The following is a 144,179-nucleotide window of genomic DNA, read 5'->3' on the forward strand; positions in this document are numbered from 1 at the left end:
TAAAACAAAAGTTATGCGATTTTCTAGAAAGAAAAAGGCTAAGCTTAACATTAAAATAGGAGGGCAAAAACTAGAGTAGGTAGAACAGTTTACGTATCCCGGAAGTGTTTTGGACCAACACAGTTAAAGTAGTAGGGACGTAAGGAGAAGAATTGCGCTAGGCAAAGAGGCTTTCACAAGGAGGAGGGAGTTGATGATGGGGACGTTTAGTAAGGATGTTAAGAAAAGACTCATAAAAACTTTGATATGGAGCGTAGGTCAATGTATCATGAAATAGAATGGTATACATTATCTCTGCACCCATTTTCTCCTGGGATCATGCATTGGCATTGGCATACCGCTTCACTATATCAGTTGTTCGAATTTGGCTAACGTCGATGGAATGTGCTAGAGAAGGGAATATTTGGCTTGATAGCTATCCTGGCAGTCCCTAAACCAATGCCATTCACCACCACTCTATACAATACACTAGCTCTCAAAATCCGCAAATTAACATGCCTAACAATACACAAAAATAAATGGCCTACCTCTGAGGCACCAATTACTGCACAGGCTAGGAATTGCTGCACTGGCAAGGGCGATGATCTCAGGGTAATTCCTCCTCTCTGGATGATTATCCTTGAATCTGATTCCCGAACTTGCTTCTTTCCTCACACCTGCCGTAACTATTAAGCTCAGGTTCAGAGTAGCTGAAGTTAGTGTACATTCATTTTGGACATCCAGAATTACTTAATCGCGTCTCACGGGTGGTGAGCAAACTAAATTATGCATATGACTGAGAAATTGTGAAGGGATAGCATTAGTGAATGTAGCACCAACCTGCAAGTGGTACTTTTCTACTGTCGGGTTAACCTAGCAACAAAAGGGTGACAAGGGTGTGGGCTGAGCTAGGAAGTGGGCAGGTGATGCCTCTCCACTGTTGACCAGGATGCTCAATGCCATTGCATTCACGAGCTCGGCCACTGATAATTATATATTATAACATTTATGGAAGTTTACTTGTCTCTTAATGCACATGTGATGAATGAAAGGTGATACCATTGAACATGATCTGCCCCAATATTTATTTCACCCCACAATGAAGAAAAATTACCTTTTCCAAGGAAAGGAGCAATATTAAGCATCAAAATGATACCCTTAGCTGAAGTTAATGGCTTACTTCCACAACTTGGGCATTAGTGAATTGACATGAAAAGGGAGATAATTTTCAGAGTATTAGAGGGAGAATTATTATTATAAGGTAATCTACTGGTTAAGTTAGGTTTTGGATGGACTCTACCAAAGAAATATCTTGTTCCTTCTAAAAAACACAATCAAATAATCTACTCTACAACAAGCCCCTCTTTATTTCCATATACTTCCTTTCTGCCTTCATTCTGCCCAATATTCCTATTCTATTCCTGCCCCTTCCTCGTTAGCCTAAGATTCTCCCCTCCATCACTGCCTTCAAAATCCCACTGCCAATCTTTATGCTTTTAATCCATTTTTCATGCTGCCTTATGATTTCTTCCAATAATCCCCTCTCCTCCCAAACTATACGCAGCACTTCCTCATTTGTTTTCTTCTCGGTCCATTTCACCTTCTCCATCCTTCTGCCCGCCCACATTTCAAATGCCTCCAATCTAAGCCTAACAAGCTATCTCAATGACCATGTTTCCTTGCTGTACAGAACTACATTGCATATCAAACTTTTAACCAGCCTTTTCTTAACATCTCTACTCAACTTCCCTGCCCTCATCCTTGCGAAAGCCTCTTTGCCTAGTGCAATTCTTCTCCTTACGTCCCTTCTACTTTGACCATTTTGGTCCAAAACACTTCCGAACCAAATAAACTGTTTTACCTACTTTAGCTTTTGCCCTTCTATTTTAATGATGAGGGTAAAGAAAAAAACTTTGCAATTCATCGTAAAGATTTAATACTTCACAAGACTATGGTTTCGATGCTGTGTATCATCATATGGTGTGATGATGATGCCCAGCATCGAAACCATGGTCATGTGAAGTATTAAATCTTTATGTGGATGTGCAAAGTTTCTGTCTTTACCCTCATCATGAAGGAATTCCACAAATTTAAACCTGAAAATGCTATGTTTTTTTTATTTTAATGTTTGGCTAAGCCTTTTTCTTTCTGGAAATATGCATAACCTTTGTTTTTTTTTGCATTGATTCTCATCCCATACCTCTTGCACTGAATTTCCAATTCACTCAGCAATGCTTGCAAACCCCTTATCTGACTGACAAACTAGAACTTGGTTATCAGCCAAACCTAACTGATTTTATGTATTCCCCACCGACTTTCATTCCTAACTCCAGTTCTTCCCATGCCTCTTTAATCATTTCCTCCTTATATACGTTGCATTTCAACATACAGCACAACAACATTTGCACATACGGACTATTTGGTCTCAATTTCACCCAAATAAAGACCTCTATCTATCTATCTATCTATATACGTTGAACAGCACTGGTGACAATGGACAACACTGCCTTATACCTCTTACTATCATTGTATAACCGGACTCTCCGTTTCAAACTCGCTCCTAAGCAGTGTGAGACATGTACAGGTTGGGAATTAGCTTCCTATCCCTCCATTCTATTAATATTTTCTGCTATATACTCATTAGTTTTTCCAAATTCACTCTATTAAATGCCTTTTTGAAACCTATGAAACAGGCAAATATGTCCTGATTGTATTCTGTATTCCTCTCGATTAGTGATCTCATTACTGCAGAGACATCACACCTAACTCTACCCTTCCTAAACCCAAACTGATCATCCCCTAAGTAATCATTTGCCCTGCTCTCCATCCTTTTCTTGATGATTATGAGAACAACTTTTGCTGTTAGGGAAATCTAACTTGTTCTGTTGCCCGCACATGATGTAGGCTTTATCTTTTTCGGAGTAGGAACTTTACTGATCTCACAAAGTCTTCCGGCCAGATTCCTTTCCCATAGATGCTGCAAATCAGTTCATATGGACTAATGCATTCCTAAAAATTCCTCCCACATTTTTTAAACCTTTTAGTAGTTCTGCAGGAACGCTGTCAACCCCAGCAGCCTTATTTGATTTCATCTCCTTTGATGCCCTTTGCATCTCATCGTCGAGTATGCATGGACCTAAGCTGACTTCTTCTATGCCGTACCATTATTTTACCTGACTTATCTCTAACTGTAAGCACAGATCTTCCCTTCTGATTCCAATGAACCTCTAGAGCTGTGCTGGCAGTAGTAATGATAATTGCTTCTGGTAGGGTCACCCATTCCAGATAGGTCAACAGTTAGGAGCCAGACAAAAGGTAGTTCACTCAGCGTCTGTTCCTGTAAGTGAGGCAGCTGCAAAGGTGTTTGACCCCAGTGGGACAGCCATTGAGTGATGGTGTCATGTTACAAACACTATGGAAGAAGGCAACGGAAAAACCCCTCAATTATTATTTGCAAGACTTTTATGATGGACAGTTAAGAGAATATGAGTCCTGACAACTACGGGACTCGGCCCAATCGGCTGCGTGCCGTGCCCAGCAGTGGGAGAGGCAAGGCTTCCATGGTAGTCATCTCACGAAAACCGACAGCAAAAAAATAAAGGATGCAGATGAAGAAGACCAAATTATTTAAAACAGGAACTTGGAATATTAGGACAATGTTGAGGAGAGGAAAATCCAAGAATATAAAGCGAGAGATGGGAAGAGGAAATGTAGATATTTTAGGTCTATACGAGGTGAGAAGGAAGGACAAAAGGGATTATGTAGTGCAAAAATGTGATCTTTGAGAGAGGAAGAAATTGGAATATTGGTGAGATAAGCAATGTATCTATCGAGAACTACATAAACCTGCCAGAGAGGAAACCAAATGAGTAAGTGTTGGGGTAGAGAGAAGTTGCCATGGATATTCAAAAAGGCTTAAAAAATGGATTAAGAGGTAATGGAATACTGGAAATATGTGGTGATAGACAAGAGAATGCTATTCAATTAAATTAAAGGAAGAAAAGCAGAGACAATATTGAGTAATGGCTTTCAGTCTCAATCCAATATCAATCTTTCATCAGCAGGCTACCTATAATAATATATTACGTAATTACCAGAAGCCATCTCTGATTCTAAACAATGCTATTTATCCCTGTGGTCTGTCCTCTTCAAACTAAATTCTCCTACCTCGATCCTATGTTCCCCTTCACCTACCACTACCTACCAATCCCCTATTGCCATTAGGTGTTTTCTTCCAGGAAGACCCGCAATCACTTCTTCTAGTTGACCATATATGCTGTCTTATACGTATTAGCATGTAGAGCTAGCAGATGAACTTAGTGCAGGGACTAAGCCTACTTTAATTCCTACAAATAACATCTCATCACTTAAAAGCTCTATGCACTACCATTCTCCCTACCTTTTTTTCAATACTACAAATCTCTCTTACTTACACTCTGCCCCTATGCTGCATGTAACATACCACTACCTACCCCTGGCTACCACTTTTTAATAATCGCTGAAATAATTCCAGCTATCTTTACCTTGACAATATCTAACATTTCATCTAGCATAGCAACTTCCCTATATTCAACATAGTTTTAACATCCCAAGGCTCTATTGTTATCTTTTCTACTGCTATTAATTTGACTGCCAAGTATTTCATGTGATGATGAAGAGGAGACCTCAAATCTCCTTCTGCTAGGGGAAACTCCCCATTGGGATGTGTTCCATAGTGGTAAGAATCAATTATCATGTTTGTGTCTATCATGATTTCATGGGAGAGACATTCTGGGCAGGTCCCCATTGCCTTCCTGTTGCTAAAAATTATTTTAGCAAGACACAATAATTTTAAATGGACATCGCAACAAGGTCAGTGACCTTTGAATCCATCTCACTGTGCGACAGATGCTGATTGAACTGCCTCTTTCCTGTTTTCTGCTCTTAAATCTGTCTGCCATGGGGAGCCTTACTAGGAGCAAGTGTCATAGCACCCACCAGCACAGATCTAAGTGTCATTACGGCATATAAGTCCTTTCACTACACCAACGCTTTAGTCTATTGGGAGAGGACAAGTTAATAAAGATTGCATATTTCTATATACAACTAAGAAAAACAGTCAGTGAAAATGGCAATGAGAGCTTTTTGGTATATTCCAGTTGGAGCTAGAGACAAATTTTTAGCCAAGCAGATGAAATATTGGTTTTTCACTCAGGCAATGCGGAGTACTTCCAAGACTCATGTCGCCAAGAATGGCCACAAATGTTTTAATCAATTTAAGGCAATAGAGACCTGTGATATACGTACCTTTTAGCACACTGTAGCCAATGCTTTGCATTGTAAAACAGAGTAGATTTAATTGCCCGACAATAAAAGCAATAGGATGCTTCACAGAAACTATTTCCTATTGGTTTACAACATGATAGTATGACAATGCATATAAGAGAGACTTAAATTAGAGATAACATGCAACCCAATCAACCATGTGAAGTGCAATTATGGTGAAAAAAGATAAGTAATATATATCACATTTAAAGATTCACACTACTGAAAACCACACCAGCAGAAATGCGGTATCGCCTGATGATCTCCTTCAAAAAGTGAAGTGCCAGTAGTATAAATGTATCTTTTTCATACAAAGAAAGAGTTTCCCAGTGTCGGTTAATTCTGGAGTGAACATACGGTGAGTCTTTGTAATACATGATTGCTATTTGATGATTTCGATTTCTTAAATCATTCCTGCATGATGGTGCATTGTAGGAAGTTCATAATAGCTATGCCAAGTAACCATATTATTTTTGGCGGTATTTCTATGCCAACAATAAAAAATTTAGGATTTAATAAATTTTAACATTGAATACATTTTAACATTTTATTCAAACATTGGCTATTGAAATTCCTCTAAAAATAATATTCCTATTTGGCTTAAATCAGAGGTAATTTTTTCAGATTATTAACATATTTTGTACCTTATTCTAATTGCTAAGTCATCAAAACGCATTCGCTGTAGTACATTGAAATGGGAAATATGATCAGCTTTTTTCTTCTTGATGAAAAGTTAAAATTAGATGTTTAAAACTTGTCATTCTAATGTTAATATGAATGGATAAAATTTAGAGCAATCCATTATATTTGTAATCAGCATTAAAATTTAACAAATAGGCACATAAAATTAGAATTATTTATTAATACTTTTCTAATTGTGAAAAGGAATGGTATAAATAAAATAACATATATAACAAAAAACCCATAACAACATGACTTTTCACTTTGGTTAGAGATAGCATGTTTCACTTTATGTCAGTCAATTCCTTTCTCAAAGGCATCAATAATTTCAACAATACTGGAATATGTTCCTGATACAAAGCCAAAAGCACCAACCAGTATCAAAAAAATGTCCTTAGCAAACACTAACCAAAATCGATATTTTGACAGGGCAACATATTTATGTCCAGATGTCTTAGTTTTTATGTAGGAACTTGGGTAGGCGTTTTTCAATTCTACACCCCTTTTTCCATCAAAATCAGCCGTAACTTCCATCTCCATGGGAACTTTGTTTTCAGAAGCTTGAGGTCGACTCATGATGCACGCAATTTCAGCGAGTGGAGGAAAGATGAGTGCAAGTGCAGTGCTGCTGATGGCACCAACCAATGAAATGAAGAGGCCCAGTTTTGGAATAGCCTCTGCGAGTATAACTGAAAAATGAAATGAATAGTTTACAAAGCAATTGCTTATGCATAAATACAAATTCTGACTATATAATTTGAGAAAAAGCTGCAGAGACTCTTGTAAAAACAAGTATTTAAATATATTCCACCATTTAGTCCAGACCAAAAACAGTTTGGGGTAATGATGGCTGCTCCTAGAGGGGTCACCCATAAGGTTAAATTGATCAAAGGTTATGAGCAAGGTGAACAGGAGTCCATGCACCACCTGCTCCTCAGTGAGGTAAATTTTAAGACAGATAATCCAATTGCGGTACCAATAGGTAAAGTATTTTTATTAAAAACACTATTGTGAAAGACAACAGAAAGCTTAGTTAATATTTTCCTTGTGAAAACATAATGGCTAGAAGCAGGAGATTACGAGTTTTTAAGTTTCCAAGTTTCACCATTGGTACCACTAAAGGAATGCCAAAATTAAATATGAGGACAGTTGTACCATAAGTATAATATTGAATGTGGCTAAGGTGAGGAAAATAAGAAGGAACATCACAATATTTTATAAGAAGAAGAAGGGACAACAAGATGCCCAACAATGATCGTTTTGCACCTGAGTAGGGGTTTGTTCAATCAAATCAGTAATAAGAACATTCATGAAATGAAAATATGAGATGTCTTTTTATCATTGATATATTTTGAAAATGCATTTGACAGAGAAGAACATAACTAATTATTATAATTAAGCTAAGTAACAAATGGGGAGACATGTAATTTGTTTGAAGCAGTACAGCCATGCACAGCACAAGGTAGGATTGAAGGTGAAAGGATGTGAAAGATAGGGCAATAAGACAGGGCAAAAAGACAGGATGTCCATTGTCACCAGGGTGTGCCACTTATGTGATGAAGGAATTATTAAAGCAGCATAGGAATGGTTACAGTTAGCAATGAAAGAAGTTAGCGAGGTGATAAAACTTTAACAGAAGGCAAGGTAGCCTAGTGAGTGGAGCATTTGGAAACTTAGATCTCTGGTTTGATTTCCTAAGTTTTTGGGTGACCTAAGATTACCCAAGCTGTATGAATTTTTTAGCAATAGATCTCCTTGAGAAACCACAGGAGGCATAGTAGAAGGAATTGACATCCCCCTACCCTGTTAATTATATGAATTTCACATGCTGTAGTGATTACTTTGAGGTAATTTGTTGTCTCACCTATCGATCCACACTTTGAGTGGAATACTCAAGTTTATTTTTAAAAACTTTATTCAGCCAGTTGATCAAAAGGTTGAAATCATTTTTGGTGATTCATGGAATCAGTGCGAGAGATATGAATTTTCAGTGACATATTCAAACATACATGTAATTAACTGCATTTTAATGGATGAAATAGTAAATTCAATTTTGAGGATTAAAATCTTAAATTATTAGTATTTAAATTTAAAAAAGTATCAGGAGATGATCCTTGTATCATATAAGTTATAAAGAATTGTTAAATGTTAAAAAGGACCTCTAATTTTGGCCAAAGATGAATTTTATTTTTGGAGGGATTTCAAAAACAAATGATAATGAAGTGGGGAAGAAGATGGGTGGGATGAGGGATGTATGAGGATTAAAGAGGGAAATGGCAACACAGGGGACTCAATTGCTAGTCATAGAATTGTTTGATAATTGGCGCCCTCACAAAGAATGATTACAAAATGGCTGCTCCATAGATCACAGAGGAATTGAGGTAGAAAGGGAAAAAAGGGAGGGGAAAGATAATTGAGATGTGGGCAGGAAGGGGTGCATTAAATCCACAAGGTTAAGAGGAAGAGGGGAAAGACAATGGGGTTGATGTCTGAATGTCAACTATTTTCAGATTTGCAGATGAAAATGCATTCTTAGGGGTCAAGGAGATTGTTGGAGGAACTCTTTAGGAGGTATAAGTCTGTGGAATGCATGGGTTGGATTCGATTAAATACTGGAAATACCCATTGTATTTCAGGTCTATTGTATTTACTTTTACCTTGTATAACCTCATCCGCTTTTTCCCTTCTGACTTTATTCCTTATGACCTGTAATGCAGTGCTTATGTAATCATTCTTTGCCTGATAAGAAGATGGTCTTGCCATCAAAATGGCATTTCACCTCCCTCTTTTTCTCTCTCCTTTCACTTCCTTTGATCCCTCCTCAAGCATCTTTCATTACTGTTATTGCCCTCTTCTCTCTCACTTCATTAAAATTGGTCATTAAAACTCTCTTGAAAATATTTATAAAAAAATTAGTAGGTACTTACATGTTAAGAGAACAAGAGCGGTCCTAAAAAGTATTTCATATAATACTTTGTGCTTGAAAGGACCATATGATTTCATCACTGAAGGCCAAAGAATATCAATAGGAACATAAAACTGCAATGCATATGAACACATGACAGCAAAGGACAGAGCTACCTTCACACATTGAGCCATACTGTAAAAAAAAGGATAAATTATTCACACATTGTACAAAAGGTTGGTACATTTATTTACTTAGAAATTATACAAAGGCATTAATTTTAAATTAGCTTCAATTTTATATAATTTAATAAGTAGCAGCATTGGTTGTGCTTCATATTTCTCAGGTAGCTCACAAAATCTGTATGAATATTCAGAGAGTGTTCTAACAATTTGGAGTCAAATTGTTGCATGAGAGTTAGAAGATTCTACCGCACAAATATTCTTGGAGCACTTTTGGGGTACTTGGGAAATATCTGGGAAATGTTCTCGGATTGTATGAAGTGTAACAAAAATATACACCCTCACCTTCCCTCTTGACTCCATCACCTACCATCAACATCTTAACAAAGTGTCTTTAACATCTTAAGTGTCAGCTCAAAACACATTTATCAGTCAATTTTCAGACAGCACACAAACACACATATTAGATAGGAGAAGTGATGCCTAATTCAGAGCAAATACCCTCTACCTTGCATCTAAAGAAAATAATGAAAATGAGTGCAAGTTCAACAACCAACAATCACCAGTTCAGCAGCCAGCAGATAGACCTCTTCCCACCCTATACTCTTCAAAAATTTCCCCTCTTCCCATTGCTGGAGTGAGCTCAGGCAGTATGCTCTCTTCATCTATGTCTGCCAACAAGGCAAGGACCATTTGCCAAGATATCAACCTGCCTTGAAATGTTCTAGTGACAATTTCATATTGCCATATGGTATTCCAGATTTAGAGGACTTTTTTGTGCTTTGCATGAGTGTCAATATATACTATTTTGAAGTATTTTCTGTGGGTGAAGATGTATATCAATTTGATATGATTTTCAGATTCTCAGTTGGGTCTCAAAGACATATTAATTCAGGCCAATAATTTACCATCCTACTTACAACCAAATTGCAATTTTGTTGGAGGATGGTATCAGACTCATGTACATACATACATATATTCAGTGTTGAACATCATCTAGATTAATCTATCTTGGTGATTATCCTTTTACCTATCCAGTCAACAAAATGGCTTCATAGTGTGCACTGTGAAGACCAATAAGATTTCTGTGGCCCTAATAATTGTTAAACAGCTGTGGTGATTGTATATCTATAATTAATCATTCACCTATAGTACCTGCCAATATTATGTAAGATAAGAATAACAGACTCTAATATGTATCAACCCATAGTTATATCATATTCCAAAAGAATATATCCTCATATTGACAAATGTTAACTACACATAGACAGTGTTTAGCACTTTACATGATTAGAAAAGAACTTTCATAGCCAGATTGAAAGGTTAACAATTATGTTAAAATACAACATTTTTGCAAAACATCCACTTGGCCTATAATGTATGCAACATAGTTGAGAGGCTAAATGCTCAACACCCACATTCTTGTTTTTTCAAACCATCATCTAGTGTTTAGGAAGGCTAAACAGAGTAATCATAGTCATAAATAAGTACTCTCACATACGAAAATAAAATAAATATGCAATATTTTCCTAACTTTATTCAGAATTCAAAACATTTCCAGTAAACTCAGTGATGTGAAGCAAATGGTTGATAACACCACATCCAAGCGCAGATATTTACTGAACACACTCCAGAGAAGGTTGAAAAATTTTTCAGGGTCAAAATTTAATTTTCAATCATATAAAAGGAGGGTATACACATAGTAATTGTCATATTTGATTGCATGTAAGAAAAATCCTCATTTCAGTATGGCACACACAAGAAAAAATTTTAACAATCCATTCAAAAGTATGATGTAGTTTATTGTAGTTCTTGCATTTCAGAAAATCCAAATAGATGGCAGTCTCAGTAAGAAGAGCATCTTCTATTTCTTTATGATCAGTCGTGATTATATATGATTGAGTTCATTCGAAATATCACACACATCTCTTTCAACTTTACAGAAATGAGCAACATGTTATTCACATTGCATATAAGTGATGAGTTTAGTAATAAAAATCCCAGTTACAAAATTCTTCAGTTCAGAAACATTTAGTAACCAAATATTAAAACATTGAGTTTGTATGTTCACATATAAGATGAAGTTGATTATGTGAACTATAATTTTGGAAGAAAAGGTGTACCTTATATGCCACCAAATACCACAACAAGAAACCAATTTGTGAACCCTTCCTTCCGTTTACAGTCACAATTGTCAAGAGAACTTAGTAAGGTAACTGTTTTGTTTGCTGAGTATCTATTAAACATTTGATAAAACTTAGTTTTTTCAATATTCAGTAAGTGTTTGAATCTCAACCTGAATATTAATGGAATGATTGAGTGCAACCTTGGTTAATTTATTCAATAAAAAATAAATAAGTATTTCAGTATAGTTTCCTCTTTCTTGTCTAATGCAATCACATGCAATATTATTAATGGCATTGAAGGAAAATCTTCTCATATTTAGAATGTATTCACCGTGTGAATAAAATTTAATGTTTTGCTTTGAATTAATTGAACTTTATAATTAGTTTATGGTATGGTGTAACACACTTACATGTCTTGTTCAGGAAGATTAAGGCTTATGCTCCCCTTGATACCATCTCCATATTGTAGATAACCCAAGTTTCCTACTGTTAATAACAGCAATGTTACCATAGTCATGCCTCCATTCAATACCCCAAATGGAGATGAGAATTTCTTTGGGTATCTCATTTCATTTTGCAACGGAAGAACCTATATTGGTAAAAAGAGAAATAACACATAAATATTAGGCTGACTATATTTTCATGGGATCACTAATGGCCACAAAGCTAAATATTTTCAAATTGCTTCCATATATTGTCAAAACTGCTCAAGCCATTTATGACTTACCACTGGAAAAAAATGAAATAAAGTAATGTGTGGGTTGTATACAGTAAAGAAAATGAAAATTACAATTTTGGCAAAGTATATCATGGCCAACTGGACTATATTGAAAATCATCCTGGGAAGACCTGAATAATTCAGGGATTTATTCAGGTCTTAAGTTAATTTTAGTTTTCCAAGATAAAAATAAAATTATGATTGCCCTTTGTGATTGATGGTGGAAAAATGGAAAATATTGAATAAATTTCAATTTTTACTGCTGAAAACTTTGAATATAGTTTCAACAAAGGTTACAAGCAAATTATTATTGAAAATTAAGAGTAATATGTATTAAATATCATTTTTTGAATGTATATGAGCCACATTTTAGCCAATCTGACAAACACTGTTTCCAGTAATACCTTACAGTTTTACAATACAACTTTTATCTACTTTGCCATCTGCAGAAGTTAATGGTGGAGGAGTAATATTGACAAATTTGTGGAAATTTTGAACATAGGCCAATATTCAATTTGTATCAGCTATTCTTAAAACATTTCATTTCACAATTAGTTTCAACATAACATTATCATCTTCAGGCAGAAGATGGCAGTGTTACTTTGGAACTGGTTTATGAAATATAAATGTTTTAGTGCAAATGAGAAAAAAGTGTATTATACCCATGTCGGATTATTTTGCATCAATTTACACCACTCCTTGAAAAATCCCAAACACCTCTGATTATCTCCTCTGTCATATATACTGGACTCCTTCCTCAGCAATCAGACTCAAGGAGATAGTCAATAATAAAGTTTGAACTTCAGATTGAATGAAATTCTGGAGGAAGTGGATGTGCTGGGACATTTTAAAGAGAGGAATGGTCAATTGGGGGTAAGAGTAGATATTATAATCCTGTAGTGTTAAAATAAGAGTGAGTTGATTCATGTGGGGGAAGAACAGTGGGAGGATCTGGGTAGGAGGTCCATGTTCTCAAAGTGCACAAACACATAATTAAATATTGTATCATACTATCCCCAGTTTTATGGCACTTAAGAACTGGTCAAGGCAGTACTCCGTTAAGTATTCATGTATATGCCGTGGCTTGCAAAAAACTTTGAAATGAAGGTATACATTCTCATCATTAGTAATTATTTTTGGGAAATAATTAGAATATGATAAAGAAAGCTACTCAGTGATTTTATGACTTAAACCAGAACTGAGGTAAGAGAGAAAAATGAAGGAGAGTGATGAAAGGAGGCCAGGGGAATCATGGATTCCAACTGAGGAATGCATCAGAGCATGGCATATGCAAGGGAATTTCTAGTGTGCTCTGCTATTCTGAGGACAGAGCAGAGAGTCTTTTTAATAGTCAGCTGCCTGCCACTGACTTACTTACATCTGCAATCTTACGGAGTCACATATAGCAATACAGGACTTGAAATTCTCTTGTGGACATAATAGTCACCAGTGTACTTTACGGGGAGCTTTTCTGCTTCATTGTACTCACACCTTTCACAAGAATAGTGAAAGTAATACCTTACCAAATATTTACATTAGCACACACTTTAGAAAATGCAAAATTATTACCAATCCAATGCCTTCAAAAGCAAATATAGTGGTTCCTAAGAAAAGAGGCAATTTGAGCATTGACTCAGGGCCCAATCTTCTTGAGGATACATTAGGAAGGTCTCTTGAGGCATAATAAATTGTGATGGCTAAACCAGCAGCCATTGCTATATTTGCCACCATGGAAAGAGGAGCTATGAACTTGAGATTACGAATCCATGCTGAGGCCATCATTGGGATGAGTATAATCAGCATCAGCCAGTGCAAATCCAATGGAGGAAAATACACATTCAGCACCTATGAGCAAAAAATAATTACAAATTAAGAAAGTCATTATTCAGATATACACAAGCCAATGAGCAAAGACAAGGGAAGATAAATTCGAGGCATAGGATTAAAATTACTACCTTAGACCTCATTTCATTTTAATGGTATTTATATTAATATTTTCACTGTAATGGCAGCAAATAATTTGCATGTTTGAGCATGTATTGCTTGCTGATTGGAATTTCACCTTTGTTGAAATTCGAATTAGTAGGCAATTGTTCTTTCGATAACTGCATGTAGGCAAATGGCATCTGAGAATTTACCAAGAAAATGTTAATATATTCATGTAACAATTACCTTACTCCAGAAAAATAAATGCATTGCTGAAGTAGATATAATCAATGTAATCAAATGGCATTTGAAATGAACCCAATAAACATCAAATTCAGCATAATTTTTTCTCTCCCTCAACCATTTTTACTAAGAAAAACCTACACATAATCACAGTTATTACATATGGTACTGACGAAATGCAGAGAGGTCAAATACCCATTATAATTATTACAATTGCAGCAACTGTTAATCATGATTATGTCCAAAATCAATATTATGCTCAGGAAATACTATAATTAAAAGCACCAAAAGAATGAAATAAATTTTTCTGAATGCCATTTTCTTTTTTAAGGTGTCTTTAAGCATCTCAAATATATTCAAGTAAATTCTTGTTATTTTGGGGCTACCTATATGTATGGGACTTTGACATTGCCTAAAATATAATCATCAAGCATGCATAGAATCCTTAAATTAAAGGTCCTCAGATTGGGACTCTAAAACATACATTAAAATGTAAATTCTTCATTTAAAGTTTCTTAAGTTAGAAGAATGAAATTGAGGCTTGGCTAACCTGTTGCACGTTTGTTGAAACAAATACAAAGTAAACACAACAGAATCCAAGCTGTGTTACACACAGGAAAAAGTTGACCATTCGCCTGTGGATCAAATATAAATGTGTATTACTATCTACTTTTTCATTTGATTAGTATTCTATAAATTTTAATTTTCATTATTTTACCAAAGTATTGCAAAGTGTTCAAGTATTCAATCATGCATACAAATTGATGAAAATCACTTAATGTGGAATGTTTTTAAATTTTGAGAACAATATTGTTAAACAAGTTAAAAACATACAAATCATATTACATAGAAGGCAGTACCTAATGAACCAATTATTTAGCCAGAACATATTGAAATGAAATGAAATAATTAACTTTGCAATTCCACACACTTTTGTGGAAAGTGTGTGGAATTACAAAATTGATTATTTCATTTCATTTCAATATGTTATGCAAATTCCATAAAGTTGCCCCTGAGACAACAAATTTTATTTAGCCAGAAGTTTTTCCCGAATTGGATACATATATATTTTAAAAATCTGTTACTGGTATTTCACATTTTGTCTCAATCTCATGGTACTGCCTGTTTTAATTATTTCTAGACTAGGCAGCATTGATTGATGCTCTGTTTGCCCTTCTAGCAGCTCATTTCAAGAAAAGTTAGCAAAAGAGATCCCACATCAACTGGAAAAAACTCAGAGAGCAAGATAGAAATGGCACAAGCTTCCTCTTAATAGATATTGTTCGCAGCAAAAACACTGTTTGCAGTGAAATAACATAACAACACACATTAATGGCTCAATTTCAATCAAGCTAAAGATGGCATCATGGGTCATAATCAGAATGGTGGAAATACTAATTGCTCAATGATAACAATGAGATTTTTCACAAGGCATATCTTTCTCCAGGAAAAATTGCAAACGTGTGTGACTGTATTTATAGAGTGAAAATCTGGGGTAGCTATGAGAAGACAGGAGGTACATAATAAATAAATGATGCCCAAACATGAGGGTGCTATAGCAAAACAACCTTTTTGCCCATGGCTATATTTTTAATCAGCCACATTTATTCCCATTTCATGTCATCTGAAATAGATCTAACAACAAAAATAATTACCCACTATACTTGAACACATAAAAGCAAATGATTTGAACCTATTGAAATAAATATATGTAAATAAATTTTTAAAACTCAAATTATAATTCTACCAACATATGTCACAGTAAATCAAGAAAAAATGAGTGCCTCACAAATGAAATATGTATTCTTTTTCCATTGTTCCCTTTACAGATAGGGTTCCAGCACTGTGTGCCATGATTAATCATTAAATGAAGTACATACACACAATTGTTGTATGATTAAGCGTACTCAATAGGAAAATTCACTAAATAACACAACAACATGAAATCAAAATTCCACTGCCTTCCCAACTTTTATTCCATCACCTGACACAGACACCTGCGAAAAAACTTGCATTGTTTTACAAGAAATTCATTCCCAAAGTAATTAATTTACATTTATGACTAGCATTAACTTTGATGATGCCAACCGAATCACATCAAAAGGAAAGGTGAAGTCAATGCTTAAACTATGGCTAATATTTGTAATGATTCTATGATATCTGAAATACACATGTGGACAAGTAATACCATTCCTTAAGATGGGGAAGCCCTTCATATATACAGCTAATACGCAACTATCAAAGATGCCAAGTTGTTTCTTAACTAGAGATAAATGAGTTTCTCTTATGCTAATCGATAAATGATTTGTTTTAGATAAAAAGGTTTAAATTATAAATGAACTCTAAACTGTCAAAGCTGCCAACTTTCACTGTTCCATACCTAAGCATTTTTGCATGCTTCCTTAAACGATCTGGTCCAGTTTCAAATGAGGCCTCCATAGCATCAGCAAAATCAGGAGGAAAAGATGCTCCTGTTCGGTACTGCATTTCATCTGAGACATTAACCTTTGAAATGCCATTGATAGAGAATGTTTATAAGCAAATACCACAAACAATAAGAAACTGATACATCTTTAAAAAATTAAAATGAAAGAAATAAATATAATTTGTAGGTAAAATACTGTAATGCATAAATATTCTTAGAAAAACTAACAAATTATTATTCTCATAGATTACTGCAGTATATATAAGGATGGGCAAACCCTAAAAAAATTTTCATTTTTCATGCCTATATAATATAAAAAAATATTTAATTTTGAAAAATGAATGAAAAATAGTTCCATACGACGTCTTATCAGTACTTCACAGACATTATGTGAGGAAAAAATATTATATAACCTCTGCATTTTTTTTAAGCAGCAATATTTGGCATTTTCAAACAAAGGACCTTGGGGGTGATATTAATAGATTGTGTCAATGAAACAATTGTGAAAGATATGCATTGGGGTCATGGATGAGTAATTCATTTCTGTGACCCATGACTGCAGAAAGACTAGAGAACAAAAGTAGGTTCATATGCAGCTAGAGTCTCCTCCAAGAATAATCTGAGAAATATCAGTGTCCAATATAGCACTAGCTGGGAGAAATTCAATGTGTGTCTAAGTGTGATCTGATTTGGGAAATTCAAGCATTCACAAATTACATATTTCATTACTCAGATGAAGTTATTAGGCTTTAAGAGTGAATTTAGTGAGTTATAAATGCTAATGATACTCAATTTACATAGAAAATGATACTGTTTCATTTTATTATCCCTTAGGAATGTGTAATCCATGCTTAGAGAAGTCTTATTCTTATAGGATAATTTCTTTTCCATTTCCAGGTAGCACATAGCCCTCTGTACAGCATATGCTCTTTTCCAGAAAAAGACCAATCACTCACATTTTCCATGAAAGTTTTTGGAATGCTCACAGAGCAATGAGCTAGGGGCTTAAATTTTAGAAATAATGTGCAATTCTCTTAATAGAAACAAGCAATAAATAGTGCACAAGTATATTGAGGACTGAAAAATGGGAATATCCTCCTTGTTTGCCAGTGTATACATTTTTTAAATATGATCCTAAAGAAAAACCATATTGATCTTAGCCAAAGATATACTCATTTGTACATATTGTGTACGCACAAAGATTAGAGCCTAGGGTAATCATTTCAATCATATAATTTGAGAGTTGATGAGTTTGCCAAGAACTTTTATATCAACTGTAAACGCTTGATTTAAGCCATTAATTTTCAAATTGAGAACTTTCAAACTCTGAGTTATTCCATATTACTTTCATTCCATTTTTTTAAAATGTTTAATTCCATTTTATTTCTTAATGCTGAATTAAATAGCTCAGCATCTAATTTTTAAACGTTTAACGTTTATTTACAAAGATTTTAATTAAATTATGTCAGGCTCAGGAATGCAAATAGTGATATTATAATTAAACATTTTTTTGCTTTAAAAATTTTAGGGTAGGCATATAAAATAGTATTTGACAAAAATGAATCAATACCTTGAGTACTTACTTCAAGTCTACATTCATGCTTCAAATTAAGTAAAAGTAAATGCTCTCTACCCTGCTAGGCTGAGTCCAGAGAGGAAGACTATTTATTCTACCAGTAGGTTCAAAATGACTGTGAAAAATGCAACTTACATTGGCATGTATGTAATTCAATGAAAACATATTACAAAAGCTAAGCAAGGTACTCAATTGAAAAAATAAAATTTACCAATGTTTTTATGATTCTATTATATATATTATCCATTTAACTTCGTTGATATAAACCTGTTGTTTTTACTGCATGAGTACCTACCCTTTGGAATATAATTAACCTATGCATCATATTTTTTAAAAATACTCACTAATATATGTTGGCTGTGAACACATACAACTGCCAGGAACAGTGTGAGAATTGAAGCTACCATAAGTCCAGCATGCCTGAAGGCATCACCCATAGCCATCATACCAGATCCAATGTTTCCCCTTAGCAGGTGAATCAGGGTTTCTAACGTGCTATAATAAAGACATATCAGTGCATACATGAGTCAAAAGAGTGAATAAATTATATCAAAATGAGGTAATGGACAGCACAATATTGATTCATTTATATTAAAACTTTGTACATGTAAGGTATAGCAAAAGCTCAAAATACGACTAGTTAAGTTATTCAAGCAAAAATTAGGATAATTTCTATTGTCTGGCCATAAATCAATATGACTCACTGAAATCTATGGACTAATATTTAAAATTCCCATTAAAATAGATTTACTTCTTACTCTCAGAAAATGCCACAATTTCAATGACCGTATTTTCCCATCGCATCATCTATACAAAAATGTTCAGATGATCGAAAAAATGACTATGCGCGCTATGAAATGAAAATTGAAAGTACTCAAATATAGACGTATTTTTACGCGCACGCATCCGATATAGACGTATTTTTACACACACTACATATAATTTTTACGGTATCTATACAAATTCATGATAACTACAAAGTTCTGGGTGCGCGTTGTACATAAGGTGTGCGTTATTGATGAGACAATACGGTATTAATATATTTGACCCTATAAATTCACCGAGATCCATCGATTCATTACTCCAGAAAATGCAGGAATAATATCTCCGAAAGTTTCTTTGGCATCAGAAGTCTTTTATCATTTAACATTTCCAGATTTTATCATGCAGAAAGTCCAAAACTCTCATGCGAATCTCTCATCCCAAAGCCTCCCTTAATATCATATAGCCAAGGTCTAAGACGCAGTTTAGTCTGTCTTGCTGCAGGTTTTCCCTTATTTTGCTTTGATCACGCCCTCAGAGGTTGAGAATTAAATATGATAACGATAACTTCTAAAAATCATTAGAAGGAGGAATACCCAGATTTTCCCTTCAAATCAATCATTCAGTATCAAACAAGTGTAAGATATCCATATATGATCATCAATTTTGTGCAATCTTGATCAATTTCATGCACAAAAATCAGACCAAATTCATAAATGAAAACCTCATGAAACAATAGCAGCTCGGCTTTATAAGATACTCAAGAGTCTTCTTGTGAACCGTAAACGAATCTCGCTCACCACATCGCACCGATACCATTCGCTCGAGAAAGAATCTATTCCTGATCAATCAATACCTTCTACGCCACACAGGCAAAAGGCTGACAAGGAACTACGAAAGCGAATGGGAGGTTGGGGAAATGCCCTTCTCAAAACAATGGTGGAGGAGGAGAAACCTCTCTTTTGCCTAAATTGGGAGAAAAAATGTACCGTAATTATTATCTGGATCAGTGAAAGTAGTTAGTATGGAAATGTTAACCTCTAGCGAGCTCAAGATCTATGTGCTTAAGCAAGGGTGTCGGTATGACGTCATCATCGTATAGGTGTTAGCCACTAGGGGTGCCGACCGCAAGCTAAGGTCATTTGCGCATGTCATTGCTGCTGCCTCCCGAGGTCTTCCCAAATGTTCCTCCATTTCAAGCACATCCAGGGGATTTGGTGGGGGTCGTCTATCCGGCAAAGAGGATTGGGTTCAGGAAACAGGGGTGCGGACTACTTCTCGGCTCAGGGGAAAGGCGCCGGATGATTTATCGCTGGTCGCTCTCGGCCACTCGTTGACGCAGAGTGACGGCGCAGGTGGGCTGTGCTTAAGACTAAATGAAGGGACTTTGCGGATGTGGAAATAACGAGGGATTGGGTTAATTCTACATTGTTCTGAAGCGAGGAAATTTTAGGTGCTTGTTTCCAGTTGGAGGATGTGGTGGTCCAGTGGGTAGGGTGTTGGACGACTCACCAAAGGGGCCTCGATTGGATTCCGGGTGACGCCTCTGGGCACCTTTCAGCATCATCCAAGCTATGAATTTTGCGGGTTCCAGATCTTCCTGGGTTATAACGGGCACAGGGAAAGGAACTGGTCCCCGCGCCCTGGTGTGTGAATTTCACACACCGTTGGGATCAGTATGAGAGATGAGCCTATCGAAACAACTTTTGGGTTGATTTCTTTGTTTATTCTGGATGCAAAGGGACGAGTATTCACCTGCTCCATGGATCGCCGTGTTTTTAACGTCAACGCAACATTTGTCATCAAATGCTATCGCCATCAAAATTGAGGATTAATTGGAAATTACTCATGTTTAAAATTTTAAAGTTACTAAGATTTCATAACTCATAATTATCAAAGGTTAATAAAATATTTGTCGTTAATTAACGATAAGCTATATTTTGAACGAATTAATTAATATGGTTCATTTTTATAGGAAACAATTCCTTCATTAAATGAAGAACACAATGTATTTTTTCCACTGGTCTTCATTTTCGTACTACTAGTTTCAACGCTTAGACGTCATAATCAGGTACAAATTAATCAAGTCGCGGTCCATTTATATGCCATTCATGTGGGGACAGGGGTGGGCGAGAGATGGGGAAGGAGAGGGGGGAAAGGGGTGGGGTTGTGATCGTCGTAGATGAGAAGGGGGAGAAGGGTGTTAAGCATCAGGGAAGGTAATTGGTGGGTTCACAGTGGGGAGGGTATGTTGGGTCTTTCTGGGAAGGAACGGGATACTTCCAGGATTGGGGAGAGGTATTCAAACAAATCGTTAACCAAATGACCCGTTTTTAAATTCTTTCTGATTTCCAGCTCTTCCCACTTGTCCATCCTCATTCCTTTTTCCATCTGGTGTAAGAGTTCCGGGTTGAAACCACTCCCATGATTTTCTTCCCATAGATGCTTGGCGAAGTGAGATTACTTGAGGTCACAATTTCTTAAACAACGTTTATGTTCCTCAGCCCGTGTTTTTAATGATCTCCCCGTTTGGCCTATGTAAACAGCATTGCAGCCCTTACAAGTTAACTTATAAATGCCACTTTTATTCTGTTTTCCGACTTTGTCTTTCGTAGTATTCAAGAATGATTTTAAGTTATTAGTATAGTAAAAAGCTATTCAAAATTTCTCCCTAGGAAAGAGGTTGGCTAACTTTTGCGAAATCAATCCATAATAAGGGAGTCTACACCATTTTTAACCTTTTCCTTCCACTTTAACTGGTTTAAACTAAAGATCGTATGATTCAAAGGAACGTTTTCTTTGTAGTATTTTTTCAATTAAATTTTCTCTGTAACCATTTGTAATTGTTAAATCTTTAATCGTTTTAAGTTCTTGAACAAAATTATTTTTGGAAAGAGGAATGGCCAACAGTCTGTTTAGTAGGAAATGAAAAGTGGAAAGCTTGTGAGATATGTGATGGCGGGAGTTGAAGGGGATGATGTAGTCTGTGGTGGCACTATTCCGGAAAATTGCAAATTACAAGTCCCATCCCTTTCTTGACAATGTAATATCTAGAAAATTTAGTTTATTATTTTGTTCTTTCTCACAAGTGGAACTGATTTCTTCGCATTGGGAACTTAAGGTGTCCATTCAATGCACATGATCTTCCACAAAGTTGAGCCTGGAACAATTGAAAACCATGCCTTCTGGCGCCTACCATGTTCTTTGGATAATATGTTTGATTAGATGATGCGCATAATTATAATTTTCCCCTTCACCGGCTACGAAGGCATACATTTCTCTTCGGAGCATTAAATTAAAGAAATCCTACATGTATTCTCTTGGAAATCAAGTGCTAAACATGTCAAGCACTGCGGTTCGATAGCGTTCCAAAATTTGCAGTCAAATACGAATCAACGGGGGTCGCGGTAGTCCAGTGGGTAGAGCATTGGACTGTTGACCAGAGGGTCCCGGGTTCGATTCCCTGGCGAGGCACTCTGGGCTTCTGCAGCTCCACCCAAGCTAAAGTGATTTTTTGGGTACCAGGTCTTCCTGGGAAACCATAACCGGCACAGGGAACTGATCCCCCTGCCCTGATGTGTGAATTTTCACACGCCGAATAGGGCTTAGTACTGGGTGATCTCTACCATCACCTACTAAACCGACCTTCGGATTGATTAGTGTGTCTATGGTTTTTTATATGAATCAACATTGTCCATTCGTATACCAATTTAATACGTATAATAAGATACTTTTATTCAGCCACATTAAATTTTTCATTTGAAGGCATTGCTGGAATCTAGGTATTTCCACATGGAGTGTTTTTTGGAATAAATTCGTGTTTGTGTCTCCATTGGGCATATGCAGTTTTGTAAAATTTCCAGTGGATTAATTTAAACTTCACATACTGTTTTCGACTGACTTATCTTTCCTCTCTTCGTCTCGAGTGCCCTCTTTTGGGGAATTGTCAGGTGGCAATGGTGCCGGTGGCGGTGGCCATTAAAAAAAGGATAAAAAAACCAACACAGAGAAGCTCAAAAATATTCTGTAATGAGTGTGAATAGAAACAATCAAGTTACAAGCGAAAATACATATTTTAATCTTGCAATTAGTCCGTGGGGACTTGAAGTAGTATCGTACACGCGGGCGCGTGAAAAGGAGAATTTTCTCGGGATGTGAACAATTACTCAAGGACGAAATAAACTCTGGTGGGCAGTCTCGCAAGTGGTCGGAGTGGCCGTTCCTCCCTCGTGCGCTGTCCTCCCTCTCGGCAAGAATAGAGCGCAAGGCGCGTAGTACGCCAACGGCTCGCGCGCGGGTCTCGGCTCCCAGGGCCAACGTACGACAGAATTGCCTAAGGCTGTTTGTTGGTGGAGGAGCCTAGCAATCAAATTCAAGGGCTGCAGTGGGGTTGAAAATGGAAGACTTCACAAAACACACACTCGAGCTTGAGAGGGAGGACCCAGGCAAATCTGAAAGTTTGGGGCATCTCATCCATTGATATAATGTGAACATTCAAGTTAACGCCTCATCTGAATTATTCCGTATATACGAGGTCTGTTAAAAAAATATCGCGACTGTATTGTTTTCAAAAAGTATTTATTTATTCATGAATATCTATTTTGTCCCCTTCAAAGTAATCCCCATTAGATATTATCCATCTGAGCCAACGTTTTTTCCAATCTTTGAAGCACTTCAAATAATAATTTTTTGTGATCTTGTTCAGCTCCTCCTTAGATGCAGTATTTATCTCGTCAATCGTAGCGTAGCGTCGTCCTTTCATAGGCCTCTTCAGTTTCGGGAACAAGAAAAAGTCACTCGGGGCCAGATCTGGGGAATACGGTGGCTTTAGCATCATTAGTGTGTTGCTTTTGGCTGAAAATTCGCGCACAAGTAACGATGTGTGAGCAAGGGCGTTGTCATGGTGCAAAAGCTAATTTTTGTTCTTCCACAAATCCGGGCGTTTGTGGGGGATTGCTTCGCATAAATTGCGCATAACTTGCAGGTAATATTGCTTATTTATCGTTCTATCCTGTGGCAAGAACTCATAATGCACCACGCCCCTGCAATCGAAGAAAACTGTAAGCAAAACTTTCGCATTCGACCGAACTTGGCGCGCTTTTTTCGGTCTTGGCTCGTGCTGCAGCCTCCATTGGGATGATTGAAAATTTGATACAGGTTCTGATGAATCCGCGCATTTAATTTTGTTTTTCGCACAAAATTTGTTACAGATTCTTTGATCCATTTTTTGGAACTGGCAAAAATCAAAGACAAGCCAAAACATGTCCCAGCAAAACAGCTGTCAACAGTAACTGAACATTCAAAATGGCCGAACTTTTCGGCATTAATGAGAGACATAAGTGTCAACATAACGCCACAAAAACATCGAAAATCAAATATATTTAACCCAAGAAAATTCAAAATTCGCGATAATTTTTTAACAGACCTCGTATTTCTCAGGCCACAGCATTACCTCTGAACGTACACTCACTGATGAAATGATTCCTTGATCTTATAAACACTAAATTTATCCTCACCTGCGTCGACAGTAAAACCAATGGAGTCATCTAAATAAATATAATTTTAAATTATTCATCGGCCGCAGACTGCCTGTGTATGAATAAAACACACTACCATAACAAAAAAAAACAATAAAATACCTTTTTGTGTCAAAGGGGTCGCCATCCACAACCGATGGAATATGATGATGGGATATGAATTTCTGGTGATGACTAACAAAAGGTTTGGAAAAAAAATGGAAAAGAGAATCTATTCTCGCTCTCAGACCCAGCAGAAAATAAGCTCAGTAGGGAGGAAGTTGACAGAAAGAAATGAGTAAGGCAGGGCTCGTGATTATGGGTATTGATATTTCATGAAACCATTGAGAAGGCAAATAATGAGTTCAAGGGAAAAATCAGAGGTGGCGAACGAAGTCAAGGGGAAAGGATAAAAACGTCGCGATTTGTGGACGAATTCTCAAGATAAACAGAATTAAAACTAAGGGAATGGTCTGCAGTCGAATGAGGGATGAACATCTCCAAGTAAGAGTTCGGAAATACACACTAGAACAAGCGGAAGAGTTTCGCTACTTAGGTAGTGGGATCACTGGCGGAGGAAAACTTGCCCAACGTCCTCCCCTCTACCACAGTTCTCAGAATTCCATTGTCAAAGAAAATGTGTAGCATTCACCTCTCATGCCTTCCCGCGATTTCTCTCAACAACCCCTTTATCCTCCCCACCATCACTTCTTCGTACTGCCACCGGGACTTCTTCGTTAATTTTCATTTCTCTCCATCACACTTCGTCCATCACTCCCCAAACCCGAATATCAAAAACCTTCAACCCACAATTATCACCTAGCTGCGACGAACATGTTTCCACGTCGTACAAAACCACACTCCACATAATATTTTAACGAACTTTTCCTTAGTATCGTGACTCAAAGACCCTATTATCAATTCCCTCCTCTTTGTGAAAGCTTCTTTATCAAACACAATTATTTTTCCTATTTCCCCTCAACTGTGACGATCTTGGTCGGAGAAAATTCCAAGATACGTGGACTGCTCCACCTGCTCTAGTTTATGAATTCCTATTTTAATATTTAACTTAGCTTTTCTCTTTGTTGATAAACGCACCTTTCTTTTTCTTACATTTTTCCTCATCCCCTACCGTTCGCACTGAATTTACAATTTGTTCAGTAATCACTCTTACCCCTTGGCTGACTGTCAAACTAAAGCTCGATCATCCGCAAACCTAGCTGTCCCTATGGGTTCCCCAATGACTCCCATTCCTAACTCCAGCTCTTACCATGCATTAAAAACCATTTCCTCCACATATCAGTTGGAAAAGACGGGGGATAATGGACACCCCTGTCTCACCCCTCCTCCTGACACTGCCCATCCCGACTCCCCTTCCGCCAATCGTACCTGAGCTGTCTGAGACATGTACAAGTTGCGGATTAGTCTGCTATCCCTCCGAAGTACTCCTGTTTTTTGCCATATATTAATTAATTCTATCCAATTCACTGCATTAGATGCAGTCTAAAAATCTTCTAAAAACAAACAAATCCAGCCTGATTGCAGTTTGCGTTACATTTATTAGTGATTCTGTCACGTTTCTCTCTCCCTCCTGAATCCAAACTGATAATTATCCAAGTAATCATTAGGCCTGCTCTCGATCATTTTCTTGGTGCCTCTAAGTACCACTTTTGCTGCGAGTGAAATCAAAATTTATGCTCAATATTCCTCACATACGGCTACCTTTCCATTTTTTGGCATGGGCACTAACACTCGTTTGACGAAATCTTCCGGCCAAATTCCTCCCTCAAAAATCTACGAGTTCACACATTAAAAATGTCCCTTCCGCGTTTTCCTTAACTGTTAAGTGATATTGCAGGAATTTTATCTATCCCCCGGCCTTATTTGCGTTCAATTCCCTTAATGCCATTTCTCTCCCTATCAAGGGTGTCTGGCTATCTCCATCTGCGTCGTAATCTCTTTTGATATCTAAATTTGCCGGCTTAATAACTTCACCATATACGTAGATTTTTTATACATTCTTTACCTTTCTCGTGAATATTTTCTGGGTCTATTAATTACTTCCCTACATTGCCTTTGAAAGTGTACACGGATTTTTCTAGATTGATTTCTTGATAGTCCTTTCACCTTCCTGTGCTGTGCATCTATTCTACGCTTCCTATGTAAACTCTAGTTTTATTCAATTGAATCTGACATTGCATTCATTAGCACTAAGTTATGATCTGAATCCTAATCAGCTCCCGGTAATTCTGCGAATGGATTATGCTATTTTGGAAACTTTGCATAAACATGATATAACCCTTTCATCTCACCTCGCACAACTGTAAAATATCTTGTTTCCTATTTCCACCCCCCAATTTATATATTCTCATTTCCCCGTCCTCAACATGTGATAGATATTACAAGTCCCTATTCTAACTGTTTTCGAAGTGTTAACCCTCCTGCTGCCGGGCACGAAGCACCCCAGGGGGGCGAGACATTTAGTTGCCAGGACTTAATGTTATAATTGCGTCCATCAGGATTGCTTAGGGTAATTCATTGAGTTACGAGGGTAGGCTGATAAGTAATGCACACATGCTTGTAGAGCGCGAACAAAAACAAATTGCAAGATCGGGCAAAAAGTACATTCAAGTACAATTGTTAAGTTTCAAAATCGTATATTCATTTTTCAACATATTCACCCTTTAAGGCTAACACATTTCTCCCAACGTGTAATAATTTTTTCATTCCGTCACTGAGAAACTCTTCCGACTTATCTCGAATCCAGGACTTGACAGCTGCCTTCACCTCATCGTCCGAGGTGTAATGATTATTGCCCTTGAGGTGTCTCTTGAGTTAAAGGAAAAAAATAAAAATCGTTAGGCGTAAGATCGGGAGAATGAGGAGGGTGTGGAATAGGTTCAAATTTCAGGTTTCGCTGAGCCTCTCCAGTTGCGCGCGAGGTATGTGGACGTTGCAAGATTATTGGCGCCAGGCTGCCTTTAACACGACAAACTCGACGTCGGCTGTGTCTTAGAGGCTGTATCCACTGAGAACAATTTACAGTTGCCCCTCGTTCCAGAAAATCGGTCACATAAACTCGGTGAGCATCCCAAAACACAGTCAAAAGAAGTTCCATCAATAATTATGACTTTTCCAGACTCGGACCCACGAAATTATACTACCCATCGATTTACAGTAGACCTATCAACAGCATCGTAACCATAAACAGCCTTCAAACGACGATGAATCTCAGTAGGATTCACTTTCTCAGCTGTTAAAAATTCGATAACAGCACGCTGTTTAACTCGTGTTGACATAGCACTAGAACATATCTCCATACTTCCGCTTCTCAAAATACACTGGATGAATGTACGAACTCGTAATAACCTCAAACCTACGCATGCGCATAGAGGGGAAATGTTACTTCCACATGCCACCAGAAGTGCTTATGAAGGTCATTTTGTTTGTGATCCACAAGCATGTGTGCATTATTTTCCAGCATACCCTCCTAGTTTCCCGTTGCATTCCTCCCCAGTGTTTTCGGCGTGACAGCATCAGTAGCACGATAGATAACCACAGCAATTAACCCGAAGGTTGGTTTGATAGGCAAGTGTCAAATATATAGTGCTCTAGCACGAAGCCCAACAGCGAATGAAGTGCACACATCAGAGCAGGGCGGCAGCTCCTCTCCATCAGCCACTAATTGATCTTCAGGAATAACTGGTACACGAAAAATTCACTGCTTGGGTGAAGCGGTGCCCAGAGGCGACAACCCGGGCCCTCCAGTCAGCAGCCCAGTGCTCTACCACCACTGGACAACCACGCCTCTTATAAGAGGGATATAATTTGTAGATTATGAATAGCGAAGAATGCTTTCTGTGAGGAGATATTACTATTAAAGGTAAAGTATGTAAGGAAACGATTCATTACAGCTGATATTTATGTAGAATCTCCTTTTCTGCAGATGCGAGACGCGTCAGTGGGCTGGCAGAGAAAAGAAGACAGTAATTGAAGGAGATGCGGAGAGTAAGAGTTGCAGGGGAAGGCCAAAGATGAACTGTAAGGAGCAGGCGAAGGAAAATTTCGTCGAGGTAAGGAAGAGATTGGCTTGGAAGAGAATGGTTTCGAGAGAAAATAAAAAAAATCGTCGGATTGAAAGCGCGTGATGATGATGGCATTAAGACGACCGCAATACAATGTCAGAGAGGAAGAGAACAAAGCCGTTTGCTTGCCTCTCAAACGTACAGCTGCCGAAAAAACAGTGTTAATAATTACGAAGACTTAATGGATTATGAATGAAGAATTAATAAAAGATATGAAGACGTCATGTAAAAACTGAGTTACATTTTGTTAAAAGTTTTTTTTTTTTGGGGAAAGATACCGTTTTGTAATTGCAATGTACCGAAAGATCATCAGCCACCGGAATTTTTTAAGACAAAAAGGAAATCTAACCATTTTTAGCCCAAACCCATGCCTATGCAAATGCATTCCAAATTCCATTTCATCTTTATTAAATGTAGATAAACATTATACACTCGTTGGTACCCGGAAGCTATTCACTAGGTATAAAGATACTGGTGAAAGTTTTGAGAAACGAATGAGGTACTTAGGGCAGATTTCAATATGTGTGAGTTTATATTAATTAACCGGTAGGATATGAATATTTCGTGCATAACCGGATAACGCGACCGGAAGGACATGATAACTGTACTGAATGATCGGAAAGGAAAAAAGAAAAACCAATCCCAGTGATGATATAAAAGGTCATGCACCACAGCGGTAAAACAACGATTTTATTAAGCAAAGAGAAATTTGAGGTTACGCATAAATGCATAAATAAACGCATAAATAAATATTCAACGGTCTTAAAGTCGATTGAAAATATTTGGGTACGAATTATGTTGCAATCACTGGTATCATCCAATAGGTGACGGAAAGAAAAATAAACGAACTATGAATTTTAGGAGAGGAGAAAAAGATGGAGAAAGAGAGAGAGAGAGAGTCGTTGGGAGAAATTGAAATAAATCACAGGAATGGATACCGGGCATACTATTAAGTGGCAATGCTATTCAGTTGAAGACGGCGATATGAGGAACATTAGGTGAGCAAGGAAGAGGTAGGGAAAGATTGGGTATGCGGAATTGAAGAATGATTTATTGTAATTCAGGTTATGGAGAATTTATTTAGAGTTGTGCTTTATTTGCAAGCAGGCAGCGGTCTCATCAAAAATTCACCTTGACCCTAACACAACTCAACATTAATGGTAAAAGTATTGAACGAACCCAAAATTCACTTTTAGAGAGGAGAGTCTATTTATAGAAACAATAGATAAATAATTCAATTCATCTGTTGCTTCGATAAAACATGTTTGCATGTATGTTTAACCACCCTTGGAAATTATTTAATATCCAAGGGTGGTTAAAAATTCAAATCATAAATCCGCACTTGGCGATGAACAGTTCCAAGGTTCGTATTTAAGTAAGTGCATTGTTGTTTTTTCTAACGCCGCACGGTCTCTCTTGGTCAATCACAATGTAAGGATACTGGATATCATGTCGACATTATGTGACTATTCTTTCAAGCGACTAAGTCAATATGGAAGGAAGCAATATATCAAGGGTTGATAACGTCGTGGCTATTAAAATATGGACGATAATTCATATCTACCGAAATGACGATATTTCTCGATAATGATCGTCAAAAATATATATAATCGCCTTTGCGTCAGATGTATCGTCGCGTCCTAAATATTTCTTTATTTTGACAGAGGATAGCGGGAAATAATCATCACACAAGCCCATCGTCACATTCTTTTTTCATGTGTATCCGTACTTACGAGGTAGGGTGCTTGACGTGGTCTTCCTTGTCCACGTGGTTTCCGTCCAAGCCCTGACCAGGCTTCGAACTGGGTTCCATGGCGGTGCTGCTGGCGCTGATCACGACAGGGGCGTTCCCTGGTGAAGTGAACAGGGGCCCCTGCCCCTCCTCCGCGAGGTCCCCCATTGGCGAGCGTGTGATATCCCCTCGACGCAGCAGGCGACTCCCCCATACACCCCCCGGGCGACTGGGCCGCTCCCTCAGCCTCCACACCTGTGGCGGGAAACCGTGGAAAGGGTGACCGAGAGGGAAGGAGAGACGATCGGAGCAACATAAGTTCCGATTGCTTGAAACATCTTGTAAATATTAAACACTTGAAACATTCAGCTAGAAATAAATCAACCTGATTGGCACGACTACCTTCTTGTTTTTTGATTACATGATTAATAAAAATATGAAAACATCACTGAGCCAGGAAATTTACTTGATAGGTGTGGTTAGAGCTCATTTTGTCTCAAACTCTCGTGCGACCTGAGGAATCCATTCATTCGGGAGTGTTTACTTGGAAATTCACTCATTCAGTTCCTATCCGCGTGTCGCCTTCGGTTTGAGTGTGTCCCGAGGCGTCACACGGAATCGAAACCGGGTTCTTCGGGCAGCAGTCCTCCGCTCTGTAACCACTACCACAGTAATCCACTCGAAGGTCGACTTGATAGGTGAAGGCAGAGCTCTTCTAATACTATTCCCAACGCCGTGTAACATTCACACATCAACAGGGAAATAAGGGGGCCTGTTCCTTTCCCTGTGATGCCTATGCTTTCTCCGAAAGGTATGGTACCCGCAAATATCACACAGTTTGGGTGAGGCAGAAGGTATCCCAAAGTATGGCTCGGATTCTATCAGTAGCCCAGCGCTCTGCCCACTGGACTACCGCACCCCCTTGAGTCTAACATGCTTCTATAAAAAAAATAATTATTCGACAAAATATATTTGACAAAAAAATATTTTGACTCTGTCTCAGGCAAAACTTAGTGGAAATCATCCATGATAAAAGTAAAAAAACTAACTTTTCAGTTTTCTCATTAATTATTATTGTCCATGGAAATGGTTTCGTAGTCAGGCCCGCTCTCTAAAGATGCAAACCTTTCTACGTAGCCATGGTCGTGAGTAATAAAAATTCATGTGGAAACTGAAAATTAGTTCATTCAATCCTAAAAAAGTATCTCAACTGGATAGCCTTGATGACTTTAGGGTTAGATCTTTAGGGTTTATGGAAATGCGAGATATTAGTGCAAGAGTACGCAGTGCGCCACGAGCTGCAGCTGTTTCAAGGTCGCGCCTATTGTCGTTTGCTTGAAATAGTAAGCTAAAATGAACAATGCAATCGAAATACCCGCCAAATGTGAAGTTAGTTCAGTGATGAGGGTTTTACTGATATGAAAAACTTCAAAGCTGCTGACATTCATCATTGGGATATTTGTGCTCTGTTTTGAACCAAATGTGATGATTGATAAGAGTTGCGTGCGTCAGTGTTGTCGTCCGTTTAAGAGTGAACACAAATATCCATGATATACTATATGACAGAAATGGCCGCCCCCGTCTGTGGCGAACTATGAACTGCGCCTGAAAACTGACGAAAACTAAGTGAAAACCGGCGGTCACCGATACAGGAAATCTTTGGAAAGTATGCCACAGTTTTCTACGACTCTGTTGAATGTGAGTAAACACAAATGAAAAATTGGTCCACTGCACATGTTTTGTGCTCGTCTTGACGAGGAACTTCAAGATATCGTCATCGGTTGGTTGCGATCTCAGGCGGAAGAATTTAAAAGCTGAAGGAACCTGAAAACTAGTTCAGTGATATGACAAATGTTTAAATCTGTTTTGCGAATGTGTATAAAAATAGTAGAGATATGTAGTTTTGAGATTACAATAATAAATCTTTTGTATCTATTCCAGTGTATTTTTTATAGTATTACCGAGGATACTACTTTCTGGACAGCCCTCATGTTTATACATTTAGATTATACTGATAACAATAACTAGCTCACTTGCGCGAATTTAATCACACGGATTCAGCTCTTGATTGAATTGATATATTTACACAGCGTAAGCTTTTAATTAATAAAAATAAATAAGAAGCGGTTCAATCGTTATCATTTCATGTAACCAGTTTTTTTGTGGTAAACGCAAAAAGAAAACTTTCTCAAATGTTAGCCAGAGTGTAGTCCGAAAATTGTTATATTCCACAAATAAGACATCCACTATACGTAATAACCAAATTAAAAATTAATGTTACTCACAGTACGTTTACATTAATGATAAAGGGGAATAATATGCTATGCATAATGTGTTTTAATGCAAGACTAATGTTGCCGTTGTAACGATTACAAAAAATTCTCGAAGTCCGAGATGTAGACGACAATTGATATTATCTATGGCAGGGTCGATAGTCGATCATACTAAAAAGTAAAACTTAATAAGTGTATAAAAATTCAAGTTTCACGTGGATCCCACCTAAGTAGCGCTACTGCTGATGCGTGGACTAAGGTTTACGTTACTGTTAGTACAAAAAGAAATAAATTTTTCTTCGAAATGGTTAACATAATGATTGAAAAATGTGAGGTCCTAAAAACTTAACAGCTGTGAATGAAATTTTTCTCACATGTAATCTACCATTACAGAGTTTTCTCAAAATACATGAACGGCAGTTATCATTTAAAAACGTTAATAATAAAACAAAAAAACGGTTGTATATATTGAAGATAGTTTACCATAAAGGACTGTGCAATTTGCTTTCAAGCGATGCCTTACTCACGGAAAAACATTAAGTCGTTCAAGCGTAAAAGCACCCACGTGTAAATGCGAAACATTACTGAAACGGGTCTTACAGGAATAAGGCTTAACGATTTTTTCACTCCTTGAATAACCTTCGCTTGATACACTGCATCTTCTTGAACGACAACCGTCTAAGGCCGCCGAGCACCCACGGTGCTGACTGTACTGACCCGAGGAGGGAAAGTGTGACTCTCCTGGGAGGACACTCACGAGAACTGGGGCAATCCGCCGTTAGCCAATGTCAGGTTGTACTCCCGAAAATTATGAAAATACAATTTTTATTTTCCACTTGCTTGCATTTCCCATGGCGATTCTCCCTGCCTGAATTAATGGCGTCATACAGGGTCGCACCCAAAAGTGGTAGGATTGATTTTTTTGCAAGAATTTTATTGACGATATACTTACATCGAATTAATAATCTTCAAAGTATGCTCCTTGAGCTGCTACACACTTAGTATAACGTTGCTCCCATTCCCCGTACGCCCGCTGGAAATTTTCTTTGGGGATGCCGTTGATGACCCTCGTCGAAGCCTCTTGAACGGCCTTTATCGAGTCAAAACGTCGTCCCTTGAGCTGTCTTTTCATCAGGGGGAAGAAGAAGAAGTCCGGTGGTGCCAGATTGGGAGAATAGGGCGGGTGCGGCAACGTGGCAACGCCGTATTTGGCCAGGAGCTGTCTGACGACGTTGGTCGACACTCAGAATTTTCGGCACCATCTTGGCGCACACCTTGCGCATGGCCAAATCCTATGAAATAATGCGTTGGACGTTGGATGCAGACAGACCCAACTGGTCTGCAATTTCTTCACTGGTTAAGCGTCGGTCTGTGCTCAGCAGTGTCCTCACTCTGTCCACATTCGTGTCGGTTCTTGCCGTCGACGGCCGTCCGGAGCGATGGTCGTCTTCAACGAGCTCCCTACCCTCTTTAAACAACTTGTGCCACTCAAATACTGTGGAACGGCTTAAGGCAGTGTCCCCATAAGCCTGCTTGATCATATCGAGGGTCTCAGTTGCCGTCTTCCCGAGTTTCGCACAAAACTTCACGGAATAACGTTGCTCTAAATTCAGATTCATTTTGTTTTTCGACGCGGACAAAAAACTTGCTACACTAAAAACGGTGTCCTCACTCAACGACAGCCCGCAGGTAACTGAGGTTGGTGTTGGTCTGTTGCTAAGAGCCCCCTACACCTTACCCTGCCAGGCAGACCCCCCTCCACCGCTCCGTTAGCGCCAGAGAAAATCAGTCCTACCACTTTTGGGTGCGACCCTGTATAATTCCGTTTCAAAATTTACGCAAATATTTGCAATATTCCGCTCAAACAGTTCCAATATTCCCTCATTTTAACGCATTGTGTAATGAGGCAGAGCGCCGTGATCCGAGTCAAAATCGGGAGGGACGAAATTTGTCGGAGAGTCGAGCAAGCGAAGCACACCGGCGGAGGTATGGAATAGCCATGCCCACGTAAAGCACGACGAAAAACGAATTAGAAATCAGCTAGGCGGTTGGTATCACTCGCGAAGGACTAAGGCAGGAACCCAAATATATCGACACAACTCGACGAATCCACATGCGCTCATCAATGAATCGGAAGACAATTTTTTAAACTCACCGGGGTTCACCAATAAAAAGTCGTTGTTTAGTATTTAAAAAAAAACATCCCATATATACATTTCACATATATGAAATTCGCGACAGCGACACAAATCTTCCGGAATTCAATCATAGCTTGGTTTACGACGCTCCCTATTAACTTACATCACATATTTCGTGGACTTCCCCCTTTCTTAACTCTGGTGTCCTCTACAACATGTACTCCCTTTTTCAGTCCCACATTATTTTTAACTGTATTTTTGTCGTCAAAAAAATTCCGCTTACCTAACATTCTCCCCTCTTTCACCGCCTTATCAGCTTCCTCCTATCACATTAATGTCATTCGGTCATCCTTCCAACAATTCTTGAACTGCATTTAGCATCTTTCTCTCTGCCCCACATTACCCTCACTCACGACCTCTCCTGGTTGAAACACATACTGGGAAAATGTGGACAAGCTAACAAAAAATCAGGATTTATTAAAAGAATGTAGGGTAAATGTAACGAAAAGGTCAAAGAGAAATGTTATATTTCGCTGGTTAGGCTTTGTTTAGAATTTGCTGCAAGTATATGGGATCCTCACGAAGTTGGATGGATTGCCGAATTGGATTGCGTGCAGCGTGGATAGGAGTTGGATTTGTAAAAAGTTGTTATGATAAACTTATCAGCGTATCCAAAATTACTAGAGGAGCTAGATTATGAGTCACTCACGGACTGAAAGTTAAATTACAGATTAAATATCTTGCATAAATTGGAAGGACGTCTCTTTATAAATCATGTTGAAAATATTTTAGAAGCCCCTATTGTTGAAATGTCATCACCTGACTTTAGTGTTCCATATTCCCACATTTCCAAAGTTTCCAATCTGCACCCCCCTTGCCTCAAAGACCAATTTCCGAACCAGAGAGAAATAGACGCCATTGAACCCATGTCACCGTCAAATGCTATCACGAAAGCAAGTAGACATAACTAGGAGCTATAATCTTAGACTTCAAAAAAGCGTTTAAGGAGCACATAATAAGTCGATTTAGAAACTTCATTCACGCGGAATTTACAACAAGTTGAATTGGGCTCGTGACTTAATTTCTGATGGAAAACGGAGAGTAATAAATACTGGAATTGGTTCCGATTTTCTGAATGCAGCCTCTGGTGTAAGGCAAGGGAGCGTGATCGGGTCCTTCCTATTTGTTATTAGCATCGATAGCATTCATTGTTAACTGCTATCAAAAGATGATTTTCCGGTGATACATTATCTACCGCGATATAAGTAGCGAATTGGACTGCGACGCTATTTATGGCGGTCATATAATTTATACATATATATATATACATATATATATAATACATATATGTGTGTTTATATGTATATATATGTATGTATATGTATATATAATACATATATGTGTGTTTATATTTATATATATGTATGTATATGTATATATATATATAATACATATATGTGTGTTTATATGTATATATATGTATGTATATGTATATATATATATATATATATATATATATATATATATATATATATATATACATACATTCAAACACGAAATCCCGCCAAACGGCGAATAAATACTCATATATACAGAAACATATATAAGGAAAAGGGATAGGAACACGTATAAAGGACGAACACAATAGAGGTGGGGAAGGCGGAATCGAACGGATCACAAGAGTAAAAATATCTCCTCAACCGGGACTCGAACACCGGATCTTTCCACTTGCCGGGCGGATGCTCTTAACCACTTTACCCTGAGATCTCAGGGTAAATTACATATCCTCGATAGCTCAAGTGGTTAAGAGCATCCGCCCGGCAAGTGGAAAGATCCGGTGTTCGAGTCCCGGTTGAGGAGATATTTTTACTCTTGTGATCCGTTCGATTCCGCCTTCCCCACCTCTATTGTGTTCGTCCTTTATACGTGTTCCTATCCCTTTTCCTTATATATGTTTCTATATATATATATATATATATATATATATATATATATATATATATATATATATATATATATATATATATACACACACACACACATCCACATTAAACCAACCAATAAGCATATTCCACCAAATCTCCCACCCTCCTTAATTATCCCATCCCTACTCACACTGCTTCCCACAATCAATCTTTTGATGACTGCTTCTCCGTTTCGGTGATTGAAATCCTTCCCAAATCTGCTAGTAAAATAAAGGAGAGAACCCACGAATTGGCGCGTATTTGGGTGGCCCAGTCATTTAAACCTCCCGGACTGAACCAAGCCCACTGAAAACATCATATGGCTGCCTACATATCCCCACCCACCCACCCACTTGTTCATTTCCTATTGGTCCCTTACCTCTCCTTCCATCACCTCTCCCAAGCATATGTCCTCTCCTCTCTTCCCCGAGAACGCCATTCTAAAGACACGTCGAAACGTCAAAATAACATATTGTGAGTGTCCTTTCTTTGTGTCTCTATGGTCTAAATATCTGCATCTGTGTTTTTATATATTTGAGCGTCGCCGAAGAGCATTCCATTACGAAGATATTTATATATATAGATACACATACACGTATATATACTTATACACACGCACAAACACACACACACACACACACATATATATATACACACACGTGCGTAGAAAACACATATTTACAAATTGACCCTAACCTTTAAGATTTTTAAGCTTTCGGGCTTTTTTTAGGCCTTCTTCAGGTCAGACGTGATCATATTATAATATATCGACATATATATACCACATACATATGTGTGTGTATATATTATATGATCGCGGCTGACCTGAAGAAGGCCGAAAGCTTAAAAATCTTAAAGGTTAGGGTAAATTTGCGTTTTCTACTAACGTGTGTAGGTGTTTGTATATGAATATGTATATATATATATATATATATATATATATATTTATTTATTTTTATTTATTTATTTATTTGTATATGTGTTTGTTTGTGTATACACACGTATATTATAGAAATATTTTAAGCGGACCAATTAAAATAGCAGGGAGTCATATCATCGGACATCCCATGGAGAAAGCACGTTAGAAACATTTGAGGAGCATGATGGTTGCTGTAACTAGGGTCCATCAAAAATAAATATGGAGCTATTGGAATGAAAATGTTGAGAAAATGATTTATTTCGCGTAAGTTAGACACCATCTTAAATATGCATCGAGTGTTCGAGACTTCGTAGAAGGACTCAATGTCGAAATTAAACAGCACACAAAGAAGAGTTTTGTGAAGAATCGTTGAGAACAAACAGAAACTGCCAAATTTTTATTGGTTTGGTAAAACTACCAGCTCAAATAATGCACGCACAACTTAAACTTTCAGAAAGGTATAAATGATTCGAGTTTAACGCTGAAACAGATAGAATTACCTTATTGTCGTAGTCTTTATAGGCGAGACTGCAGTGATTAGTTAATGGGAATGATTGAAGACTATAGCAGTTGGAAACATAACTTACGCCCAATACAATTTCGCAAATGATATCAATCATTAATCAACAATTACTACAATGGTTGGCGACCATACGACAACTGCCCTCGTGGCGTCTATGTTGACTATTACGTGAATGCAGATGTTCATATATAATGGTGGACTAGGCATCTCTCCGTGAAACAGAATGCCCGCGATTCAATTCCCGCTTCAGGGAAAATAATGTTCTGTCAGGAGTGAGCACCCCTCACCCAACCTTGTGCTCATCCTAAAAGTTTCCTTGATCTTATTTTTCATTTCTATGAACGCCCACGAGAGTAGAGCGTCAAATTTCGGCATATTTTTATGTACTTGAAAGTATATGGATTAAGCACACATATTTACATTCATGAAAAATAGCCTGAACGGTTACAACATACTCTGTCTTGGACGATACGAGCAACGGAGAAAAGAAATTGAAGGCAATGAAAATGGGTTGCCACTGAAGAATGCTGAAAATGAATGGATAGACATAGTAGCGAATGAAGAAGTATGTACGTACTGAGAAGAGTATGTGAAGAGAGATGCCTATGGAGAGCTCTTAAAAAAAGAAGGAGGAAATCGATTGGACATATCCTGAGACATTATAGTTTGCCGAAGATCAAAATTGAAGGTGACATGAAGGGGAAGAATTAGAGAGAGAGGCCTAGGATGAGCAACGAGAGGCATACGATGGCAAAGAGCGGTGGAAGGAGCTATGAGGGAATGAAGAGCTAGGCAGGGAACAGGATAGCTTGGAGAACAGCTAAAAACAAATTCTCGGATTTATAACCCGAAGTGATGATGGGCATATCTAAGCTCAATTTCCGGGTCAAAATGCAGAACAAGTACAGAGTAACCAGAATTTTGTTTGCAAAAATTTCATGAAAATATTATTTGCCAATTTAAGCTAACTAATTAGAAATTTGTGCTCATTTCATTGTCCAGAAATGTTATTTTACTATTAGATTAGTGGGTTTATATCATAATTAAAATTAGGGATATTAAAGGTTACAAGGTCTGTCCAATAAATACGCGAACTGAGGCCATACAAATTTTATTTTGCAAATTTAGTCTACATCGATTTTGTCCCCTGTTCAAAGTATTCTCCATTCGTTACTATGCAGACTCGTTCCATCTTATTTTCCACTGTTTAAAGCACCCTTGGAAGTCCTCGGTAGTTAGGCTTTTTAGCTTTCTCGTCGTTTCTTCCTTTATTATGTCCACATCTTCCCAGTGATGTCCCCTCATCACATTTTTGCTTTTTGGGAATAGGAAAAAGTCGCAGGGGGCGAATCTGATCTGAATCGAGTATCTGGGGAATAAGGAGGATGATCAAGGATGGTGATTGATTTTTTTTGCCAGAAACTGGCGACCAATCAATGCTGAATGTGTAGGTGCATTGTCATGGTGAAGGATCCATCCATCATGTTCGGTTGAAATAGTATACACTGTTGATTTTCCTGAATTCAGTTCATCAGCTATCATTCGGACAGTTTTTCGACGATCGGTAAGCACAAGAGACCTCACACGATCAATGTTATCGTCAACACAGGTGGTTGAAGATCGTCCCGGCTTTGCATCATGTCGGCCATATTCAAAACGCTTATTCCACTTGAAAACGGATTTTTTATGCAGAGCATTATCACCGTAAACAGCCGCCGACATTTCAGTAATTTCTTGATAACTTTTACCGCACTTCACCAAAAACTTGATGTTGATTTGTTACTTTGTGATTTCGTCAATTTCCATTTGTGACAAACAGTAAAAACAAAGACAACAGAAACTGGCATAACCGGCACCATGCGCACAGCTCGACGATCCGCCAAGCGCAGAAGGCTCATTGGGTCTCAGGCAACTAGCGCCGCTAGCGGGCGAGGCTATCCGCGTCATATAGGCCGCCAGATTGCACCAGTTAGCGTATTTTTGGGCAGACTACGTATTATTTAATTTATAACTATTCAGTGTTTTGCGATTGATTTCTTGGTGCTGTTAGCATTCTACCGCGTTTACCAGGCCGTGGCAGAGCGATACATAAACGTTGATTGAACATGCCCAAGCCCTCGATTTGCAATCGCTCGGACACTGCACAGTAGTTGCTTAACCTGAGCGTATCATTCATAAAGAGGGATAGGGAACCAGTGCCACGCTAAGGTCTTGATCACTAGATACGCTATCGTGAAGGGCCACACCGTTCAACTAGCTCTGCTGCATTAACGTTGTGACCCGGAACGCATCATTCTAATTGCCAAAAGCAAGCAAAAAGTAAAAATATTATATATACGACGTTTTTCAGTGGCCAAAGATGGTGAAGTAGGGAGAGGTGATGATTGAAATAGTGAATATCACTTAATGGGGTGCATGACTAAATCTTTCTTCGCCTTCAGCCCCCCGTTGGGGATACCTCGACCATGGACAGAGGATGCGGGAGTTTTTCCCGCGCATTGACACCCTCCTCCCTCCCGGTACCAAGTTCTCGTTTGTGATTTCCCATTTCGCTCGATGCATTTGCGTTTTATTCGCATCAAGGCGGGCGTAATTCCTCCCTGAGTTTCCTCAGTCAGAGCCGACCAGCCACACGCCTCGTTCCCATTTTCCGTGGAAATTATCAGCTCTGCCGTGAATCACTTCTCGCCCCATCAGTTCTTTTTTCCCTTTCATTATCCCAGTTGCCAATTGAGCAGACATGTTTCGTATTCCATTAGATCACATACTACTTTTTCGCTACATTTTCTTCTTTTCTTTGAATATATTTATGGCGGGGCTCATAAATTATCCATATTTGGTACATTCACTTATGATATGACAAGCTCATTCTTATTCAGTTTTGCGATTGCCAAAATGACACCGCTCAGTCAGTTCAGACCAATTTGCAACCAGAATTAACGGCCAGTGAGGACCTAACAGATATAATATCAATTTTTAAGCTGACTTTTTGGTTAACTTCCGGACAACATATAAGGGTTCCTATTCCTTTTGCTGATTATTCTAATCTACTTTACCAGTTTCACTCCAGTTCTCACTTTTATCCTATCTGCCTTATTTTTCCGTTGATTGTAAATTATCACTTTCTCTGATATTATAACATTCTAGTGATCAGCGTGTCCCAGCTGATACATGTCGACAAGTCTTAATCACTTGCAGTGCTGCCTGTTTCCTTGGTCATCTCGAATGTGGACAGTAGGCGATCTCCGACGCGAGGAATGCTTCTAAATGATTGAGACGGCGTCTTCTTCCTAGGAACGAATCCATGGGAAGCTTCTTCGACCGCACAACGGATGCTCTTGTTTGGCATTGGGGCGGGGGTGGCAATGGGAAGCCGCACACAGATCCGGATCGCAGGAGAGGTCGGAGCCGAATGCCACGCGCTCGGGGTGAAAAGCCAGCTGTGTGACCTCATTCCAAGAAAGGATGAAGCGATAGGAAAGGTGGCATTAAAATTAAATACCTTGTCAGCGATAAATTTGACAAGATAAAAAAAATTGTAATCGAAACATTGACGGGCCACTCCGATGCGTCATGATTTAAAACCGTGTTAAACTCCATCACAGACTGCCTCAGGGATTCTGTCTTTTATCAATTTTAAGTACCACTGCCACTTACCCATATCCACCCATTACGGAATATTCCTAAATTATCTCCGGCCAAACATTAACTTTTCTCCCGTTTTTCTTATCTCCTGAGTTCAGTTCCTGACAACATTGTTCCTTTTTCGCTTCCCGCAGACACGTTTATCGACCTAGTTCTGTCTCGCTTCACTGCAAATCCTCTTCTTCAACTTTTTCCCATGAGTCGATATATTCATAGCTTTCTATTTTTCTAGATCTTGTACGCGCCCCTCAGCGCATGTCCTAAGAGGCACTATACATTTCGATACTCCTATGTGTGGACATTGTCCAAATAAATAAATTTTCGCTGGAATTACAAGGCTGATGACCAAGAGTTCCCTCAAAGTTTTATGTGTATTAATTCCACCTTTACAACCGTTCTTTAAACGTTTCGAGCCAAATCTACCAGGCCATTTTTGCCGTAATTCCCTCCTCCGGTGTTTTTCGCCACTCACGTTGACACGAGGATCATATGGCCGTTGTCGGTGGAGGTGCGAAAGCAATGAACACCATTTCACTCAACATATAACTAATGATAGATAAGTTTCGCTTAAGCCTTTCGTTAAAAAAGCACAATTTCCACTTGGTATTCCGCAATGCTTTTAATTTTGCACGACTCGGATTTCGTTGCGACGCAACATCATCAGTTCCACGTTGCTACGCAACATAATTCTAAGCATCTTAATTCATAACATCTTGCGCTTTATGTGCATGATATTCTTACTTTGGGAGAGAGCAATGTTCGAGTAGACGTGATTTTTCTAGATTTTATGAAAGCCTTCGACAAAGTACCTAATAGTAAACTACTCGCAAAGCTGGAAGCAAATGGCATAGATAAAAATATCCCGGGTTTGGATTAAAGACTTTTTCGAATGGTTGGGTTCAAAGAGAAGTGATAGTTCGAGGTTAGCTCAAATGCAGTAGAAGTTACTTCAGGTATTTCCCAGGGAAGTGAAATCGGACCTCTTTTATTACTACTGTACGTTAACGACATTGATTGCGAAGTCATTAAGATACCTTTATTTTACGACGATGTAGTTGTTTCCTGAGGACGCTGGTGCGGCACTTTGCAATAATAATTTAACTTAAAAAAGTGCGTGGTCATACAAAGTGTGATAAAAAAAAGACCGGACTGATTTTATTCCGCGCAAACCGATCAACGGATCGAAACGAGACACAATGCGCCGTCTAGCGGCACATCTGACGACTAAAACGAGATGTGTTGCGTTTGTTTACGTCGAGTCGTTACGCAGCAGCAGCGGCATTTGTTCGTCGCCGCTTGCAACGGCAGCTATGAAGGAGCTAGAGGAACAGCGTGTGTGCGTGAAATTTTGTTTCAAACTTGGCAAAAGTGCTACGGAGAAATTTGGAATGATTCAGCAAGCCTTTGTTAATGAAGCTATTAGTCGGCGCCAGTGTTTTGAGTGGTAGAGTCGTTTCAAATGGGGCAGATCCTCGATAGATGAATATTAGCGAACGGGACGGCCTTCCACTTCGACATACCCCAACCATGTCAAATTGGTGATTGCCAGAACGATTTGGTGCGGGAAAATCGCCGTTTAACTGTTAGGGAGATAGCCGAGGAAGTGAACATTTGTTTTGGATCCTGTCAGACACAATTGACGGACATTTTGGGCATGACGCGCGTCGTATCAAAATTCGCGGGTGCTGACGCGGGTGCGGAGTTTTACGCCAGAACTGGAACTTCCGTGATCTCACAGCCACCCTACTCTCCAGACGTGGCTCCATCAGGAATTTTTTTTGTTTCCAAATTTAAAATCAACCTTGAAAGGGCGCCGATTCGTCTCTATTGGGGACATTAACACTAATTGTACGGCGGACCTGAAGAGGATCCCTAAGGCGGCTTACCAGGCAGGGTTCGAGAGCTGGAGGAAACGTTGGCAAAGGTGTGCCGTCAGCCAAGGCATGTACGATGAAGGCGAAAAGTTCGATTAAGCTGTATCCGCCGAAATAAGCAAGTTATAAAATCAGTCCTGTCTTTTTTTAATCACACCTTGTAAATTTTTGGAAAAAGAGCAATTCCCATCCATACGCCTGCTGCATCGGGAACACCGAAATGGAATGTGTAGACTCAATTAAATACTTAGTAGTTACCCTCACTCACGATCTCTCCTGGGCGAAACACATACTCGTACTGGGAAAATGTGGATAAGCTAACAAAACATTAGGATTTATTAGAACAGTACTTCGTAAATGTGATGAAAGGATCGGAGTGAAATGTTATCTGTCATTGGTTAGGCCTCATTTAGAATATGCAATAAGTATATGGGATCCTCAAGAAGTTGGATTATTTGCCGAATTGGATAGCGTGCAGCGCATAGGGGTTAGATTTGTAAAACGTTGTGATGATAAACTTAGAAGGGTATCCAAAATATTAGAGCAACTAATAGAGATCCGTGCTTTCAAAGGAGGGAGCGAACGAACTTCTGGCATCGTTAATTGGTTAGAGTGTGCATTCAATTACACTTAACGAGAGAAGTACATCAAAGCTCCGCACGATGACATTAGGACATGATTTAATAATGATGACCGGGTTTCCATAAAAATTAACCTCGACTGACTTGGTAAAAATCCACATTTAATAATTATGCATAATTTCCTCTAAGAGGCGCGAGAAGGGAATTTTCTAAAAGGCACACTGTAAGGATTCTCAGAACAAGAAGTGAATCTTTGCCGACATCATCATGGAACGAACCGGAAGTTCGTTTCACGGACGCCGCAAATTTCCTCTCTGGCACAAAATCACAATCATTAAAGCAGTGGGTTGGTTTCGTAGCTTAGGTGTTACAACTGACCTCTTAGCGAACCCTGCGGCCCGTGAATTCACGCAGTCAAGTGGGGGAGGGGGCGAAGGTGCTCTCTATGCGGAAGGCCAATGTCCTGACCACTAGGCCACCGCCCGGGCTGCGTGGTGCAGAGTATAGACGCCAATAATTCAAGCGCCTCGGCCGCAAACTGCGCCGTGCATACGCGATGGGGTGACCTGGGCCAATAATTTCTACCTCTACGCGAATGCCCACGCTCTTTTCTATTGCCCGGCAACTGGACCAGTGGTGGCGTGCTGCCTTTGGCGCCACGGCGATGGGCCGCATGCAAATTTAACGCATATTTCGCGGAACTCCCGAGAAGTTACACATGATTCCAAATTATTTATGTCTTCTGTGTTAGATAGCATTCATCGAGACTAATGTTCGTTAAGGTCATGGCGCATTGTCCTCAAACAATGATTACTTCCGGAAAATTGTGACGCGAATGGCTGGAAACATTGGTGCGCTATTATGTGCTCTGTAAACATTCCTGCATCGTCCACAATTTTAAGTTGAGAAGAGAAATGTTTTCCAAGGTCACGCTAGGTTTGCAAACATTTTTGGCACTGATTTTCAAAATGACTGTCAAAAAAATCCAATCAGGGCAAGCGTTGACCGAAAAAAAATCAATTACAGATTGTGTAATTAACGCCCATAATTTAGGCTAAATCCCCGGAAAAAAGCCTGAGATTGACTTGGCGGAATCGAAAGCGTAGACGTCGATGGTTTGATTGCGTCACATATTATTCGGTCGCTTTCATTCGTTCCTACGTGAATGTTTACTCATTCATTCGTAGCAAATAGCACCCACCACTAGGTTGTGATTACTCGGGGTGATTACACGGCGGACTACTTTTGACGCGAAATATTATCCCCCGCGGTAGGATAACATTATTTTGATCCCTTGTCTTTTGTAGTCAAAATTACTCTACGCTTAATCTCACTTATTTTATTTACATGCTCTCTCCTCCCGTAGTACGATAGTGCCAATAAAACATTCTCAACGTCATCGCTTAAGAGACCCTCCAATAAATGCAAGATATTTAAACAATTTGTAATTTAACCTTCGCTCCGTGAGTGATTCCCAAATTAGCTGCTCTAATCTTTTGGATACGCTACTAAGTTTATCATAGCAACGTTTTTCCAATCTAGCCCCTCTACGCTGCTCGCGATCCCATTCGGCAATTAATCTTAGTTAATGAGGATTCTATTGATATACCGAAAAAAAGGTTTTTTAGAAACATTTGCTGCAAAATGCCTATGCTATGTGTACCTACCCACTCACTATTGGGCTAGCATGCCACCCTTCTTCCAACTGGAAAAAATATACTTCATGTGTGAGAGAATGGCCGAAGAGTACACTGCACTCGGCTACAAGTGGCGTCACCATGGCACGAGCGATTATCCACCTAAGGTGCGACGAGGGTCACGGGGTGGAAAGAGGAGACCAATCGTCGTCATGCCATGGGCCACTGCACCTCCCGCCAAGGATGAATGACTCCTTCACCATGGCCTACATCCGGACCTTCAACAAACTGCCTCAGAATGTCAAGGCCCCAAAGAGTTTGGAGTTCTTCCAGAAGGGACCGTGCGAGAGCTTTCTATTGCAGTCGGAAGAGGCGGGAGAGGGACGTTTCACAGGACTGCAGCAATTAGAGAAATATGAGTAAAAGTACTTGCTTAGGATATGTGGACAAGCTAACAAAGAATTAGGATTTATTAGAACAGTACTTGGTAAATGTGATGAAAAAGTGAAAGAGAAATGTAATCTTTCGCGGGTAAGGCCTCATGTAGAATATGCTGCAAGTATAAATGGGATCCTCACGAATTTAGATTAATTGCCAAATTGAATCGCGTGCAGCGTAGAGGAGATAGATTTGTAAAAAGTTGTTCTGATAAACTTAGAAGGGTATCCAAAATATTAGAGGCACTAGGCTGGGAATCACTTACGGAGGGAAGGTTAAATTACAGATTGGAGCTCTTGCATAAATTGGAAGGACGCGTCTTTTGCAGTGATGTTGAAATTGTATTATTAATCCAATCGTACTACGGTAGGAGAGATTATGTTAGTAAAATTAGAGATAGCAAGTGTAGAACAGATAGATTTAAGATGCCATTTTTTCCACGAACGATAGGGAATCATAATTACATTGTTCGACTGCGGCAGGGTCTTGCTCGGGTAAAATTATTCTCGAGTGTACTCGTATTCACCCCCTGCCACGCACCGTAGCGGTGGCTTGTAGGGTACTAAAATATCTAAATACCTAACATATTTTGTATCCTTACCCTTCTTGTAATTATTGAGGCGTGCAACGGGGGGGTTACTGATTACCTCTAACTCGACCGAGGTCAAGTATACAGATTATCAATTACCATAGTCACTATCCCCATTGTGCTCCAGGGCGCAGGATGAGAGTATCGGAAGCCCAAATGCGGAGGGCCGCCTGCCGGAATGATAATGCGAGATGGGGCGTCGCTTGCTCATCTTACAAGTTCACCCTCAGCGGCAGCAGTGCCTGTCGCCTCAATACACCGAAGACAGCATGGAGCCGTTACGGCGACGTTTCAAACCGTTGCGTCAAGACAACATCGCGTGCTTTAACGAAGCGCAAACTTGGTAATGGCGGGGCCAAAGGACACTGCTTGGGGAAGAGGGCGATCAATAAACCCCGCGCCATCTAAAGTACAAACTGAGGAAGAATTAATCCTTGGGTGTTAATAGTTTGGAATGCGCTCTACGTATCACAAAGGAAAATAATGATTTATATCCATAAGTTTTGCTTTGAAAATGATTGCCTGAAGTAGGTCACACGAGGGCGCATTGGATGCCGTCGAGTATTTCGGTCAGTAAATTCAAGGGAGGAAGCGAATGAGTTTTTTCTCTTTCTCTTTCGAGTAGTGGAAACTTAGGTTCCGTGGGCAACTTCCGTGAAACCCCCAAAGAATGCAACGATTCTCGAATAATTCGCTCAATAGTTTGACTAAATGGATCTCCATACATGTTTTAACCTTCATAAACCGAAACTCATGTGGATTCCGCATTTATTGTCAGGAAAGCATATAATTGCTGCATGAATTTTCTATAGCATCAAACTGCACTCCATTAATGAAATCCTTAAATATACTTGGTAACCCGAGAGAAAAAAATTAGCATATTCGACAGATTCAGGCGAGATGTATGTAGTGGCGAGGTGTATGTAGTATGTAGTATGTCGTTGTTATGAAAAAAAACAATTTGTACTTTTCCATAGATTTATTTGTCACCTGAAATGTGTTTCAGTTCATCGAACCATCTTCAGGTACAAGACAAGATTCAACTTGTGATAGATTATATTTATACCTGTTTGAGGAAGGGGGGGGAGGGATTAAAAGAGTGAGGAGTAAGGCAGGCGGGGACAAAAAGGGGAAATATGGAAAACCCAAAGAAACAGAGAAACTAAAGAAATGGAGAGGTATAAAGAGGGGGGGGGAATAAGAACTTGTGATCATTATTTGAGAGGGTGGTGGCAGGTAGCTGGTGTCCTGGCGGTAGGAATGAGAGAAGAATAAAGAAGGGTTAAGCGGGAAGGGGACATGGAAGGGATAGAGGCAGGTTGAGGGATGAGGTAAACGCAGGTGATTCTAAGAAGGACATTATCAGAGAAGGGTTGCTCGACATATACTGAGAGTGAAGGGCAGGGGGTGGGTGGATGGGAAAATACGCGAAGGGTGAATACGTACACAAGTTGAATCTTGTCTCGTACCTGAAGATGGTTCGATGAACTGAGACGCGTTGCACGCTACAAATAAATCAGTGGAAAAGGGCAAATTTTGTTATTCTTATAAAATGAATATGGTTGATTAAGGTATAATTATATAACCTTTAAATGAAATTAGCCCATTATGCTTCATGGGACGGAGTGCAATTCCGCGTGTAGTTCTGCTGTGGTTGCATACTTAGTCATAGCTCGGCAATCTAGTGCTTCCAAGCATATGTTCATAGGAATAAAAGGTTCACAAGTGCATCCTGTTTCGCCTGCAGAATTATAGTACTTTCCTCCTGAAACACCTCCTGTGTATCATGGCGCGTTCTCCCTCTCCAAATTCATTTCCCAACTCAACTTTTCTTTCGCCGTCTCATTTTCCTCCTTGACCTCCAGCACCAATATCTCCTTCTCAGACACTGAAATCTCCCTCTCCAGCAACAAGTTCCTCACCTCAGCTCATATCAAACCCACCAACCACCAATCCAAAAGATGCCACCTTCCACATACTGAACGCATAATACCCTGTATACTCTCCATCGGTGCTCGTCGCATTTGGAACAATCATTCATCACTCACCCATCATTTAGAAAACCTCAAATCCTCCCTTCTGAACTGTGGGTATCCACCTTTCCTTCTTAATTGCAGAATCATCCCGTCCTTCCAATACACGACCTAAATCCAAAATCAATTCACCGTTGACTTCTGCTCTATATTCTTCCCCGGAATACATAAGGTGACCAAATTACTCAAAATTATTTTCCATGTCCTTCAGAGCAGCCCTCTCACCCAAATCGTGACTATTAATGTCGTACTATCCGCTACAGACGACCGTTCAACCTTCGCAATATTTCGCGTCTTCACCGCCCGCACCACCAAACTCACACAACTCCCCACCCCGAAACTCCAGGATCTTTTTTTCTCTGCCTTCGGCCACTCGGTGATAAATACCCTCTCATCAGCTTGCCTTTCGGTTCTCTCCGGCCGACTTTCAATTTCATTGCGCGGCAAAAGCACTTCGAAAACGTCGTGCACGTATTATAGTGCGATCAGTGTCACCCGTTTGACGTAGGTGAAAACTCTGCCCCCTTTTCCATCCGCATTAAAAACCACAGAAGATCTGCCTCGCAACTTCCGGTCTCAAGACATGCACTCACCCCGCAAACTCTCATTTGATAATTGTTTTTCCGTTTCTATCATCCAAGTCTTAAAATCTTCTGCTTCAAGAAGACAGTTCAAATATAGAGAATTACGTGAGTGAATCTAGTAAAATCCTTGAAAGTGCGCTAAAGTCTCAAAATGGTGTCCCAGTGACCTGTTAGTTGGCTGGAGCGATAGCCATAATTTGATGAGTGTTCCACAGTTAGCAGCACGATGGCGGAAAGAAAAAATATGGTGTAAAAATAGCGTAGACATGGCAGCAGCATTTGAAACATGCACCACAGAGGAATAGCATGCTCTCATTTGTTTGTTGAGTAGTTAACAGTAGACACAACGGAGTGTATTCTCTGTCACTCCAACAAGTTACCATGCAAACTAGACAGGTCCTAAATAGAATTACTTCTCTAAAAGACTCCCCTTGAACTGACCTTAATAGCAGTTAAAACTATGGCATTTCTAGAGTTATCGTGAACTTCGTGAAGTGCTGGCATATTTCTGCTACATACCATAGAGTGTAAATATGAAAATATAATACCTGAGAATCTTTTACGTTCAAGAAATTACGAGGTCAAAAACATACAAATTTCAGTTTTTATTTGACTCTCCCTGGTATAAAAAATCTGGTTACTTCATTCATTCTACTTGCCAGTACTCAATAATTTTCATAGAAAAGCATTGTGTCTGACTCTCTAAAAATTGGCCTAGTTCTTATTTAGATAATTATCCTTTTCTCATATCCATATTATGTCCTCGAAACAAAAAAAATCATTCTGATTGCATTATATGCCCTGTCTTTTTGTGATTTCATTAATGCTAATGTCTCTCCCCTTTCTGAGCCCAAACCGATCCCTTAAGCCCCTTTCAAGTCAAAATAGCTGGCTAAATATCTTTACAATATAAATACTACATTTATTCCCACCAATTTCACCCTTACTTTGTAAACTTTCCATTTACTCGGACTGCGTATTTAACCTTGCTTCTTTCGCTCCATCAGTCTCCCGCCTCCGTTAATGACTCAACTCTTTAAATATCGCAATTCAATTTCTTCCACCCAATTCTTTGGTTTATTTCTTCAAATTCCTTCTCTCATCTACCTTCGGAATGATCTCATCTGTACTATATGTATTCTGTAATCATGTATTTATTTCCTTGTTCTCTTCCCTCTTATTGTTACCTTTGCAGATTTTCATCATTCGTTTTTTATATGTTCCCATTTGTCCACTATTATATGTCTCCCTGTCCTCACTTATAATTTTCTCCACTCCCTACTGGTACTGATTTCTTTTCGTCCCAGTTAATTCTTCTACATTTCATTTCCTCCATTCCATTTTTCCTGTTTTCTCCTCACCACTAACGAGAAATAATGCTCATTAATCACTCTTTTCCTAAATCTGTGTCTAACCATGATATAGTCTGCTACTTTACGAAACATCCGGGCGTTTTCCACTTACAACTACGCCTATACTATACAGCGCTGTCTAAACCAAGTGTTGGTGATGATTAACCCCTCTCTCCTGCACAATTCTATTGCTTTAGCCGCACAGTCATTTCTCGTCCACAAACCGTAGTCCCCTACCTGTCTACGGTCTCTTCCTTTCCCTATCGTTGATTTCGAATCTCCCGTCATTATTTGGTGCTTCCTTCAGGAACACCTGCGATTATGCCCCCTAACTGATCGTACGCCCTAAGGCCATCTTTGGTGGCATGTATTACTGGACAATGACCAAGTTCGCTGGCTCAGTTTTTACTTCTACTAATAATATCCTACGAGTATCAGTATTAGTCGATTGCTATTTGTTCACCACGCTTTTTATACCTTTATATTCAATATTATTGCCGTCCCTTGCCGACTCTCTTCCTCTCCGCTGTGTGTTACCATATAACTAGTAATACTATAGTAGAAATACCATATAACCTCGCTCTAGTGACCTCCTCTATCTTTCCATTCCCCTCTTCCCCGCACGTACCTAAAATATCGGAATTTCTCTTATCCATCTCTCGTTTTATATTTTCTAATTTGCCTATCCTCAAAATCGTCCCAAAATTCCAACTTTGTTATTCTAAGTATGTCTTACATGACGCTATCATCCTCTATGTTGTTAATTTCGTTTTCGCTTCCGCTTTGCAAGGATTTTGTGGGGTGAAGACTGCAGAAGCCTTGCTCTCCCGCAACCAGTAACGACACACGGCCCAGCTGCCCGAGTCCCGTATTTACTAGGATTGATATTTAGATATCTGCCTCAATAATGTTTTAAAAGCGACACAATCACTCAAATGGCCGCCTCACGGGATCTGGACGCTTTTTCAGCCGCCTCACTAAAGAATAGACGCTGCTCGGACTACCCTTCGTCTGACTTCAACCATCTGACCTCTCTGGCATGGGTGGCAGGATCAATTCTCATTCCTCCCGCCGGAACAGCTCTCGGGGTCATCAGGACGCAGAAACCCTGAACCACAATACACAACCTCGTGGATTCTGCCGTCCGTAAGGCAGAATATGCATATGCTAGTACATACTCGTACACAATCGCAGTTCAAAATAGTACACACATACGACACATATACAAGTATATGCATATCATTTGAAAAATCCAGTTAATTTGCTGAGTTTTACTTGTAACGCTTTTTAAAATAATATATGATTGTCTAATACCCCAATTTCCGGTTCGAGAGACCTACAATGACGAGATTATGACGTGCTGAGTGGCTAGATTAAGGTAAGATTCAAGACGTGAGGGAAGAGATACTCTTACGTATAATACTCTAAAGGTATGGAAGTGCAAGTGAAAAGCTGTGATTTTAGACCACGCAAAGGAGATTAGGAAGCGGCAGAAATCACAGGGCGCAAATTTGTATACTTGGATACGCTATCTTTCTCCTCCCTTGAATTGAATATGGTAAAGCATAACTTACTTGACTTCACACCTATACAAGGCCTACCGTGACTTCGTAATAACACTGATTAGTAAGAAAAAAACCAAAAAACAGTAATCAACCCGAAGTTCGGTTGGGTAGGTGTTGGTAGAGAGTTCACCCAGTACTAAGCCCGACGGCGTGTGAAATTCACACATCAGGGTGGGGGCGCCAGTTCCTTTCCTTGTACCGATTATGGTTTCCCAGGAAGATCTGGTACCCGAAAAATCACATAGCTTGGGTGGAGCTGCAGGTGCCCGGGAATCGAACCCGGGACCCTCCGGTCACTAGCTCAACGCTTTACCTCCTGGACTACCGCGACCCACTGATTAGTGATACATGAATAGATAAACAAACAACAACAACTCAGAGTACTTGAAATAGTTCTTTCATAAATGAAGCCGACGTGCATTCAAAAATGAAACTCAACAGCTGTTGGCTTAAAATCACACAAATAGAGAACTCGTCGAAAGTGTCGATACGACATTTGAATGATAATTTCAGAAATGAGGTTTTGGAATTGTCACAACATTAATATATTTGTCAGGAGCGGAAAATTGGCACGGAATATGATACCTTATTTCTGTTTACAAAAGAATTAAGAGCAACATATAAACGAGGTCCCTAATAGAGAGTAAATATTAATATTTACGCACTAAAAGGGGCCTCGTCTGTTTCGGTCAGGATTCAAATAATCCTTTTGACCCACGAAGCAATACAGCAGGAAGAAAAAGGAAATATGTTTCTTTTATTTACTTACTGTTGTTTCCCAAATGCTCCGAAATTAATGATGATGCGTACGTTATTTAGTACTCGGGTCTTCCTAGTTTGAAAACAATTCGTCATTAACTCGCTTGCTTGAGGAACACGTGATTTTTGCACATCTCCAGATCTTAAAAATATAATTACCGCCTTTGATAGGGTACGCTGTGTTCCCTTCACCACACTTTCCCATGCACCATCCATATTTGGCAATTACCGTGACCCTAATTTAACTCTCTGGAGTGCACCTACTATATATGCAACCCGAATGGTATGTCGAAGGGCAGCACGAAGTGTGCGGCATTTTATATGAGTTTAACAATAACGATAAAGACAATTTTAAATATTATTAGTGTGTTTATGGGTCAGTAAATAGTTTCTTAGTGGTGTAAACGGTGATTTATTAAAAAATAGACCATTTTATTTATTAGCTAAATGGAACAATTGTGAAAAAATATGGCATAGATGAAGAGCTTAAAATGTGTGCTGATTGCAGGAGAAAAAGTTTTTGAAGTTGAAGTATCATAAAAAATGAGTTAACCGCATGCAGAAAAAGTGGCTACGTATAAAAGTGTCTTCTTTCTCACGTGCTAATTTTGTGGAAGAGAAACTTGGGGATTCTAGGATTAGCATAAATAAATACATGCATAAATTCGGTAGGTATGGAGAACTTGAGGAGTGTTGGCGTGGGAGAGGGAAAGTGAGGAATGAGGGGACCATGAAAGAGTGTTGGAGCGGGTAATGGCATGAGAGAGACAAGTGTGCCTTGATGGTTTGGCCAACTTGTGAGGATGGATTTTTATTTAGTTCTTATTTATATATACAGGGTCGCACCCAAAACTGGCAGGACTGATTTTCTCTGGCGCGAACGGAGCGGTGGAGGGGGGTCTGCCTGGCAGTGTAACGTGGAGGGGGCTCTTAGCAACAGACCGACACCAACCTCGGTCGCCTGAGGGCTGTCGTTGAGTGAGGACACCGTTTTTAGTGAAGCAAGTTTTTTATCCGCGTCGAAAAACAAAATGAATCTGAATTTAGAGCAACGTTATTCCGTAAAGTTTTGTGCGAAACTCGGGAAGACGGAAACTGAGACCCTCGATATGATCAAGCAGGCTTATGAGGACACTTTCTTAAACCGTTCCACAGTATTTGAGCGACACATGTTGTTTAAAGAGGGTAGGGAGCTCGTTGAAGACGACCATCGCTCCGGACGGCCGTCGACGGCAAGAACCGACACGAATGTGGACAGAGTGAGGACACTGCTGAACACAGACCGACGCTTAACCAGTGAAGAAATTGCAGACCACTTGGGTCTGTCTGCATCCAACGTCCAACGCATTATTTCACAGGATTTGGCCATGCGCAAGGTGTGCGCCAAGATGGTGCCGAAAATTCGCTCGTCGTCAGACAGCTCCTGGCCAAATACGGCGTTGCCACGTTGCCGCACCCACCCTATTCTCCCGATCTGGCACCACCGGACTTCTTCTTCTTCCCCCTGATGAAAAGACAGCTCAAGGGACGACGTTTTGACTCGATAAAGGCCGTTCAAGAGGCTTCGTTTTTCACAACATTTCACAAATCTAGCTTGGATTAGAGCCTATTGGACAGATTCAACGCATGTGAAAGAAGAGGGAGCAGTTTGAGAGGAAGGGGTAGACACTGAGGAAGTCACACGAAAGGTGAATGTAATGGAAAAGACTCTCAAGGCGGGAAGTGCCACAAGTGACGGCAAAAGTTATGCATGAAATTGAGTGAATGCGACAGATGAGAAAACTTTCATCAAGGACAGGGCAGTGCGAAAGATATCACTAAAAGAAAGTTATACGAAATGTCTTAAAACCCATCTTTTTTTACTTTGTCTACCTCTAAACTGAACGACATAAGGTGTTGATGCGTACATTTATTCGCGATGGGCGCGGTAGTTAAGAGGACAGACACACCTCGGCCACTGGCCGAAGGGTCAAGGTTCAAATCCGAATGACGTCTCTGTGCACCCTCAATATTGCCCCGGCAGTGCGACTTTTCGGGTGCCAATCTACCCGGGAAAACTCGGATGGGTCAGAGAAAGGTACAGGCCCCTCTATGACCCTGAATGTTTGAATTTTTAGCCCATGGAGGGGCTGATTACGCATCAAGAGATTCGTTCTGCTCTCACCCATCACACTAACCTACAATGGTTGACCACTGTGGTTGATGGCCCGCGTACGCTAGCTTTCACCGTTCTACGGGTTCCGCCGGCCGAAAGTTCAGGGAGACACTGACTGACCTAGGTGACTGAGCGAAGGATGCCTCCACTGACAGGGGCGCGAAGTCGGAGGAACGAGACGCCGGCTGGCGGAAGCTCGTCGCCCGCGGCCAATCAATCCCACGCCGCCTCGGATCCAGGAAGCAGCGGGCCCGCTGCCGGTCTCGAGTCGGGGAATGACCTTATTTAGAAGTCTTAGAGGAGGAATCTCCCGCGGCGAGGGCGCCGAGACGTGTGAATGTGGCGGAGAAGGGGAGCGAGTAGAAACGGTGGCCCAGACGAAAAGAGCGCAATACTATTTATGAGGGGCCTCTTACACAGACACGCACCCCTCCCTACAATCTCCACCCCACCTCTCTCTCTCTCTCTCTCTTTCCCTGATTACTCGAGATCTTCGAGAGATTTACGGCGCCCCCCCTCCCGACCCTCTCTCATGCATGGGCGAAGGATCCCACCAATGGCCTGGGACGGTCGCGTGATTTGCATCCGGGGGGACACGCGCCCTCTGGATACGAAGGCGGGGAAGGGGGGGGCTGGGTTGGGTGGCTAATTGCCGCGGGAGGAGGGGAGGCAGGGGGGGGGGAAGGAGGAAGGCGGGGAAGGGAAGAAGAGTGTCTTAAGGACACGCGGAGGATAGGGCGAGAGAGAGAGAGAGAGGCGAATCGCTGCCCTTCCTCCCGCACACTTGGTGGGAGGAACGCCGGACAGGTCTCTGGGCAGAGCCCCTCGCATTTCGCCCGTTGCAAGGCCGGGAGCGGCTGGGGAACTCGAACCTCTAGAGGTCGCCGGCATCCTTAATCAACTGCTAATAATTAGGTAGTCATTCTAGGGTATTTTATCTCAAGTTTTCGGAGCGGTCAACAACGACAGGAAGGACCCTGGGTCGTATCCTGGTTAATAGCTCTATCCCAAAGTCTAAGCGTTATGATTTTCTGTTTACTAGAACTTCGTCGGGAGCCGAAGGTGGCGCATGAAAAGAAACCGCTACCCCAATTCACCTTACCGATGTGCGAATGGCATATTTTTCAGCTTAGTTTGTGTCGAGTTCTATGCCCGGTGATAAAATTAAACCTTCGGGCTGATTACACCTTGTCCCTCACAATTTGATTCTATTGCAATATTTCTGCTTGGTGATGTCTAAATAGACACAATAATTTGCTGGAGGCCGTAATTTCAGACACTTTGGAAAGAAGAGCTCTCCGGGATGAGGAAAAGGAGAGGCAGATGATGGTGGACGTCGTCGCGATGGGTCGGAGGGAATGATGGCATTGGCAATGAAGAAGGCAGCTCGGGAAGCCGTTACAGACGAATTCTCGGATTGATAACCCTTTTTCATGATTTGGGGGGCCACTGAACATGATAATATGAATGCCTTAGATTAGAGTTATATGTTTTATTGATTTGCCTCTTTGGGGGGGGTATATAAATATTATTTCTTTCGTGGCGCCAACGAGTTCGATTAAAGCATTATTCCATCATAATAAAATCATTTTCATTAATAATTCATGAAGGCCGTCGAAACGTGTAACCAAATTTGCCATGGGAGATTCAGGTCTTGACGACTGATCTCCGTCCAATATTAGTTAAATACGAGGATAGGTTGACTATACCCACGCATTTTTAACCTCTCCCCGCTCCAAAGCAGGCAAATTCATTGAATTTTTCCATTTTTCATCCGCTTCGCCCTCACGGATATAAGAATTTAGCCAGAGAACCGCGATTAATTCAATAGGGTCAGTCCAACCGTGGTCCAATCTTGATATGTCCCAATCCCAACCTGCCTACACGACAACATTTTTGACATTTGAGAACGCGATCTACCAAACGATGTCGTTTTCGTAAAGGTGTTCTTCCTTGATTAAAAATCGCTGATCAAACTCTTAAGTCAGGTAGAAAATAATATTACTCGTCATAGCAGCATACAACTTTAAGAAGAGCCTACTTCTTTAAGTGATTTCTGCCCCCTATTCTGCAATACAGTTTGTACTGGGATAGTTTTTCAGTGAAAAGGAACCTTTCACCTAAAACGCCGACAGATTGTGACGGGGATGCTCTGAAAACGGATGACTAAGATGGATAGAGGGGGAAGAGGAGGGGGGAGGGGAGCAGGAGAGAGGAGAGGGCTGTCGCTTCTGGGGATCAAAAAATGTCCTTGAGCGGAAGACGCCTTCCATTGGTGGCCCTCACGTGACGCCAGCTTGGCCAAAACCTTGATAAGGCGTGATGTCGCAAGTCGTTTAGGGCCCTCCAAGGGGAAATATTTTGGAAGTGAGGTCCTAGGAATGGAAAAACGACCAAAATTCACAGTAATAAACCTAATTAAATTGAAGAGGTTGATTTTTTTTAATTTCTGAAATCTAAGTTGAAGGTGTATGGCATTAGTAAATTTTTTTAGAATAAGCACTGATCAATTTTTACAATTAGCTTTCTGTTAACTAGAACGATACCACTTTTAATCATCGTCTTACTTAATTTGAGTGTGTCCATACTTTCACCAAAACATGCTATTTTTCAGAATATCAGAAATCAGGCTTTAAGTGATACAGGACTTTGTTGTAAGTCAACAAAAATAATGTTTTACCTAAGATGCGTGATGACATATCGAGAGAAATTTATCGCATTCCATCACTTAGCAACTCAGAGCAAATGTGAAATACTTATTACCGATTTGCTTTGGTTATAAATTCTACTTAAACCTTTTTACTTTCACATGTAAGTCGTCTTTACACTGAAATCGCCTTTTGAACAAATGTTCACCTTTTTTTCTGTTTATCAATTAAATACATGAGTGATACAGGTTTGCGGTAATACAACGTAAATTGTTGGTGGCTTATTTTATTAGCGCCATAACTTGCAACTGTTTGGAGCTTGGGAATGTAAAACGGGAGAAGAGAGGTGATGAAAATTAATGTCAACATCAGATCATTTACTCTTTAAGAAGAGCGGGTCAAGGGGTGATACACTTTAACGTCTTATCAGGCGGATGGAGTATTTTGACTCGAAACACGGCTCCCCAAGGAGGGATCAAATTAATTAAAGAATTCGTCATCGCGGGGATTCGAACTAGGGACTCGGCCACTTTGATGGCTAATTTAGGCAGAGAACACCGTTCCCGGGCCCTGCATGTTCATAGTTCACCTGACCGGTCTTCGGAAGTAACAGTCGGGCAAGGCGAGTCAGAAAATTTAAAGGCTGATAGCGATAACTGGGGTTTTCGAAAATTTTAATTTTCCAATCGAAACAAAAATGGTGTCTGGTTCTTAGAGCAAATTCTGTGGTGGATTAATTCATTTCGCTCCCACGTTCTGTCGAGAGGAAATATAATTACATCGTTCCGACGCCCAATTATTGGCCTGATTGTTTTTCTTTCTTTCAATTGGAAATGTTAAATGCACCAAAAGTGGACGTGCTTATGTTTTCGTCCATTCCTTCGTACCGAATAGCAATATTATTCTAACGTTTACGATTCTGGTAATTCGGATGTCCTGGGAAAACAATAAATACAGGAAACGATCGATTTATACGGGTATTATAAACAAATCACTGAATCACAAGTTCTAACGAAAACAAAACTACCTGTCACGTGATGAAACTTAGTAATGTTCCCGTCGGCTCATTCTGGAATTTGAGATCGGCTTTTCGCCTTTTGCAAGGACATAACTTTGTTAACTATTTTTTCTTGAATATTATTGTTGGTAAAATATCACCAAATGTGAGGTTGCATTAATATTAATAATATACACATCAAAATATGATATATCATGTAATGTAACAGTGGAACCGGTAAGAATTAGCGATATTAAAGAAATAGAAATCACAGACATTTTTACGCGTCCTCAGACCTCCTTAGTAAACAATCTACGCCATTCGAAGCATTAATTAAATTCTGTTTTGAAAAAAGCGAGTTTTGTCACCAGAATAAAGTAATACAAAAATCGTGGGAAGAGAGGGCTGGTGAGTTTCGAAATCACTCTTGTTGCAGCCGCAGTTAACTGCAAATGAGTAGACAGAATTTTCAGACACTATTTTCGCCATTTGGTTTCAATCGACGCATCAGCCCTCAGAATGCTTCCTTTGGGAGATGGTGGTTAATTGCGCGGAATAATAAAGCCATACATTAAGGGCTCTTTGCCCTGAGCGATGCGAACTAATGGACGGGCTGGGTGGAATTGAGGTCCACGGTTCCGACTGCTTTCGCGGGAAGTGCAAGGGCGTCAGGGGGCATACGACGGACATTGGGCGCAAACCGTTGGGTGGGTTTATTATTATTTCTCTAGCTCTGCCAAAAAAAGATGATCGTTGTTGATGATATTGGTTAATTAAGAATTATAATCTACATTTTTACAATGCTGTAATCCACAAGTTGACAACGGTACAATTCAGGTGTTTATCGGTTCTTTAATTTCGCAGCTAGAGGAGTTAGAAAGTTTAAACTCGCACAATATTGGGGCTAAAATATACCATTTTGTGCGAAATTTTTGAGAAAATATTTTAATTACTTACGTGCAAATTGAAATCTGGTGCAATGATATGGAAAAATAATGATTGCCCAAAATTGGGAGTTTAAAGCTTCGAAAATAGCGATTTTTCAACAAATAAAATAGAATGAATGAATTTTCCCGAAATAAGGGTAGTAAAATGAAAGAAAATACGTCTGGTAGTCATGTGACAAGAGACACTTCGCTGAAATAGTGAAGATAATTGGATTTCTTTTGTTAAAAAAACATTGGTGCAAAAATGACCCCAGGAAGTATTTTCTACGCGGTTTATTTATTTATTTATCGACTTAATTGGGCGAGGTTGAGACCTATAGTCTCTTCTCCCACCTAACCCTAACATTATAGAAATTAAATTGAAGGCAATCAGATACAATCAGGCCCTAGGTGAAGGAAAGTCCACCTAGGCGGGAATCGAACCCGCGACCTCGGTAGTTGGTAGGCGAGAACGTTACCCCGCCTCAGTGGTGAGCAAAGTTATATTTTAAAGATATGGAATGATGTGCTCATCACCCGCGTGAATTAAAAATATCCTAAATGGGAGGATCAAAAAAATGCTGGAGGTTGACGTTTTCAGTTCATCTTAGGCCGTACAACAATAACAAGACAATGGCAAAATATGTGAGGTTATCAGTTATTTTCGAGTATCAACTGTTTGAATTTTTTTTTAAGTTTAACTGAATTAGCTTTTTATGTTAAATGGTAAATTACAAGGTACAATGACTACAAGTGAGTGCATTCTAGAGTGTAATTTCAAGTTGGCGGAAACTTTTTGAAAAAAGGGATGGAAACAGCTTCAACAATTATCACAGATTCTGAGTCACAGACGACGAGTGACGATATTTAAGGGCACTTGCGATGGTGGACAATCCTACCCTTTTGCCCAGTTCATCATCACCCTTTCCGATTCCACTTCCGCCACCCTCGCTTTAGGCGTTCGATTCATGCACGCATTATCAATTTAGAATATTTTTAAATATTTCCCCTTCTCCCACGACCACACATAACTCTACTTCGTTCTTTATTCTTCACATTCTACTTAAATTCTCTGCATCTCCACTTAAAATCCTCCAATCTACCTCACTCTCTTACCCGGATTGTTAACATGTTGATGACTGACAAATTCCAAAGAAACTGCGGGAGATTCCGCAACAGTAACTTTTAACGGAGTCATCCGCTAATGTGCATTTCAATGCAACAATTTCAGGGTGTAAAAATCATTCGCCTTCTGGGTTCGAATCCCAGTCAAGGCGAATGATTTTTAAACTCTGAAATTGTTGCATGTTGATGGCTATTTGAATCATTCAATATTTAAGATAACTATTGCTTCACTCCAAGTACATTTCACATTTCCCAACATTTCCATTCAACACCCGAGTATTCTACTTGCGTCATCTTCAATGACTTTATTGTATTTTTCCCTAATTATTTCCCATTTCGTTAATTATCAGAGCATCATCTCTTCCCACCCCCCATTCAAAGATTGGAATTTAAAAAACCTATTGGTGTACGCCATATATCTACCTTATCTATTTACCGTTTCAATCGCCGTGATTCAATATTGCTTGGATATGCAGTGTGTGCTTAAGATATTCCAGCCATGAAATTCGATTAGGGAGCCTTTGGTAGGAGTTCAGAATTGATATTAAGATTTGGCAGGCGAAAAAACATTCGAAAAATATTACAAAAGAGTAATTTTAACTTGAAAAACTAGTTGACGAAAATAGGATCGATGACGCGGAATGGAGTCAAAGGGAGGCATCTGAACTTTCCCAAAAGAGACATGGGGACTTAGTTTTGTTTTCGTTTGTGAGACTCCAAAAACCAGACCTCGTGTCAACAGTCCGCGACCTATTACGGCATTGGCTCTATTAATAAGATCAGCTGAGCGAGGATTGGGTATAGAACTCATCAACAATCGATAGATATTTAGGCGATCGCAGTTACTAAAAATACTGACATTTAAAATGGATATTTATGTATTTGTGCACCGAGCATTGGTACATAATAACAATTTGGATTTGTAAAATTCGATTTTAGAAAATAGCCATCGCTCGATTATCTCGTTCACAATTATTTTATCAAATTCTATGGGTGTATTATTATTATTATTAAAAATACACATGTGCTGATAGACATTGTCAGGTGGCACACAAGTCCCAAATAATTGCAAAAGATAATACATAAAACCAGACTTCAAAACACAAATCTCTTTAACAAAACAAGTGAATCCCCATCCCATTTACAGCCATTAATCAGCAAGAAAAAAAAAGATAAATAAAAAAATTAAGCTATTACATATAGTACAATACACCACACATCAATCAAATTATTACATATATGCCTTACATCTATTCTTAAAAGTATACACTCTGTTAGGAGAGGGCTCGAATATTTTTGCAGGTAAGGTGTTCCACTCAACAATTGTTCTATTTAGAAAAGAAAATTTTTTTTATTTGTTCTCTGTGCCCGGCATTTTACCTTAAATTTGTGATAATTTCTGCCTATAAAATTTGGGTTCCCCGCCTCTTTCCTAAGATCTGCCCAAGCTTTTCTCCCCCTTCAGAATTCGGAACATTCCACAAAGTCTTCTTACTTTCCTTCTAGTTTCTAGAGATTCCCAGCCTAGCGTTTCTAGCATGTCAGACAGGCTCTCCATTCTGTATGCATGAGCTAGTTAGTATGACATAATAAATGCTAGAGGTGGTGGTTGAAAGTGATGGCAAAATATGAATAAGTATGAGATCTATAAAAACATCCAAACAACGAGTGATATCACACATGGACCTCGATAAACCTCATTCCGATTTTTATGGTTTGTGACGTCGTCCCGGATTTTTGAAAAAAAAATCAAATAATAAAATGTCAAGTTCTAGTGAAAGATGAGATCTGCGTAAGAATATCGTGCTCCGTCATCGGACGTCGTGCGTCGACAGTTATCGATAATACGGTCAACAGTCGTGTTGAACCCTGAAAAGTGAAAGATCAACCAAGTTGTGATACTTATCCTCACCCTTTTTTCCCAGTTTCTGAAACAAGAAGTCCAAACGAAAACGTTCAAAGTCCTCTTAGACCTTGATATAAAAATATCAGAATATCGCCTTACAATGGGATTCGTAAAGCATTGTCCTCGCACTATATCTGGAGGTCAATAACGCTATAGCAAGGTCACAGACACCGTCGCGTACTTCGCCTCTAACACCATCATAAAACATTTCTCCCTATTTCCTCGAACAATTTATTTCCAATAATATTCCATAAATCACATGAAAATCATTAATTACTTCTTTCTTCATCATTTGGCGCTGAGTTCAATACAGAAATGATGGAAGTGAATACTGAAAAAAATAAGTGTACCACAGTCATAATGGTCTGATGCATACTGGATACCTGCTGTACTAAGCACAGGCCATTTTTTACATCGTACGTTTTTCTACACCTTATCGCCCACTCCATACCTTTACTACAGTTAGTTTTCAGAAATTTAAACAACCCTAAATATAACTCAACGTTTTCTCCTCTAGTCTAATTTACTTTTTCAATTTCCGTTTAAATTTATTAATTCTTGAAATTTACGGCCATTAGCTTTTTCGTGTTTCTAGCAACTATAACGTACCACCAATGACGGAGACATTCCGAATTTCCTGTCGCCATTATCAACTGTGGTTAACGTACAAGCTTCCCACCGAGAGGGCCTGGAGACAATATACGTCTATTTTTCAGTGGTATCTCGATCCCTACTTGAGTTGCTCTGTGGAGGGCACTTTGAGTGAGTACGCCGTCCGTCGGATGGGACGTTAAGCTGCGGACCCTTTGGCACCTTCCGACAAGAGTAGGCTAATGCCGACGCCGGGTTTCTCTCCACCCTTCATCCTTTCCTGTCCATCCCCAATGGCGCAAATGACCTCAGGTCTCGATCGCCCCCTCTAAAAAACAAAACAAATACTGGCAGGAAGGTTCTGGGATCCAAATCAATGGGAATCTCTTTTGGAACCTCAACCTAAGAATCTATTAACTGAGATTATCTAGATTACTGGGCACATTACGGTTGTACGTAAGGGGCACGGGGAAAAGGTACAATCCTAGCCCTGTTAGTATCCGAATTCCACTCGACAGTGTGAGTTATATTTTCACTTTTCAAGTCAACCGTCGAGTGGTCTATTGTGGCAATGTTGATCAATAATTCCGATATCCATCTAGACGCCTGCAATCTCATTGATTACTGTAATGGCGGAAACATTGTGCATCCTTCGCTTAGATAAATTCAAAGGACCGCCGCACGTGTCAGTGACTGCATTGCAGTCGCTGACACGTGCGGCTTGAGGAAAAATAGATTTGTGAGAAAAAGATTTTCTGTATCTACAGACGAAGCGTTTGAAGTGCGATCGCAGTGACTGGTGAGTAGCCATCCGAAAGATACATTCATGACAGACTCCTGTTCTGAGAGCAACTGTATTGGTTGAACGAGAGATTTGAGCAAAATACTGAATTAATATTCGATTTATAAACATTGTAATGCTACATGATTTTACTTCGCGAACGGAGACTTCCACGTGACCAGAAGCCTTAATTAGGGCAACGTTAGGCTTCTAAAATTCTAAATGTTAAATTCTGGCTACCTTCATGTAAAGAATTAAGATTATTTTAAGAGATTTACTATCTTTTAAATTCACAAAAACCCTCTCCTAGCAGTTTCCACGAAAAAAGTTCCAACTCCCTTTCATTACTTTGAAGTACAACCAGAATGAGATTGTGATATCCCAAATGGAGTTCAGCATTTTAACCACCGGAATATTTTTCGACTTTGTTTGCGGAAGAAAATTTAAAAAAATCTCAGAATGAATTATCAGAGAATCAAATTTAGTCAAATCTGATAACCCGCCATGTGGGCCAATACTCATTTATTGCACATTTGGGCAATTCATCACTTCAGAAGCGTATCTACAGGTGACGTGCGTATCACACAATCATCGCAATTTCCACCGAAATAATCTCAATCGGATGCGTAGGGGATCCCTCTTAAAATGTAAGCTCTCGACTCGATAGCAATCAATAAAGGCGTGCATTTTCACCCAAAATGAAAGGTCATAAAATGTGTGCGAATAGGCGAATAAAAGTGTCGCAGTTTCCCAGGATCTCAAACAAAAATAAATCTCCTTTTAGTTGGGCGTGTGCGCTTATGAAGCTCGAGGTCTCTGCTTAGCTCAATTAATATTTATGGCGTCGCAAACAAGCGCGGGACTTGCGGGACGAAGTACTAATTCTACTAAATTATTTTGCCGAAAAATCGAACGACAATAGGCGGTTGGAAGCGATGCGCGTCGCAGTCCGTTTGTCGGGGCGGTAATATACATGCCGAGGGGACGGATCATAAAACAAATTCTACTAAATTATTTTGATAAGAGCCCAACAACACCGGCGACACGGGTGACAGAGGAGAGGGGGCATTTTTCTCCGCCACCCGAAAGGTGAGGCAATCAGAGGAGAGGGTGTAGGGGGGGAGGGAGGGGGGCGGGGATCCGAGAAGGGGGCGAAAGGGTTTCACTCGCCTGCAGCGACTCTCGACCTGCGATATCCACCATCGATGTTCATGAAATATCAAGGTGGCGACAACTATTGGGCATATATCGAGCGTTATTCGACATTACCTTCTATTTCCTCTCATTGCCAAATAAAGATGTATAAATAGTACCTCCATTGCCGTCAAGTAAAAATTGATCCATGCGTACCATTATTATTTGGATACATCCAGGATTTCACTCAAATTATCTGCATTATTTTGAATTTGCCAATATCACACGTGCCCGCGCATCGAAAATACGAGGTTGGTTAGAAAGGTTCTCGGAATCACCACTAGATATCAGCGCTAGCACAACGAGTTTCCTACGTAGTAATAGGTAATCCTTTATGAGCAAATACTTAACGCCTCAGTGCTCTGGGAAGAGATCTGTGGTGTGGACGCCTCTCTGTTTTTGTTTCCGTCTAGTGATTTGTGAAAATGGAAAAAATTGAGATTAGAGCAGTGATTAATTACTTCGTAAACAAAGGAATGAAAGCAAAGACAATTTTTAGTGACTTTCAGAACATTCCGAGGGACTCTGCTCCATCATATCCAACTGCTGCTAAGAGGACAAACGAATTTAAGTTCGGTCGGGACAGCTTCGATGAAGATCCGCGTAGTGGTCGCCCGAAATGTGCCACTACCTCAGAAATTATTGCAAAAGTGCATTAAATGGTCATGAAGGATCACCGGCTGAAAGTGCAAGAAATCGCTGAAGCTATGAGGATGTCATTTGAACGGGTATATCACATTTAAACAGCGGAATTGTATAGAAGAAAATAATCTGCTTGATGAGGGCCGCGACTCTTGACGCAGAATCACAAGCACATCAGGAATTTCCGAACAATGTTTGGACCGTTTTTAGAGTAACCAACAACATTTCATCCTCTGGTTTGTGACCACAGATGAAACTTGGGTTCACTACTACACCCCAGAGGCAAAACAGCAGTCAAAGCAGTGGAAACGTATTGATTCACCACCACCAAAGAAAGCAAAGGCGATGCGGTCGGCTGGAAAGGTGATGGCTTCAGTTTTCTGGGATGCGAAAGGAATTCTGCCGATATATTATCTTTCAACTGGTCAAACAGTTACTGGACAATACTACGCTAATCCCCTGGACCAACTACAGCAAAAGGTACAAGAAAAAAGGCCAGTTTTAACAAGGAATAAAGTCAACATTCATCAAGACAATGCACGCCCACACACTAGTGTCGTTGCCATGGAAAAATACGTGAACTAAGATACGAATTGTTGCCACACTCGCCTTATTCGCCTGATTTGACTCCATCAGATTTCCATTCCTTCCCCGAGCTCAAAATTTTCCTCGGTGGATGGAGAATCTCTTCAAGCAAAGAAGTAACAGCCGAAGTAAACGGGTATTCATGCAGGCCCGAAGGAATCTAATTTTCGAGATGGGATCATGGCATTGAAACATTGCTGGGCCAAGTGCATTAGTGTACAGGGAGACTAAATTGAAAAATGAAATGGTTTCACTGAGGTAAGACGTTCATTTCTATTCCATTCCGAGAACTTTTCTATAAACCCCCGCACCATCCATATCTTCATATCGACGATAATTATCAAACCTTTCACGAACTGTATCGATCTGATGCGGAAACATAATGCGATTTTATATGATATCTACCACACATACTTACAAGTCAGGTGACTCCACTGTGGGTGGCTGCATTCGAAGCACAAGGGTGCGGGGACCAAACTAATGCCCCCCCTGGGACTAAACCGTCCGGGAAATTCTACAGAAGGCACGCGAAGGACTCCTAGGGAAAGATTTTAAATAGGATCCCATTACTTCGTTTAATATAACACATTCTGTGGATTAAATGATCCTTAGTCACAAAAAAGGAAAAAAAACTCGCATTTATTAATTTGGGCGTTCGTTCAATGTGTTAGGTCGGAACGCACCGCGTGATAACCAGAGCGTGCACCATATGGATGCTTAAGGCGGGATATAAACTAGTCAATTTGGGACTGGATTGGTGGTGCCTTATTCAGTGTCAATGAGAATTGGTGACCTTCGTCTCATTTGGTGCTAAACACCGCATTAGATTCATTGTAAATCTATGCTCGCACAAATATGGCATCATAGTTTGTCATTTAGCAATGAAATGGTGTACAAAAGGTGTTTTTTTTTCGTGAGTGAAAATTTATTTAAGAAAAAAAAGGGAAATACATTACACATTAACTCGTGAAGGGAATGACATAACTCGTCACAAAATTAATGCAAATTTGGGAAGGTCTAGCAAGTGGGTGCCTGGAGATTTAACTCAAAATTGAATTCACAGCTAAGATGTCAATCGAGGGATATTTCACAAGGCATCCGACAAAGACTCCATATCCCACTCTGCATCAGCAGGTGGGAGAATTATGGCAAAGTTCTAAATAGGTATCGCGTGAAGATTTACAATCAATGGTTCGTTTTTCATTCGCAAAAATTCACAGTCGAAGCACAAAAAGTGATACATTATCGAGTATAATTTTTGTTGTCTCAGGCGTAACTTTATGGAATTTGCATGACATATTGAAATGAAATGAAATAATTGACTTTGTGATTCCACACCCTTTATCTAAAAACACGACCCAGGTTTCGACATTAAACGTCATCATCAGGTGGTCTTCATAGAAGTAAACTTGGTATAGACACCCACTCCAAGGCCTGCCACTCTTCCAAGTCAACGATTGACACCGAAAGATGTAATTCCCTTTTCCCCCCAGCTCCATTTTAGCCTTTTTACCCCTCCACTTTCCCTCTCTTTCCCTCCCTCTCTGACCAACCCCGCCCCCTCGATCAGAAGGTATGTACTACAGGTTTCTACTGCATACCAAGTTTTCTTCTATGAGGACCATCTAATGATGACGTTCAACGTGGAAACCTGGGTTTTGTTTTTCAACAAAGTCGGTGGAATTGCAAAGTCAATAATTTCACTACATTTCAATTAACAAATTAATTCCAATCGGCTGCGAAGAAGTTATTTCTATCATTAAGATCACAGGTAAGACTTTTTGTCTGGATCTTGGGCTAATCTTATTAAGTGGTCCGATCAATTCAAAGTTCACACGACCAATGTCTAAAGGAGGGTGTACACCATTCCTTTTGATATTCACGAAAATTTTAGAAGCATAGGTATTCCCTGAATATCAGGTTAGTCACCGCCCGTAAAAAGGAACACAACCACATGCAAAATTAACACAGCCATGAAAAACTATACCCACTGTGGCATATACATTCATGCTGAAATCCTTCCATTCTACACGCATGCAAATACGTGTACCATCATCTAACAAATAATGGCATCTTAGGATGTAGTAAGAAATTTCTCGAATAACGTGCAATTTGAAAAGTAGGAAGGCAAAAATCGACGACCACATGGGTATGCAACATAAAACGGTCTCTTCCCCAAGGACACAGGTAGGGAATGTGATCCAACGCTGCAGGTAGCGGGAGGGTCCCCTCACAGAGAGACCCGAGGGATGGAAGGGGAAACTTAAAAACAGACAAGGCAGAGCAAGCAATACTGTAAAGAGCACTACATTATTTAAAAGCAATCTTATGAGGTCATGCGGAAGGGTTTTGGCAACAAAACACACGAGGTTAGTGAAAGTGCACGCAATTGAGTAGGAATAACTATTCCCTAGACGCTGAGAGTGGAATTTTTGCTATCCATAACCCTGCAGTTGCTATCCCGTATCGTCCGTGGGAAGAAGGAGTCCTTGAGTCTGCTAGTTCTGGCATCTATTTCCCGAATTTTGTGTGTATGATCCAAGTGCGTGTTGTATGTTGGAGTGCGAATAATTTGCGAGACCTCGGTACTGAAACATGCGGATCTGAATTTATTTAACAAGTTTCACCTAGCATTGAATCGTCTTTGTCCGTAGCTGATAAGCTGAGGAAGGAATCGATTCAGTCCGCGAGAACAGTTTGACTGTGATACGGAAGAAGAAGAGAAAAAATCTTCAATAAATGAAGACGATCCAATGGAAGAACCTAGACCTTCCGCTCTCTAACGTCCGTTTCCAAATACAGGATTAGTGGGACATCTGATTCGAAGAATAGAATCTATAGAGCGGAGGTTACCAAGCGCCGCGCAAAATTTTGCATCCATAACTTAATTGTTCATTTCCGTCTCTAAATATTATCCATCATGTTATTCCGGGTACTTCTTAAAGTACTGCATCCTTACGCTGTGCTCGTAATGAGATCGAAGAAGTTCAGCAATGCCCGAACGCACACTGAGCGACTGAAAGGCGTGCATAAAAAGTTGACGTTTTATGTCTGAGTCACCCTGAAAGTTATGGAGGATGAATTTTGAATTGACAAAGCGTTATCGATACACAGGATAAATTAATCATTTTAAAGCGGATACCACTGGTAATGTGCGCTCCTTAAACGGGTTTTTTTTCAACCAAATCTGGCAATAAATTCGTTTTCATTGACACATCGCGAAATTGTTTTCTAGTTTAACTGTTTGTAATGAAATAATGTTCGCGGTAAATTGAACTATTACAAAAATAATAATAAGGGAAATCAGGAATTTCTCCATTCCAAAAATGAAAAAGGATAACCTCAAAATGTGTGTGCGCCCAATGCGATCCTCGTGCGCGGTGTTAAACCTTTTAATATTCCATATTATGCCTTCTAATATACCAAAAAGTGAGCGAAATCAATGAAGCGTCAATTAAGCACTGAAAATGTTAGCGTCAACATTTTGAAACGATTACTTGCTGAAAAACTTTTAGGGACTTCACTCAAATTTCACGTTACGCTCAGATTGGAAAAGACCCATCACTCGTCTGTTTACGCCTATTCCACACTCGGATAGAGATTAGTACAAGTAATTGCGTCTGAACTGAAAAAAATGGCGCCGAAAAACATTTTAAACTTCTTTCTTTCCCAAATGTAAAACAATTCAGCCGAAAATTCCACATGATACAGTTTACCATGTATTTCCTATAAAAATTCTTTCCATCTTCCTTGGACCTCCCCTTTGAATTGGTAATTTTCCTGACTTATTCTCTCAATTGTTTGCACGGATTACCCTTCTTACTTCTCGGAGGGCTTTCACCTTTCTGTATAGCTCTCTCTCTCTTTCTCTCCCTTGTGCATAAAATTTCCATATCCATACTATACATTGTATACCTATTATATGTATACTACATTTATACCTATAATAAATTGCATATTATGCATTACACATTGAATGCAAGACTCAAACAATACTTTTTTCTAACTCGTGCTTTAGGAGTGACGAGTATTTTGAGCATAATTGAATTATCAGTGGACCTATTCATTTAATAATGAACTGCAAAATTAAAAATATAATTAAATGATCACGCAATAACTCCATTAGATGATTTGCAACTACTGCTATTTTATGACAAAAATAATTGTTAAAGGTATTCAATGCCTCATAAAATAGCCTGACTGAATTGATATTAAAGTTTAATATTCGTGAAGTGTAATGGATACGTGGTCAACAACGCCAATGCAAGTCCAAATGAAACATTTGATAAGAGAACTGTGTAAGAGTTGAACAAAAGTGCATTTTATAGCCCATTACAGAATTAAAACATCAAGGGTCATAATTTTCTCATGCGCATACACTTTATATAAAATATGCTTATAAATTGAGATGAATTATGCATGCCCTGTGATTAGAGTTGATCTCGCGTACTTTGATCAATAAGCTGGAACAATATCACACCCTTCGATTTTAATGAAATATAAAATACTCGATTGGACTAATTCTTAAAAACCATCCGCTAACGGACATTATCAACTTACATTACTGCGTATTTAAATTCATTCTGTTGCGTAATCGAGGCATCGTGACCTCATTGTTGTGAGACAGTTCAATGAGGACTGCCTAGAAGTGCGTCAGAGACACTTGCTTCAGGAAGTGTGGCGCCAAACAGGAGAGGAATGTGTATGTTTCGCAATAAATAAGGCTAGCAGATTCCAATACAATTATTTATGAACTCCCTGTGGATATCAATAGTTATCCGTAACATTTATAATTTAGTGTAAATGATTTTCAATGCATAATATTGCGGGCACAAGAGGGAAAGGGATTTGGATGTAATGTGTAATGTGCTACGACGCCAGACATCGAGACAGAGGATAACAAAGGTCCGAAATAGTGTGCGACATTTTACAAACGGCTCATATTTCAATACTTTACATCGGTCATTGTGGCAGCAGCAAAGTAGTTTTACTGCATATGAGAAATAATAGGGTAATAGTCATAGATTGGGAATGAGATACATACGAATATATTCATTCCTTCGTCCCATTTTCTCTTCAACACGATGTATTTTCGAGGGAACGCACTTCAGACCTGATTTGGAAATGACACTTCCAATCCTCTGATTGTGAGTTCCTTGGTGACAAAGAGCTCCGGCCTTGCCAACGACGCGTTCAGATACGAATGGGCGAGGATGCTGTTTCGTAACTGCAGCGTGCATATGCTCTCTCCCATGAGTCCTGGAAACGATTTATCGCAGTGTCATTTTTATATAAATGCCACTGGGAGAAGCGTATCTATGAGTTCTATATGGTTTGTGGGTTTGGTGAGGATTTGAATAGATAAACGGATATCATTTTCTTGCCACAGCGCTCATTTGCTCTCTCCGTTAAGCAGTGTTGTAAAATAGTTTTGTCGAACTCCAGAATATCGGTTATATTCACCCTGCAATTGTTTAGAAGAACAATTTGAGCGCAAAACAAATTTCTTTTGAGAATGGGATTCTTGAAAATAAATCAGCACTACTCACACTAATATTTTCTCCAACTATCATTGTTATACGCCTTTGTATCAGATTTTTCGCTGGGCGTTAAAAACTTTTGCTTAGATGGACGATGAGAAAAGTTTATCTCAACTGAGAAAAAGCTTTTGTTTTCCACATAAACTTTAATCCGGTGGTGTAATGGAAAAATCGCGAATAAAAATCATAGATATGTACAAAAAGTGAATCCGTACCCATTTTAAGGTGACTGCACTGAGACAATTTTAGTTGGGCGCAGCATTTTCCAATCGTTAATCATGGAATCAAAAATTATTACACCACGGCCCAGCCGAGAGCAATGGCTGCAGTTAATGGTTTAAGATATTTAAATACTCACACGTTCCTTTGTCTATCTCACTCGTCGAAGAATGCAACCTTTATCGCGATTCGTTGGCAATTTTTTTCCAGTCCTGGTCTGAGAGCGATCGCCGAAGTCCCTTCCCCATTCCCACCTCCTCGACGCCGCCGTTTGAAGGACGTGTGGGCGCGGAAGTTCACCGAGCGACTATAGAAGGGAGACTGAACCCATCGCCCCCGTGGGAGGCGGGCAGCCGTCAAGCGGCGACGGGAAAGTTTGGGAAACTGCAACCAATCGGAAAGGACGCCGCGTGGTGGACACCCGCGGGTGAATTTTTCCTCCTTATCAATCACATGGGGGTTTGTTCTACACCAAGTCAACCGCTCCGATTCCCCATCACTCATTTCCTGAGTCTTAACTTTTGCAAGAGCTACGGCGGCTTTAATCGCAGATAGTGCTAATTTTACTGCATAACATTTGACCAATTTTACACGATATCATAGAGACGTTGGTAGTCCTGGTGGAAGAGCGCTTGGCTTTGTGAACCATTAGCTTCGGCCAAGCCCTGCGTTTCTTCGAACACCAGATCTTCCTGGGAAACCATAGGCGACACAGGGAAAGGCACTGGGGCCCCGTACCCTGATATGTTAATATCACACGCCTTTGGATTTAGTAATTGGTGGCTATCAAACCCACCCTCGGGTTGACAAATTGTAGTTTTATATGCATTTGATATGTTTCCAATCTTTCCGAATCGTATTTTGTTGGTGCATTAGTTATATTTTGAGTTTAGCTTACATGACATCATAAACATTCAAATTTGACGGCTTTTATAATGAAGGGAGCAGTGAGGGGGAACAGTTGATGGGAGCAGTAACATCGTTCATGAAAAAGAATAAGGATTGGGGAGAGAGTCGGCGAGAATGAAGACGATAAACATGGGTGGATTTTCACTAAAGTTTCGCAAGACTATCCTAGGCATTCCTCCCACCGATGGATGGATGGTTCGCGTAGGTGGATATATAGTACACGTAGATGCCCATCCGCGAAAACGGGGCAAAGCCGAGAGGGTCACCAAGATATATGGTGCTGCACCCCCTGCCACACACCTTTTTGGTGGCTTGCAGGGTATTGATGTAGATGTAATGTAGATATAGTAACGCTCCTTGGATGGACTTGCGGCCACACTCACCACCTGGCTCGTACCAAACCCGTCCTTCAGCCGGCCGAAGAATTTCTTTCAAGGGACATGCCAGTGGCGCCTATCCCTAGGGTATGGAGTTGGGCAGTCGAAAACTTTCTCGTGGAGGGGGAAGGCGTTGAAAGAAGATGAGGGGAAGGAAGGGATGGATGTAGAAGGAGGTAAAAACAAGGGAATAGAAATGTGGCAAGTCGGAAAACGGCTGACGGTCCGGCAGACACAGAATGGATGGAAGGAGGAAAGGGAAAGCATACCCTGATGGACTGAGCTTAGGCGCCACTGAGTCGAGCGGCGGAAAATAACGCGACATAAATCTAACCGTCTGCGGCTTTTCCTCGGGGGCACGTGCCGAAGGGAAGATTTCTGGGCTGACGTCTGCCGCCCAAGCAATAGTGGGGCCCAAAACGAGAAACGGACATTGCTGCAACGCTATCCCGCGGAGCCACTTCAAGGAGCAATAGCATCTGTGTACGCATTCAGAAGACCACTTCTCGTCTAGAGAAGTCTGGGAAACTCGAAGAAGCCTCCGTTCTCCAAAAGCAACGATTTGTGAGAGATGGAGGAGGACGGATTACTTCTGCGGAGCACTTTCGGTCGTGGTCAAAGCATCTATACGGCATTGTGAATGTTCCATCGCATCACGGTCGAACCGCAGCGCGGGAGATAACGGCACCTTGAGGGGCGAGGGGAGCGAGGCGATTGCGGCGCCACCTGCCCCCCCCCCCCCGTAGAAGCACCATTAAGGATGTCCTTGCTTTTAATGGCCCCTCGCTGCACTTTCAAAAGTGGAGTACAGCTCTTCAGCGACGACCCGCCGCGTAAGGTGTGGGTGGCAAGCGCCTGTGACAGCAATAAGGTGGGGGAGTGTTGTTGCCCAACGGTGTACTTGTTATGCAATCGGTCGCTGGACATAATCACATCCACTTAGAGAGTCGCTTTGTTGCTCCAATGAGTAGAGGCTCGCGGAGAAGGGTTTTTTTTGTGGTACCTCGCCGATAAATTTTAATCTACTGGGGCAACTCCTTATGATATTCGTGGTTAGATATTGAAAGCAATGCGATGAGGAAGTGAGTAAAGCTACCTTATTTCGATGAAAAACTGTGGCTTGATGTAAAAACGTTTCTAAACATTCGAAAATAAAGATAACTTAAGTCTCATCAACTACCTTGAGCTCTACGACATTCAATCATTTTCCAAAATTGTCCATCGATATGAAAAAATGCCGAGGTTGCTGATGTGCTGAAGAGTCGCCGTCAATTTTCGACAAATATCGTCCACATCACTTATCGACTAATATGATATCGATTGAATATATCATTATACTGTCATATCGACAATAACTAAACGTACTACAATTGATTACTTTCAATTGTATTTATTGATCTGGTCAATATGAAAAATATATCGATGGTGTTGATAAACGTAAAAGTCCAAGTATTGCAAACACCAGATCATGAAATTTACTTTAACTCTCGCCTCGAATTGCGGTCGTGCAATATGAACTAAATTTTTACATCCCATATCTTCGAGGAGTCAAAAATAAAAATATGTGCACTGAAATACCTGTAAATGGCGGGGGATAAAAACAACTATGAATCCAAGATTTTCAAATGACCGAGATAACACCATGGCGACTCGAAGTCGTACGCACTTTCTGGAGCTGCGTGAAGATAATATCGTCCACTCAATTAGCCATCTGAGTAATCTATTCTCCACACAATAAATTTCTTTGTGCGGCATATTATATATTGGAAACTTCAATTATATCGAATGAGTACTCCAGGACATAATAAAAATTCATTTATTTCGCGTTCATGAAAGCGGGAAGATTTTGAAATAAAACGGAATCTTTTTAACTCGAGGGCTTTTTTTACCAAACTTAATGTTTAAATTGTCCTTCCGAAATACTACAATTCTTTTCCCCCGCTGGAATGTACAACCTCATAATATTTAACCGACAATATTGAAGTTTGCACTCCTGTTTCATCGGTTTTGTCAAAATATTTTATAAAAGTGGTTCCTCTTATAAAACGAACCACCATTATCACTGAGTGGAAAAAAATAGTGGATAATCCATAGAATTTTTGAAAGTAGCAGTTACTCACATTAATTATATCTCATATTTTCATATTCATAGTTATTAATGTGCTGTTTATTCCATCGACGATAATTGTTTTCGGTTTTAGAGATTAGAATTTGATTGCTAGGCACCGTGTAAGATAGATTGGAGAGAAATAATCTCTCTCTCTCTCTCATATCTTGCAGAAATTTCATCAAAAATAGCCCCAACATGAATTTCCAATTTTTATGTCTATCGAAGATTTTCCGCTCTGAAATATTTCAATCGACCGTACTACTCAGCGTAAATACTGGTTCAGATATTATCAATTTTTATTTTTAACTTGCACATGTTCGCAATCCTACTTATTCCCAGCAGTAGGAGGCTGAGAAACGATTGCGTTTCTTTCTATCCATGGCGTGAGAGAGTGTGTGCGGAATCTTACGAAATCGACAGCCAGCAGTTTCCAATGTTTATTCTCCATCATGGTATTAAGATCTCTGTCGGCGCATTTTACATGTGGTGAAAAGTTTTGCATGTATTTTTATTTGCCATTAGAAGTGAAGTTAACCAAACTACGGTCACGCTGAAGTTTGTACCCTGGGCACCAGAGCGGGAAAGGTTATTTTGTGTTGAGTCCTCAGGAGTCAGGAGGCGCCTCACTGGTTCCCTCGTTCCGTGTTCACGGGCAATCGGGACTGCAAAGATTTATGGCTCTCCTTCCCTCCCTCCGCCCGCGCACAAGCGAAGCGGAGGTCAAGCCAGCAACGGGGTGCGAAGGGTGTCGGTCAAGGAGAAATTGGAAAATTCGATGACCATTCCTTTCAAGCTAACCGAATGTAACACTTGAGCCGTGAGGTCAATTGGTTCAGGTGCATTTGCAGCAATGCCAAATCTACTCCAGTGTTCGACGGGTGACTCTTTGGGATTAGTCGGAGGGTCCTTGGTTTGAATCCGGGTGATACCTCTTATCGCCAGATTTAATTCAAGCTGTTGAGATTTTTAGAAAGTGCAAAAGGAACGATCTACTCTTTCGCGGCAAGAGCTTCTAAAGTTTTAAACCTCGAAGATTATCCCCTACTTCCGGATCTCACTTAGTCGCTTGCATGATGACGCTGGATCATAGCAAAAGCAAATATGCATGGAAGATTTAAAAGCATTCTTTACGTATTTCGTGTCCTAAAATACATTATCCTCTCCCATTAACCGGTAGACATCGAAAAAGACGTGTGCTTCAACGGCTGGAGCCCTTCGAGGTCAATTTAGATTATACTACCACTGTCCTCTTTTATCGGAAGTATACAGCGGTTAAATTATTGATTTCCCACTCATAAAAGTCTTTTTGTTATCTGAATCGAAATTATGTGACAAAAGTCCGATTGAAGGAGATATAAAACGTGGAATTTTGCACTGAAATTATTAAAAGTTATTCAAAGCTTTGAGAGTGGACATTATACTACTGTTGCCACCAGGGACACATTACAGAATATTTGGGGATAATTAAATTATTATAAAAAAGGTAGATCATGTCAGTAACACATTAACTGAAATCGTTTGAAGTCCCAATCGTTCGAAGAAGGTCGCCGATTTGATTCCCGGAGGCGCTAAAATTTTTCAGTTTTCGAAAAATTGTATTTGTGATTTTTCCGGAAAGAAGAAATGGGAAGAGTTGCTCCTGTAACAAAAACTACGCTGCACCATTAGTGAAAGGCATCAATTTATCACAAGGCACTGACGGCGCAGCTCAAGAGGATTAAGCCGGTATCAACTGTCAGTGCTGTGCGCGTGAGCGAAAGTTATACCTTGATAGAAATTATATCTAGATATATCGAGAATCTTGATATAAAACAGAAAAAAAATCTCAGAAAAAAAATCTTGGCATAAAACAAAAAAGCTATGCAACGATTTCAAAGCGTAAAAATCATTCGCCATTGACCGGGTTAGAACCAAGGTGAACGCGAAGGATTTTAAAACTTTGAAACTGTTGCATTGCAATGTGCATTAGCAGATGGCTTCATTAAAACTTACTGTCACGACATCTCCCGTAGTTTCTTTGGATTCAACCGAAAATCTCTAAGAGCTTAAGGTAATTTACACTGATAGGGGGCTGCGGTAAACCAATCTTACGATAGGATTGAAATACTAATAATAATGATGATACCACACAGGAAAAACTCACCTTTGGCATTACATAGCAATGGCGTAATTGGGCAGAGACAGGTAGAAGATAACAGAAATGATCAATTTTTTAATCAAATCTAGAGATAATGTTAGTAGGTTCAGAAATGTTGCTTAAAAAGCAACAAAACTGGATGTGAGAATGAAATAAACGTATATTTTGCTTTCTAGTTGCTTAGAATTATGGGTACTGCAATAGTAGAGCCGGACTGCGTACGTCAGATAACACCAAAGCCCAGCAAAGATATAGTATTTCTATCCGTTCAACTAAATCTGACTTCGCGGCGAAATTTCTTCAATTTCATTATGAACAGGAATTATCTCTCTTCGTCCTGTTTCGCTATCGATCCCACAAACCATTCGCTCCAATTGTTCCGCTTAAGTAAGCATGTGATAGAAAACTTTACATATTTATAATGCTATCGTAAATTAAATGCATGGTTTCACGTGTCTCCGGAGACCTCTGTGAAGACATACATACTCAGAATAAAACGCCCTACTTTTCAATACGCCACCGAACCGTAACGCAATATCCGACATGGCAAACCATGACCTTAGGGTCAATCGCTGATTACAATAACACACCTAGCTGACCCCAACGGATCGTTTCTCTTCCGAGAACTCATTGTACGCTGAACAGTGAAAGATTATCGCTTGATTTCATAATTAGGAACACCGCTAAATTAGTTGAAACTTCCCTGTCTCGATATTGAATGCCATTGATAGGTGTTGGAAATGCCGTTGAAAGAATGAAAAACAATGGATTTTTGCCCTTTTTAAGTTGCAAATACTGCAACCTTTTTTGGTTGTGATTTTCCATAAGGGTATCCCAACGATCAGTCCGAATATGGTGAAAATTCTTCAGTGAACTGTCTCGGTCTCTTTCTACTACTCTAACAAGGGGCCCAGATTACAGTGTTTTATGATGATTATCTGCCGATATTTTTCAATGTTTATTTCTATAATATCCGATTTATGTTTTTATCAATATGAGAAAAAACGACATTTGCGTTCCAAATTGGTAACTACCTGTATATGGTAGTTTGATTTTTAGGTCTCGTGTATTTTTTCTACTCGCGGCATATTACACTATGAGTCGCCGCTACATTGTAGTACTACAAAAACGTTTCGGAAACAGGCCTTAACTGATCAAAACGTAGGAAGTTGAATTTAGATTATGAAGCGTTCCAAAGCGGAAACGATAGATAGCTGCAACTGATTGTGTAACCCAAATACTGAAATTTTTAATCTTGATATTCTGTGATGATGAATTACGAGACGGAAAAAACGCGCCATTATTAAATCCATGAACGCAATTAATCTTATTCGCTAAGTAGTCTCTCATTGTTGCGACGGCGGAGGTACTATTCCTGTTCTCTTGATAACTATTTATAGACTGCAGCAAGAAGGGATAAGATGGGAGAGTATGAAAAAAAGGCTGCTACTGAAGAATGAAGAAAAGAAAATGGATAGAAAGAGAGGAACAAATGTAGAGACAGGTCGAAGAATGTGTGAAAAGCGAAGTCTACAAAGGACGCTTGGAATAGGAAGGTGAAAACGAATTGAACGAATTCTGATATATCATACTGGAGACTATAATTGACGGTACCATTAATGGGAAGCATTACAGAGAAAGGCTAAGGATCCAAGGAGGAGTTGATGGAACATGTCGGTGTAAGGTGCAATGAGGGAATGAAGACATTGGCAGGGAATAGGATGGTTTGAAGAAACACTAAAATCAATCCTCGGATTGATAACTCATGATGATGAAAAATGTTTGGCCTACCATTTCATCTCGCCTCGGTCTCCTGAGTCGAGCCTAAGGCTACTTACTGACTGACCGTAAGGCTCGGATATATATTCCTTGGCTTCAACCCAACTTCAACTTTACCTAAGGTCGGTAATTTTCCGGACTCTAAACTTTCATGGGAAACCAATGTAGAAATTTCCTGTATATCTGTGGATTTCTCATGCCGTATACGAGGTGAGCTCTACCCTCACCTATAAAACCAATTTCAGGGATGATCGCTTTGATTGGTAGGGGGACTCGAAGGGAATCCTTCTCCTCGATGCAAAGTTTCCGTCGGTGAGTCCGCCAGTAAACGCCGATCTACAGGTGATAGGCAGTGAATTTTACCCCAATGTCAACCACCTAGAAACCATTCCGGATGCGTCCTAATTTTTTGTAGTAAGTAGTAAAAGAGCAGAGGCTCCTCCTCTCATCCCCCGCACCTGGGTCCAAGGCATCTCGTGCCCAAAATCGCGCCTATCTCTGTGATCGAGAGGCGGAAAATTGCGGAAGCATTCAGTCAGCATTGCAGACACGATTTGCGCAAGGGCTGACCTTGGAGCGTCGTTCGCGTGGGGACGTCCCTGCCCCTCGACCTCCATCTCTCCCCTTTCCGCTTGGATGCTGCCGTCTCCCTTCCCCCTACTGCCACTCAACAAAGACATCCCCACATTCGAAGGAAAGCGTATAATGTGCCCTAGTGTAAAAACCATTTTCGCATTCCCCGTATTAGAATCTGCAGCGTTAGCCCCTTACAGGACTAACGTCGCGGATTTGAATCCAGCCGTGGGCATGGAAACTAAATACAACCCGCGGCATACAACCCGGATGTAGTTTAGATGAGATAGGGCAGAGCTCATGTCCGACTTAGGCCAACACTATGAGTGACATTCACAAATCCAGGGTACGGGGCCAGCCAGCTCCTTTTATTCCTACCCTCCTCCCCCTACTCTCCGGGTCTCTCCTTATCTTCACCACATTTTTAAGTAAACTCCCTTGATTACGCGACATTGCACACAGTGCGACACCAATATAGATTATAGCAAACAAGTTTATCGTATTTCATCGCCACTGCTTCCGGAACACGCGTGACCACGCTCAGAAAGAAGATTGGCACATAATTCCCCGTAATTAAATATGAGTGGAATGTCGATATCAACAGTTTCCATTTATACATATCTGTACTTTTGTCAACATGAAAGAATTTATTTTTTACAAAAGTAAAAATAATTCGATTTTGAGATCGGCGTAATAGCGACGGATTACGTTAGTTGGTGAGGCCTGATTAATAAGTTAGGGGACATTGACTGCCTTTCCCAACATTTCCATATACTGAATCATCATTCCTCCTGAATCACAATTTGAGTCTGAGTCTTCTATGAAACATTAATTACTACGACAACTTTTACTTCCCAATATCCATTAATCAACAATCAACAGTTATTCTAACGCCCGAGGACCTAATACCCCCCGCCACATACTGCCGCGGCGTCTTGCAGGGTAAGATGTAGTGATCGTGTCCTCACTGTATCGTAACCCCACTTAGATGAGTGGGGATACGACATAGCTCACTTCGAACTAAGACTAATCAGTGTGTGGGATTCAAAACTTCAGTGAAGGAAAGGCCAGTTCCTTTCCATGCAATGCGTGCCGTTTTCCAAGAAGAAATGGGACTAAAAAAACAAACAGCTTGGGTGAAAAAAAAATTCTACATCACAGGAAATCGAACCAGGACCCCCTGGTCGGTAACCAAATGTTCTATTCACTCGGCTGATACATCCCAACTTGGAAGTTCCTTCCCCTCCCTGCACCCGTTACTTCGATTTTGCAATGACCTGTGAATAGTTGACGTATGTTGTACCTTCTTTGGAGTCGAAGTTGTTTTCCCAATTACTGGTGACGCGAATAGTGCGATATAGCTGACGTTGGTGGAGAACTATCAAGCGGAACCGTTTCGACATCGACCAATTATCCGGCATCGAGAGTAGAGCGTAGGTCCCATGGTATTTATGCAAGGGGAATGTGCTGTACTTAACTGAATATTATCCATGAAATTTGGCCCATGACTTAAAATCTTATCTATGGTACTAAGAATAAAAAATGCACATTTTCAAGCTTTGAAGCAAGTGGCATTTCAGGGGACGTCGGAAATAAGATCGGATGAAATGCTGTTATTTTTCTCTTTGATCAGAGGTCCACTTTGGAGCAAGATCCAGGCACACTGGGGTCTGGGGACCAAAAAAAACTCGACGTAGGGGATTTGGATTCGGGGAATTGGGGAATAAATTTCCCGATGAAATTAGAAGAACATTCTCAAATCATTAAGGCTGGTGTCTTGAATTACCAGAGGGAAGAATATTTACGCTTCAATGGCTTTATTTACGATATAACGCTGAAAGATGGGCCGGGTTCATATCCATTGCTTGATTAATTTTATTCAATGGAGTCACGCGAATCACATTAATGAAATAGAGATCACAGGAATTAGGAATTCTTTTTTGCGAGAACGGCGCAGGAAAATAACCTGAAAAATTTAGCTTTAAGTTGACAATGAAGCATTATGAGAGAATATACCTCAATGGCCCCATTACCATTTTAGTTTTCTCAATCCTTGGCCGTCTTTCTCCCATGATCCACCCTGAATCACACTCCATTTGGTGACTCGCAGGGAGTCAAAGAGAAGTATTGGCGCAATGCAGCAACTGTCGGTAAAGAAAAACGTAATAGCTGTCTCATACTTCTCACTGCGATCTCGCCGACAAATCTAATGCGGAACTAGAATTCGATGTAAACATTAAACTCCTACGACTGCTTGTTCTGGTTTTAAGTGGTGTTAGGTATTCTTCAACTTAGACGTATCCCGACATGGGATTTTCGAGAATAGCGTTGCGCTTTTTGTTCCTTAATATAATTACTAAAAAATCGGAAAGTTCTCTTTCGTTCGAGCTCGTAGTTTGCTTAATTCATAAAGCAAATATTTTCTGAGCAGAACCCCTCCTCATCCTCTTTTTCCTCTTCAGGAAAGGAACAGTTAAAAAAAAACTTGATTTAATATTACTTCGTTTACTTCCTTACCCTATTTTTTTGCGTATTAATTTTACTTCCGTCACATTCATACACTGTTCATACTTGTTCTTCTGAGGTACTCCGTGAAAATATGCGAGGACCATCTCGTGGAGTACCGTAACCAGGAGGAGGGTTTGCTGCGAATGTCACGGAGAGAGTAAAAGCCTACATTAATAATCTTATCTCGCGTTATATTAATTTCTCATAAGAATCAAATGAATATTTTCAGGATATTATTATTACCTTAAGTTATATTCGGAATGAATAATTCTATTTAATCAATTATTTTGAATTGTCAACGACCCCGAAATGAAGAATTTTTACCAAGATTAAAATCTGGTCAGTATGACACAAAATCACAAATACATAATGAGTCAAAATGTTTCCAACTAAAATATCTCGATGAAAATATCATCATTAAAATTAAATTTTTTAATTAAATAAACTGTTTTACTGATTATGAATTGCTTTCGCTATTTTCAATTAAAATCAGACTTTGGATATTTATAAACCATATAAAGGGATAGTTTGAAGTAGCGAGCACTCAATATTAAAACTCAGTGACGATTCACTTCACTGGGAATTAAATTTCCACTTGATGAGATATGTCCTTGAGTCCAAAAGGCGCACGCTGTAAGTAATCACCGAGGTGTGTTGCAATGGGCGCAATGTTCAGAGAGGGGGAAAATACAAGGTAAACAATCAATTAAGAACAACTAGGGAAATTGTTGGAACAATGAAAAAAGCTCAGTCGGCTAGAAAACACGTGAACGAAAGAGAAAATATAGCAGCAGAAAGGGAGACATGAAAAGGAAAGCGTAAGAATCAAGCTTAATTCATCATCTAAGAAGACTGTTCAATATACAATTAGCATGAAAATTTTATTCACATAATTTATGGTCCTAATATTAATGGTGTCATACACCGTTAACTAAATCAGTAATGTATACGTGTAACAAGTTTCGCATCATATGCCCCTGTTTGAAGTTAAAAAATGGTTACTAGGCCTACTGCAACCTTAGAGGTAATAAGCGATATTAATAAACGAAATAATTTAGCGGATACTGCGACGCAACAAAGATACATGACATTTCTTCTGAAATTTTCTGAGTTGGAAACTTTTCAGGCCACCCATGTATATATAAAGTGAGAGATGTGAAAGTCTCACGGATATGAATAAGTATAAAAATCAAGATAGCACTAGCGAAAAAAAACACAGAAACACACAAAAAAGAAACACAAAAGAATTCTGAATGTTGGTGGTCAAACCTACTTTTGCGAGGGAGAGAAGGGAGAAACTCCTTCCTTCTCTCCTTTGTGGAGGAAATCCTTCTTGAAGGAAGGAATTCTCTCTCTTTTTCTCTCCCTTGATAGAGGTAATTTGACCACCGAAAATTCCGAATACGTGCGAGCTTCTTTTTTCTGTGTTTTTGTTCGCTAATGCTATGTTGATAGACATTATATATATATATATATATATATATATATATATATAATTATATATTTTTTTAAGGTAATCTACCGGTTAAGGTAGGTTTTGGGATGGACGTAATTACTAATTAAATTATTTGTGGCCCTAACAAAACACAACATCCTACTCTACATCAGGTCCCTCTTCATCTCTGAGTACCTTCTTCCTCCCTTCATCCCGTCCAACATCCCTATCCTGTTCCTTCCCTTTCCTCGTTTGCCCAACATTCTCTCCTCAATTACAGCCTTCAACTTCCCGCTGCCGGTCAATACCCCCTTCAGCCACTTTTTCTGCCTTCATAGGATTGCTCCCTCTCTTCGCCCACCATACCAAGTACTTCCTCGTTTGTTTTCTTCTCTGTCCATTTCACCTTCTCCATTCTTCTCCACACCCACATTTCAAAAGCCTCCAGTCTACGTCTATCCTCCTGCTTCAATGACCACGTTTCCGCGCCGTACATAGCTACGCTCCATATCAAAGTTTTTACGAGTCTTTTATTAATGTCCTTACTCAATGTCCCTCTCATCAACTCCCTCCTCCTTGTGAAGTATATATATATATATATATATATAATATATATATATATATATATATATATATATATATATATATATATATATATAATGCATGTATATATATGTGGGTCGCGGTAGTCCAGTGGGTAGAGCGTCGGACTGCTGACCGGACGGTCCCGGGTTCGATTCCCGGGCAAGGCACTCTGGGCACCTGCAGCTCCACTCAAGCCAAGCACGTGTGAAATTCACACATCAGGGTAGGGGGGCCAGTTCCTTTCCCTGTGCCGGTTATGGTTTCCCAGGAGTATATGGTACCCGAAAAATCACTTTAGCTTGGGTGGAATTGCAGGTGCCCAGGTCATTGTTCGATGTCCGATGTAAAGGCCGAAGTGCTGTTTTCAGACTAGTGCTAGATAAATGGATACATTTATTTATGCACATGATATGTCCATGTGTGTGGGTATGCTATTGTTTACAAGCACCTGAACACCAGACCCGTTACACCCAAGTTTAGTTTACCTCTATGAACCAAAATTAGTTTATTGTTTAGCAAGCGAAATGTCTTTCAGATTACCCTAAAACAATAAACTTGTGACAACAAACGACTTCAATATATATATATATATATATATATATATATATATATATATATATATCCTTAAGTTGAGTGCTTATAAAAAATCCAATAATATTTCTCTGAATACTATATAGTATATTTATTTGCTTCCTTAAAGGATGAAAAAAGAAGTCTATGATAAGTATAGATAAAGGGATAAGATTAGCAAGTAGTAAACGGAACGAGGTTTTTCATTCGACAGACCGCACAAACGATTGCTATCCAGTGACTCATAGTTTACTCGTTTCGGTCCTTCGAAGAAAAAACGCTGCGTCCTGATACGCTGCGGCGCGAGGAGTAAGTCATGGAGAGCGGTCCACCCAACCGATAACCTCTTCGAAGATTGATGGACGCCGCTCTGTGGACAAAACTGATCCGACGCCAATGAAAAATAAAATTATATTTTGCAGCAACGCATTATGCATCAATGGCCTCTTCTCGCAGAACAGTAGTGTCACGAAATTATTTTAATAAATACGAACAGCGAATGTCATATTTTCAGACGGGTAGCATGAATATGTGCGTTTATGAAGTATCTCAGGTTTTCCAGGCGTATGGTATTCAAGAAGTTCTCTCGGGTTTCCCACCGGGCCAGGTTGCAGTACACCGACATTTCGAAGGCTGATTCTGCCATCGTCTTCAGGGTGAAGAGACTCTGACCTCAGCCTTCGAAACGTCGGTGTACTGCAACCTGACCCGGTGGGAAACCCGAGAGAACTTCTTGGATGTACGTTTATATTCCTGTAATAATTAATTGTGGTGAGTGTGCTTGGAATCATTTCACTAGATATACCAAAGATTGTTTACCATCAGCTTCAAATTACATTTATATTTTTTTAGAGGAAATAATCTACAAGGACGAATTTGCCCAGTGAAATACGCAAGAAAATGTTGATCGTGACGTATATTTTACAAGTAGAGGATCCAGCTATTATAAAAGCATGTACATTTATTCAGAAACCATATCACACTAAGATTACAAATAAAATTTTACTTTTCGATGGAGCCTCAGCAAAAGTTTGAAGAAAGCACACCGTACCGTAGCATCATATCTTCGTGTTTCCGGCCGTTTCTTCCTTCACTCCACACCCTTTCATATCGCTCATCACACAATCCTATCGGGTCTTCCTCGACCTCCCTCTTATCTTTCTATCTTCCACCTTGGCTCTGAGTACTCTTTTGCCTACTTAGTTTTGCAACACATTTCAGCACGTGGTCAAACCTCCATAGTCTACTTCCTTTGGCTTTCCCAGTATGGACGAAGTTATTAAGGCTTCCTGTTATAAACACATTTCTTAATCTGTCCAATCTACTAACTCAGCTAATCGATGGTAACATATGCATTTCGTCGACATGCAGTAGGAACTTTTTGCGACGAGTTTTAGCCTGCCAACATTCCGAACCACATTTGAGTACCGATGTAAATATAGTGTTTTGAAGACTACGACCTTAAACTTCATCGGTATTTTTCTATCGCACGTGACCACTTTAACCTGCACAAAAATACCCCGCCACACGCCTTTGCGGCGGCTTCCGGTGTATTATGTAGATGTAACCTGCCTTGACCTGCCGCAGTTTTTATCAAACTGCAGAAACCATTTCTTCAATGCGACCACCTATATCTCCACTTTTCTCTGTCACAGAGTCCAGTTATTTCAACTTATCTCTTCTATTTACTGCTGTAGCACCAATGTGGATTATCGACCAATCATTTGTACTTTCGAAGCCACCAAGTACTCCGCCTTCCTCTCGCTCTCTCCGCTCTAAGTCCGTACCTGCTCGGGGTCCCCTGTCCACCAATCCAGCTTCCTTTGCACCTCTTCCCTGCTCTGAGCAATCAACATAATGCCATCCACATAACATGCACCAAGGTGCAACATGCTCTTTTACTAACCTGGTGTGTCTTGTTGTCAAAACTCATTCTTTCCAAATGACCTCATTAGTGTTCTGTCAATCTGTTTTTAAGTCTCCCCTTCAAACTTTCATCCCCCTCCGCGGAGGTACTCGCCCGCTACCTGAAACGCTGGGTCACATTCCCTACCTTTCACAGTTTCCTAGGGATGGAGAGCGTTTTTTGTTGTTCATATGGTGGTGGAGTTTCGCATTCTTGCTTGTTATGTTCTGGCTTGCGCGTTGTTGGATGGCTTTCGTGCTGCATCCTGGGGTGCAGTTGTTTGTTGGTTTATGGTATATGTGTTTGCATGAGTGTTGGATGAAGGGATTTTTGCATGAGTGTGTGCGCTGCTGTGGGTGTAATTTTCCATATTGTTGAGTTTGCATGTGGCATTGTTTCTATTTACGGGTGGTGACCTAACACCCCCCGCCACACGCCCTTGCGGTGGCTTCCGGTGCATTATGTAGATGTAGATGTAGATGAAGGAGCTTCATTCTGCAGCGCTTATTGAATCAGAGTAAACAGATACGGACTTGATGATGAAACTCAATGCTGAGCTTGGCTCAAGCCCACGCTAAATTTTTAGCAGTTTCTAACCTCCAACAGATCATACTTTGGTTTTTCTCCCCCTGCATGTCCATTATTGATTGCATGTAGCCGGTCGGTTTTTCCCTCTCCCCTATGACCCTCCGAAGGTCTCCCCGAGGACTTCTCTCGGTTCCTACTCGATAATTTGAATACTAGTTGTAGATCCTTCCTTACCCTTCGACACTTTTCAATAAAACCTTTAACAACAAATATTGCATGACGACGATGATCGGGTCTGGGATGGACTTAGTCCTGACTGATAATTCTTAAGAGGCATTGCTTTTCACGAAATGGATGCTGTGGGGGAACCATGGATTTGAGTTGCTATCCACGACTACCCCGGCGCCAACGACAGAGGCGAAGAAAAGGTGGGCAGCATGGGCCGTGGTTCTCAACGGGACGTTTGTCGACACCAAGGTGTCTGTTTCCAGTACGAAACCCCGCGCAGATGTTTATGTAATTGATTTTTAAATCAATGAAGAATATATATCCGTAAAGAGCCAAGCGAATCAAAAAGACTATCATTTTTGCCACTGACGACTAGCAGCTCGCAAAATGAAATGGTGACAGTAAAGGAATAATTTTCATGTAAACGGTTACTAGATAGCGTTTGCTTGCCCTAATGGATACGGATATTATGGAGATTCAAAATACGGTGTGTTTGTCAACTCCGGGTAGTTTCGGGCAGCATCGAGCGCTTCAGCATGGCGCCAGGCGCCAGGGATTGGTTCCGCCGCAGCGAGTTATCTCGTCCGCTCATGTTCCAATACAGAGCCCGAAAACCCATATTTCTCTAGCGTCCCATCCCCAAATCTCTCGGGAGCCATCAGAAATTCTTCGTTTTTTGTTTTAACTGTCGGGTTGGCAGACTCCGTGAAAATTGCGAGGCCAAGGACGCGTGATGCGCAAGGCCAGCGAAGTGAACACACCCACTGACCCAGCAGATAGGAGCAGTCGGGGGGAGACGGGGAAAGCGAGCAAGGGCAGCTACTATATATACTGCGAGAGAGATAAAAATGAATGACAGTTTCAGTATTCAAACATAGCATTTACGATTATTTTTTTGACTGAATCAAGACCGTGTTTCGTGGTATTTACGAAGGTGAGAGTCGATGGCGTGAAGAAAATTTCGATTAAAGAGTATTTCACATGGCACAATGAATAAAAACAGGAAATGTGTGTGAACCGGAAGAAATTAGTAAAGAGCCATAGGACTAATTCTAAGAAGTGGGATGAAGAGAGTGATATGGATAGTAGGGCGTTGAAAAAATTACTGCAGGTACTTTGAGCTTTCAGAGAAAACCTCGAAAAATCACCTTACCAAATTATGTATACATTTTTTGCTATGACGAGCCATTTGTCACTGCCGTCTCCTTGTGCTTGAGGCATGGTATAAGGTACAATTGTTTACAGAAATAGGGTATTTCTATTTTTTATTTATTTGCAACTTTTTATGGATAAAAAGCATGAATCATATCGATTAGGCTTTATTTGAAGGGTCCGTACGTAAGCAGTTACTGGCAATTTACTAAAAAAGTACATTAGTGCACCAAAGTGCTCCAAGTACCAAGGAATCTTCTTGCGCTCTTTAATTCCTTCAAACACCAAGGATGTGGTGCATTATTGAAATGATGACAGAAATAAAGATATTAAGTAAACATTTCATAAATTATTTTAAATTTACTGTAAAATCACGGATTTTTTTATAAAATAAATCTATAAACCTTGACCGCCCAAATGCTCGTTGGCGCTCTTGGTGGTGGCTTGAATCCGTGCCTAAACCAAATATCCATCGCGAAATGCCTCACATTTGTAATCATCATCACAGGCTCATTTCGAAATTTCCATTAAGGATACTCAAACTTCTGTGGATTGTTTTTAAGGCCTGAGAAGTAGTTTCCATCTACGTACATTTATAAAGTGGTACGTGCATAGCTGAATATCCTCCCACAGTAACAAAAATATTTCCTTAGAAATCGCTTGAAGGCCATGGGAATAGAAGCACTACCGCGGAAATATTAAGTAAAACAGAAGCGGAAGGCTTAGGAAAACATGGAAGGAAGAGTTTTTATGGAGCTAGTCGTAGTGGCATTTATGAGGAAGGAATTATGCTGGAAGACTTCGTCAGATCAGTATTCTAAAAAAGGAAAGTCAGCAATATGTGAGGACAATGGAGCAATCAGTTTGATTTCGCACTCGGCTAAAGTGGTTCTCAGAATCATCAGAATAAGGATGAAGAGCAGAGCAAACGTATACTTAGGGGATGATCAACTTGGGTTCAGGTAGGGGAGAGGCCATTGCGGTAATGAGGGCAGTAATAGAGTGGAACATACCATAATTAAATTAGGACGTACATTCCTGTTTCTCAGATTTCAAAAAGGCGTTTTATAGAGTGGATTAAGAAAAACTAATGAATATATTGCAGATAATGGGGATAGATTGGAGGGATAGGAGACTAATCCGCAGCCTTAACACATCTCAGACAGCTCAGGTGCGAGTGGGGGATGGAGAGTATTAAGATGAGCAGTATTAAGAAAAGGATTAAGGCAGGCCATTATCACCTACGCTGTTCAACATATCTGTGGAGGAGAAGTCTTTTTATTACATAGTGCACTATAAGCCACCGCAAGGGCGTGTGGTAGGGGGTGATTCCACACCAGACTACATTTGACCGAAATTACTCATGCATGGGAAGAACTGGAGATAGGGATGAAAGATAGAGGGGGATTAATGGAATCAGTTATGTTTGCTGATTTTTAAGCTTTAGTTTGCCAATCAGTCAATGGCTGACAAGCATTACTGAGAGAATTCAGTCCGGGCGACAATGGGTATAAAAAAAGGTTATGCGGTTTTCGAGAAAGAGGTAAGCCAAGTTAAATTTTAAAAAAGGAGATCATGAATTAGTTCAGGTGAAACAGTATACCTATCTCGGAAGTTTTCTGGAACAAGATGGTCAAAGTAATTAGGTATGAGATGGACAAAGATGGCCAAAGACGGTCAAAGTATATTAAAAGAAGAATTTATTTAAGTAAAGAAGCTCTCACAAGGATGGTAGAAAGGTTGAATAAGGATGTTGAGAAAAGACTCGTCAAAGCTTTTACATGGAACGTGATTTTCTACGGCCAGGAAACATGTTAGTTGAAGCAAGAAAATAGGCATGGATCGGAGGATTTTGAAATGCGAGGGTGGAGAAGAATGGCGAAGGTGAAGTGGACAGGAAGGAAAACAAGCGAGTAATGTTGAAGACTGTAATAGAAAAGAGAATGTTAAGCAAGCAAGGAAGGGGCAGGAAGAGGATAGGGATGTTGGACGGGATGATGGTAGGAAGTTTGTGTATGGAATTTAAGAGGGGCTTATTCTAGTATTGGATGTCAGGTTGGGTGTTGATGGAAGAGCAAGGGAATCGCCGTTTGGTAGCCCGTTTATATTCAAAACCTGCATTAACCAGTGGATAATCGATAATAATAATTAACACTCATCTGACTTATGTCTCGCACGGTCACATGCGAGGTCTTACGAGTCATGGCGACGGTAAACGGACGCACATCGCAAATGTTGTGGCAGAATATCTCGCGAAAATCAATGTGAAGTGTGTTTCTTTCGTCCATATTTCAAAAATACTACCTCCATGTGACTTATTCCTGTGCCACAGCGTGAAGAAACCACTTCGCGGAATGCAATTTCCACTATCGGAAGCACACGAAGGTGAACTGAGCATGTTTCGCAGTTGTAACAACTTAAGTGTGCCGAGGGAACATGGAGGAAGGACGTATGCGGAATTGAAGAGGGACTTACTGCAGTGACTGATGCCAGGTTATGTTTTTTTGGGAGAGGCAAGTAAATGCATTGGAGTACAACTGTATAGGATGTCTCAATCCAAAATCACCTTAAACGGTAGAACACCAGTAATAATAATCGTTTCAACAGAACTTATTTTCCTGAATGTTTGGGGCATTTGCTTGGGCTCCACCTTTTAGAAAATAATTTAAACCGGCAAAGTGAAACGGATTAGCTTTGCTTGAGACTGAAAACGTCCGGTGCGACTGATTATTTAGCGTAATCCGTGGAAGCGGTGTAGATGAGAAGGTATGTGTTGACATTATCAGCGCTCTGAGCGATTGGTCCATTATTGATCAGGGTACTAAGCACGGATATGTCTGGATAAGTATATTAGGAAAGGATATATTTTAAAGTGCATTAGGAAAGCATTTTTAGATAAGACGGAAGTAGATGCTGGATTGCTAAACGCGTCAGGGCGTCAGGGCTCGGTGTAGTCTCAGTGGCTGAGAGTTTAGATAAAGCTGCATAGAATGGCTGGCAGCTCGACAGGACAATGAAAACGGATCTGAAGATAGGCATGACGGTGATAGCAGACATAGAAATAGAATTAGAGAACGATTGATGAGTAAGGGTGTGAGGGAGAGGACGATGTTGAACAGAAACAAAATAAGGGTACACGTATGAGGTCGAGGAGTTGGTGGGGAAGGCCGAATTGTAAATTGAACAGAGTTGATGAATTTGCAATTCCTAGGAAGGATATTTACATAATATTTCAGGATAGGTGCAGATATAAGAATACTAAAAAATGCAAATTTGAAGGTTGATGTCGTATGTTGTAAGAAAAATGAGCTACACTATTAAGGGGATGGAAATGATTTGTTACTAAATGTGCCGCTCATACCAATGTACCTGTATGATGGCGAATCTTGGGTTTGAAGGGAATTAACATAATTATAATAAAGACATGATATGAATTAGGAGTGCAGATTTGGAAAAAAATGGAGAAGTTATGGCCGGGCAATGAACGAATGGTTAGGAGAAGAATTTAAATTAAAAGTTTGCATCGATTGATTAGGGTGAGATTCGGAGCTGGGTTAGGCATTTGAAGAGACCATGGGAGATAATAACTGTTTATGATAACCTAGTCTCGATCGATAAGACGTAAATGTACCACGGTTGAGTGAAAAGGCTAACTACTTGACCAATGAGGCTCGCAAAAGGACAACCACAAGAAGTAAAAGAAACCAAAGACAATATATGTATGGCTCGTATTCTGGATTTCATCCAAACGAAAGAGGTCAAGGATTGAATGGAATAAAGTAATAGGCATGGTAGCTGAATTCCAAGTTAAATAAATGAGTTACGTGGAGATAATTCGAACACAAGGTGGAAAGTGACGTCATCTGGCATGCACAGCATCCTCGCGTAGTGGAATATTTTCGGAGCATGATAAAATATTTTTGAAATATATCAACGGGCATATTAATGGGCGATATATTTAATTGGTGGGCATTTTTCCATACCAATACTGAGGTATTAACGTCACAACTCCATTATCAAGGTTGATTAAAACCTATCACTTTAACAAATAAGGCCCACGAACAAGGCAGCTCGCAGCGGTAAAATTCCAAAAACATGTCAGCTACGAATTAGGATCGCGGTTCCCCGAATGCAAATAGAATTGTATGTAAAATAGGGGATCGGAATGGTGCGGTAGCTATCGTACTGGATTCCAACCGAGAGGGGCCGGGTTCAAATCCCGGCGGTGTTGAATATTTTTCAGAGGTATCTCGATCCCTGCTTGAGGTGCTGTGTGGAGGGCACTTATAGTGAGTACGCCGTCCGTCGGATGGGACGTTAAGCTACGAACCCCTTGACGCCTTTCGTAAAGAGTAGGCTAATGCCGACACCGGGTTTCTCTCCACTCTTCATCGTTTGTCATCCATTCCTAATGGCGCAAATGACCTCAGCAATCGGTCGCCTCCCTTAAAAACTACTACTGGCATGGAAAAAGAGATGTAAGGTAAAGTGATGATAAAATCAAATAAAATCGTTCACTTTTGACTCTTCTCGACCAAAATCTTTTTAAAATAAATTTTCTGAAATAAACTGACGAAGAGAGAATGCTAATAGAAATGATGGCATGAGGAAGAGATAATATCATCGCATATAATGTGAGTCACGGTATTTAGTCGAGGGCAAATGAGGAAATTACCGTGACCAAGGAATACTCCTCCAAATGATGGCCTCGGATTAGCTCATGTGTGAGATAACGGCAGACCTGGAAGTGGATTAATTGTGAAGAAAAAAGAGAAGGGGTTTAGGAAATGGAAATGGAGTCGAAGCAGTGCTATGATTGTTGGTTGATGAATATGCTGCTGGACTGCGGACGCCATCGCCCAACGGCATTCAAGCGATATGAGTTTCTAAATATCCAAATTTATCGACGAACAGCGAGCGGAGAAGCAAAAGGAACTGGCGCCCTTAAAACCCTGAATCAATGATTGTTTTATCTAATCAAGCCTTAGCTCGAAGTCAAGCGTATCCTTTCCATAGAAATAATAAAACACTTTCGGCTTTGAGTGCGCGTGCATCGCAATGATTGCAGAACGGATTGCATAACAGCCTTTTTTTCTTAAGCCTTCTTTGCAGAAATAAGTTTGAAGTTGTCGGTATCCAACAAAAGTAAGAGGCAACAAAGAAAGGTTTTAGGTCGTTTAAATGCCTTTCTAAATGGATATTTCCCCTTTGTGCAACTGTAAGCTTCAGCGATAAGGATGATTAGATCAATGCGATTAACGAAATCGATTCAGTAGTTTCGAAATGGATGGGAAGATTAGATAACCTAACTGATATCCGGGAAATATAATTCGATGGAAATGACGATGAATATTAATTTTTTTAGCCATCTTTCTCAGGTAATCTGCTGACAAGGTTTTGTTGGGATTTTATCTAAATTTTAATTGGGATGGTGTCGATGGACTCTCATAAGAACAAAGGAATGAGAGAGCCACTAGATCCAATTCCAAGAAGTGCCCCGAAAAATGTTTTTCTGATCTCACTGACATCTTAAAATACGAGATCAATCTATTCGCAGCAGCAAGAGAGGATATTTCATGCCATGAACGGCACGGGATGGATGGTTAATCTCCGTTCTGATTTTTTAAGCTTTCAGTTTTAATTGAAAGTGTATCCAATAACCATTGTTATCAAACTAAAGGCTAGTTTGACGGGTGAAGATAAGCTCGCCTAATTACGGTACAAAATCCACCGGTGCGTGAAATTCATATTTCAGGGTACCGGTACCAATTCCCATTCCCTGTGCCACCCATGGTTACCCTAGGAATATCCGGTGCACGAAAAGTCAGAGAGGGGAGAGGCACAGAGTGTGAAATAAGTTCTCAGGGGGGTATAGGGACCAAAACAATACATTCCTTTCTTAGGCTATTAAGTTTCTGTATATCTAGTCATTGGACCAATGTAAACAATATATTATTATATTGGCTTCGACGAAATCGATTTCGATCTCTCAATTCCTCGTTTACATACCCTGCTACTCATGTTCTCGGGATATGGGAATTCTAAAACGCCGACGTGTGTGTGTGGAGAAATTAGCGCCAATAAACTCACTCTCGCGTAATCTCTGCTCATTTCACCCCACAGTCATTATGATCACCTCTCACGACAGGTTTCATCAGAACTGTTCTCTCCATGTTGTCTGTTCCTGTGCTGTTCCCTTAACTCTGTGAAATTTCTCTGTGTCATTTGGTTCGTCATCCATTTCATTTCATCGACCGAACTGAACCGAAATGAAATGCTCTTGGGGCAAAAAAAAAATTAATCAGTTACTCAAAAGGGTAACATAATGGCGCGGAATGCCATGAAAATTACAACATGCAATAGAGGAAGCCACTACACTATGCTATACACTCTACATATATCCGGCGTAATTGTAATGGGAGAAATCCATTTTACTGAAAAACTTTCATTATACTAAGTCGATTTATTCTCAAATTTGAACATATTTACTCGCGAACTACTTTACGGCGGATTTATGACCGATATGGGCGAAGGAAATGGATATGGTCCAGGTGCATAAAGTCATTTGGTAGCAACTCTTCTCAGAGTAGCGGAAAATACAAAGATATATGCAAATGAATATTCTTTTAAAAATGTACAATATCATCCAGGAATTTTCATGCTCAAGTAAACGCAAGTGCGACCGCGTCTCAATGCACTGGCGATGACCAATGGAGACACGTTTCCTGGTAACGATGCTAACTCCTCTAGCAGATTGTCTTATACACGCCGACGCGACGTTTAAAAACGCAAAGGCATCTTCACTCTCCACAAGAAAGAAATTTTTATACGCATCGTTATGCACGAGTTTGTTCGTCGTCTGCAGCAGCCTTGAGGCTAATGCAATAACACAACGAAGTCTCTTCACTTGAATTTCCCATTCATCGTTTTGCCAATTTCCATCCAGCAAGGCGAAGATAAAATTAGACCCCATCATTCGAGAGAGAAAAAAGATAAAATTTTCACAATTTCCGATTACAAACAGATTTCCCAACCGGAGTTAACAGAAGCCCCGACGGCTTGCTTCTACGTCCTTCCACGCCTTCCGTCAAATCGGAAACTTTTCTGGTCGACAAATGATATGGATGAGAGGGCTTTGTCTCTCTTGGTACATTTCCATTGCCAGGAGAAGCGTTGCAACACACCCGGGACTCTTCTTTCCACCTTTTCCCTCGCCACTACAACTCAGTCTTTTGTGTTCCGTTGACTCCAAGGCCGGAAGAAATGAAATTTGAATTTGCTGGCGTTAGATTGGAGAGTGACCAAGGATTCGATTTCCGGCGGTTGTTTTTTTCGCGGAGCCAACTGTCCAAAATTAGTTTGCAACATTCGGAGCACTCCACAAGATCATCACCTTCGTGGTCAGTGACTTTTGGGGGAGGTCTTCGAACTCCCCGGGGCCTTCCTCAATCCGGCAAACGATATTACTCGTCCTCTTCCCCCTCCCTCTGACACTTGATTTCCTGTAACCTCACTCCTTACCTTTACAAAATGGTACAAATTAACTAATTCGTCGCAAAGCTACCACAATAGCCACCAAAAGCTTTCGGATTCCGTAGAATTCTTGACGGATAATATTTCCACCAAAATATTTGGGTGGAATATGACCCTGCAGCCTACAGTTCAAGCAGTATACTGAGATCCACAAATGTACCCACGGAACAACAGAGTTTTGCATAAAACCATGGACAAAAGAGGAATAGATTCTACATCTACATGGGACCCCGCAAGCCACCGCTAGGGCGTGTGGCGGGGGGTGTTAGGTCACTAACCGCAGTGAAGAATAAAACCGCAAGCAAATACCACAAATAAATGCTAACGAGTATGGGGAAGTATTTGTATTTATCTGTACTGAAATCTATCTCCCTTATCTTATCTTTGTGGTCTGACCTACCCTAGTAGTGTGAGGCCATAATAATTCCTTTACTGCCATTGTTAAATTCGTTTGTTCTGAACCTTCCTAAAAGTGTCAGCCTCGTTTGTTCTCTTCGCATATCAGGTGGCTCCCAGCCTAATTCCCTTTAAAGGCCTGTCACACTCGTCTCCTTAATATATCAATTTTTCACGAATCTGGCGGATTTTCTCTGGACTCTATTTAATTCTTTTTGCCAAAATGTCTCCCAAGGATTCCAAATCCTTGCGGTTTGCGGAATGCTGGCCTTCATGAGACTTCCAAGGCACGGTTAGTTATTTAGTTATTTATATACCCTGCAATCGTACTAGAGTGTGTGGCAGGGGGTGAATACAGAATAATTTCACCGTAACATGACCCTACCGCGGTCGAACAATGTTATTATCATCCCTTATCGTTCGTGGAAAATATAGCATCTTAAATCTATCTTTTTTACACTTAATCTCTTTAATTTTATTGGCATGATGATAATTAGTATTGTTGGAGTAATAATACATTTTTGACAGCACTGCTAAAGAGACGCCCTTCCCATGTATGCAAGAGCTCCAATCAGTAATTTAACCTTCACTCCGTGAGTGATTCCCAGCCTAGCTGCTCTAATATTTTGGATACTCTACTAAGCTTATCATAGCAAAGTTTTTCCAAATCTAGCTCCTCTGCGCTGCACGCGATCGAATTGGGATTTTATTCCTATTAGCTTTGCGAGTAACTAACTATGAAAGTAATTTGTCGAAGGCTTTCTTAAAATCGCGACCACTGGAACTTTTGCTGATGACCAAGCTCTAAATTGTCAGTCAGCCAAGGGGTTGCAGACATTGCTGAGTGCATTGGAAATTTAGTGCGATAGATATTGGATGAGAATCAATATTAACAAAACAAAAGTTATGTGGGTTTTCAGAAAGAAATAGGCAAAGCTTAATATTAAAATAGGAGGGCAAAAAATAGAGCAGGCAGAACAGTTTAAGTATCTCGGAAGTGTTTTGGACCAACACGGTCAAAGTAGTAGGGACGTAAGGAAAAGAATTTCGCTAGGCAAAGTTGCTTTCACAAGCAGGAGGGAGTTGATGAGAGGGACTTAGAGTAAGGTTATTAAGAAAAGACTTGTAAAAACTTTGATATGGAGCGTAGATATGTACAGAGGGGAAACGTGGTCTTTGAAGCAGGATAGACGTAGACTGGAGGCTTTTGAAATGCGGGTTTGGAGAAGAATGGAGAAGGTGATATGGACCGGAAGGAAAACAAATGAAGACGCACTTGGTATGGTGGACGAAGAGAGGGGTTTGTTGGGAGAAATCTTATGGAGGCAGGAAAAGTGGATGAAGGGGATATTGACCGGCAGTGGTATGTTGAAGACTGTGATAGAGGGGAGGATGTTAGGCAAACGAGGAGAGGGCAGGAACAGGATAGGGATGCTGGACGGGATGAAGGGAGGAAGGAAGTACACAGAGATGAAGAGGGACCTGATGCAGAGTAGGATGTTGTGTTTTGCTAGGGGCCACAAATTATTTAATTAGTAATTCTGTCCATCCAAAACCCTACCTTAAACGGTAGATTAACTTATAATATATATATATATATATTTTTTTTTTTTGTGTGTGTGTGTATATGTAAACACACATATATTTATATGTGTATGTATGTGTGTGTATGTATATATATATGTACATATTTAAGGTGAAAGAGACTTCGTCTCCACTTAAGCGGATATCGGCATATATTATTTTTCCTGGTTTTCACGAATAAGATCGCTGACCAGCCTACCGCATCGGACTTAGAAGTCAAAATCTCTATTCTAGGCGATCATGCAGGCATACGTAAATAAGCATAACAAATTACTTCTGAGTTGTGAAATAGGTAATATTTCAGTTAAGAGACGATGGCTGGGCTACTATTTACAAAACATGCATCACTCTAAGCGTTATAAGAAGCTAATGGTTCAGTGAAACGTGATATACTAAATTTATTAATACCTGCATTTTCCATGAAATACAACCTTTCTGGCATCCACTTGGAAAAAGTACAAGGAAAAACTATAATAAAAAATGAATTTCCAGGCGATGGGTTTACTGATATCAGTGTCATTCGCTTACATACGTTTCCGAAACAATGCCTATTATACATTTTGATACAACTATGGTGGTTTTTTGACTGAATTAGGATTATTCGGGTTTATTTACAAGTCAGAATAAGACAAAGACGAGGAAAGAACTGGATTTGAAGCGAGGAAAAAACAGTTACAAAATTTGCCGTCCTAAACTTAAGTTGGTCTCGTCATATTTTCAAGGCACCTCGATGGCTATTCACAGAGATATCCTAAAAAGCCTCCTATCAGCATTTTAACTTGGGTTTCACTGTGCGTAATAAATACAAAATCTAAACGAAAAAAAAAATATATAATCGATAAAAAGCATTCAGTAAGATCAAATTATGGATCATTAAATAGAAACTAGTGTAAATATAGACATCACGGCACGATGTAGATAGCAGTGATTTGTAAGGAAGTAAGAGCACTGGTTTATAAGAAACACTAACTTAGCACTGTCATGCTTAAACGCTAAGAGTTTAACTAATGGTTTTTGGTCGACCTCGGTGAGAGAACGCGCCTATTTTTTGGCAAGAAAGTTAAACTGTGTTGTGACAAAATGAGGAAAACACTATACACCATATTTATTTTAAATTTCTCTTACGCCTATCGAAAAAAATATCTCCTAGCTAACAATTACATTAATTTAGAACGATTTACGTATTGACTGCCATATAATTAACACAGAAGCGTTGAAGTGATACAATTTCCTTCGGAGGAATCAGTTTTCAAATATGTGATCAGCGCACAAATAACAGAAACTTCCAAGAATTCCACGCCTTCTATTCGATCATCGCTTCGCTTTCGATATTCACGATTCCGAAAGCGCATGCACTTTATATTGCCACCTCCCCGCGGGGGACAACGCTATGGAAGCGACACACGTCAACAACGGAGAGGGCGCAACATCGCGAAGTAAGCCTCGGGACCCCAGCGCCAACACCGGGACGCAGGGTGCGGTCGAAAGAACATACTAAGACGCGAAAATCACGCATCTCTTTCACCTACCCTGCGGCGGAAATTAATTAATACGATTATAAAGACCGTTTTTAGAGCGGAAATCATCTCGCAACCAAATATAATTAGAATGATTAGTGCAGGGAAAATATATCAGATGGGAAAATGCAGCATAACTCACTCGATCTGTCAATTGAAATGCTGTCCGGACGGAAATCCGCGAGGATATGAACAGGGCGGGCTCTGGCCACCTGTCGGCTGTCTCTCGTCCGGGGCGATTTGGCGTCGGGGATCGGATCTCGTCGTCCGCGCTGTGGGGCGCCTTCGAGCTGACTGCTTCCGAGATCCAGCCTCCTTCCTCGGCCGCCCCGCCGCCCGCCCCGTCGCCGGTTTTATCGCCCTTCTTTCGACATATCTTCTCGGCGTTTTCAAGCTTGACGGAGGCGAGGACACCGTCTCTCCGCTCCGAGGGTTCGAATCCCTTCGAGGGCCGCCCTTGGACGGCTCGGCCGGGGGCTGCGATGGGACGCGCGCCCCCTTTCTCCGGTGGGGGCGACGTCGTCTTCCACCACCATCGAGCGGTGTGCCGGCTGGGGGGGTGCGAGGGTGATCCCTGCGGTAGAGCGACGCGAAACCGACCAAGCCGCCAAATCCCACAACATTAAGAAGTGAAACCAATGGCGAGGCGGGGCCAATAGGTTACCGACGACCCACACTTAAAATCTTCATTTTGTCGCGCGTGAGTGTACACGCACCTCTTATCTGCGTTCAAATACGCACACGCAAGGCCACATTGGCCTTTTCCCTCCTCCCCCCGCTCTCCTTAAGCAAGCGGTGGCCGTCTCCGGTTCTTACGACTCTGTTGGATGGGCGCCGGGATCTCTGGGTTCCGTTTCGGAGATCTCCCGATGCCCCCGCACTTCTCTCGGGACTTCCCCGTCTCGCTCCACCCTTCCTCCGGGGTGAACTCTCGGGCGATTGGAGTGGTGAAGGAATGAAGGTGGTGGTGGAAGGCCGGGGTTCTGGGGAGACGGGTCCCCAGTGGTCGAGGAGGGGAGTCCCCCTCGGGATGGTCGTCTCCTCTTCCCGCACCCGGGGCTTCTTTGAATGCTCGCGAGGAGCGGAACACACGAAGAAATCAACTGTTCAGAGGGTGCGGCACATCCTCCATTGGGTGTGAATCGCAAGGTAATGGCAATAAATGGGCATGTTAGACATGTCGACTGAATGTCGCCCAAGCTCACCAAATAGCACGGCAGCTTCGGAGTCAATGAACTCGCTTGATTATAATGACAAATCACTCGTCATTATCACACGATTTTTATCACCTGAAAGTAGGCTTTTTACGACCCCTGACAACCAATATACAGGGATATATATTGATTGTATAACGCGTACACTTTACCACGGCCCATGACTATTTTTTCGGCTAAACTATTTCCTTCTCCATATCTTAAACCTGCTTTCATGCTGTTTATAAATCCTATTCCCTCCTGTCCTCTAACCTACTTTTACAAAATTCATCGGGATCCCATTACCTCAGAGTACCCACTCAACCTGCTTTGTTGCCTTCTTCGGATTTCACCAAGTAGCCTCTTCATATTCTATCTCGCCATATTTGGAACTTCGTCGCTTGAAGCCCTCTAATCTTAATGCCTCCATGTCAACGTCCCACAAGTCGTCAATTCAAGCTAATCGTATTGCCGGAGACATCATGTTTTCGAACCACAAAGCGTTACCCTCCACATTCAAAGCCCTTACTAATATTTTCTTCATTCCTCGAAGAGAAGCTTGCCAAGAATTGAAAAAATGAATTAATTAATGAACGGAGTGTGAGCTCATCATTTGAATGTAAGAAATAAGTTCAACAGAATATCATCGGGTCAAAACAAATGCCCAGAGGATTGAGTGCCCCGTTGTTTAAACTCCCATGCATTTTTTAAAAATATGGTATTCCATCAGCCTCGAAGTCCATGATTTTTGAAAAATCCTGATTTGCGATCGACAAGGAGTGTTTAATGGTTTCCTTATATACAATACATAGATATTGAGGACACCCTTGACCAATCGAATCGATTTTCTAAGCATTTCTTCAATATAATATGAATCCAGAATGGCTATCTAGAACGGCATTCTGCAATGGAGGAAGCGACAACAATTGAGAGAAATTCTAAGAAGAGGTGTCAGAATAAGATTCATCTTGGTTTCCTCTTGCTCTTTTGTGAGGACAAATAAGTCTCCACTTAAGCCTTGTGGATAGGACATAATGTCGACGATTGCTAGTTGACTGGGACTTCAAGCCACTCGCATCATTCACTGTTAATATAATTTAATTTAAGGAAAGGATTCTCTTTTTCAATGGTCTGAAATAATTCATCAAAACCAATAGTACAACACTGCTTAAGGAATCACTTTTCGAAAATGTTTTACCAAAAATGGAATACTAAGACAAAAGATCTTTAAAAATACCCGGCCTCACCCGGAGATGGCGGTAGTAGTTTGACAAATGTCACTGTATTAGGGAGTATGAAATAAATGAAGCATATGTTTCTAGTATGAAGACGCCACGTTGTTTAGTATTTGCTTGGCAGCCATCAATAGTGAACGTTTTCAGTGAATTTGTGAAAATGGAGATAATTGGTCATCGTTATGTGATATAATATTTTTATTTGAAAGGCCTCGGCCCAACCAATGTAAAAGCTGAACTGGATTATACTCTGGGTGAGTCTGCTCCTTCGTTTTCAACAATAAAATATTGGGTAGCTGAGTTTAAACGAAGCCGTACGAGCTGTCAAGACGAGCATCGCATTGGTCGACCAAATGAGGTGACGACTCCAGAAACGGTAAAGAAAATACACAGAGTGATACTGGATGATTGCCGATTGAAAGTGCGTGAGCTAGTAGACATAGTAGGCATTTCAAAAAGTGTGGTACATCGTATCGTGAAGATTTTTCAATTGAGTTTTTAGCAAAGTTCACAGCAACAAAGCAGCATTTTTGCTCCGTTTCATTACCATGTATGATCCATGGGTTCATTACTTCACATCCGAGACAAAAGAATAATCAAAACCATGGTTTTAAAAGGGAGGACCGACTTCAAAGATGGCGAAGACCGTTTCATCTGCAGGCAAGGTCATGGTATCGGTTTTTTGGGATGCGCGTGGGATAATTTTCATTGACTACCTTGAAAAAGGATAAACTATCAACGGCGAGTATTATGCAAAGTTACTGCAACGTTTGAGCGAGCGAAGAAATCAAGCAAAAGCGGCCGCATTTGGCTCTAGAAGAAAGTGCTGTTTCATCAAGACAATGCAACAGCTCACAAATACGTTATCGCCGTGGCCAAAATTCATGAAAGTTTGAATTGCTACCATATGCACCCTATTCGCCAGATTTAGCCCCCTCGGATTATTTTCTGTTCGCAAACTTGAAAAATTGGCTCGGAGGTCAAAGATTTTCCAACCGTGAAGAAGTGATGTCGGCAGTTGATGGTTATTCTGAGAAGCAAGACATATTATATAAAAAGGGTATCTAAGGGAATCTATAAAAGGTTATCTATGAAAGGGTATCTATAAAAAGGGTATCAAACTTATTGAACATCACTGGGAAAAGTGTATAGAGTTAAATGGAGAATATGTTGAAAAATAAATGCATTTTTTCCAAAATATTTGTGTTTTCTTTGTCGGGTCGGGTACTTCTGGGACCACCATCGTGTTAGAAATACGGTGCATTAAATCTTGGATAAAAATCGTCCAATTCGACGCAATTTGCAGGGTAACATTCTTGTAGTGAAGAGATTAGTACACATTACTCTTTACACTCATCTTATTTTTGCTGCCTGATTAGTATTTACATAGGTCTCAAGTCTGCACTTCAGTGAGATTTGGGCCTCATTACAGCATTTCTAGGTTTAATGCACTTTTAATAGGATTACAGCTTTTTAGTCCATCATCATGTTTATTCCCCCTTGATGTAAGGCTTATCGCTTCACATACGAAAGATGACGGAGGAAGTGCCTTACACGAGAGTCAACCACATCTTCTAGGCTCTCTAATAAGAGAACTTATTTGAATTTAAAATTTATCAAAACTTTTTTCTATCGAAGACGCAAAAGTCTGAATATCTGCAGTAGAAGTTTTATCATTGAGAAGAATGATTACCCAAGGCAGACTTGGCTTTAATTCGAGAATTTGCTGGTTGTAATACAAAATGATAAGCAGAAATAAATTGGTCGTACGTGGCAGCATATTGGTATAATATGCATGGTAATTTGCGTATCAGAGTGCTCAGTGCGAAATTTATCAATTTGCTATCAAAATATTCAAAGGCTGAGTCTTTTCGTACGAATTATTTTGTTAATCGCTGGATATTTTGCGTGCTGATTAACAGCTCATTTATTTCGACCGCTTTCCCATAGAGGTGCTTTAATGGAGAGTGGGCTTGAGCAGCTGAGTCCGTGTAGGCACGAAAGTGAATGGTTTTGCAGTCTCCCTAAAATTATCCACTGCTCCACATTTTCATATCTCCTCAACTTTTTCATTATTATTATTATTAAAGTTTACATGTGCTGATAGACAGTGTCAGATGGCACACACAAATCCCAAGTAATCACAAAAGATAATAGATAAACTTAGTCAGTAAAACAAAAGTACACTTAAATGAAGCTTCCTAACACAAAACAAGAAATCCTCATCTCATTAAAAACATCAATCAATCGGCAATAAAAAGATAAATTAAAAAAAATTAAGCTGTTACATATAATTTTACACCACACATCAATCAAATTATAACATAAATTCCTTGCATCTTTTCTTAAAAGTATGCACTCTGTTAGGAAAGGGCTCGAATAGTTTTGATGGTAAGGTGTTCCACACAACAATCGTTTTATTAAGAAAAGAAATTTTTTTAAATTCGTACTTCGTGCCCGGCTTTTTACCTTGAATCTGTGATCATTTCTGGGTTCCGATAAAATTTGGGTTCCCCGCCTCTTTCCTAAGATCTGCCCAAGCTTTCTCCCACTTCAGAATGCGGAACATTCCACAAAGTCTGCTTAAAAGTCTACTTTTTAAGGTGGGGGCGGGGGTCAAATGACACCGTTGTCTCCTCCTCTCGATATCTAGCCACAGCAACGGAGACGCATTAGTAAATCACTTTTGTGATCCTGTCTAGTCGGACAAATAGCATTCATGCAAATATGATAAGAATTGAAAGCTCTAAGACAGGCTATTAAGAAAGGGTTTTGATGCACCTCGGAACAGGGCATTCCCTTTAGATCTCTTTATTCGACCTGCGATGAAATGAAACCAAGGTGTCAGCTCCCTGAGTCCGCGGGACAATTCAATCACACCTACACAATGCCTCATAAGCCGAGTGAGGGGCTCGTGGCAGAGAGTTAGTCCATCGGTAAGGTCAATATAGAACTGGGATAGTGGAGATTGATATCTATTTATTAGTGCATCACTTTTTGCACTCTGATCGTGAATTATGTCAGCAGAAAAAATGACACTTTTAATATACAACCTCAAAAGTGTTAGCCATGCTTGTTTTGTCATCATTCGAATTCCGATTCGAACCTCCGATGTAGAGTGAGCCTTGGATAATCTCATGTAAAATTCATTTCATTTCATGCACTTCGTGCGTCCAATGCAAAATCGCTTCTTTTGGACGAAGGGAATATGGATGAGAATTTAATGACCTCCAGCGATTTTGAATCATTAATTCTTTTCCCACGGCGCGCACCTCGTTAATCAGCATTAACTGATCATGTGGGGTGTCGTCTCGGCTGACTATTCTCGTAACTCATGACCGTCTACATTTGGAGGCACTTAGTACGATTGCTAAATAACCGACCAACCCAAAATTTTTCCAATAGCCGATCCTGAGAATCGTTTGCAATCAGTGACACTGGAAAAGTCTCGACAAATCGAAAATCACCTTCCGTGGGAGTTGATTGTTGCCTGGTCTGGGCGTAAAATCTTGGTTAAGACTCTCAAAAATGAGAATGGCTAGGCTTTATCACTTAAATAACTTCTGTAGGAGTCGTAAAAAATTCTTAACCATCACTAGTCAAAGTTGAGACGGAAAGCATATTGAATTATATACCAATTTATTTTGTTCACAGACTGTGCTTTCAATGTGGGTACGAGTGAGTACACATTTATCGTAAGAAATCATAAATGAAACGATGCATCTGGAGATTTAAAATAACAAAAAAATGACACATAGCTGCCTGGTTTCTTTTCAAAACTGCTATAGTAACTCAAGGACTGTCAAGAGATTTTCCTAAGTTGGTCCAAATCACCGCTTAAAGATAAAAGCTTCGTGTAGAGACATCCAATGCTTAAGTCGTAGAAAAATAATATAATCTCAATTTTAAAATTTAGAGTATTTGAATATTTTGAATTTTTAACCAATAAAATTGATTCAGTGGCAAAATAACATAAAATCCAAATCACAAAGAGCCACACACGAGTACTTATCAACGGGGTGCTAAATTGTGGAGTAGATTTCCAAAAACCAATTTTTTAAATAATTCCGAAGTTGATTATGTAATCTCAAGTGGAGATTAGCTCGAGATAAGAAGTTGTTTACAAGGTAGAGGCAACTGTATTGATAAAGGAAGAAGATAGGTTAATCCACAAGGAGGACTCCGTTAATGCATTCGTGGAGTATGAAACTATGGATCGCAGTCATAGACAATTGGAAAAAACAAAGAAGCGAAAAATATAAGTTTCAGAAACATCGATTTCGGATGATAAAATTGGAAGCTTGCAAAAGAACAGTAGGGAAAGAAAAAGCAGTTAGAATGGTGACCCAATGGATAGGATCCTCTCTAAACATAATGAAAGGGAAGACGCCACGAAGAAGACCAAGGGACAGATACGCACAGTGAAGTAGAGAGGGATGTCAGACGAGACCCTCGTGTGGGTTGTCGTCAAAACCCTTTATTTCCGCATGATCTCATTAGAATGCCTTTAAATAATGTAGTCCTACAGCAGAACAGCATTGTTTATTCAGCCTTTTGTCTTTTTAATATGTCCTTTCCATCCCTCGTTTCTCTCCGTGGGGGGGCCATCCCACCACCTGCAGCGTTGGGTCACATTCCCTACCTGTGTCTTTGGGGATGAGACAGTTGAACGCCCATGTGGTAGTGGATTTCCACTTTCCTACTTTTCTAATTGCACGTTATTGGATACTGTATACAAAGGTGCCATTATTTGTTAAATGATAGTATATGTATTTGCATGCGTGTAGAATGAAAGGATTTTTGCATGAATTTATATGCCACTTTGAGTTAATGTTTTGCATGTATGTGTTGATTTTGCATGTGGTTGTGTTCCTTTTTACGGGTTGTGACCTAACACCCCCCGACACACGCCCTTGCGGGGTATCATGTAGCTGTAGATGTAGACCCAATGGAGCTAGCTTTCAAAAGGAAAGAGTAGTAGACTGCAGTCAAATTTTGCAATGCAGTTAGCTTTCCAATTGAACTATTGATCACCACATTTTCCTCCATACATACCAGGGCGAAAGTACAAAATCCACAGCTGGGCAGCATTCACGCACGAGGCAGGATTCGAACTCGTGACTTTAAGGTGAGCCCCTCACCCTCCCGATAAGCCGGCTCGGCTCCGCCTGGTTGAATGGGGCCGGAAATTTATGGGATACCGGGCGCCTAGTCAACACGGGATTTCATCTCTTTTGCATAGCCACATGCATAACAGCATAATCAACTGAAAAATATAACGCAAGAAAATGTCAAGGACTTGGAGAGATAGCTTATCTCCTTCCTATTGAATTTTTATCTCCGTGCATCTTGGGCCCTCGTGGCTTCGCGAGATCAGAATCCCCGAGGGCGTTTGTCAACAAAGCGTGGGTTTCTAGTTTGTGGCAGATGTCGTATCCGGCGCCGTTTCATCCAGTGCTAATTACCTGGGCAACCACAACTAATAGAAAATCGAGGGCAAAGTGGGAGAGAAGATTCGCGACCACGTCCAACATTCCAATGCAAATGCAGAATCCATCTCCCGCCGTGCTGTTTGCGCCATTTTAAAGATCTGGCCAGGACATTTTCCCCTGCGTTTCTCCGCAAGAGCAATTAACTAGACGTCCATTTTACGTTGATCACTCACCGATTATATTTAACAAAAATCTGGCAAAGTCAGATCTCGACAGAATTATATAAATTTATTTTTGGGAAAGACCTATCGTTTATTATAAATACTTTTCTAGAATCTCTGAATTAGCTGTCAAGTAAGTTTTATTTGAATATCCTTTTGGGACTCTGGAGACCATTAAGATAAATCAAAAATGTTCTCATTGCCTCTTAATTAAACTGCTAAAAAATAGTTCCTTTGTCGCACCAATATTGCAGGGAGAAGACAATGTTAATTTTATCGACGATATAATTGTTTCTGTTGTCAAAACATGAACATCTGTTGGTTTTCCGAACTAGGGTTGCATTAAATCATTTTTTTTGCCAGTTATTCATAACTAAAAACATTATAAATTACTCTTTTATATGTATATATATATATATATATATATATATATATATATATATATATATATACATATACATATACATACAAATTTTCGGTGGTCGTTACCACCGAAAATTCGAAAAATAGTGAGTCTCTTTTTTGTGTGTTTCTGTGTTTTTGTCTGTGTCCACTAGTGCTAAGTGTTATACATTATTATTCACGTCCGTGAGACTTTCAAAAAGTGTTATATATATATGTATATATATATATATATATATATATATATATATATATATATTGCGTATCAATTGGAATAATTGCCATCAAAACTCTAGATCCAATAGTTATAGCCTCTTATGAGCCATATAGATAGTTTTTCCGAAAAGTGAATAAATATTTTCAATGCGTTGTAGGTTTTTGAAAGTCAATTGTACAAATGAGATAGAATGGGTTCTAATTATTCAGCCAATAACATCAAAACCATATAGCAATTCAACCAATTCAACAAGGCTATCAATTCCATTTCCTGGCGTTCCACTCCACCACAAGCGGCTTCATCGAGTCCATGTACCAAAGCCTTACTCCGTGTCTCAAAACCCGTGCCAGCTGCGGGAATAGTTCAGTCTCCTGGACCTAACCTTTGCAGCACCCGTCCCTCCATCCAATGATGCACTTCTCCCTCCGCCGACCCATCCTTCGACACCTACTTCACGATCTTAACTCCCTCCTCCTTCCCGCCGCTGGGCCGATTCTAAATCACCTCTCTCCTCAACAACACTTTTGCGCTTACAGTAGCCAAGACACAATGTTACCTCTTTGAAATATCACAGACATGCACTCCCAGCTATTCGCTCGCAATTATATCATTTCTATTTCTTCGTGTCATATCTCGGAAATAAATATCCTCTCGTTAATAATATTAACGTCCACAATTTAAACTCCCTTGTTCCACGCGATCCAACGAATATTTTACCTTCTCGATGACATAGTTGTTTGTGTCCTTCATCATCACCAGAAGAACATCGTTATTATTTCTTAGACAACAATCCCAACGCAATTATAAGTAACGGAGAACGTTTCAAGTAAGCGAACAACTCTGCTTGAATTAAAATTTCAATCGACGCAAGTGTTTCGTCTTACGGTACGAGGAGAAGCATTTTAATCCATTTAGTTGGTGTTCTTCCACCGCCCGTTAAATCGAGTGCAATCATATTTATAAATATTGGTAGCATTTGGATAGAAAATATACTAATACACTATTATATATTTTTAAGAAGATGAGAAAAGGTACTTACACATTAAATTGCCCATTGATAAATGATTAAAATTAAAGAAATGTGTTTCCTGTCGTTACCGTAGCAACGGCTTGCGCGGACGCCATTGGTTTTTGGACTTTAGTTGGCACGCCATATCATCAAATATCTGAATTCATTTTTAACTGAGAAAGAAGGGTATGTTAAGCACTCTTTTTTTTAATGGAATACAATACTGAATTCATTCATTCACGAGAAAGGCATTTTCAATTATTTCTACGTGACCAATACACTTATTCTGAAAACCATCATTTCGTTTTACAAATCTCGCTCCACTACGTTCCACGCGATGTAATTCAATCCAACTTCAAGAGAATTACCATTTAGTACGAGCAGCACATTCTAAATAAGGCCTAACCAGCAAGCATTTAAAAGTTCCTTGTAATCTTTCCATTGCATAAACCAGTCCTCTTCTAAAAAATCCTAATTTTTTGTTAGCTTGCCAAATATTCCCTGTACATGTTTCACCGAGGCGAAGTCGTAAGTGAGAGCAACGTTTTAGTATTCAATCAAACCACTTCGGTGTTCCCGTGCAATTGGTGTTCGGGAGGGAATTCCTCTTTTTCCAATAATTAATCACTACGCACTTTTCAGGTCTAACTCTGATTGCAAGTTTCGCAATAGCGTTGCGTAGCATTTGCGTCATCTAATAAAGCTGCTTTAAATTCAGGAATACGAATATCTCTGTAAACCACCACATCTTCGGCAAATTAGCGTATCTTACTAGTACCTACGGAGTGAATGTCCTTAACTTAGAGAATGATAAAATAAAGGTCCGATGACACTTCCCTGGGGAACACCCGAAATGATTTCTACTGCATTAGAGCTGTGTGAGATTTTTTATGTCTCAGAAACACGATTTTGAAGATACATTAAAGGAGTACATTGGAGGCAATTTAAATATGTTTGCAGAGAGTGACGGATGGGATGAAATGGGGAGAAAGGAAACGAATGATAAAGTGCTAGGCTTTGCGAGGGAGGAGAATTTATTTTTGCGAAAAATCCAAAGGAGGCAAGAGAAATGGATTCATGTTGGCTGAACGAGAATGGGGTGGGAAGTGGAATAGGTACTAGCTAACCCGGCAAACTTCGTACCGCCTACCAATCAATGTACAGTTTAGTTATTCCATTTATAAATCAAGAACGGCTGTACCAGTTTAAATCATATTTGACTTTTTATAATAATATAAGGAAAAATCGATAAAACTACAAAAATAAGTATTACAATGGCTTGTCAGAAAGACATTTTCTTTATTCGATCTATATATCCATTTCGCATGTTCATGTTCACGTCCCACTTCTCGATTAAACGCGTCGTTCATTTCACGATCTGGCGCTGGCATTCCTAACTTCACTAATAAACTACCGCACATGAGTTAACACGTCTTCGATCAACAGTAAAGCCTGGTTATGCATCTCCTCATTTACCTCAAAATCGATATTTCTCGAACTCGCACGAATTCGATGTAAAGTGTCTTCCGAAATGTTATCCTTGCATTTGCTCCACAGGTCACGTGGATTGGGTGGGAAGCATATCGGAAGGATGATAGCAAATAATGTGCGTATCTGACCTGGAGATGTAGAAATAGTTGCTTCAGCCATTGTCGTATCCCAATGATTATCGCTTTCAAGTAAATTGAACTCTTGACACGCAGCGCGAAACTTTGGGCACACTATACCATTAATAGTTTGTAGTGATTCGAACGATGTTGGCCCTCGAACATTCACCAGTGTCAACCGCAGATAGAATTATTCATCATTCTTCGGATGAACTGAATACAGGGTTCGTCCGGAAAATAAGTGTACTGATTTTTTCCCGCCGCTCCAGGCGCGCCCAGAACCGCTCTGACGGGCTGCGGTTGGAGGGGGGTATGTTGACAAGCGACGCTGAAAAAGGCAGTCGGCTCTGAGCTGTGGTGTAGTGAGGAGCTCTGTTAACGCGAACCTCCACGCTCGACCCACGTCACGGAACGCGATGCCGAAGTTTTTGGAGCAGCGTTATTCCATCAAATTTGCGGTAAAGCTGGGTAAATCGTCTACCGAAACTGTCGGTATGATTAACCAGGCTTACGGGGAGTCAGCCATGTCCAGAAACATGATCTTTCGGTGGCACAAGATGCTCGTGGAGGGCAGAGAAGAGGTCGACGACGAGTCTTCGAGAGGTTCCCGATGATGCCTTCGCGGGAGCGTTCCAGGAATGGGAACGCCGCTGGAACAAGTGTATCGACTCACAAGGGTCCTATTTTGAGGAATATTAGCTTAAGATATGTAAAAGTGTAATAAATTTTTTTTCCTGAGCTCAGTACACTTATTTTCCGGACGAACCCTGTAAATAAGGCGAAGAGCATCAGTAGGACGCCCATCAGAATGAGCAGGAACCGCGCCACCTTGTTTTCGACTTTGAAATTTCTTCGATGAAGCGATATGATATTTAACGATACGATATTACGATATTTTAATGGTTATGTTGCTATTATTGGCTGAGACGAATCCAAAAAACAAAGATCACGAAAATCGATGATACGGTATTTTACGATACGATATGTTGACGATATTTTAATTGTTTTCTGAGATGAGACTGACCAAAAAACCAACTATAATTCAAATTGTAGATACGATACTTTTACAATATTTAAATAGTTATTCTGCTATTCTGGGCAGAGTTGTATCGAAAAAACCAAACATTATTGAAATCGGTTCGGCCGTTCTCGAGTTACAAATGGTGTAACTAACACGATTTACAACTTTGTTTTGTTTTTGTATATATATGTTGGGCGGAATGGAACGGGTCGTTTGGTAGAGATACAGGTACGCAGAGCATCGTCGTCGTCTTTTAAAGGCTATGTCGATTCTAATCCTGTGTGAATCTGTGTCATTTTAATCATTATAATAATAAAACTAAGATAAATATGTTAACTTGGTTGAACAAAAGATATTAAAATTACTTTGGAAATTGAAGTTATTTAAACGGTTAGGTAGGAAAAAAATTATGCCTGATAATGAAAATTCATAAGACGAGGATTAATAAAATGTGAATCTGGCAAAGTACATTGGTAGCATTGCAACCATAAGATTTATAAATAGAGGTTGGAGTTACGCTCAAAAATGGCACTTCAATATCGACCTCTTGCACTTTAAGGATACCATTGCAGCTGCTTCAAGCGCACACGTCTCCACTGTTACCCTAGGGGTACTGTGCCAACGCGTCTACATCTCAGTTTACGTGGCGTTCTCCCCTTGAAGTCTCCGTGCGGAACCTTACACCCGTTTCGATTCCTTGAGGCCTATGTATACCACGCGTCCGCACTCAGGACCACTACCCTCGGTGTGGCTGAACCCTGAATCAGCCGGATTCTTTGGCACATCAGGCATTGCACCTGAAATACAAAAAGAGGACGTTCTGCAATTAACCTACAATAGCTTAAAGGAAAAAATATATTCTTAATCGCTTAAACTCTCACAAAACGCAAATGTCACTCAAAATCATTTTAGCCTCATATGTTTTGAAGAGGGAGTGATTCAATCGGGGCTATATCATCATTCGTAGGACTTAATGGTTTTGGTATGTCCTTGGTTTCCGCTGATGGTTTCCCATTCATGAAGTTACAATTTGACGGTCTTATTTCTAAAGGAATGCAATTATAACTTGAAATAATAATGATTATTTTTCTTAATTCCGGACATCAGAAGTGTTTATTCAGGCATGCATGCCAATTGAAGTAATGTAAATTTCCAGTGAAAATGTTTCGCCAGGAAGGGGACAATTATTTCTATGAGCGGTGGATATAGGGTTATTTTTGCGTCTGCTTGGATTTATACAATTGAAAGGATGTTTTAATGAAATAATTTTAACATGAAAAATCTTATAGTTTTAATGAAAAGGTATTTATTTGTTACAATTTACTTTTTCATATGTTGTATAAGTTATACGATACTATGTACATATGCAACAGTTCCCAAAATATTGGATTATATGTACCCATGTATAGCAAATAGTATTTTGTGATCATTATTATATTTTTTATGGTAATCTAACGGTTAGGTTTGGCTTTGGTTGCACAACCCTGCGAAATAATTTCCTTGCCTCTCCTAACAAAACACAACCAACATCTTACTCTATCTGATGATTCTTTATTAGTTCCGTAGCATTGAAGAAGCCCCAGTCTGGAGTCCACGCCAGAATGTAAGTATAACGCAAAATACATTTGGATTTGATAAACAAGAAATATGGTAAGCTGTCATCATTTTTGGACGTTTATTTACAATTAATTACAACATTACTGGTTAGATATAAGTGTAACATCATAAAATTCGTGTAAAATAAGTATATATAACAAATGCTATGTCGCTGGAAGAAAACTTCCGGGATACAAGATATGCTCATTCAATTTACTTTTTCATTCACTCTTCTTCTTCTAAATTTCCTCCGTAAGCTTCTCTCTCCACCTTATCCTAAGTAGATACTTCTTCATTTGTTACCCTGATCCATCTCACAGGTTGGCTAAACCTAGAAGACAAGACTATAATATTAGGAATGATCTGATATATATATATATATATATATATATATATATATAGTATTTATTCGCCGTTTGGCGGGATTTCGTGTTTGAATGTGTATATATATATATATATATATATATATATATATATATATATATATATATATATATATATATATATAGGAATATAGCCGCCACTGCCTTTCCCATATTAACTTAGCGGGAACAAAGACATACGAACGCACCCTTTCGTTGCTCATTGTGTACTTACATTGTGTCACCTGTATCCTGCCGTCTATCCCCCACCTGTAATACTCACCCGTGGCGACACTTTTACTTTGCCTCCAGGCCTATTTTCTCCTTGGTTCGGTGGTAGTATTTAGGAGTAAGGGGAGGCGACCGACAGCTGAGGTCATTTAAGCCATTAGGGATGGACAGGAAAGGATGAAGGGTGGGAAGAAACCCGGCGTCGGTATTAGCCTACTCTTAACAAAGGCGTCGAGGGGTCCGCAGTTTAACGTCCCATCCGACGGACGGCGTACTCACTCAAAGTGCCCTCCACAAAGCACCTCAAGTAGGGATCGAGGTACCACTGAAAATTATTCAACACCGCCGGGATTTGAACCTGAGCTCTCTAGGTGGGAAGCCAGTACGATAGCCACCGCACCAATTCTACCCAATCGTGTGGGGAACCCCTTAACCGTTCTAATGTTCACTACTCGCCTGGGGCCTCCAGGTGTTCAGCGGTTTGAAAATTCGAGCACTGTAGGGCTTTTTTGGATAGAATTGTAGTTTTCAGCGGGTTGGTCAAGTGGTGCATCTCTGAAATCTCCTTTGACAAATAATTTACCTTTAAGTGAAGTGATAGTCAGTGCTAGAGATGCCGTATTGTTGATACAATAAGTCACTTCACCTTAATCAGATATAAACGGACGGAATATTTTACATGGTATTCGATAGTATTGAGAAAATGACCCACGTTAGAGATTCAAGCGATCTTAATGTCAAGAAAACATTACCTGCATTAGTAGATAACTTTTAAAGTTAAAAAAAATGGAGTCGCTGAATTCCGTCATCTTGTCGCCGCTGAATACATCACCCTGGCCATAAGACCACCCTGCACAGGAGCAGATATAATTATTGTAACTGAAATATGGTTATCAACTGATATCACCGGCAGGGAATTTTCCCCCAAAATCCTTTTCCGTTCACAGAAATGACAGAGGAAGTAGAATCGGGGGGTTGTGTCCTTATTACCGTTAATACCTTTTGTGTAAGCAGGGTTCGAGGTAATATAGATGACGGTTTGGGAAGTGTTTCGAGTATAATTAAAAGCCTAGAATCCAGAAGAATTAGTGTAAGCACAAGGCCGCCGGACAAAAAGGTTAATTAAATACAAGAACTAGACGAACAAATGAAATGTTTCTCGTCCCAAAACAACAATGGAAACATTATAATTCAAAAATATTAGAGCATCTAGGCTGGGAATCACTCACGGAGCGAAGGTAGGCGAGACCATGTCCGTAAATTTAGAGAGATTAAGCGTAGAAGAGATAAATTTAAGGTGCAATTAATTCCACGAACGATAAGGGATCCAAATAACACCGTCCGACCGTGGTAGGGGTAAAAATGTTCGGTTCAAAACTAGTCAAGTTGGGTAATGCACCCCACACCCTAGCGTTGGCTTGCAGGGATCTCACCTAACTCCACGAAAGCGCGGAGTGCGGCCATCGCCATCTTAGAATGCATGACATCCAGGATACCAACCGCCTCCATCAGAGAGAGGATCAACGGAAGTTCTTCAAGCAAATAATACTGGACCAAAAATTAAAAAAAAACACAATGAACAATCAGTCATAAAATACAATCCGTCATTCATGAAAACAAATTTTCTTTCAAAATTCAAATATGAATTGGATTTGAAAATTTCATTGAATTCCATTCCTCCACCATGAAATTCCATTGAATTGCGTGAAAACTTTACGCATAAGTAAAATATTCTAAGTGTCATGACTTAAGAATCATTCTGCGATAGTAGAATGCTAAAATTTAAGTCGCTGATTTCACTAATTATGAAGGAATTTATAAACATTTAATAGCACAAAATGTGCTAATGAATGCTACAATTTCCATAAAATTGTCACCATTTATCATTTAAGCATCAAGGTGATTCGTCAACTGTGGCATCCGCGTTAATTGCCCATTCGCGTATTTTATAACCAAGGCCACTTAAAATTCTCCGAAGAGGGATGACAGCGAGAAACCAGTTCATCAGAATGTTGGACGATGACCAATAGTGACCAGGTGTACGTAGACGACTACTGGCACAGCTTGGAAGAGCTCTTATATAAGTGACCAGCTGTATACGTATATGCGCCAATTGTGAATAAATACGGTTCTAAAATATAGTTGGCTGCACCTTTTCAAAGTCAATTATAGACGAAGACTAAATTTTACTTTGGACACTGACCGTTGGAGTCCTCTTTGAACAAATCACCTGCGATTTCTCCCATAGATTCTATGGATTCAAAAACAAAAAATAATGAACTGCTCTTTTCAGTTCTCAAGGTGAGATGATAACATGCATTATAAATATAATGCTGTAAAATGAGTTCATTCGTCAGTTTTGTTACAAATACTGAACGAAACTCCCAAATATTTCCTCGGCAGGGGTAAATTGGAAAGGGTCAATTCCCAGGAGGTGAATTCTCTTCTTAAATGCGTATCTGCTAGCTATGATTCCCGGATTTTTTGTGATAAGATTGATAGTTTAATTATTTTCCCTCATAATATTATCCTGTGGATTTTTAAAATTACATCAAAAGTTTTCCTCACCCATAAATTCCCTTTTATTGAATTTCTATGACGGTTATTTTGTATATGTCGCTCATTTTTGGCCGCAGACCAATCGGTCAAGAAGCTGAAATCCGGGGTGAGAGACCCAATTTTTTATATAACCAGTAATGTTCTCTGAAATCTAAAAATTGATGGTACAAAATTTTATTCATTTCGGAGAAAAATTTTCGTATTTTTGAAGAAGAACAACACAAATATTTTCAGCTCTACGTATCTAAATATAGTTTGCGTTCGCATTACGCTCAAAAGGCTATCCCTATTGTCCTATCTATTGGCAAAGTGGCAGGTGGGCAAGCTAGGATCGGGGGAACATGCGTAAAAAAAAGCCAGAAGTTGAAATGAATCTGATGTGATCCAGAACCTTAACCGCGAACAGCCTGAAGACATATGTCAAGTGTTTTCCCTGCGCTCTTTGGTGGGGTACCTGTCTCCTTTCCCACAGCCGCGACCCAATTTTACTTGAATCACTTAGCTTTCATTAATTTCACCCATTTTCGCCAAAGGACGGCCAAGGTGTCTGCCAAGAATTGTGACATTACTTCAAAATTACAGCGAAATATCAGCCCAGGTCTTTGACGCAAAGATGCTCACCGTTTAAATATTCAAACGCTCGTCTTTCCTTATTTCATTGACCTATCATCTTCATTGTGGTTGAGTCGGTAATTCCACTTGGTATAATGATTCAATCGGCTGTGGTTCTTCAAACATCGCACTTTGCGCAAATATTACTGTTACCGATTCCTCATTTTGCATTTTTTACATTGAGTATTTGAGCATTTCCTTAGAGTTTTTATGCCTCTAATAGTCTGATGACTTGCCATCCTTATTCACATGCGTCCTAAAAAATAGTGTCAGGTTAATCGGAAAGGTTTGGGCGAAAGGTGTCGAGCTCTTTAGTTAAAAAAATATGATCAAAGGTAGGGTCACATCATTCCACAAACTTCTATTTACACTTATGTTTTGGAAAATAACGCGTTTAGAATTAAAAAAGGGAGCAATTACTTAATCGTTCCGTTCGGCTAAAAGTAAGTATTGATCTTCGAATAATGGAAATATTAGGATTGAGAGTTGATCCAGATCACATCATTAAGGTAGGTTCAATGAATTATTGATTTTACGTAAGTAATGAGGATTCACTTTCATCGCGTATTCCACTGTGTTAAGTGAAAGGTAGGTGCCTTTGAAGGCATATAAAACTGCTAACGCCAGGCTGATCTAAGACCATGACGTAGTTTTTTCTACGCTCATCGATTCCCAACTTTTTCTCGTGCGAGGCCTAAAGTGATGAATAAATATCGGTCCTGTGGCTCACTAAATGGTACTTAATATGATGGAGTGCGATAACAATATGGACGAATTCTAATTGTTCAGGAGTCTACAGATTATATTTCTAAAAACGAAAATGGATTCGGATAATTTTAAACTGAAATGATAACATGACTACATTATTAAGATTAAGTAATGTGCAGTTATTTAAAACAATTGTAATTGGCCACCTGCGTGACGCTTCACTTGATATTAAGTGCATTGAATTCTACATTCAATTTATTAAACAAGTCAATTGGTCACATGCCTTACACAAAGCTTTAACAAATATAAGTAAAATAAATCAAATTCATTTTAACAAAATGTTTAGATGTCGAAAATGAGCTTAATTAATAATATAATATAAAAAATTACCACAGATTATGCCAAAATTAAAATGTATAAATTGCCTTCTTAATATTTCTAAATCTATGCAAACTTATTAAACTCTAAATATAGTTAAGTATAAATAAAGGTCAGTGAAATAAATAAACATATACTATACTATGAGCATCTGGGAATAAATTTGACTAATACTGATCATATTTTGTAACAGATTATTTTGTTCAATACGAAATTATTACTCCAAACTGTGGGAATAGCTGGATATATTAACTCAACCTATCAAACATTACCAATGATAGAAGAGTATAGTAAACTAATTATAATAATATATTAGGTGAATAACCTATCGTAGCACTTTTCCACTTGTGTGTGTGTTATCAAGTGGAAAAGTGCTTCGATCAGTTAATCATTATGTTCGACTTCCACCACTTCACGCCTGAAGCTATTCAATTTGAATATATTAGGTGACGGCTTTACATGAGTAAATAATTTATATTAAAATATAGTTTCCAAAAATTTAAATTTCATGAAGCTTGAATCTAAGAAACAGGCTTTGACATGGCAGGAAATTCTCACATCGATAGTCGGGCAGTTAAGGGGGAGTTGGAACTTCGGTAACTAATTTGAAATGTACTTCCTCTTCGAGTGAGTCCGGAGGCGTGAGTGAGTCGAGACGGATTTCAGGCAAAAAGATCCAATCCCATCTGGTTTTGACATGGATCATGGGTTGCACTAACCATTGGCAAGTACAATCAAGGGACAATTGTTTTTCATTTGTAACACACGTTAAGGAAATTAGAGTCCACATTAGTTTGATTGGTTTGAATTTCACCAGATTACATAGAACCCATCATAGATAAGGAAAAAAATCCCCAACGCTGTCGGATTCATGACTTCAGAGCAGTCGAATCTCGAAATCGTCTGATGATGCATGTTAAACTCCTCGGACACGGATACACCCCAGAGCTGCGACAGAGTTTTCAGATCAGCTCATTGCGGCAGAGGGTGGTTCTTCACCGAAATTCTTGTGAGTGATATAAATGAAGCTTTTCGATTTTTTTAGAATAAGAGCATTGGAATGAAATGCATGTATTTCACTGATTTTCAATAAACTACGCGTTCCTTTTGGCAAGCTCTTTTTTTTCCTCCATCTTACCACATGTACATTATATCAAATTATTAGTGACTAGTTTTGGAATTGAAGTTTCGATGAAAAAGAGAAAATGATGAATAATTCGACAGTGTCCGTGAAATGGCGAATGAAATGCAGAGTGTCTATTTGTGAGAATCGTTTGCCCTCTTGAGCACTTCGCGTGCAGAGAGACTGCTTCCTTTTAGTCAACTTTTTCTAAGTGGTCGGTGACGTAATGAAGTAATGGCTATGAGCTATACTTATCGCTGAGAAAAAAACAATTCTCTCTCAGAGACAGACCTTGGATTGTTTTTCTCGTACCTATTATTCTTGACGGCGGACAGCACTGCTGGACCACAAGGTCATGTTCAAAGGATTGCTCACGCTATCAGATACCGGCGAGAAAGCCTTTTTTAATTGAACGCGCTGCCATTCCGTCCTACTTAGAATAGGTGACAATTAAATCATTCCTCCCACCACGAGTTCAAATGAAAACGGTCAAACTCTAAAAGTTTATCCCTTGTCAGTAATTTCACAATAAGCACTATCAACTATCAGTTATGATTTCTTCTTATACTATCCGTAGATTTTTTCTAAAAATTTTCATACATTCATTTACTCAATATTTTAATTCGTTCCCTCCGGTCAGTAGCTGAACAATCTATCCACTAGGTCATCACACTATAAATATATCTCTCCCACTATCACACTATGCATACTCTATCTATATCCATTTACATATTTATTGCATATACATTCATTCATTGCCGACTCGTTGAATAAAGTTTTTTTTTCCAAAATGTAGAAACGTGGGATAAATACACATTCGCTCACATACTCACGGACCCACTCAAGGAGACCAATGAAAACTGAAATATATACCGAACTTCATCAAGGAAAACTTGGGAGGGTCGACATTTTGTGAATACAATTAACTCTCTCTTCCACTCGAAGGGTCAGGTTTAAATCCCAGTGACTGATTGGCCAATTACGATTAGTATCCATTCAGCTATCGTTTGGAGATGGCTTCAAGTTCGGAACGCCCTCCAATTGAAAAGCGCACTTGGAGTTCACTGTAGACTGCCCGGCGTCTTTCGTAGGGATTAATGTTTCTGTCGAATGAAGGAAGCTCTTTCTAAACCTCCTCTTGTCCATTCACTCGAATTAGCCACCGATCCTGCCGATGGCCGGCCGGCCAGTTCCGGCCGAGGACCCCTCACCATAAACTGTTGACATCACCTCCAATCGAATGCAATTCACTCCCAACGGGTCGCATTAAATGCCAAAAGCCAGTTTCGCCAGAGACAATCAACGCTTGATCGGAGATAATTTCTTGATTTGACGGACGATTTATTAGATTACGTTTCACCGACGTGAATCAGCGTTGATCGAAGATCAAATCGCTGGTGAAGTTGACTGTGGGTATTGGGAAATTCAATCGGGAACCAATTTATCCTCGGACGAAGAAAATGAAGTAACACTTAATTAGATTAGTGTTAAGAATCGCAGAGGCCCCGTTCGAGTGTCTATAATTGACGCACAGGACGAAAATGAATTGAAACTACATAGTCTAATGTTGACTTCCTAGCAGAAAGAAATAAAAAGATCCCGCTCTCTGCAATCAGTCACGCATTAGAAATCCTTTAATATGCCTCTAACGGTGTTAAATTCGATGGACTGCTCCCTGCGATACATTTCAAATTTTTGCGGTACTTCAATATTAGGAGTAACGAATCTCGCAACTTATCTTAAATCTTAGCCTTACCGTTCAGCAGTCAGCTGCAACGAAGGTTATACGAGAGCGGTAAAACATACCATCGCTTTCGTCTCAATTTGTGTGAAATGAAATAGTGACAGTTTCAAGGTTGATGGTACTTTTACTGTTAATATTAATTTCACACATAAAAAAAGGAAGAATAAAGACTATACAGCAGAAAAATCTATGACAGTCTGATGGGCATAGTAGAAGAAAGTCGGGAATATATTAAAAAAGGGATACTGAAATCCGCGCGCGAAAATATAGCAGCAATAAATGAAAAAATGACAAGAAAACCAAGGAATACGGATTCAATGATTAAGAAGATATACAAGGAAAGGAAATGTAAAAATTTGAAGGCAGAATTATCTATTAAAAAGGACAAAGTGATAGATCATAGGTTACGTCAGGAAACTAATAGGGGAAAGACGAGAGGTGGAAGACGAAAATCGATAATGTTACACAGAAAAGGGAAATGGGTAAACTATACAGAAAGGTGAAAGCAATATCAGGAAATAAGAAGGGAAAAAAATGGACACACTATCAAAGATTTGATAAAAAACCTTACTTGTTAAACGAGCAATGAAAAATCCAAGACACTTAAGAGATAAGAGAGGTAAGATTAAACAGCGGAGCCACAAGAATCTTTACGGCATTTGGCCAACAAGCTTAGACAAAAAAGAAAATATGACCTTAATGAGGATAACTTAGGTCAACTCATCTTTAATGGTGAGATAGAAGGGTTTTAAGAGAATTTAAAAAAAATAAGGCGGTTGAGATAAATAATATTCCCATAAAACTACTTAAAGATTTGGGGAACCTTGAGAGAGTTTTTATGAACTAATTCATAGTATTTATGAGATAGATATTTCGTCAGATCAGTGATGGTTCCATACCGAAAAAGGGAAAGGCAGTCATACGCGAAGGACTATAGAACAATATATTTGATTTCCCCCCGAATTAAGGGGTACACAGGCTAATCAATAAGAGGAATTAGAGGAGGAAAAGAGATTACTCAGATAATCATTTTGGGTTCAGAAAGGGGAGGGGCACGCTAGCTAAGGCCACTTACTAAAAAGCAATAATGAGGTCACAAATAGAAAGGACCAAAGGAAAAATTTGTCTGTTTTGTAGATTTCGAGAAGGTATTCGATAGGGTAAATTGGGTAGAATTAATGCAGCAAATAGGGGTTGAATAGGAGGATAAGAGATTTATTCGCATTCTGTGCATGTAATGGATGGGCATTGTCAGGAAAAGAGGTGATTTTTTTAATGGATATGAGAAGGAAATGGTAGGAGGGGCAAGGGAAGAGTCAGAGATTAGAATAAAAGTCGGTGGGGAGTTTATAAAATCAGCTTTGTGAATGATCAAATTTCAGTTAGCCAGTCAACCAATGGGCTACAAGCATTGCTGAGGGCACTGGAAAATCAAGGCAAATGCTGAGAGATGAGAATTAATATAAAAATAGCAAAGGTTACTAGGTTTTCGTGCATGAGGAAGTCCAAGGTTACGGAGCCAAAAACTAGAGGGGGAACTGGAACGTTTTGGACCGAGGTGGTCACAGTATTTGGGACGCAAGAGGAAGAATTGCGTTTGGCAAAGAAGCTTTCAGAAGGAGGAGGGGAATTTAGCATGAAATTTAACCAATGAAATTAAGTAAGCATTAGTGAGAACTTTAGTTAGTCGAGTGGTTTTGAACGGGTCGGAAACATGGTCTTTGGAGCAAGTTTGGAGGCTCTTGAAAAGTTAGCGTGGAGAAGGGTGCAAACAGTGAAATGCGCGGAAAGGAAAACGATCGAGGAAGCAGTGGAGGAAAGAGGATTGTTGGAGGATGTCGAAAGGAAGTAGGGAAGATGGATGTAGAGGATTTGAATTGGAGATGGAATGTTGTAGGCTGTGATAGAAGGAAGAACGTTAGGCAAGATATATATATATATTAAAACCATGACGTGGTGGAAGGGCTTGTGCGTTCCGATGACCTCTAGAGCTGTGCTGGCGGGAGTAATAATAATTGCTCCTGGTAGGGTCACCCATGCCAGATAGGTCGAAGGTTAGGAGCCAGACGAAAGGTAGTCCACGCAGCGTCTGTTCCTCAGTGAGGCGGCAGCAATGGCGTCTGACCCCAGTGGGGCGGCCAGCAAGTGATGGCGTCACGTTAAAAACACTATTGAGGAAGGCAACGGGAAACCACCTCAATTATCATTCCCAAGATTTAAATGATGGACAATACAGAGATTTTGAGTCCTGGCAACTACGAGGCTCGGTCCAATCGGCCGTGTGTCGTGCCCGGCAGCGGGGGAGGTGAGGCTTCCGCGGTCGTCATCCCACGAAACCCTTGCTAGAGAAAACCGGCAGCAGCAGGACAGAAGACGCAGAAGAAGGAGACCACATTAATTATAATAAGAACGTGGAATGTTAGGACAATGATGAGGAAAGGGAAATTGGAGAATGTTAAGCGAGAGATGGAAAGGGGAAAAATAGATATCTTAGGCCTATGCGAGGTGAGATGGAAGGATAGCGGGGATTACTGGAGTGATAATTATAGAATAATATACAGCGGCGGGGACGAGAGCCAACGAGGGGTTGCCATAGTATTAAATGAAGAGGTAGGAAGAAGCGTAGTCAACATAGAGCAGGTAACGGATAGATTATTACTAGTAGAGATAAAAGCAGAACGTACGCACTTGGTTAGTATTCAGGTATGCATGCCACCGAGCAACCACAAGGAAGAAGAGGTTGATAGGATATACGATCAGTTAGAGGACATAATAGCGTTTGTTCCAGCAGGGAAACATTTGATAGTGATGGGGGATTGGAATGCGACGGTAGGCGAATGAAGAGATGGCTATAAGGCGGGGGACTACGGTTTAGGCTCGAGGAATGACCGCGGGGAGAAAGCAGTTGTGTTCTGCGGGAGACAGGGGTTAGTCATTACCAACACTTGATTTAGACACCACAAAAGACGCACGTATACATGGAAAATTCCAGGTGACTCAGAGAGGTATCAGCTAGATTATATCCTGGTTAGACACAGGTTTAGGAAAGGTGTGATAAATTTGCACAGCTTCCCGGGAGCGGATGCGAACCTTGACCACAATTTAGTTGTTATGAAATGTAGTGTCCTTTTCAAAAAGATAAGGCAGGGGCGGCTGGTTAGAAAATGGAATGTAGAAGCATTAAATGGCTTGAAAAGGAAGGAGTACCAAAAGGCGGTAGAAGAAATCATGGAGGATGGTAAAGAGCTAAGTACTATCGAAGAAAAATGAGAAAGGATCAAGAAGGGGTTATCGAAAGCCGCAAAAGACACTATTTGAACCGTTAGCGCTAAAAGGACCTCGAAACCATGGATCACGGATGAGATGATTACAAAGATGGATGAGCGGAGAAAATGGAAGAATGTAAATACAGAGTTAGGCGAAATAAAGTACAAAGAATTAAACAATAAATTGAGGCGGGCAACAAATAAAGCAAAAGAAGCATGGTGGAAGACGCAGTGCTAGGATATGGAAAGTTTGCAGAGGAAGGGTGAAATTGGTGCGCTGTACAGCAAAGTTAAATCTTTATCGGGAAATAAGAAAGGAAGATATAGTATATGCTAACAGTTAGAGATAAGGTGGGTAAGATAATAGTTGACACAGGAAAAATCCAAGAGATATGGAAGGAATATATAGAAGAACTGTATGGTAAAGATCTTCGACCAACGAAGTTAGACAAGGAAAAGGAACAGGATGTAGAGGAAGATAGCTTAGGTCCAGGCATACTCGACGATGAAATAGAAAGGGCATTAAGGGAGATGAAACTAAATAAGGCCGTTGGGGTGGATAACATTCCCGCGAACTATTGAAATGTGTAGGAAAATGTGGGAGGAAGAGGCTATATGGGCTGATTCGTAGTATTTATGATGAAGGAATCTGGCCGGAAGACTTTGTGAGATCAGTTTTAGTTCCTATTCCGAAAAATGTAAAGGCCACGTCATGCGAGCAGTCAGCTAAAGTTGTTCTCAGGATCATAAACAAAAGGATAGAGAGTAAGGCAAATGATTAGTCAAGGGAAGGTCAGTTTGGGTTTAGGAAGGGGAGAGGTACGCGTGATGCCATTGCAGTAATGAGATTATTAATCGAGAGGAATATAGAACACAACCAGGAGGTATTTGCCTGTTTCGTAGATTTCGAAAAAGCGTTTGATAGAGTGAAATAGGAAAAACTAATGAGTATATTGCAGAATATAGGAATAGATTGGAGGGAAAGGAGGCTAATCCGCAACCTGTACATGTCTCAGACTACTCAGGTGCGGGTGGGGAACGGGGAGTCCGGATGGATGGTGTTAGGAAGAGGTGAAAGGAAGGGTTGCCCATTATCACCGTTGCTGTTCAACCTGTATCCAGAGGAAATGATCAAAGAGGCATGGGAAGAACTCGAGGTAGGAATGAAGGTGGGCGGGGAATTCGTAACATCAGGTAGGTTTGCTAATGACCAAGCTTAATTTGTAAGTCAGCCAAGCATTGCTGAGTGAATTGGAAATTCAGTGCGACAGGTATGGGATGAGAATCAATATTAATAAAACAAAGGCTATGCGATTTTCTAGAAGGAAAAAGTCTAAGCAAAACATTAAAATAGGAGGGCAAAAACTAGAGCAGTTTATGTATCTCGGTAGTGTTTTGGACCGAAGTAGTAGGGACGTAAGGAAAAGAATTGCGCTAGGCAAAGATGCTTTCACCAGGAGGAGGGAGCTGATGACAGGGACGTTGAGTAAGGATGTTAAGAAAAGACTCGTAAAAACTTAGATATGGAGCGTAGCTATGTACGGCGCGGAAACGTGGTCATTGAAGCAGGAGGATAGACGTAGACTGGAGGCTTTTGAAATGTGGTTGTGGAGAAGAATGGGGAAGGTGAAATGGACAGAGAAGAAAACAAATGAGGAAGTACTTGGTATGGTGGGCGAAGAGAGGGGTTTTTTGGGAGAAATCCTATGGAGGCAGGAAAAGTGGATGAAGGGGGTGTTGACCGGCAGTGGGATGTTGAAGACTGTAATAGAGGGGAGAATGTTGGGCAAACGAGGAAAGGGAAGGAACAGGATAGGGATGTTGGACGGGATGAAGGGAGGAAGAAAGTAATCAGAGATGAAGAGGGACCTGATTTAGATGTTTTGCTAGGAGTCACAAAATATTTATTTATGATCTGTGACCATCCAAAAACCTACCTTGACCGGCTAATAATAAGAATAATATATATGTAGAAAAACGAAAATAATTACTGACGAAATGAAGGGAGGTAGAAAGTATGTGGAATTGAAGAATTGTTTCATGGACTTTGGGGTGGTCGGGTGCCTTGTAATTCGAAGCTAGAAAATGTAATGATGATCAGTCGATCCAACCAAAATATATCCTTAGTGGCAAAAACTTCCTATAATATTGAAAATAATAGGATCACTGAGAATTATTTATAAATAGGGACCATTGCAGCACGATATATATCACTCGCATACATACTCGTCAGGTATTTGTACTTTTTGCACTGTTTACACAAGTCTCAATGGCTTTGATTTACTCTGATATTGTTTTTGCTGAAGTTTTTCATTTAGAGTGTGAACGCTTCGTCTAATCCACCTGGAAGCCATGCGTTCGGGGTCGCCGTCACACTCCTCTCGACTCCCGAACCCGCGCCTTACCCCAGCTCCCCTCTCGTGCATAATGTCCGCACTAACCGCGTAACTCGTCGCCCGTGGAGTATGCATTGCCTGGTTTTATTTCACATATCCCCTGTTTCCTCAGTTTCTCCCCCGCCAACCAACACTTGCTTACCACTTTAGGATAATTCTTTAAGCCACAGCTCACTTACAACCATTGGGTCTGATTGGAGGGGGGATTATAGCACAGTGGGCTGGAATGTACAACGTAGTGCATTTGCGATTCGTGCGGGAATGCAAAAACGACACCATTCACTTGTTTAACGCCATTTGCTCTCTTAGAATATACCAATCCACCAGCGATAGGCTATCAGTCGATGAAAGCTATCGTGAATGAAAATGGACGTGATCGAGGTAGAGATAATGGACTGATTCATATCCAAATTTAATATTCAATAAGATTTATCTTAACTACACTTTGCACCATCAAGATTTCTCATGTATTCATTTTCGTTCTCTATAGCCCATCTCTTGAAATGAGATACTATCAGATATATTCGTCATGATTGCAAAAAATAATTAAAATCCAAAAGGTTAACATGCTTGAGATATACCAGAAAAAAACTCCAAGTAGTAATCTTGCCCCGTTCAGTAAACAAGCTATGACTTGGAATACCTAAATATTTATTCGGTTCATTCTATGTAACCCAGAACTTTCGCATCAACATTGTTATCGATAAGCTAGCTATAGCTAGGGTTACATTACTACAATTTTATCAGAAAACGATCTTGGAGGAATTTTAATTCGGGGTAATATTTACCAATGATTAAAATCATAATTCTACATTTTAGTAGCTATACCCAAAACCACAAAAGTAATACATATGTTGCAATTACATTTTACACTTTTTCAATGCCATCTAAATTTTTATCTATTGATTGATGATAATGTTTATCATCTACGGATATTTAAATGGCATGGGGAAATGAATAGCATGGCGTTAGGTAGTTGCTTCGAGAGCCGAGGAGAAAAAGTAACACATACTCACTTCCTAGCCTTCTAACGACTAAGTATGGTAGGTCAACTCAACTTTCGCCTTTTATACAGTAACATAAACTACAACGAAAGAATGGAATTTTTTTTCGCTGCTTGGTTACTATGAGATCCCTCTCATTTTAAATTTCCCTATTTTTTAGTGATCGAGAGTTCCGGCAATTTATTAGGCTGTTACAAGTGTTTTAATTTGAAGAGAGCTCTGCGATCGATGAATATTACCCGTAATCGGTGAAAGTTTGCATAAATCATTTTTTTCAGATACGTAGTCAGGTGATGCGTTTGGTTTAAACATTTCTGAAAAATATATTTATGGCATACAATAGAGTCGCATGATTGCAAGTGTGTGGATAGATTGTAGAAAAGAAAAGGCATAAAAAGAGAACGTTATTGGAATAGAGAAGCGAACCTACGGCGTATCATTAGACAACTATTTTCTTCCGCAATTTATTGCACGTGATTCAAGTTTTTCTAAAATATTAAGTCTTTTGTCCCTATTTTGGTTGTGTGGAATCTCAGGATTAAATTTAAATAGCGGAATGATTTTAGTAGATGTTTATCTAGAAGTGAAGTTTCATCAAAAGTCATCCAGCATCTTTCATGTCCTTCCATTCTAGTCTTGAAACTTCTTGCGATCTGGCCTACGTATGTAGCACATGTCACGGGAATCACACTTCACTTTGTAAATGCCGGAATGGAGGAGAGGTTCTAGTTTGTCTTTGTCGCGGAAAATGATTTTTCCCAGTGTATAAAGATTGTGAAATGATATATTCAACTTTCTTTTCCTTCATTTTTGGGCGAAATTATTGGAAAGATCACCTGAAAACAATAAACGACACAACTTTTTGGGTTTTTCTTGTGTGGGAGTAAGATTGCATAATCGGGAAATAGCTTTAAATTTATTTAGGAGATTGGCAACAATTTTTACATTAGTATTTTTTCAATCGACACAGCGAATCAATTTTTTCATGCTCAGAAGAATGTTTATGTACGATGTTATTGGGTGCCATACATTGAGGGTCAATAATCATTGCAGATGAGACGGAGGATTTTCTCAATTTTCGAAAAGAACAATATTGATTATACAAACTTTTTAAACAATTTTACCGATCATCCTAATAACTTTCAGCGTTTCTTATCTCCTGACCTTTTCTTCATCCCCACACATATTCCTCTATCCTTCAAATTATCATTTCCACCCTTCATCCTTCCGCCGTGCTTTCTAGTAGTAGTAGTTTTTTTAGGAGGCGATCGACAGCTGAGGTCAGTTGCACCATTAAGGATGTACAGGAAAGGATGAAGGGTGGAGAGAAACCCGGTGCCAGCATTAGCCTACTCCTTACGAAAGGCGCCTAGGGGTCCGCAATTTAACGTCCCATCCGACGGACGGCGTACTCACTCAAAGTGTTCTCCAAAAAGCATCTCAAGTAGGGATCAGGATAACACTGAAAAATATTTATTATGTCCAGGATTTGAACCCGGGCCATCTCGGTGAGAAGCCTGAACGTTAGCCACCGCACCACCCCTATCCCCGCCGTGCTTATATATCATATCTTTCAACCCGGGCCATCTCGGTGAGAAGCCTGAACGTTAGCCACCGCACCACCCCTATCCCCGCCGTGCTTATATATCATATCTTTCAGCAATCAAGCCCTCCAAGTTTCTTTATAACTCCAGTACTTTTTTCATATGCTAATTAATCTTATTAGTGCTATTCTCGTTTATCCCATTCAGCGGGTACCTCCTAATTACTTATTTGCTCCCTCCACCCAAACAATTCTCAAAGACTTGTATCGTTTTCTTGTCTTCGGTAAAGAGGGTCCATGTTTCATAGCCGTATAAAACCCACTCCGGATGAAACACTTTATATAACTTTTCTCAGGCCGATGTCGAAGTTAGCAGTTCATTCTTTTCTCTTTTTCGTAAGTGCTTCCTTATTTCTTCCTGCCTTTAATCGCGCTTATGCTAGCGGGCATTTAATGCGTGAACTTCAAATTTGTAAAATCGAGGGGGAACATTCAAAGACCAATTGTATGCAAAGATATTAAAATTTTAAAAAATGTTAAATTTTGATTTAATTAAAAGAAATGTTATTATACATTTTAATGCACACTATTACTATGAAATTGCAAAGCGCTGTTTGGATAACGCAGGACCAAGAGGAATGGTTTGACTTAAATAAAAAATTATTATAAATGTCTACATTAAAAAGGCTAAATAGTTTTCTAAAAAACTGTAAAATAATTAACTCAATTATTAAGTGCTAAAATTAAATGCGTGTTATAGTGTAGATTATATAAGAAGAGTGTAAAAGCATTTCAAAGATCGTGTATGCAACAATTAATAAAATCAGGAAAGGATTTTATTAAAGTTTATAAAAATGAACTGTTAGCGAATCAATTACAAAAATATAAGAAAATTAAATATTCATAGCAAATGTTAGAGTGCTCTCAGTTCATTCTTCGAACAGCATTTATCAACACCCCATGAAAAGTACCCAAACAGTGTGATAGTTGATAATATCTCCTTACTATTTTCACTCTTTTCTGCAAGAAGGAAATTTCCGTGATATAATAGCACTCAAACTTTGATCCAGCGTGTTTCCAATGCGCTATGACGCCTTGCATCCCTCGGCTTATCGTGCAAACTTATGTCCAAGGTTTGGTAAGTGAGAACTGAAGAGATTTAGATAATTAATTGTTTCGTTCAAGCTGTTGCTAAGGGGGAAATCGCAGCCTTACTCGCGAGCAAGTGATTTAGTGCTAGGAGTCGCAAGAGAAGGAAGGAATAGCAATTAAGTGAGAACAATTAATTATAAATGCCGGGCTTGCTCGTGATAATTGATGAATAGTGTACTTCAGGTATTATATGGTGGAATTGGAACGCATTAATGAACAAATTGTTGCCCTAATAGTAGTTAAAATTTTTCCTAATTAATGACCACATTTCGATGTACTTAATTGTCGTCCGGTCTGATCTGAACACCAAACTCATGATCAATGGTGTACGAATGCCTTCAGATTTTCAATCATCATCCGAAGATAACGTTGGGCATACATTGAAATCTGGTCGGTAATAAAGAAATGTAACTAGTGGAAACGTGCTGCCATTTTGGCACTAATCTCGTAATTTAATCACTGATTTTTTATATTTCTAAACATAATCCATTCTCCTCCAACTCTTGATTATTTAATCATCATATGGGCTGGACAAATTATTGTTATTTTACCCCTCACGTGAGACATAGTGGACAAAGCGTTTGGCTTCTAGCCAGAGGGCCCGGTTTTGGTTCCTGGTGTCCCCAAACAACGAACATTGGAGCCATTAGATTTTTGGCGTGAAAGTTCTTTCTGAGGAAACCGCAAGCGTCACAAGTAAAGGTGATTACGCCGTTGATGTGTGAATTTCACCCGCAGTTGGGCTTTCTTCGAGATGAGCTCTACCCTCATCGATTAAAGAGCCTCTTGGGTTCAATGATATCAGTCTCTACCTTGCGAAATCGCAACTTGAAGAATGAAGGAAAAAACTTTGTAGATTTCACCAAACTTTATTGCGATAAGACTGGTTACATCACGTATAGGACATCTTCATGTGACACCTTTCGGGTTGATTACTGTGGCTTTCCTTCTTTAATCTACTTCTTAATTAGTTTCGTATGCAATAATATCTTTCACTGTTCACATGAAAATAATAATCTTTTTCTTTTGACACTCATAATATAATAGCATCCCTAAAAGATCATCCGTTGGGCTTTCAGTCCTTTAGACTTAACTTGACGATTCCCCTCAAACTTCTGGGTAAGTGACTACAAGAGGACAGCGAACCGAACTCGACTGATATTATCGGCGTTTTCCTATTGTTTTAAAATAGCGCAACCTGAGGAATAAAGCCAGGAGGTTAAATCCCATTTGAGGGGAAGTGATAATTGATAAGATTGACTGGAAATCACGGCAGTGGCTGTGATCAAAATGCTGATAACCGCGGAGATGGAAGCAACAAGAAACAGAACGGTAGTTAGCCCCCCCAGCCCAGTTGCCTTAAAATGCAACGTATTGTAACAGCAGCAGATAATGTTTTTAATTTTTATCTTCTCAGAAATAAAAATTCTCTCTTTTCTTAAAACAAATTTCTGGAGAAGAAATTAGATAGTTATTAATAGCATTCTAATTTCAGATTTCAAAAACTGATGGAAACTGCTGTAGTTCAAATTTAGGCAAGGCTGTTTCGCTTGTCAGCGAACAAAATGAATAATTCATTCAAGTTCTGGTGTTAAATGATATCTGATAGTTTGAATGTTGAAAATGGTAAGTCTTCAAATGCAATTAATCTGGTCGATAAATTCGCTCTCCTTTAGGGAGGGTATTTTTGCTGGTAACTGAGCTGAGTGCTCCTTCTTGGGTACTTTTTAGAGTCAACATTTTGCATACTTAGGTGAAAAAAATAAATACATTTATGGTTGTTATTCAACTTTTCCTTCTTGATGTGGTGGAAAGGAATCACAGCAAAAAAGAAATTTCAGCACTTTTACAAAAAAAACAGTTTTAATAAAAAAAATAATTTTTATCTGCGTAAGCAATTATGTACCGCTATTTATTCTAAGATTTTCTCTGGGTAATTTTGATATATTTTGCATCAAATAATTGAAAAAAAACTATTTGTGACTATTACAAGCAATTTGTTTACTAAAACATTTTATTATATGTGAAGGTGGAAAAAACATTTTTTTCAATATAATTTCGGTGAAAAGTAGTCTTTTGTAACCAATACAGAGTAACCTACTTACTTAGATTGCATGTACTTATTTACTGTTACGATAGAACAAATTGACAATTACGCGTTCCATCTCTGAAATTAAAAAAAAATTGAGAACGACTGTACACATTTATTCAACCACATATGTGATTGATTGATGTCAACCCCTCTGATTATTTTTATTTTTTGTTTGCAACTTCAACAAATGTATGACCAAAGTTATTAATATACATGTACGGCTTAAATGAATGACATGAGGAACGCATTAATAGTCACGATTTTTAACTTTATTTATTTGCTAAGGTTTTAAACGGTTTTCCTTGTGAGTGCAGACGGTAATTTTCTTCACCTCGTGGGCTTCCACTATTTTCTGTAAAATTTGAGGAAAAATAACTTTCTCCAAGATGGTCAACGGTGTATGACAAATTTTGGATACCCAGTAGCTTTTTACCCAGCGATTTTTGATTGTTGGCATAACAATCAAAATATGCGGCAGCATTATCATTTTTACAGAGAAGAAGAGATCTTTAGTAAGCCGGTGTCCAATGAAAGTCAAAAGAACTGGAAAGAGAGGGTGGGGAAAACCTCGGGACCCAAATTTTGTTCGGAACGTGAAAGAAGGGAAAATATGAGGGACGACCCCACGAGAATAAACAAAGGACAGTACGCTGTGCGAAAAAGACACGAAATTTAAGGCGGAGGAGTTAGCAGGGCGTAAGAGAATCATCATATAGTAGGGCCATTTTATGGGAAATTGGAGCTTTGTTTTGTTTTGATGAAAATAGTTTTTCTTTCAATCCTTGTTTTGATGGAAGAGTGAATTCTTGAATAAAATAGTGCGGCGAAAATATGAACGAGGGCATTGATTTCAAACACGATAACTTGAGTTCAAACTTCTGAGCGTAAACTCCTCTCCGAATTATCAAGCGATCGCAGCTTGAGCACCACTCGGGAAAAATTAGATAAGATAAAGACAGGTATGAAAGAAGTAACGCAGTGTTTCCGCATGCTATACATGGATGTTTTGAAACATTTAATCCGATAACATACGCACGAGGCATCTACCGAAATGAGTCGTGCCGAGGCGGTCGTGGTCTAGGCAAGAAAATTAACGCTCCGTTCTTTACTTTATCTGGATAAACCGCGCGCCAAGTTTCTGGTGCACACTGTTACCAATCACAATAAGATTGGGTTCATAACAGCCATCAGTAGCTCGAAATATCTAACGTATATTGAGATTTAGTGTGCTTGGCATTGCATATAGTCATTAGCTTGCATAAATACCCAGGCACTCGAGTCAAAGATTAAAACGAGCACTAAATAGCTCAGGAAGAATTGCATGGAAACTTGAGAACTCAGAGCTCGATTACACACCTTACAAAAATTTTGCGATTTTATCAACAAATTCGAGGTAATGATTAGAGTCTCACACCATAATTTCGTGCAAATGATAAGAAAACTAATACGGTCAGGTAAGCGTTAGAGGGAACGTTGTTTTATTGAGTCAAGGATTCTTATTTCTCTCGACAATCCACGACCATAACCCAAAGAGTGAAACAATTTAATTAATATCGATCATTCCATTGCAGACTTCTTGCACTTTATTTCCGTGCCTGGTGTCCGATTTCCACCCACCACACGCCCTTGTGATCGATCGCTATGTATGTATAGCTCAGCTGTAGATTTATTTACTCTGGGCATATTCTTCGTTGCATTAGCTTACTCAGTCCAATTAAATCAGTCTTATATCAATCGAAGGGTTAAAAGAAAATTCCATGGAAAATTAAATGTATTTAGTTCCAAAATCAGTCGGAAGTACGTCTTCGTGAGTATCTAATTAAATGGGCTATATTAAACTTCTCAATTGCTGTGTTTATACTGCAATCACTCATTCAGAACTTTTGGCAATGATCATTTTTTTCAACACAACGCAAATGGCCACGGAAATAAAAGATATCTAAAAAATAATATCGAATCCAATCCGACGATAACAAATACTCAAGTGAATTCATGAGCATACACGACAATGAAAATATTATACCAGGGGCATTAAGAGAAATCTGATTTGGGGAAATGAGGGTGTGTCATGGAAAATTACTCACCGTGACATTTACTGAAAATATTTGATTGGCCATTATGAGTATAAATTCATTTGAAATAGTAAATATGCCTTCTGCCCATTTACAAATAATTCCCAACAGTCTTTTAAATCCATTTCCTTTCCTCAAGCGGTATTCAGATGATCCTAGATCCATTAAATATCACAAGGGAATAGTTTTTCGAGACAGTTTTGATGGGAGTTCGTGAACATTTACAATTTTGATCAAGTCTGCTGCGTATTTAGGAAAATTTCCATCAAAATACTCATTAAAATAACGCATGCATAACTTGTCACAATAATGATTCAAACTTTTGAAACTCAGCTGTTACTGATGCAATTGATTTTATGGAAGTTTTCTTACGTTTAAATGCAACTAAATGTTCATCAAAAGAAATATATTTAATATTTTCCAAGAGGCCAACCTTTACATTAACTTTAAGTCATTTGGTAGTATCCATGAATAAAGCATTGAAATTGCTAATTTTTTCACATCGACCGTTGAACGTTCCCAGCTTCACTTTTTTTCCCTCTAGTTGGGCAGTTGTTGGTTGGGCAGTTAGGCAAACTACTGACCTCTTCATTTTTTTACAGAGAAGAATAATATCTCGGCATTTTTATCTTGTTGCGCGACATCTTTTGCGTATTTGGTATAGTTGGTCTTAAATCGATAGGGGTTTAAATCACCTTGTGCGAAATAAATGACATTGCAAGGCACTAAAGCAGGACGGTTGGCTCTTCAACGCCACGTGCACCCAACGACGGTGGATGCTCAATGTCATAGAAGTACGCATCTTACATGCTAGTTGGTGTAATCATGTAATCTTAGTTTGGCTATACGTGACTTTAATTACATTGGTTGTCTTTCAGTTAGATCATTAGTGAATCAAATTCTTCTCTCGACATATTTTCTCCTCTTTCTTTGTCATCCAATTCTACGAAGAGTTGATGGGATGTTCCGAGACATATTCTGCTTCATTACAAGTGAGCAGTGTTCCATGTGTCTTTATTACCTCTACCTTCTTCTACTATTATAGTATTTGCGTATTAACTACACAATAAATCATCCTGGAAAATCACAGTTTTAATTACTTCGGAATATTTTTTCTTTCCTTTCACTTCCATTTATTAAATTTCGCAGTGCCTTTTGTCTCTCTCTTAAAATGTCGTATTTTTTTCAGTTACCATACATCAATCCTGTGATCCATTTTTTTCTTTTCCGGAAACGAATTAGTTTTTGACGTGTTTATTCATTCGAACACTCCAAAATATTTTCCCCTTCAAATTTCCCTTGATAGCCTCCCGGCATTTAAAATCCGTTTGTCCCTCATGCAATCCCTTGGTTTCGTATCTTTAAATTCTCAATGTTCAGTTAAGGGGGCTTCTGTCGCTAGAAACTAACGCTTCGCAATTCTAAGTAAGATAAGGTGGTTAAAGTGGGCCATCGACCACCGTTGACTTTAATTTCCCTTTAATTAATTAATTTAAGTTCTCATTTTGGTCTCACCATTCGAAGTTAGAGTGGATTACAATAATTATCTCTTGGTGTCAGCATTCAACTCGTTCGATTTTTATTAAAAAATTAATTTTTCATAAATCCGCGCGTACCACTTTTAGAGTAATTTTTATTCTCATAGGCTCCCCAAGTTGAGCATTAATTTTGCTAGAGTAAAATACGCAGGCATTGAGTATTAATTACCGAGCTTTTTCGAAGTGTTGACGATGTAAAATTAGGCTTTTGCGCGTAAGGGGAATCTTTTTTTTTGCAGTATGCTCTTTCTTTATGCCTAAATGAATGTTTATTTTAAATAGTGTGCTATGAAAATAACTTCGCGTAAGCCACGCTATCATTCGTTAAGCGGACCTTTTTCTTCCACTAATACATTATTTCCTAGTGTACATACCTTTCTGATGTCCTCGGAGTCATTCCGAAGGGGTTGATGCAGCCATGACATCTTAATGACGAGCTGCCGGGTTCGATTCTGGGAGTAACGGTGTCGGAATCCCGTTCATCGTCGCGAGGAACGCTGATTGGAAAATGTACTCTCCATCAGAAGAAGGTAAGCTGAATTGTGGGCATTTGCTTTGCGTGTGTTTCTGGGAAATTCGCATCATTATTGTTAAAGCATGTATAAGTACACCAAGAATCGATTAAGCAAAGATTTGAAACGTGTTTAAATGTTTAATTCATATGAATGGCACCACATGTTCATGAGATATTGATACTAAAACATCGGACTTTGGATTACAATTGACTCAAGTCGCACGATATCAATTCTTTCCGAAAAACGCATCGCATCCGCTAAAACAAGCATGGAGACTTTAAAAAAATCATTAATATGCGTACTTTTTGTTGAGAAGCCTCATCGTTCGATAAAATTCATTTCACCTTCCAAAATTATTATTATATTTTAGCGATTTGAATAAGCGACCGGAAACTTATAAATGCAAAAGGATATCATTCGTTGGAACAACTAGGACAATAGAGATTTGCGGAGTGACCACAAATATTACGAGTTTGTTCTCAGTCGCAAGTTCACGCGGGTCCATCGTATTATCTGGAGAGAACGAGGAAGGATATTCAAGCGAGTATCCGAATTGCGTATTAGTTTGTGTAGAAGCAGAGGTAGGTCCACATATTTCGGGCGCTGAAGAGTGATAGGTGCTAGAGACGAGGATTAAATTGAGATTCCCCTCTTAGATTCTTCGAAACCCCTTTTTCATTAGTGTCAAAGAAAATCCGTCCCTGTGTATGGGAATATTTTTAGCGATTAAAGTATAGTAAATGATCGTATCAAAACTAAAATCAGAACGCATTCGGTGATTGTTGATTGCAGTGGGTTAATCGGGGCAATATTACTGAGGGACAAATTAAACGGTTCCATGAAACCCAAATGACAAGTGAATCTTATTATCTTCCATGTGCTATAACTACACTTTTCAAATTTGTTTCTCTTGGGATACTTCATTAAACTGAAAGCACTTTTTTAAATTTAGTAGTTACATATAATTCCAATATTTTAAAGAAAGCAACTGTAGGAAAAATGAAAAATCATTAACATTCAAAAATTTTCTTTCCATAATGTTTTCTGAATGAAAATAATAAATGAAATTCAGTGACGTGGTAAATATAAACTTATTCTCTTAATAGCAATATAACCATTAAATGTAACATAGTAATAATACTTTTGTATTTCCTGCTTAAGGTTTGCATTCTCTCACATTTCTTCCGGAAGTGGAAGCTGTGGTTACAGTGAGGAGATTTTGTTTAAAGGACCATTATACATCAAACTGCATTTCCCCACAATTTGCATTGTCCAACTTTGAATGTTTATATAACATTTTAGGCTTTCGAATGCTGAACTTTCCCAATTGCTTTAATGAATGTAAAAATTTGAAATTAACACGGATGTTGGAAGAGAGGATTCCAGTTTGCTTAGGATCAAGTAAAGAGAAAAATGACTGACTTCTATTTTCTGTGAAATCCAATCCACTAAAAGGCTGTACGTATCAATTATTTTATCCTAATTTTTTCTATTCAGCATTATATGCAGTCAATTCGTGAGGTGTAAATCAAACCACATAGGGAGGGCTACGACAACTAGTTTGACAAGAAAGTTAAATTGTACTTGAAAATCAAATTGTTCTAGTAAATTAAATTAGAATGCATTTTGGTGAGTGGGTAATGGGATATTTTTGGGAGGCTGCATCGAATGATATTTGCAGGAGGAAGGATCTGTGACTGGGGAGTGTCAAATGACAAATGAGAAGAATTTATGTTTGGTGCCATTGACTTCAGAATGACACTTATATAAGAAAGAGAGCTTGGTGGAGTGTGAGACTGGGGATGAAAACATTATGCCCTTTGGGTTGGAAAGAAAATTTCTTTTTAAAAGTTTCCAGTTTCTAAATGGCTTCACTTAAGGCATCAATGTTTTGCAAAGAACAGTGAGTTTAAAAACATTGCAGTCGCCTAAGTCACATTGGTTAGGTCAATATCCAAATCCAGTGATTCTTGGTAATATATTCACGTTGAACTTTGTAGGTTAGCAGGGTATATTCATAGCTCTAAAGAATAACATAGCTCTAAAGGTTCATTCATTAATTACTTCTGAAAACTTAGGAAAGATATTTAAAGTATATTTAACAAGCTACTTCAAATTAAGTCAATATTTGAAAATTTTGCTTTTCTCTTAATTTGTTTGTTCATGAATTTGCCATGAATTGCAACTGGAAAGACTACAAGGCAAGAATGTACCAAGGCACTTTGGGAAATCAAAACTGCACTGAGAATGAAAATTCCCCTTCCATCCTCGTGTGTGAATTTCACTCACCATTGAGCTTGGTACTAGTTGAGCTTTACCCACATCTATAAAACCAAAATTTGGGTTGATCACTGTGCACTGTAGAATAATGCACGCAAGGTCTCTGAGATTTTTGCAGGGGAAAATGATGTATTGCATGTGAACCCATGCATGACTCAATTATAACCACTCACTGTTTCATAAACACATAAATAAGGTTCAAAAAGATAATCCTGTGCAAAATGACCAATGGAGATCTCAATTCTACCTTTGCATCAGAGGGGTCCACTAGTGTGCTTTCTTTTTCTACTTGGAATACTTTCTTTACTGTGCCATGTTAGCATATAGTTTTATTTGGCAATGCGCAACTTGACTCATTACTTTAGTGAGGGACAGATTCTCTTTCTTCAATCCTCTCACTTTCATAAGATTCTAGGATTAATTTTGGAACTATATTAATGATGACCTTAATTTTTTTAAGTTAATGTTTGATTTCATTATGACAATGATAACAGATAATCCACCACAATATACTTTTTAGAGATCAGGATTATGAAAAATCATTGTAATATCTTGTTTTGGCACGGTATAGTTTGTTCAATTTTATTCCCTTTCCACTGGCATTGATCGTACCCTCATTTGTGCCTGAAAAAATGTTAAATTTAAGATGGTAATGTGTATCTTCAACCTTTTTCTAAAACCTAATCATAAAAAATAAGGGCCATTATGTTTTCCAAAAAACTTTTTTATATTTTATTAAGAGAAGAGTATGAAGAGAAAGAATTTAGCTACATGGTAAAGACCACATCATTTTTAGTGCTGGACGACAGTGGCACTAATACAAAAAATGTTTATCACATCCAAAGAATTTTCAAATCCTTATCCTTCTTAGACTTAATGATAAACAGTGGAGGGTATGCATGCTAATTAAGAATGATGCCGTACATTGAAACATTTTACTCCATCAAAGTGGTTCATCAACAAATATGTCAGGAATCATACATATGTTACCGAGCTTTAGCCTTAACAATTTAAGAGGACGCTGCAGAGGAGACTTGTGTGCACAATTTGCTAATTCGAAGCCCTAATTAAAAAAAAATTCAACTTTATACAATAGGCGAATGAACATAATTTCAGGTGTTATCTTACTTATGAACTTGGAGCAATACGAAATGTAAACCTCAAGTTGCATTGAAAAGGACTTCTATTTTTAAGGAATGATACCAGTTCTCAATATTTGTCCCAAGAGATTAATGAATATGGATAAAATAGACTTTTTTCGCTTTTGAATAAGTTTATAAGTAGGAACCTGAAATTATTTCAATATTAAAAAAAAATGGATAACCTAATCAGATCCTAAAAGAAGATTTCACCGAGGCAAAAGAGCAAAAACCAATGTTCTAAGTATGTAAAAAGAAGCATTTCACAAAACTCTTCACTCTGTTTCAAACTCGGGGACTAAAAAAACACTGTTTTAAAAAGTAAGGTGCTAATTTCAATCTGACAGAAGAAAAACTAAGTAATTTCAGTGCCTCCTGCTCATAAGTTTAATTGGAGTAATTTACATTAAATGGCAAATCTTTAGCAAGGATATTTTCACCATTTTGGGTTACAATCAATTAGTGTTATTTGATGCTAATAGGAGACTTTCCAATAAATGGGCTATAGAATAAGCTAGGTACCCATAATGCTTCCAGTATTATTAATCTAACTTACTTCATTTGGTACATATGGATATATTTTTCTCTAAAAAACGGTCCCTGAGGCATAAGAAGGCAGATGTTAATATTGTTAGTATTGTCTAATCCATTACTTTGTGATTAATAATATATGAATGCAGAATATAGCATGAATTGGAAATAGAAAATATTAATACACTTGAACTATATTGATTTATTTTTTATTACTAATACCCTTTAATGAAGAGAATATATATCGTTGAAATAGAAAAAAAACTTCACGCCAAGGGTTAAATAACAAGGGTTGCTGCCATTACTCAAATTCATTAAAATGTAATGTATCCTGATGAAAAGGCCAAGATGTATCAACCTTTATTTTCAGGAAATGACACTAAAAATAGAAGCTAGCATTATCTAAGAACCCATTTTCTCTGCCTAATGTGCACATGGGCTATCCATTAATTACCATTTCTCATAGAAGGAAAATTAGTTTCCTCAAAACCAATAGATTTGAACCATATGGAAACCATGTTTCCAAAATTTTCCCCAATAATTTATATTCCACAGTGGAATTATTGCTCATAGTTCATGAGTTTTTATGAACTTATAAATTTGTAAAGTATAAATAATAACTTTTTCAATGCACTTTCTTGTGAAATAAAAATATACACATGATCAAGTACTTACGATATGAATGTTCAGAAAACTGGCAAAATTTGCATGCACCCAATGGTGCAATAAACATTTAAAAAATATAATTAAAACCCATGCCATAACATTACTGAACTATTTAGAACATGATATGACCACTAATCATGCTAAATACTTCCATTGATTGGGATGGTAGATGCCACCAGGAATTACATTCGGTGTGTTTCAATAGCAGGACATTTGAAGAGTGGGCATTAGTGTTCACATCAATTTGTTAATGGCAATAATGATAACTTCCACATTATGAAGATCCATGGACTCACTTGAAAATCTCATTCTCTCCCAAAAATAATTTGAAAGACAAATGAATAACTTAACTGTGTAATGGTTGGGAAAAAAATTAATGTTTCTGTTTTGACCACAATTTTTTGTGCATCTGGTACACACTGAATATTATTTATAACATGAATTAAGAAAGAGTCATCATTTATTACTAACTAATATTTGGGTTCCAATTATAATTAATCATTGCATTATCATGGAGAGTTTTCACTACCATATATTTCAATAAATAAAAACATATTGATCTTCTCCCTTCTTATGTTCATAGACATATTAGTGTGCTTATGCTAAATATAAAAGTATTTGAAATACCTATTCAATTTTAAAGGAGGCATGTTTGCATGAAATGGAAATGAAATAATATGATATAGTTTGATTAATTTTGGAAAGGGAAGTCATTTCCAAACCTTCAAAACAAAAGGTAAGAAAATAGGCTAACACGTTCACCAGAAAATTGTGATGTTCCCATGGAAGCCTAGTAATACTCTGTGTATGCCTAGTCCTGAGTATGCCAGCTCTGCTCTGCACTTAAATACCAAGTGAAATAAATATGATATATGTACTTATTAGTAAAACATGATGTCAGGATGTGAGAGGAGGAAAGAGTAGTAAATGAATGCAGTGTGCATCCGTGAGTAAATCAATAACACAGCAAATAAAAAGTAACTCCACTTTATTACGATGAAATCCTGAAAATTTTCCAAATATTTTTTTTTGTACTTCACATGTGTCCAAAGAATGAATTATAATGTGAAGATAAATTGAATTACTTGAAGATAGCCAATGAGTTGCAAAGCATGCTTTCTGTTTGAAATTAAAATGTTTTCTTCTCATGAAAAAGGAGAAAATTGCTTTTTGTCTAACATCACATACACACATATATAATATGAGACTTTCAAGAGTTCTGCAGATTAATTCTTTCTACAAAGATATAATGATATGGGAAGACTTTGTGAAAACGATCGAATGACTTGACATTAGAACATCAAACACTTACAAAATATTAAGAACACAAAAACACCGACAATAAAAAAAGTAAATACGAATAATATTTAGCTTAATCAAAGGACAAATTTTTGCATTGCCCCCAGCTTACAAATACTTACTATGGCAGTTGGCTGCTATCTAGAGTACTTAAGTATGACAGGAATAAAAAGAAGACTTTACAACAACACGCATGTCTACATTTAGAAAACAATATTTCCTCTGGCATTTTTTGTCCTTCACACTTTATCGATCAATAGTGCACTGATTTACACATATCATACGCACGCAGCGGTAAAAAGCCAACCCCAATTAACTTATTAAGAAGGAATAACCATTATCCTTTTGTTCAATCTCTCGCTCTCTCTCTTTTTCATTTTCTGTTTTACTGCCGGTTGCGCCTTCCACCTGAAATGAAGGTGAAATTCAGATATAATTGAGAGGCTAGCTTTTACAGGTGTATCAATAGGTTATCATTTAGCATAGGCTTTGATAGACACATTGGAATTAATAGCTCATCAAAATTGTGCCAATGAAAATAACAGAAGAACTAGCAAAAATAAAAAATACAACTAGATGGATTTCACAAACAAATTTTATTATTAGACACAGTGATGACAGAAATCAACTGACTGTGGAATCATTATTTCCAACTGAAGGAGGCCCCCCAAAGACTGTTCATAGGTTGGAAGTGAGTTGTTGATGGAATTCAATTAATCAATGCTGAAACACACCAAGCATATATTATTCATTGAGAAATTAAATGCACCATATCAATTGGAATAACTCCCGTGAATTTTTTGTTGTATTCCACGAATCATGAGAGATAAGTCGAATTCAGAAGTGCTAGAAACTATTTGCAGTGT

The 144,179-nt window shown here is 39.4% G+C and overlaps 2 protein-coding genes across 3 annotated transcripts in view; both read right to left on the reverse strand.

Moving 5' to 3' along the window:
• Window positions 1-6,131: 6,131 nt before the first annotated feature.
• On the reverse strand, window positions 6,132-100,769 carry LOC139692072 (proton-coupled amino acid transporter-like protein acs). 2 transcript variants are annotated; one of them, XM_071590103.1, is made up of 9 exons: window positions 100,313-100,769; window positions 30,162-30,415; window positions 18,410-18,560; window positions 16,445-16,569; window positions 14,615-14,699; window positions 13,465-13,740; window positions 11,588-11,766; window positions 8,892-9,064; window positions 6,132-6,653 (listed from the first exon to the last, which is right to left on the reverse strand). In XM_071590103.1, exons 2-9 carry the CDS (start codon window positions 30,326-30,328, stop codon window positions 6,259-6,261), a joined length of 1,551 nt encoding a protein of 516 aa, XP_071446204.1. In that variant the 5' UTR covers window positions 30,329-30,415; window positions 100,313-100,769; the 3' UTR covers window positions 6,132-6,258. The 2 variants fall into 2 exon arrangements, with proteins under 2 accessions (XP_071446204.1, XP_071446205.1); XM_071590104.1 differs by lacking the exon at window positions 100,313-100,769 and adding an exon at window positions 67,003-67,096.
• A 42,216-nt stretch (window positions 100,770-142,985) lies between these two features.
• The window catches only part of miple1 (midkine and pleiotrophin 1), a 126,490-nt gene continuing 125,296 nt past the window's right edge, over window positions 142,986-144,179 (reverse strand). The window contains exon 5 of the mRNA XM_071590217.1: window positions 142,986-143,721. Within this exon, the coding sequence (XP_071446318.1) occupies window positions 143,699-143,721 (23 nt within the window). The 3' untranslated portion in view covers window positions 142,986-143,698. The remainder of the gene's footprint in view (window positions 143,722-144,179) is intronic.

The sequence above is a fragment of the Hetaerina americana genome, unplaced genomic scaffold (genome assembly GCF_022747635.1).
Source record: "Hetaerina americana unplaced genomic scaffold, ioHetAmer1.1.p SCAF_4, whole genome shotgun sequence".
NCBI lineage: Eukaryota > Metazoa > Arthropoda > Insecta > Odonata > Calopterygidae > Hetaerina > Hetaerina americana.

What these genes read in the sequence shown, in the direction of transcription:
- LOC139692072 (XM_071590103.1), bottom strand. Translation starts at nt 30,328, where the DNA reads ATGGGGGACCTCGCGGAGGAGGGGCAGGGGCCCCTGTTCACTTCACCA. An exon ending in CACGTCAAGCACCCTACCTC is followed by an intron (nt 18,561 to 30,161) that starts GTAAGTACGGAT and finishes TCTTTATTATAG; the next exon opens with CACGTTAGAAACCCTGATTC. An exon ending in AATCTTCCTGAACAAGACAT is followed by an intron (nt 9,065 to 11,587) that starts GTAAGTGTGTTA and finishes TTTTTTTTACAG; the next exon opens with TATGGCTCAATGTGTGAAGG.